Source organism: Anomalospiza imberbis, chromosome 1 (genome assembly GCF_031753505.1).
Source record: "Anomalospiza imberbis isolate Cuckoo-Finch-1a 21T00152 chromosome 1, ASM3175350v1, whole genome shotgun sequence".
NCBI lineage: Eukaryota > Metazoa > Chordata > Aves > Passeriformes > Viduidae > Anomalospiza > Anomalospiza imberbis.
This window is the reverse complement of record NC_089681.1, coordinates 55,058,877-55,203,055: the sequence shown is the minus strand read 5'-3', so window position 1 is coordinate 55,203,055 and position 144,179 is coordinate 55,058,877.

The window sequence follows — 144,179 nt, the reverse complement described above, 5'->3', positions numbered from 1 at the left end:
ATGGTTTTAAGTAATATTGATTAAAATATCTTGGGAAAGTTGTGAAACCTAAACTCAAAAATGCAAACTGAGTTTTAAAAAGTTAGGCACAGCAATCATCCAGAAGCTATAGAGCTTAAAAAAATAGCTAAAAATAGGAAAATTAAGATATCAAACAAGTAAGCAAAAAACTTATGGAAAACTCAGATAAAGAAACAGGAGAGCTAAAGCAGAAAAGAAGTACCCTAGGGAAAAGTGAAAACAAAAATAAAAAAAACTCCAATAATTTTAATTTTTAAAAATTGAATATAAAAATATGGAGTATGGAGTATTAAATTTAGTAGGTGCTGAATCTCAACATTTGCACAACAAATCTTTCATTCATGCAAATATCAGCAAAAATTTTTGAAAATTTCTTGATGTTTTCTGATTAGAAGAAATTTTGAATTTCAGTGATCACATTCTGACAGTATGTATGCTTGGGATATAATGCTGGAAGGTCTTTGCATGTTTAAGAAAGTGTAAATCTGTAGTTCAGTTGTACCATATACCAAAGGAAATTTTAGTTCCATATGTATGAATTTTCATTGAACAAATCTTTTTAAAAATCTTTGAAAATTTTTAAAGATTTAATAATTTTAATGTTATACTAAAATATAACAATTCACACACAAGGAAAACTATTATTTTTAAAGCTAGTATTAGCGGTATTTCCAGAGACCACCACGAGCCACAGTGTAACCTTGTCAAATGATGTATATTGAGAAAACCACTTTCCCTTGTATAATACATGTGTTTTTAAAAATTAAACATCTTTCTTTGGTTTAAAATAAAATGCAGATGAAACTATACTGCTAAATTACTTACAAGGTGGTGTGATTTTATACAGTTGCTTTTAGGACAGCACAATGTCTGGGACTTGCAAATTCACAGCCTCACTAAATAAAAAACATAATACAGACATTTGGTGAAAAGGTGTAATATTCAGTAAGACTGTTAGAACATTTTTTACTTTATTTCTTAACCTCACTTTCTGCTGTTGAAACTGTAGTAGAAAGAAAAGGTGCTATTCTGGAAGACAGCACTTAATGAGTGACAGTGGTGCTGACCTTGTTGTTCTGATTCCTTATGTTCAAATGATCTCATGTTTTACTTTAACCAAAAGCTGCTCTTCTGAGATTGATTTCCTATAACAGAGAAGAGCCTTGTGTCTGAAATTTGAGGAAGTCTATCAGTTTTCAGAACTGCTTTGAAGGGTTTGCTATGAGGACCTCAAAGGTGCTGCAGTCTGTTTTCATTCAACAGATAGGAACACTCTGGTAAGATTTGCTACTATCTTATCCCCCTTATCCACCACACAGAAAGAGGACAAGAATGCTTTCACAGAGAAAACCTGTTTTAAACCATGGTGATGAGCAAGCTACCTGGGAAATAATCACTCAAAAGCCTTCTTCATCAATATCTTTTTCCAGAGGTAAAAAAGTTCTTAATACCCGTAGATTAAAGCAAACAGTTCTTGACATTCAATCTGTCAGCAGCAGTATGGCATGTCTTGAGCTGAGGGGAACTTAATTCCCAAAGATTTGTCAGGATTGGACTAGTTTCTTGAAAGCCATTGGTACATATGTAAAAGAAGATGCCAAGTTTCAACACAGCAGGAGAAAGAATGTTCCCATTATATTTTTAAAGTATTACTACCTGAAAACTGGTGTAGAGGGAGACATGCAACTTTATTTGATAAATCTTGACCTGGAAACATTCAGTATACAGTATGGGAGTTTTGCTCTACCCATGCAAATTCCATCCTTTGAGAACACATGTAAATCCTTTTCTCCTAGAGATCATGCAAAAATCAGAGGATATGATTTACTTATGTCCTGATATAAAATATAAAGTACTGGTTCCTCTTTCTTTGAGAGTACCTCTTTAGTCAAAACAAACAAAGAGATTGGAAAAGACTAAATGCCAAAAGAATTATTCAAATTAACATTTCTTCAAGTTAACATCTCCACAGAGATGATCAGAATAAGGTTGAAGTCTATTGAGCTGTAGAAAGTTCCAAGTAATGTAAATTTCTAAGTGCTAATAAAGAATCCCCACAGATGACTGAGAATCGAGTCATTTTAAGGATTAACGTAATTCCTCACATAGAATTTTCCATAAATTCAAGATTGTGTTATATAATCTGTCAAAAGAGCAAACAAATAATTACTTTGTGTCAAGTTTTTGTAATATCTGCTTACCACAATGAAGTCAATGAGGTCACATCAGGGACAAATCAGGTCCTGAGAATGTATCCAATTTGTCAGTGCTAGGGTGAATTCGTGTTTTAGAGTACTTGTGATAGGCTAAAATGTATTCCATCATTCATAAACCAGTCTTGAGCACATACCCAATTTATCAGTGCTAGGGCAAGTTCTAGGATTATAGTGCTTATGTTAAACCTAAAATGTACCTCATCGCTCAGACTAGACATATTCTCAAGGCAGAATTCATCCCTCATAGAACTTCATCAGCATTAATGGGTTTACTGACCATGAATGAATTTGCCCAATGGCCTTACTAATGCAAATTTTAATAATCAATTGTCTTGTAACAGATGAAGCTGAGAAAGTAACCTGTTATTTGTTCAAACTGATGTTGAATGATATCAGTTAAATATTGTGCTTATCCAAAATCAGAGTAACATAATTGATTTAAAATAACTCCAGTTAATAGCTTTAATCAAATAACTCAAATAGTCTTTCAGAATATTTTCTATTATGAACTCAACCCTAGATATGAAAAATTAAATTGATTAGAATTTTTAATTAAAATTAAATATAAATATTTATTTTACTAATATGCTTGTAAAAAAATAATGGTAGCAATGAAAAGCTAAGAACAATTCAGGCCATGCTCAAATATCTCATCTATTTTCTTAGCAAAGAACAAGGCAAGCAACCTAATGAATGAATTATCCCTTAAATAACTGGATTTTGCCAGATTAAGCTGTATAGCAGTTCTCTAAATTTAGAAACACTTGAAAGTCACCTTCTTGATAAGCTTTATTTAGCAGAACCAAGGTCAACATGAAAGCACCTTCCTTTTGGTTTGGATTTGTTTGCTTTATCAGTGTTTTTATCAGAACTGTACCAGTGTGACCTAGTAGCCAACCTCCCAGACAGATGCAACATGCACAACACCTTGTTACATGGGTTTAGTTACATTTTCATCATCGGTAGGAAGTGTTATTCTGTAAGAAAATGCATCCCATTATAGCAACCACTAGCCTTCACTCATTGAAGAATTGATGAGCAGCTCAGTTCCTTCCTTCCTTCCTTCCTTCCTTCCTTCCTTCCTTCCTTCCTTCCTTCCTTCCTTCCTTCCTTCCTTCCTTCCTTCCTTCCTTCCTTCCTTCCTTCCTTCCTTCCTTCCTTCCTTCCTTCCTTCCTTCCCTTCTCCCCCTCCCTTCCTTCCTCAGTTCACTAGGTGTGAAAAGAATTATGTGAAAGGAAGCAAGTCTTACATGTTAAACATTTAGAGGCACAGCTCAAGGATAGGTTTTTTTTCCTTATAAGCTATAATTGTGTTTATTTAATTTTAAATTTATACTGGAAATACATGTGTTATAATAGATAAGCATATTTCAAGAATGCAGGCTTGGAGATAATTAAAGGTATATCTTGAAGCCACAAATCTCAGAAATTGAGTTCCGATGGATTTATCCAAAAGTAAAATTGGAGATGCATAACAAACAAGTCCTGATTGCAGTGAATAAGCAAATAGTGGTAATTAAAGTTTGAGACACTGTAATTGTTTTGAGCTATAAAAGGAAGGAATAAAATAATGAAAGAATTAAAATATGGCTGAGAAGATTTAATGAGAGGTTTCTCAGTCATCTAAGAAACTATTATGTAAAAGCAGGAATAAGTCAGTAAAGAATCACTCATTTAAAGATTGTTTTTAAGAAATTAAGTCTGGAACAAAAGGAAAAGGAAGAAGCTAGGAACATTTAAAAAATATAATGTTAATTGGGTAAAGTCAAAGTGTGAAGGCATAGAGTTTATATTATAATAACAGATTATTTACCTTTATGGTTTACATATCTGAGAGCTCCCAATGCTGAAGATGAAATGAAACAATAAAATACAACTTGGAGAAATCTGTCAATTTTTAGTTGTATTAATCAATTCTGCAGTGTAAGTGGGTTACTTGGATAATCTAGCTACATTCTAATTCGAAAAACCCACACTTTGTCTTTCCATAAGACTTATTTCTCACATCCCAGACCCAGAGAATCAGCATGATTATTGCTGACTGTTTCCTGAAACTTCTAGGCTGTCTCGATGAGATATTTCCTTAAAATGAAGTCATGAAAATAAAATTTAGTTTGGGTTTCCCAAAAAAAATATATTCACATTCCTCATATTTCCTCTATGTTTTGAAAAGTACTAGAGATGATGATACTTACTAACATCTACAGCAAAATAAAAACCACCTGTAAAAAAGATGAGACATTTCTGATGAAAAGCCCATGAGATTCAGTGTTTGCAAATTAACATGGAAACCAGAAGCTAACATTTTATGCTGCTGGAAAACCCATTGGGCAAAAAGAATATAGGAATTCTTCTTCATTTTAAGTTAAGTATATAACCTGGGGGTAACAAGCAGGGATAACTGCCTGCCTGAGGGTAAAAAAAACAACACAAACAGAACAACCAAACAACAAATATGTTAAATGTTGTCTCACCAATCACAAGACAGCTTGAAAATGTCACTTCAAGCTGGAGTAGGTGTGGTTCTTGCTGTGGAATTTCTTGTCCTATTCTGTTAAGTTTATCAGGGAAAAGTAGATAGCCTCAGAATTATGAGTTAGTACATACAAGGACTTTCATTTCCCCAGAAAGATATGTGAAGTTGAGTCTAAAAAAATCTTAGTGGAAAATGGAAAGAGGAAAAACTTTCTTGTCAGAGAATTCAGAACTATTAAGTGTTACTGTTTTTTTTACTTTATTTCTTTACAGTGTCTGCTGAAAAATCAATAAAAGAAGAAAAGGTTGAAAAAACCAGAGTCTGTCAACCTTATTCAAATGTTTGCATTTAAACTACTCAGTAGTTAGAGGAAGACTGAAACTTTCTCTGTTGCCATTATGGCAATGTGTAAATATGCATGCTGAAATTTAGTCTTGCTTTGTCACTACAGTAATTTGCATGAAATAACTCAGAGAGCAGTTTGCTCTGAAGTCTTCTTAATAAGATAGAAGGAAATGTTCACCATGAAATGGAAGCATTACAGGTGGAAAAAAGGATTGCGATTTCTCAGCTTTGTCACCTTCATCCACAAAATGGAGCATGTATGTCTACACACCAAGGGTCTTTATGTATATATGTATTTATATAGAACCATCTCTGTGAGGGTTTTTTTTTCAACTACTTTTTCTGGATGTATAAACTTAACAGTGGATTTTTGGGTTGATTTTTATCTCTTTTGTTTGGGCTTGGAATTTTGCTTTTCATGGAAAATCTTTCCTCTCTGATTTAAAATTACTTAAGTATTTATTAAAGGGAACCATCAACTCAAACCCTTTGCAGTGCACCCAGTTAGATAATAAAAGTAATTTGTATGAAAACTCCAATGCAATTCTATCTGAAAACTCCAGTGGATTTCTGATTTATTACTCTGAGTTTAGCAAACCATTAAACACAAGTTAGTCAACATCAATGCCATTATCAATGCCAGTAGTCAAAAGTATTTCTGTTAAGAGAATATTTAAATTTTTAAAAATAACGTGCAAGTGTAAGTACAGCAGGTTTTAGGTAAACAAATATTACATTAAAAGGACATTATTTTATTAGATATTAATGTCATATAAGGTATTATACCCTCTATATTACATATTACATTCTATATCCTTTGTAATGCATTCCCATAACTGGAAAAGTGTACTGTGAATAAAAAGGGAAACATTTTATCAGAGATCCTAGGGTTAATTTGTTATAAGGTTTAGTAACAGAGGCAATGAAATATTTTTAAAAGCAAAGCACTTTTTTTTTTTTCCTGCTGATGTAAATTTTTTGTACTGAGGTGTTTCTTCAAGGTCATAGAAGTAAAAGCTTGCTTTTTTGAGCCTTCATTTATTTAAAGAGACAATTCTAAGAAATTCCCTAAAGGAAATAATTACTTTGATAAACAACCTTTATTGAATATAGTTGGAGGAGTATTTCTTCAGGGTATATTGCATTTGAGGTATTTTTCAATAGAATTAATTAAACCCCTGTTCCAACCACATTTCTTTATTTTCTAAGCAAGTCATTTGCTGTTCAGCACAAAATCAAATTGAGTGTACAACCAAATCAATTTGTCTGACAGGGAAATCATGAAAACTCGTAATTAATTGGGAAGCTTTAGTTTTCTTTATCTTAAGTAAAGAATGTTATGGCCATGCTGTACTAAACTGGCTAGGTGGCAAGTTCTGGAAACCTTGTCTTATAGTTGAGCTAAATCGTAATGAAAAAGACTTTTTAATATCGTTGGACATTGGAAATATTTGTGTCCTTGTCTTGCATTCAGGGACAGAGCTATTAGCTTTTACAGGCACAGTTTGGAGGGTCAGATTGTTGTGCCACATTAGGTGCAGCTTATTGAAATAAATGTGAAAGCCATCATCATGCCAAGCAAGAAAATTCACATCATTCTGTGGAGAACCTGCCTCTAAATAGTGGAGCTTTTCCAGCCTGGGAAGCTTTTGACTTCGTAGTAAATGTAGTTCACTGTGTGTGTGCGTTTCTATAGTTGTTTATACATATGACCAAATGTATATATATGTATAGATATATGAATTTTAATTAATATAAAATTATTTTAAATTCACATATACAGATGTCAAAAAAGTATTAAGCATGATTTAAATGTATATTTTTTCAAATATTTTTAATTTATATATAGGTAAACCAAGGGAAACATAGTAATTGATACAAATTTATTAATTTGTATCAATTGATACAAATTTATTAATTTGTAAATTTAGAGAGAGTAATTTAAAAATAGAGAAATGTCTCTGACGTCTATAAACATGCTGAAATGTTCAAATATTTTGGCATCCAACGTAGTTTGTGTGTATGAACATTGTATATAAATACAGTCAACATATAAAAAAAATCCTTACAAATTCCCTCCTGAAAACTGGATATTAACAGATGGGGACCAAATCTAGCTGCATCATAGCAGTCTTACTTTGACTTGGTTTTGTTGACATGAAACCTATAAAACATCATCATCATACAATTTGAGGGGTTTTTTATGCCAAAAATCAGCAAGATTGATTAGAAGTCTCTTTGTTTAGTGTCTAAAAGACAGGATATACACAAATGCTTGTAGTTAAAAGATAAGTAAGTACTAAAAATCATGATCATAGGTGAGAAAAGAAAGAATAGTTTTAGAGAAATGAAAAAAATATTTAATAAAATATTCAGTGCAAACAGTTGCAATCTGATTAAATACTAAAACTCACTTTGCTAAAGTAAGAAGCAGGATTGAAATAAATCTTGATCAATTTTTTTGGGTCATGCAACAAATGGTCTAATCTCATGCTCTAAAGTTTATGTTTGTTTTTTTTTTTAATATATACAGATAATAATTTTTTATCCTATCATGAAAACATTAGACATATAATTTTGGAAAATGTTTCTAGACTCTGAATATCAGGACCTTGATCAGGATTAGAAATAAACTGATGAGGAGGGAATACTGGTGTGGCCAGTCATGAAAAGAAAATGTATTGTTTTTCTGGCAATTGCATCTCATTTGCATATATAAGATCAAAAAACTGAGCCAAAAATGGGATGAAGAAGAAATTTTCCCTAGTTTATGTTGCAAAGACCCCCATTTTTAATTTGGAGCATGACACTGATCTTTCTTGTAAGAGAGTTCATATTTCCCCTAGTGTCTTCTAGCAAGGACATGAAGGCCTTTCCCACAATGTAAATATATAACAAGTATTAAAACTTAGACCTGAAATTTAGATTAAAGAAAGAATGCCCTTGTGACAATAGAGGATTTTGTCTTTTTCTTTGTTTTTTTTAATTTTTTTTTAGATATGTATTGGGGAAATCTGCCAAAATTTAGCTAATTTAAATGCCTTTGAAAAATCCCTGCTCCTCAGAAGGTACTGCAAATGTTATGAATTGACATTTTACACTTCAGCAACTGCAACCTTTCAAGAGTTACGTACTTCACTCATGATTCCAGAGAATGGCATCTATTCAGTTCAGGGCTTCTGGGACTATTTGAAACATGGATTTTTAACAAGGAGCTGAGGTTGTGGAGGGAGAGAGCTGCTGAGGGAATGAATCTGTTTTATAGTGTTAGGATAAGGAAATCAGGCAATATATAGAAGAGAAATAGGAAAAGAAGCCTCTAAAGAATGTAGGAATAACAAGGCAATATTGTAAAGCTTTACTTGGCAAAAGGGGTAAAGTTTTTCAGGGATAGGTAAGTACAGTATGAACTTTGGGAAAAGAAACAAGGACTTGAAAGATACTAGAAAAACCTGCTTGACAGGGGACATAGACTGGGAATATGAATACCATTCCAGCATCATACAATGGCATTCAAACAACTGGCATTCCAGCATTCAAACAATCCTGGGATGAACAACTTGAAGTTGCAAGTGTTGAAATTCAGGCTGAACAGGACTTTAGAAGCCAAATCTAGTGGAAGATGTCTCTGCCCATGGAAGCAGGGAGTTGGAGTAGATGACCTTTAAAAGTCCTTGCAACATTAAATCATTCTGTAGTTCTGTGAAGTGTCTGGAACTGCTGAGGTGGAAAGAATAGAGATGGTGAGAAAAATTAAGAGGACAAGCAGTTAGGCAGCATCAGCCTGGAAAAGACTGATGGGGGGAAAATGTGAATAAAAGGAAATTTGTTTCTGCTTTTTTTAAAAAAAAAAAACAAGTAAAATTAATATTTTGGACCAAAATCCTGATTCTGGTTCTTTTTGTGTAGAGTAGAAAACTTTAGTAACATGTATGCCTCAGGAATGAGTTGTATATTATTAATCCTTATCACATCATTCATTAGATAAGATGTAGGGTTGTGTGATATTGTTTGATGCATTAGCTCAGCAATCTAGAGAATCTGGTGATAGTTTAAGAACTTAAATTTCAGAATTTCAGTCTTTTATTTTTTAAAAATATTTCCTTGGTTAGGAATCCACAGAAGCATGTGCAACTCTATTTTCATTTTTATCACAATATTTGTAAAGAAAAACATTTTATGGTTGAAACTTTAAGCACTTGAAAGTTAGAAAATGTCTGACTGTGAGTTTCCTATGCTTTGTATGACCTGACCTGCCTTCCACCTTTTTTGGGAGTATGGTTTCCAACTAATCACAGTGACAGCTCGGGCTGTTGTGCTTTCAAAACAAGCTTTGAAGATATAAAAAAAAATAAAAGCAACTATGACCTCAGCTTTATGGCATGTACACTGTCTATCTAAAGCATTAAAGCTAGTACTATATAAAACAATACAAAATACTACAGGCAAAAGAAGAGAGAATAATTATAGATGTAGAAAATGCAGGTTTTTAATTAACCACACAGAATAGTCAGTAACCTCTCTCTCACCTGCAATGCTGCTACCAGCTTTGCATACTTGACTACAGTATGAGAATAGCTGCCACAGCTTGGAGGACAAGGAAAGTGGCTGCCATGATGACAGAGATTGCATTCAGCCCTCAGCACTAATTGAGGACTGTGTTCAGTAATGGATTTGCTGTATTCCCATAACCACAGCTTTTGTTTCATTAAGACAGCCAGAGTTTCAACCTTTTGCAATCTAATGAGAGAAAAATGTTGGCTCTCATTTCAAGGAAATGCTTAATCATGCACTAATTTTGAGTATGTTTTGAAGTTCTCTGAATTTAAATACCTGCTGTGTGGAAATGCATCTTAATAAAAGAACTGATGAGAATGAAGGTGCTTTTTCACACATTTCAAGGGCAATCAGACAATACACACAAGTCATATACAGACAAGCTTGACAGTTATTCAAAGCAATAACATTTACAAACATTTTCACAGAAAAAATTTTGCTATTCTTTACTTGTGGTGGAATTAACCTCCTTTCATTTAATGTTTATAATCTCAGCATTTGGTGGATATGATTCAAAAATGCCTTTGTAGTCAGCAGAGAAACTCAGCTCCAGGGAGAAACTGGTCTGAAAAAAAAAATATAAATTACATCTTTCTCTCTCTGGTGCATAGAGAGCCCAGATTTTTTGCCTTGATAAGACACCTAGACCACAGATGGCTAAAATGTGGTGACATGAACCCCATTTTTGTTGTCCAAAAAGAAACAGTCACCAAGGATACAACATAGAGATAGACTCTCTAAGCTGACATCAAATTGTCAAGTCTAGACAAATAAATCTGGTTCATTGATCCTTAAACTATTTGGCAAAAAGTTATTTCAGCTCAAGATTATAAACCAGGTAAGCAGGATCACATAAACCTGATTTTTTACCTGTTGAACAAGATCTGTGTGGGAAGACTTGCTGTCTGGCTGATAGTGAAATACAGATAATGATAATTGCTCTCAGGGTTCCTAACTATGGTCAAGACATGCAGTGTGCCGCTGCTGAGCCATGTGTAATACATTTAAAAGAACCTGATATTACTGCTCTGGTTGCATGAAGCTGATACCATCAGATAATATCACTGTAGAATGTGTGAAAATGTTTTTCTAGTTAGTTCCAAAGTGACCAGAGGGAGAAAGGGGGTATTTACAGATAAAAATTGCTTGTATGAAAATTCATGTGTAGTATCTTTGTTGTTATTGTTGTAATGCATGTGTGAGGTAAAAAAATAACAAAAAATCTTTTTTGCTTCTGATATACATTAATGACTCATTGAAGACAATTGCACATAGATGGCCTGAAAGACCCAGATGTTCAAATCAGCCTTGTCCTGTTTCTTGTTGAAATAGCTTGAATTCATCACTCAGAATTAAATTTCAGGATCTATTATAAGACATGAAACACACAAAGAGGGAAAACAATTCAATTCAACAGGTATGTGTTTAATACAGCTCTTAGATTTGTTGCACTTAATCCCTCACTTTACTATTAAATTACTATTAGAAAAAGAAGAGTGTAAAAACCTCTATTCATGAAAAAGCAAACAAAAAGTCAAATGTGTATATGTGTGGATAAAAATAAATCATCATATTTATTTAGTTAATGACAACATTGTAAAAAGCATGCTGCATGAAGTGCTTTGTAATATTGTGTTATTCATTATTTTTTGTAAGTCAGGGCTTGGGCATATGGAACATAATGGGAAATCTGTGAAGGCATGACAGCTTCTGTTTAAAACACTCAATGATCTCAGTTTAATAAGAGAGATAGCAGCCAACATAAGCAAGGAAGAAAGTAGAATGGGATAATTGTATAAATAGCCACATATAAGGTGATTATTACCTAAAACTACCCAGAGTGTATACCGAAAAGTCTTCATTCTTTTAAAAATTTAGTTCAATAATGCCAGTCATGGAACACAGAAATCGTTAGCTTGGCAGGGTGCATCAGCAATGTCAAAATCTGAAGAATGTACACATACACCTGGTTGTATTTCTGAATCACTTACTTCTTGAATATTTGAAATAAATATTTTAAGTCCAAAGCCATTTCCCCTAAAATACCCTTATTAATGTATTGACTGCACCATCATCAAATTTGCAGATGGGTGATGTGGTTGACATACCTGAAGGATGGGATGATATGCAGAGGGATCTGGCCAAGCTTGAGGTGGGCCCATGGGGATCTCACGACATTTAACAAGACTAAGTGTGAAGTGCTGCACCTGGGTCAGTACAACCCCTGGTATCAACAAGGAGTGTGGGATGAACAGATTCGCAGCCGCGAATAAGAAGACATTATCTCTATCATTGTTTACCATATAATTTTTCTTTTAATATCATCAATGTTTCCCAGTTCATTGTTAACAGATTCTTATTCTTAGCAATTATACAGTTGTCACCTGAGCTGCACACTTTTGACAGGTCTCCTAACTTAATTCTTTTTGATGAGTGTTTTTAAAATATGCATTTAGTTTGTTTGACATGTGAGTGTTATCCCAGGAAAAGAAATGTTTTAAAACTGTGCATATGACCAAAAACTTTAGGGAGTCTTTAGAAAACTCAGATATGAATTTATGAAATTTGAGGAGAATGTGGTATCAGAGTCAAAGTATCAAGCCGATAAAAGAGGACAGAGACAAGGTAAGGTGTGATAACAGTCACTTACTTCTAAGCAATAAAAGTATTTTCAGTCAGGACAGTATTGCTTTGTATTGCTTTACTTTGTTAAAACCATTTCTGATAAAGAAGCTGTAAGGATTAAAAAAAAAACCCAGACAACAAAGAAAAGTTTGAAATGAATATTTAAGAATGAAAAGACAACTAAATGCTCCTTATTAATTCCTTTATTTATTCAGACTTCTATTGTCTATTTAAGAAGTAACCCCATAGGGATAAACATTCAATGCAAGTAATTAAAACAATTATTGAGCTAGAGGAGTTTTCTTGGGAAGATTTAGGAGGCACAGGACATGCTTGTGACATGCTTGGGAGTATGCTTGTTGTACAAGTCTTCAGCAGGACACGTGTTCAGCTGGCTTTTTTTCTTTGAATACCCTGAGATATATCTTCCACCATTTTTATATCAAACCTGTCTTAGCATTTATTAAAGGAATAATCACAGGAATAATCATAAGATTCATAGAAACGGGCATAAACTATCAATACCAACTTTGTACTTTGTATTTTCTTCTTGAAGATACATAAAAGCAAGATGATTAAATCAAAACGGTGGATTCCCAGAGTCACTTGATTGTATCACCAACTGCAGAACTCAAAACACAGCCTGACTGGTTTATACTGCTTAAACAGGATTGAGATGAATATAGATAGCAATGGGAAGCTGCTCTGTAAATAAACAAATAAATTAGGAGGAAAATGATACACACTAAATGTATGTCAGGAAAAAACTTTCACTAATGTCATAAAAAAGTGCTTTTAAGAGAAGCAGTGCTGAAGTGCTTCTTACAGGTAAGAGGGTTAGAGAGTCAAAATAGAGAAGAGAAAAGAAACAGTGATTAAGTAAAAATAAAACCTTCACCCATAAGCCATAATAGCTGCAATATAATTGTCTTTTTTTCAGTAGAGCAGAATGAAGTTCCTTCAAAATCTGTACATTGTACAACCTGGATTTTTTTTTTTGCATGACTGCCAAGACTAACATTTTTAAAAAAATTTCTTTCTTTCTTTTCTCTCTAACATTTATTCCATCAGATTCAAAATTATATTCCCTTGACATTTTATACTTTATAATATTATAATTTTCTGTGGAAATCTTTGAACTTGCACTTTAATTAGAAATTTAAAAAAAACCTTTTGATTTTTTTTCCAAGAGGAATACTTTTTTGTTTCTTTTAGTTTTTAAATTAACAGCTGTTTTTCATTAAATAAAATTGAGAAGAAAGAAGGAAATTTCCTATTTTGAAAAACATGTGCATTGTAAAGAAAATTAAAACATAAGCATGCAGAGGCAATTATGACATTAAAGTGATTAATAAGAGCTCAGTATTAAAAAGATTATGCAAAGTAAAATGGGGATTTATTATCTGCATACTAATTTTATTCTTTAATAATGTAGCTTTTTAAAATCAGAAGAACCAAGATCAGATGGAGAGTCTTCTGAGAAAGTAGTATATGTCTGTATGGAATTTATTTGAATGAACTTGCTACCAAGCATCCTAAAAAGAATTTCCCTATGTACAAACTTCTTGTCTTGTGCAGTGAGGACTGATCATTTAGCACAACTGCATAAAAGGATAAGAGCATAACTTACCAGCTACTACACAACAGCCTTTTTGAAGGGCATCATAGCATTTAAAAGCCCTTAAATGGTGGGATTGAACATACATGTGCCAGCATTATTAGGGATGATCCTTCTTTTAGCCGAGAAAAGAATGTTAAAAATAAGACCAATTAACAAAAAAGAGAAAAAATTGTTAGAGAAGGTGAAATGGTGAAATAATGAACAGTGAAGTAGAGCTTCCTCTGGCCAGGAATAGCATAGCAAGTGTGCATTCAGGCTGGATTTTGAAAGTCATGTGCATATGGAAGGTTATTAATGCAGCTGGGGTTTTTCGCTACAGAGCCACCATTCCTCAGAGAAAAAAACTTCTCCAATGCAAAAGGGCATGCAAACACCATAACACAGCAGCAGCTGTAACTCAACAGTCCCAGAACTTTGCTTCACTGAGTTTCTCTCCTTGATGAGTTTTTCTGTTGAAATATATGCTGAACACTAAACAGAAATGAGTGTTGATTTCTGGACCTTTCTCTTTTAACAGCCTATTGATGTGAAGAATACATGTCATCTTGTCATGGCTGCCATCGGGATTCGAAGGTGATGCTAACAGCAATATGAAGGCTGAACACACTAGAAAAGAACCCACATTTGGAAGAAAGAGATTCAGTGCATTCCTGGCAGTAGGGGCCACAGCTGACAACAGCAAAATGGTGATTTGCATACAGGTTCTGGAAGTCCTAAGTGGCTGAATGAAGAAAACTGCGTGTCACAGAGAAAGTCTTGTTTCTTGTTTCACTAAATATCTGTTATTGGCTACTATTGTGTTCTGACCTGAATAGATAGAGTCAGGCTGATGAACAAGTTGGGAAGACTGTTTTGTTTTCATGTGCAGCTTTTTTTCTGAGGTAAATCATCCTTAGTCTTTCTGATCCAGATATGCAGGAGACACTTGCTAACTCTCCTATATTGTAGAGGATTGGGCAGCAGGGAGTAGGTAGTGGGTAATGGAAGCAGATAACCTGGAATCTTCCCCATGGTATATCCATAAAGTTGGTCTTTTTAGGATTATCCAATATAATTTTTAAAAAACATAAAACAAAAAAAAATCAAGCCAACCTCTTATCCAACTCCTCCTGAAATTGCAAGAATATTTACTTATTTTAGTAAAAAAAAATTCCAGGCAACTAATTTTTTTATAAAAACTCTCTAGGATCTCAAGATTTTCAGGTTTTGCTATATTGACACCGGTTCTTATACAGAAAACTGGTAATCTTAAAGTATCTTTTGCCAAGTATAGTAGGATTGTGAAGAAAAAAGTGGATAGTAAATTTTAATGCATTAACATAATGTTAGTAATTTGGTGTTGTTATTAACATTAATGGTAATATAAATGCACCTGGCCTGCTATGGAAATCGCTGCGTATGTCTGTTTGGTTTGAGATAAGTTATTAGTTACTATTATAGAACTCTTCACTCAGTTTTATATTTAATTTTTTATTTATATTTAAATTTATATTTACTTTTTAATTCCATAACTAAACAGGGAAGATATAGCTAATAATTTTCTTTTGCTTACTTCCTTTTTTTCTACCTCTACTCCCATGTTTTAATGAGAAATACTTCAAATTAACTCAGAAGATGCTAACTGTAGTGTATTTTGCTGTGAGAAGGTTAATGTTAAGAGGACATTCTGTCTGGCTCAGTTAAGAAAACGTTACTTGGCTTGAGAGATTAGAAAATTTTCATCAACACAGTCTGAAGAAAAGTGCTGTTGTATGTCAGTGATGGATTACTCTTCTGAAGCTAGGCAGAGTTCATTAGTTCTTGTGCCTTCAGGGCCCCGTTCCAGGTTTTAGCTCTCACGTGACACTGCAAATTAGGCATACACAGTATGCCATATTGTAATGACATATTTAGTCCTTGCTGTGCACAACAGCCATGCATCTGCAGCAAGTGGCAGGATGTTTGTCAGTTTGAGGAGGCTTTCTGATGCACAGAAGGCATCCTGTAGCAAAGTCATTTGGCTGAACTGACAGCTACTGGTGACTGTACTGCTCTAATGCATGTCTAATCCATCCAAACACAGTGTCCCATTAAGATATAGGGCCGTTTTAATTTTTCATTAAACTGCTTATTAAATATACTTGGCCAAATTCACTGATGATTTACCTGTGCCTTTTGCTGTTGCAGTTTGTTTCTTTGTAGTCTGTTTTTTGTTTTTTTTATCTTGTGGAGTGGGATTTTTGAGGGGGTTGTTTGTTTTTTCTTGGATTAATTATGCTTTATGAGAGTTCAGTTCTCTTTGCAGTTTTATTTAGGAAAAACAAAGACACTTGGACTTTTAATGGTGTGTAATATACCTGTTTTTGCTAGGCTTTTCGAGTTTTATGTACATATTTACTTTTAAGAACTGATTGTAGAGTTACTTTTAACATAACCTTTTAATAGGTTATAGCAAGGCGACCTTATACAAGTAATGCTATTGATCCCATTAATTCTTTAAATACAGGTTGAATACATCATTGTGTTCACTCTATCTTTGTGATATAAATCTTAAATCACAATTTTTTTATCTGATATGCTAATTTATTCAGCTGTGGAGTTTTATCTCATTAATAGAAAAATGCAATTCTTGTACTCCAACTATGAGTCTTTTGATCTAGGTTCATTTTTGCCCATTCACATATGGGCAAACAAAATAAAAACAACCAAAACAAAACCAAAAAAACACCAAACCAAATTAAAAAAAATAATAAAATCACATCCCAAAGCCAATTGCTTGTCAACAACAATATAATTTTAAAGAGTTTAAAAATGTGTTTGATGGAGTTACCTAATATATAAACTATTTCTTAAATGTTCAATGCAAACACATTGATTTTGAGGTGAATTGGCACCTATATGAACTCATGCAAAGAAAGTTATTTGGCTCAAAATTATTTTATCAAGTAAATTTGCTGTTGCAAAAGTCCATCAAAACCAAATACAAAAGTTAGTTATGAGAACTAAGAAGGAAAAACTGATGTTTTTCTCTCATTGCTTTCATCTATCTTGAAAATAACCAAAACAATTTTAAAAGACTTACTGATTTATATTCCCTGCTTTCAGTCTTGGAGTAAAGTTATATTCCCATGGCTTCCTTTGGTATTGTGAAAACTAAAAATATTTCCAAATAAAAAAATTTATTTCAAGTCCCAGACACTGGGAAATATATATTTTAACTGAAAATTTTGAGATGATATAACATGAAGGGTAAAATTTCTAAGAGTGCTCTAAAGAGCACTGTGCTAAAATTACTGTATAGAATCTACTAGTAAAATGGGAATCAAATAAATAAAATAGAGAAACTATGAAAAGGTGTTATTTTAAAAGAAAATTGCATACCATGTAAATATGTTCTTATGTCACCTCTGCCAGAGCATAAAGCACTCAGTTGCTTAAAATGTCACTTTCATAAGGTTAATAATTGGTGTCTCAGTTTATTTGTTGCTTGAACAGTTCATTATTTTTCCCACATCCTGCTCATTATTTTGGGTAAAAGTACAATTTTCTAAAATCTAAATAATTTCTGTGCTTCAGGGACTACCCATACATCTCTAAGCAAACTTTTGACATCAACAAATACTAAATATTCTGTTGTCAAAGTAAAATAATAATCCAAAGCCAGTATCAGTGCTTTATAAATTTTTCTTAAAAGTCAGGAACAGTCCTTCTCTTATGATCTTCCGTGCTAATTCTTGTTGTGTTCCTAGGTTTTCTTCATGAAACACTACATTTTGCATAGATATTTTTGTATAAGTTTTGTTCCAGCCCTGAATCAAGAAAAAATTATCTACAGCTTGGAAGTAATGAGTTCTTAAACTTAGCCCTCCAACTTCCACTTCTTACATTGAACTTCCCAATTTCTCTGTAAATCAACCTCTCTGAGTCTCTAGATCAAGCACAGAAAATTGATATATAAAACTGCAGCTAATGTTGCAGCCGCAATCCATATAACCATACTGAAACTTTAGCCAGATGAAAATGATCCCAGCAAAGAAAAGCATTCAGGAAAATCACCCAGCTACTTAATTGGATTCTTAATTCCGTTTTCAATCTCCCAACAGCTTTGATGCTGATACAATTTTAATGAAAGAATAAATAAATAAAATAAATAATAATATCTGCATTATTTACTTTTATTTTTCCTACATTTGTTGGTCTAAATTTGAAATCCAAACTTCGAACATAGGAAAGAAAGAGACAGAGAGAGACAGAGACAAAGAAAGAAGAAAAGAAATAAAAGAAAGAGAGAAAAGAAAGAGAGAAGAAAGAAAAAGAAAAAGAAAAAGAAAAAGAAAAAGAAAAAGAAAAAGAAAAAGAAAAAGAAAAAGAAAAAGAAAAAGAGAAAAAGAGAAAAAGAAGAAAAAGAAGAAAAAGAAGAAAAAGAAAAAGAAAAAAAGAAAAAGAAAAAGAAAAAGAAAAAGAAAAAGAAAAGAAAAAGAAAAAGAAAAAGAAAAAGAAAAAGAAAAAGAAAAAGAAAAAGAAAAAGAAAAAGAAAAAAAAGAAATAGAAGTAGAAATAGAAAGAAAATAAAAGAAATAGAAAGAAAAGAAAAGAAAAGAAAAGAAAAGAAAAGAAAAGAAAAGAAAAGAGAAAAAAAGAAAGAGAAAGAAAGAGAAAGAAAAAAGAAAGAAAGAAAGAAAGAAAGAAAGAAAGAAAGAAAGAAAGAAAGAAAGAAAGAAAGAGAAAAGAAAGAAGGTGTGTTTAGAAAAGTGCAATTTGTACTAGAAGAGTGTGACAATGATTCTCTCAGATCAAACTCCATGATGTCTCACAGGCAAAATATACTAGCTGCACAAATTGCTAGTTTAACAAAGCCTACTCAGAGTAAATCTGCGAGGCCATGAACACAAGGGAACATTAGTACTTTCTCTGTGCTGTATCTGTGCTACCTTTACTGACATGTTTTTGAGTGACAGAAGACTACTAGTAGAATTGTAATCATTGTTTCTTTCTTCCTTACACTTTACCTTTTTTAACTTAATCTTTTATTGTTCTGACTTCACTTGTCATGACCCATATTTGCTTGAATACAGTATCTGGGACATGATTATTTCTCACTAGAAATATGCTTTCCTGTGTTTTTGATGCTTCTGGTGTGTTTTTTGAACATTTAATTTCATATTAATAAAGTAGTGGTGGGGACAGTTAAGAATTTTACTTAATTTTTCTTAATTATTAGTTTCTGCCCAGTTCTAATTAACTAAAATAATGAACTTTTTTTTTCTGAAATGAAAAATGTAGGAGCTGATTAAAATTCTCATGATCAGGATATTAATCCAGATGAAAATTGTAATTATTCGCAATTGTATCTTATTTATGCACAACCACTGCAGTGAAAACTTGATCTTGCTTTAAAATCAGGAATATGCCATGATTTCTGCTGCAGCTGATGAAAGAAGCAAAATTTCTTAGATATATTCTATATATAAAAAGTTATGTCCCTAATCACACATACTCTAAAATAATTTAAAGTGTGTCATTCATACTTCAATCTGTTAATGTTCTGTGCATCACTTCTTAACCTGGCATTTCTCAGTCTCATATCACCTGCTACCATGGTAGCATTTCCACCTGCAATTTGTGGCTGCAAATAGTCTTGTCCTATGATTCCCCTAGACACACTGCTGGGAAGAAAAAAACAGTTTCAAATTTGTGTTGCTTCACCAGCAATATCAAATCCCATGCTACATAGTTAACCATTCTCTGGTTGAATAACTTTGCCTCTGAAATAGTGGCTTTTCGTTCATTGTCTAGTTCCTGATTTAGCAGATCTCTGAACTTTATGGCGGCAGGAATTGCATTGTCAGTGGGAACAGGCAGGAAACTTTATAGATAATTGAAAGTTAAGAGTCGAGACATCATTAAAGAACTATCTGGGACCTTTGATTCCACAGAACCAGAGGTTTCCTTCAGATATTTGCTCTTCAAATTGTGCTATACAGAAACTAACAGAAAGCCAAAGATGGTCTTCAATAGTTATGAGTGCTGAGCAAGACTTAAGAACTTGATGTTTGTAGAGAGGCACTTAATGCTGCATTTAATTTTACACCCTTTTGTGTCTTTTCGCATTCAGTAAAGTTTAAATACCACCAGAATAAGCATTTTGCTAAATAATATCCTTTCCCTTCTTAAAAGTCAGAAGAGACAAACTAGTGGCAGAAGTTTATTTTTTTCATGCTGTCTCTTAAGCAAGTGACCCTAGAATATGGGTGGGGGGGGTTAAGTTTTTTTTTTTTGTTTTTTTTTAATATGTGAATGGGTAAAAATTTTGACCAAGGAGCTAAAATATGTATTGTTCTAGAGAAAATGCCCATGAGTGAGATATTGTCCTTAACAAAGCAAAGAAAGGGCTGTCAGAATAATACAGTATGAAAATATATGAAGGTCCGTATATAATTTGTCTTTTTTCTCTAATGTTGCAAACACTAGGACAGCAAGCCCACCCCTTATAATAAAATAGTGTATGACTACACCTTCTTTTTTTCTGAGAAAAATAGCAGGAAATATTCTGATTTTTTTTGTCATTTCAGTGTTCCCCTTTGACTGAGATAAAAATCCCACAGTCAAGGAAAACTTTTAGATGAGCATTGTTTCAACAGATAAGCACAGCACTCCAAAAATGTGAGGTCTGGGACACTGTAACACTATTGTTACTCTTTTGAGATTATGAATTTTTTTTTTTATTACAGTTCTGACATAGTGTCGAAGAAAATTCCTAAGTAAATGTTGTGGATTTCTTTGTTTCATCCCATTAATAATCATGAGGATTTTTACTTTTATGATTAAAAAAAGGAGATTAACTTTAAACTACTACTTCCTTGTCCTTTCTTTTGATCTTCCTGGCAGGCATTAGAAAAGGAAAATAAAGTTCTGACCATAGGCATAATTTTTTAAAAATAACATTCTATAATAAAATCATCATCATCATCATCATCACATATTATTCATTAGTATTAGAATCATAATTATTACTACTATTGATGAGAGGAAAAAGGTTGTAATTTCCTACCTGCTTATCCCACTATAAATCAATCCTTTGCTTTTTAAAACAAAAATATTAGCTTCTTGGAATTTGTATTCACAGCACACATGCTTCCAAGTGACTATAAAGCCATCGTTAGCTGTATGATTTAAAATATAATAACAGGAAAACACTGGAACTCAGAGTGTTTTGTACATGTGTTACAGAGAAGCAAATGATATTGGATATAGCCCTCATAGTATCACCCTCACAATAATGGAATTGACTGATTGCTTATTGTCATGCCCTCGACTGCACATAGAATGTAATTATCTACATAAAGCGCCGGGGATTTGAAGGTGCAAGCAGAATAAACAATATTTTTTATGGGAACAAGCCATAGAACTGGCTGACAAAAAGTTTAAGCACCCAGGCTTAACATTCACTTTCTAAAAGAAATGAGACCAAATAACTACAACTTGATTCCTTACCTAAATAACAGGATAAGAGGCAAGGAAAAGTTTCTGTTACAGAACCCACCAGATGTCTGCTGGCAATACATTACAGCAGAGAGGAAAATATCTAGGAGTTTCTTGAAATGTATGGACAACAACTTCATGACACAACTAGTGAAGAAGCCCACTAGGCAAAGTTCCCTTCTGGACCTACTGTTTGGGATCAAAGATGTGCTGATGGGTGATATCAATGATTGGAAGCCATTTTGGGTGCAGCAATAATGAAATTATAGTTTTTGATTCTTGTTGTTGGGGAAGATGAAATAGGAAAACCTTATAAATATGATTGCCTGGCAAAAGATTTGGAAAATACAGACATTGAGATGAGAACTAGATTTGAAATAGCAAACCTTGACTACTGAATAACTAGAAAACAATAGTATAGCCAGGCTGAAAGCAATCCCCTTTTCTGATTAAACAATGCCCTTTACCTGCAGATAGGTCCAAAGGTCAAATGGAATGCTCTGTCTCACCCCCCAATGTATGGTTCATCCCACACCTGTGACCCTCCCCTGAAGTATCAGGTATCTGTGACCCCATTGGCCCAAGTCCTACTCCAGCCCACCTTGAAGCCCCCTGATAAGGTGTGCCCAAGGGACCAGACGCTCTCTTGGACCATCCCCTGGGACCCTCACCTGGAACCCTCCCTCTCTCTCCTTCTCCCTATCTCCCTGGGCCTGCCACGAGTTGCACCTGGCAACTCCAAGCAGGGCCTTTCCCCTTTTTAATAAACCACATTTTCTAAGACCTGACTTCAGAGATCTCTCATCCATCCAAACCGTCCAGGAGACCCGCGCTCGCTACACTTGTAACAGCAAGCAGGGACAACAGTAGAACTGTCACCTTGGACTTCCAGAGGGCAGACCTTGGGCAGACTGGTTGAGAGAGTCTCCTGGGAGGCAATCCTGAAAGGAAAAGGGGAACGGGAAGGCTGGATGTGCCTTAAAGAGGAAAACTTAGTTATAGGGACAGGCCATCCTCATATGCCTGGAGACAAGCCAGTGGAGAAGAAGACCAGCCTGACTAAACAGACCTAGGGTTGGAACACTCTATTCTTGGCTTTTATGCAGATTATTTTGAAATTACTCTTTAATTCTTTTAAATTTGCTTTAAAAGAAGTTTTTCTTTACTATGGTACAACATAATTCAAATATACAGTCTAAAATTATTTTGATATAATCTTCAAATCAAATATGATAATGAGTCTTGGAGAAATCTGTAAATAGTGAAAACACATATTCAAGGTACATCTTAAAATCCTCAAATATTATGATCTGAATACTCTTTGAGAAAGCCAACCATGGCCTTCTTTTAGTATTCTACAAAAAATTTTGCTTTTGTTGAGAGATGACTGCTCACTTTTGGATTATATCTGAATAACTTGAAGTCCAAGACATATGTTAAACCATCCATTTTTAACTGTTTTTAATAAGATATTCCAAGTAATTGGTACCACAATGTAATAGTCATTGCCATGTACACAGTGTGGCTGAGATGGCTTGCTCAGTTCCATAAGTTTTGAAAACCATCTTAAAAGCAAAATTTAATTAAAAAATAATTGCATCACACAGACATAGCAAAAATATTTATTTCAGCCAATAATCTTCATGTAGTTATAGAACAGTTTGGGTGGGAGGGGACCCTAAAAATTAATTAGTTCCAATCCCCTGCCATGGGCACAGACACCTTCCATTAGACCACATTGCTCAGTGTCCCATCCATGCTGGCCTTGAACATTTCCAGGGATGGAGCATCCACAACTTTTCTGGGCAGCTTGTTTCAGTGCTTTATCACCGTCACAGAAGAGAATTCCAAATATCTAATCTAAATCTACTCTTAGTTTGAAGCCATTCCCCTTTGTCTTGTCACTGTATGCTCTTATAAAAAGTCTCTCTCCAGCTCTCTGTAACCCCCTTTATGTACTGGAAAGCTCCTCTAAGGTCTTCTGGAGCCTTCTTTCCTCCAGACAGAATAACGCCATCTCTATCAGCCTGTGTGTTGTAGGAGAAGTGTTCCAGGCCTCTGATCATCTTTGTGGTCCTTGTCTGGACTCACTCCAATAAGTCTTAAACTGAGACCACCACAGCTGGCTGCAGCACTCCAGGTGAGGTCTTATGAGGACAGCAAAAATGGGCAGAATCATCCCCCTGAACCTGCTGCTCATGCTGCTTTTGATGCAGCCCAAGATACAGTTGGCTTTCTTGGCTGCAAGTGTGCACTACCAGTCTCCATGCAAAGGAAAAAAAAGGCCTCCTGCTTTTATTATTTTTTAACACTTAAGAAAAAAATAGGGGTTTTATAAAATGTCCTAAAGATGTAAAATTTGTGGAGGCTAATGACTAAAAGAAAGCAACTCTGGAAAGGAGATTATATGAAACAAGCAATGTACCAAAAATGGTGATAGTTTTAATGTTGTATCTTGTGAAAGAGTAATTTCTTTTAAAAAATCATGTTCAATTATTAAGGAAGAGATTTCAAAAGGGTCAAGGAACAGACACCTCTTTTCTGTTGAAAGGCAACAGGTTTTCTAACTCGTTTTCATGAATTCAAAAATCTACACTTCTGGGAGAATTGGGTCAAAACCAATTAACTTGTAAAAACTCTGTAGAAACTAGGTTAAATAAGTGTGGATGAATGATCACAAGTATAATCCCCTTAATAAATTACAGCAGCTAATAACTAACCTTTCTGAATTTGAAGAGCTGTATTTTCTAAAAAGCATTGAAATCCATCCTGTGTGGATCATTGATCCAGAAACAAGGTAGGCAAACATGACTGTAGCAAGATCTGTATCATAAAGCAATTTTCATTTCAGATAGGTAAATGAAGGGAAGAATAGAAAGAAAAGGAAAATAAAAGGGACGAACACTTGAACAGTACCTCTATACAATTTCCGAAACATTAGATGGAAATTTAGGCAGTTATCTACATTTCATTTTTAAGCAGATTTGCACACCCTCATTCAACTCTGAGGCCAAAGCAATGATTCCCTTAACATCTTTTCCCTTCTACCACGTGTTAGACAACTCTCAAAGAGCTCTAACTACCAGCTATGCATCAACTCATACTAGATAATGGGTGAAAACATCAACACCACCAAATAGTGACGCACAGAGGCAGTCAATGTGAAGGACCTTGTCTTTGGAAGCGTAATGAAGATGTGACTAAGAACCTGCTTTGGCTACCTGCCATGACCTCAAGCAGTCAAAATGCACTGGTTAGCACTGCTCGTATGAGGCCGGGTGGCTGACGCGTAAGTGCAGGCACTCTAGGGGTTGGTGTTTGCCTCCCTGGTAATGCTGATCGCTGCGGCATGGGTAATGCAGCTTTGGTAGCTTCACACGCTGAGAGGAAGACGAAGGGACAAGAGAAGGACACTTTGTTTGCGAGTTCAAAGAGTTTTTTATTCCCCCATGTGTGGTAGGAACAAAATCTCTCAGAGTGATGCAATGCAAAATGCCGGAGAACAAAGGGTTAGAGCAGATGAAATAGGGGGTGGGCAAATGGGTGGAAACCCATCTTGCCCAAACAAATGAGACAGGGGGACAAATGAGATAGGGTTTCACAATCAATGGTGACACAACAGAGGTGGGTACAGTGCGCTGGGACAGATAGAAAGGATAAGGTAGGGTGATTGATACAGAACTTTCATAAAGAAGCTGGGGGTGGTTACAAGATTGACAGCTGACAGGGAGTGAACAAACCTTGACTGATGGAACCAAATAAGGAGAAAATTGGGAGAAGTAAGAAGATTGACAGTTAACTGTGGGTCCAACCGGCGGGAAATCTCGGGGTACACAACTTGGAGCAAACCACTGTGAGGGAAAAAATAGGGGAGTACAAGGAACATACCTAACTAACATTAATTAAACTTCTGACTAAACCAACCCAAACCACAAGAACCCAGTGAAAGAGGAAGAAAACCAAGAAGGATTGTTATGGGTAGCCATGCAGGACTTTCCCAAGTGAAGAAAACCAGCTACCAATTTACATGTCATGGAAACGTCTGTCTTCTAAAATTAATGAGTGCATGATGAAACTTCTGACTAGCACTTTATGCTAAATAAATAAACATTATTTCCACTGTAATAGACATTTCTGAATCATCTTGATAGTCAGTTGTTATCTACATCAAAAATAAAAGGATTTTTCTACATTGGCCCAAACTTCTGACATCTGAGGAGTCATCTGCCATGAATTGCAACAATTACTGATGTCAAAAGACCAAAATTCAAATGATCATTTAATGTTTGACATGAAAGAAAACATAATTGAATTCTAGACAAGCAATGTCACATTCTGTGAAATGATTGCTGCCTGGATGACAGCAATAACACCCCAAAGAGTTGCTGCATTTCACACAGAGAAAAGAAATGGCAAATAAATTAAATGTATTTTTGTTTAAATATTGCATTAAAAGAATGCAAAAAAACAATTTGACAAAACTGCCCGTCCTTCCTTCCTTCCTTCCTTCCTTCCTTCCTTCCTTCCTTCCTTCCTTCCTTCCTTCCTTCCTTCCTTCCTTCCTTCCTCCATTTCTTTTGCTGTTTTTATTCTTCTTTTCAGACAAAAAAAAAAAAAAAAAATTAAATTATGGACTCAAAAGCAGACAATTAAATATCTGTACTTACTACCAATTTCCTTGTTTAGTTAAACCTTGCCGTTCCTTCCATATCTCCCCTTGATATTGTTTGGGTTATCAAAGACAAAAACAGATTATGCAGGTCAATGTGATGGAATAATTTAGAGGATTATATTTACATTTTTAGACAGATTCTGTTATAACAGCTTGCATGACAGGTTATCTTAAAAACAGAAATTTTTGTGTCATCATCGTGGCTTTTTGACCATTGCGGTTCTGTATCAGCTCAATACATCTTAGTGATGACTTCAATTAAAATTAATATATCCTCATTATGCTTAGAACAAAACTGTCAGGGACAGTTCCTGTTGTATCATGACTAAATTCACATAACAATTTTGCTTGATCTGAAAACAACTATCTATTAAAAAGAAAAGGATTTTGAACCAAAGATCATACATTTAAATGGATAATCTTTCTCAGGACATAAAAATATGATGGCTGTGACCCTGGAAAGAATCTGGAAAACACATAAATTCACATGCACTCCAATTGATTGTAGGAATAAAGAAGTCAAATGCCAAATACAAGTTTCATACCCTGTATCTTCTGAGATGCCCAATCCAAAAGACAATTTGCAGAGCATTGTTGCTAAATATGGATTCATGCTGCATTGCATAAGAAGAAAATGTACCTTTTATATAGCAGTCTATTAATTGAAATACGGTTGTGTGGTTTCCACAGAAAAAGAGAAAATATGATGGTCTACTTTCTGCTCTCTGGGTTCTGTCAGCTAAGCAATGGCATAAAATTCCATTTTGGGGGACTTATTTACTTATCAAATTATACATGTAAAAAAGTAAATGGTAATTTGCTTAGTAAAACAAGTAAGCAGAAAAAATGCAAAACAAATCCACAAACTACACTACATTCACCACATCTTTAAAACAAAAACTACACGTGGTTGGGACATATTTAACAAATTATTCAAGGTTATAGATAAGTCTTCCTCAGCCTAGACAACTCTTGTATTAATACACACAGAGTACCCAGTATTTTGTGTACACCCTGTCCCAAATTCTGCTCTAGGGCTGGGTTCAAGCCTGCCTAGGAGTCTGACAAAATCATGGATTATGCTCCAGGATGAAGCTATGTGGACTAATTCTGAAGCATCAATATGTTAATTGACTAATATCAGGGAGATATTTTTATCCTATATCCAGATGCTTTCCTAAACCAGGAAAATACTAAGATTAATATATTAGGGAATATTGACTTATTAATGACAGAAGAAGCCTCCACAGGTAAGCAAAGAAAATAATATGATCTTGAATAATATAGTCATTTTCCCAGACTCAGGCACAACTATGCACTTGCATAAAATTAATCACATTTATAAATGCCTTCAGAATTTAATATAGAAAAGATCATACCCTTTCTAAACAAATTATTGGTGAATATGCTATGGAATGTATAACTCAAAGAAGACCCTTTTATTTGCACTTCACTTTCCTGCCTTGAAATATCTATGTCTTCAGATTTTAATAATTTCTCTTTGACTATTTGCTTAGGATTCACTTCTTTGGAAGTGAATTTTTCATATATACATCCCAACATATTTTACTCAAAATCCCAGTGTGATATGCAAAAAGACTGTCTCCTATGTCAAATTCTCTGTAAATCAAAAGCCAAATGTACATTTTTATGGAAATGATTTATGCAAAGCAGCTATTTGATCCATAATAAGTCACATGAGAAAGAAACAATGGAGAAAGAGGCCTGAGAACACATGGCAGGAACACAAATGTAATTACAATCAGCTCTTATTTGTCAGACTTAGAAATACAAAATGTGCATTCACTAAAATAATCATAAAACAAAATGTCCCAGGGTTTCACTCAATTTTATCCCATTTGTTTCTGAGGAACATGTAGATATGAAGAAAAAACTAATTTAAACCCAGAAAAAAAAGAAAAATTGTGTTAAATATAATTCATGTATTTTAAACATTCAATTGCTGACCCAGTCAGATTTATTTAAACCAAAACACAACCTCCTGCATATCCAATTAATGGTTGTCATGGCAAATAAGAGTACCCACTGCACTGTCTTACTACAATATGCATGACAATTGCAAGTATATCACTCAGAAATTTCCATAATGATATTAGCTGATCTATCCAGCATCAGACAATTAATTTTGTAAAGCATCAGTTGTTCAATATTTATCCTCATAAAAATTAAATGCAAACATTCGCACATCATACGGAAATGGGTTCCTTTATAATCACTCATTAAATATTTTTCTTAAAATTTACAATAGGAGACAGATTTTTGGTAAGTTTTGTGTTGAAATGGCCATGGTCAGTACAATATTTCAAGCTTTGAATAACAGCTAGTTTTAAAATGAGTTCAGATGAAGAATACATTTTGTAAAAAAATATTTTGTCAGTGAGTCTATACTGGCTTGTGAACATGTTTCTTGGTGAAACACAAGTACATTCTATCGGTTTTTTAAAGATTTTCTGGGATGATAAGGGCTGGAATAGACAGAACAGCACTTAGCACTGTCAGATTTGTAAGGCCATCCTAGCACTGCCAGCTTTTGTAAGAAATGAGCAGAAAGAGTGTGTTGTCCTCCAAAATTACATGTTTATAAGGAATACATGAAACAGAAAAGTAAGGATGAGACTAAATTTCCTGTTTTGAATATGGGTCTCTTTAAACTGCTGTGACCCAGTGTTCAGAGCTTCCATTTCAGAAAATTTGTAATGGTTTTGTTTTAAGCAATTCATTGTGGTGTTTTATATAATTGCCATCTGACTCATTGTGCAGTCCAGCCTGGAGAGATGACTGCCTCCAGGACATTGCTCTCTTCTCTAGGATGTAAACTCATTTTTTAGTGGCGCTCATTTTCTATCCCTGTGCAGGTGAGTTTTGTGCTGAAATAAATACTGGAAATAATCTACCCCAAAGAGACTCAAAAAACAAGAGCAGTCAAGAAACCCTCTGGTTCAAAGGATTTGGGACAACAGAGTTCTAGGTTATGTCCTTAGAAGGGGTTCTGGATTTCTACACAGTCACAGTTTAATCTCTAAGTAATTCTGAGAGAAGGTACTGAATATTTAGGCAATTTCTTCTCTTTGAAGAGAGGAGCTTTCCTATAACATTATGCTGAATAACATATATAACATAGTGATGCTCCTTCAACTTAATCTTTTAGTAAAATTGCCTCTTCACAGAAAGCCTTCACCTTTTGAATCTTCAGCCTCCAACGGGTGAATAAAGAATGTAACTAGGGGGGGAAAAGTTGAGTGGTGCTGGTAAAGAGCTAAGCATAGTATTGAATTCTTGCCAAAGGACCAATAATGAAAGTGAAGGACTGGTAAAGCTAGAGTTGACCAAATTATTAATAGCACTGCTGGTAGCAATAACAATCCTGCTCTTTTGGTAGTTTGCTTTTGACAAATTTCAAGAAACAGCTGTCTGCAGCAAAATAAATCATGCGGTCTACAAAAAAAAACTTCAGAGCTCCTCATTTTTACTTCTTTGAGAATGCATTTTTATGTCTAGATTCTGGTTTGGCTTGATTGTTTTGGGGTTTTTTTTCCTAGTGTGTTGTTATTTGGTTTCCTTTGGTTTTCCCACTCCTCATCCACAGGATAACAGCTTGAAGTGTAGTTTTACATGAAAAAATATGTCTAGAATCTTTTTGGCATATTTAAGGCCATCCTATGAAAATTAAGACAGAAACTTTGAAACAATTCCCTTTGGTATGAAATGATTATTAATAATACAGCAAACTCTTCAAATAATGATCTCTTTGCTGAGAACAAACAAAGAGTTAATTAGAGACAGAATATACAGTTTGATTTTTAGATAGGTTTTTGACTTTATTTGGCATCTGTAAAAATAAAATAAGCCTGAGAGCAAAAATAAGGTTCATTGCACATATTCAGATTCATAGCATTAACCCCCAAACTACCAAAGTCTGAAGCTGGCTTTAGGCAGCTGAAGTAGATGGAAAATCTGGAGTCCTTCTTAGCATTTTTCACACAGAATTTTGCAGAGCTTTTAATTTTAATCTTTTGGCACAAACTGTAATCAATAGCTTCATTTAGCATTCAGCAGTTGGATGGATAATATTTTTTTAAATGTAAGAAACTATTTTTGCTTGCAGTTACTTCTACCACACCAGCTGTTGCTGTTATGACTTCTGCCGTCACCATTATCATCATCATCATCATCCTCCTCATCAACATCAACATCATCATCATCATTATCAGCATAACTATAATTACTTTTAGAAAGATAAATCAAGGAAATGCAACAGCGGAAATACAAATTGCCAGGACATAGGGCTTTCCTTTGCCAGTGAGTCTTAACAGTATTATCTTATTGCAGTTTGCATTGTGGCAAGCTTACTGCAGCAGATTATTTACTGTCTTTTGATTAGATTTGTCAGAATTAATGGTGATTTCTTCTGTTGCTCTTATGAAAGGTGTAAATAAAAGAAATTATGTTACCTCTTGACATTTTCTACATAAAGTAGAAAATCAGTTTTGATTATATGATAAGTAGTCTAATTGAATTTGTTTCTTTTATTAAAAAGGGAACACCCGCAACTCAGCAAATCCTCCTATTATTTCCATCTAATTTATCTAGGTAAATACATATTAAAAGCCAAGAATAGAAAGAGACACTCTGAATATTAATTAGGTAACTCTGAATTAATAATATGGTCATATGTCCATTAGAGTTCAGGTATCAATATAATATGACCAAATTACACTGGCTTGGGGTGAAACTATAGAAAGGGAAAGGAAGAGGAAAATGTAGTTAGTACCATATTCTGCTGTTTATCTCACATTCAATAACCCTATGCATATAATCAGCTGTCCATTTATAGCTGGATAATATGAGAATAGCTGCAAATCAAAAATGCATCAAAATTTGCTTCTCTGAAGTCCTAGCTTTAAATGTCACTACAAATGTGAATTTAACAGCACTCAAATCTGACTCCCTGATTCTTAATATCTCCACAGGTAACATAAACATGAATAGGAGCTTTTGCCACTGAAGAGGAAAGAACACAAGGCATAAGTATCTTGGATTACTTCAAATCTCCCTTCCACTTTATTAATTTAAAAATTAGGTTAAAATTTAATTTAAAAAAATGAATTTAATATTCAAGTAATATTTTGTAAACACAATGACCTTAGTAGTGTCCAGTCAAACCACCCAAGCACTATGGAAGTTCATATGTTTTTTCTAGAGACAGGACTAAATTTCTGTTTTATGACACATCAAGATTTAGTGTGCAGTCTTTCACAAGTCTGAAGACCTAATCACCTATTCACACATGCATTGTTTAGACCTCAGGGGAAATAAGGTTGTAAAGAGGCATTCTGTATTCTAACACTTTAATCTTCCCAGATTCAGATAGCTAAGGCAACTATTTAGAGTAAGATGTTTTGAGCCTAGAACAATTGATAGTTTTCTTAATGATCTCCTAGAGCAAGACTTAACTTGAAGATAAACTTTTTTCATGATAAGTGGAGGTATTCTCATTACTCTCATTGGGTTTCTCTTCATGTCATAATTTTGAGACCAAATACTTTCCTTACCTAGTGCTCTGCATGTCTATAAAGTAAAACTTGGATGTAAAATTTTAGGTTTTTCCTCTTACATTGCTGTTTAGTACTTACTCACATTTCCTTTAAAAGAACGCTGAACTTAAAAAGCCTTAATATTATGATAAACCACTAATATTTCACTTCATTTAAAAAGTAAAATTAATTTCTGTGGGAACAGAATTTCACAATAACCACTGAAAGCTATAAATATGCAGAAAGGTTGCCAAAATTATACCAAAGAATATAAATTAGAAACTGAATAGCTTTTAATCTGGTGAAGTGTTTGTTTCTACAGATTGACAAAGTTGCTGTTTGAATGTTAAACAGTACAATTCCTGATAAAGAACACGCACATCTGATCTTCGTCTGGGAAACAGAAAATATTTCTGAATACCAAGGTTTTTATTCAGTAATGCATTTAATATAAATTTAACATATGAAGTCCTCAAGTGCTGAGGAGTTTGAATTATATGTTTTTACATCTTGTCTAAAAGTGATTAATTTATGTAAGCAGCCATTGTTAAATATTGTGTTGTAGGCCCTTGTTTTCCAGAAATTATAGATAACAAATCACCTAGTACACTTGTGCTTTTTTCTCACTTGCCTAAAAGAAACACTGTCTTAAGTCTATTCACAATAGGATATTGAATACAGTGCAAGAGTACATTTGGATCATCAACCATTGCAGTATGAAAGTAGCGAACTAGAACTATCTGTTACTGTAATAATAAAGTAATAATTGAAAAATGATCGAGGTTTCCCTCACTGACTGGAAGCCCTTCTCTATTCTTTTAAATTTTTTCTTGCCCCTTTTGCAATTATCTCTTTATAGTCTTTAGGGCTTTTCCCTACATGAAAAATTAAAATAAACAATTATTTATAGCACAGTTTCTTCCCCATGGGAGGGAGAAAAAATGTGAAAGCAACTCCTGGACATGCTAATGTATTTTTTTCTTTTTCATTTGAGCCTTTACAGGCCATTCCTTAAAATCAAGTTTAGCAACATGAGTTAATATCTCACTAATATGAGGAATGTCTTCTACATCACTACAGTGCTATCACTTTTTGAGTTGTCTGGTCTACAGAGAGCTGTTCTGAGGATCCCTTTTTATTCTGTTAATGTACAGTAAAGAATCATTTAAATATGAATTAAAAATAATGCTAGTAAATCTACTGAAAAGAATCAAAAGTTTTCCTTTAAACATTAAAAAAACCAAAATTGATAGGAAGATGACTGGCCTGAGTGGATCGTCCATTTATTGTCATCTGGATAATACTCAAAATGGGTCCACAAATTGATTTGCCAGCAATGACTTCCCAAAGTAATCTGATGGAATTCAAAGAGGGAAAAATTAAAATGAATGAAGGAAGAAGTGAACTATCTGTGTTTAATCTTCATTTTCATCAGAAATCGATTAACTAGCTGACTTTGGGTCCAATAGAATTAATTATGCTCAGTCTCCAGTATAATTAACAACACTATGGCCATGTCCCAAAATATTCATTAAACAGTCAGGAACAATATGAAATTCAAATTAAAATTGGAAAAGAGATTAAATTGAAGTAGTCATCTCTAAAAAGAATCATGCTACATCTGAGATGAAATCATTTAAGCAATACAAAATATGGAAATACATTTTGTGTTACATTCGATTATCATTAATTCCAGCACTGCAAGCTGGCAGCTATTTCAGGCTCATTACAAAGACTAAAATGGGCTGGAATTTTAATATAAATCAATCCTCATTGGAATAATGGGAATATGATTCAGACTTACAGGAAGTTAAGTTTTAAATTCAAGTTTTCTTTTTGATTCTAACTTCAACTGAGGAAATTTGCATTCTGATGTACATTTACCATTAATCTGAAACACTAAGGAATGTGCACATAGATGGGAATGCAAGGACACAGAAGAGGGAGGAGAAAAGATGGAGCTTAAATATATGCTTTGGAATCCCTATTCTTCAAATTTCCCAAACTTAGTGTCAGTAGCCTGTGGCTCTGAATAAAACTGCCATGTGTAATATGGAATTTACTTTCAGTTTTCTTCACCTGAGTTTTTTTCACCCCCTGAAATTTTACATTGTTATATTTGGTACATTGTTCTAAAGTACATTTGGTACATTATTCTTCTAAAGTTTAATACTTTTTAGTCAGTAAAAGCCAGGTACTTTTTTGCTTTGGGGTTTTTCTTTTTAAATTCAAGTTTTACAAATCCTCTCATTTTAACAACTTCTGTAGAAAGTCATTTCAGCAGAGCAAAGGTAGCTTCATTTAAAGTAAGCCATCTTGTGGGGTTTATGTTTTACACCAAAGGTTCTTCAGAGGAAAATATTAATGATTATTTCAGAAATCAAAAAATCTTGTATACATGTCATTACTTACCAAAATAAAATCTTCTATTATTTTATAATTTTTAGAGGTTTTTTTTTTTAATCAAAGGCACAGAAAGCAACTTTTTTAAATTATTGATTGCTTCTGCAGATCTCATTTTTCTTATGACTGACACCTTTACTGTGACTGTTTAATAAGACTCTATCAAGAAATTTGCATTTAGAATAAAAACCTGTTGGATTATTTAATAGTTTGGTATAATGTCAGTATTCTGCATTTCAGTTTTTCTCTTCCTCAGTCCTCTAGCTGGCTTGACTAATGACTAATCCTCTGACAGAATTTTGACATTGCATGCAACTTTGATCTTTGTTTCTGTGGTGTGTTGATGCTGGCTGGACATCATATACCACCAAAGCTGCTCCATCACCTCCCTCCTCAGCTGGATAGGGAAAGAAAATATCATGAAAGACTCATAAGTCAACGTCAGGATAGGGAGAGATCAGTCTGCAATCACAGATAAAACAGACTTGACTTGAGGAAAAATAATATATTAGCAATCAAGTGACTGTAGGGTGATAAATAGAACTGAATCTTAAATAAACATCTTCTCTCATGCTTCCCTTCTTCCCAGGCTCAACTCTGTTCCTAAATTCTTAACCTTCTTCCTTCTAACAGTGCAGGGGGATGGGAAATGGGGGTTGTAGTCACATTGACTCTGCTGCTCCTTCCTCCTTCCTCCTCAGTGGGAGGATTTGTCACACTCTTCCCCTGCCCCAGCATGTGGTCCCTCCCATGAAAAACAATTCTTCAACAATTTCTCCAGCACAAGTCCTTCCCATGGGCTGCAGTTTTTGACAAGCTTCTTCAGCATGGTCCCTTTTCAAGGAGTGCAGTCTTTCAGGAGCCAACTACTCCCCCTAACAGGGCATTTCAACCAACTGAATATCTGCTGGAAAAGCAATACAGCTGGTTGGATTGAAAAACAATCCAAAGCGTTCCTGGAATGCATCAAGGGTAACTTTCAGGTCAAATTATCACACAAACCAACAGGAGAAGACCAGATCTGGTGCTCACTAGTTCACCCGAGCTCATTAGAGATGTTCATATTGATGGCAGTCTGGGCTGTAGAAACTGTGCCCTGGTTGAGTTCCTCATGATCTTGAGGAACAGGGACCTGGCTAATAGTAAAGTCAGAACTCAGAACTTTAGGCCACGTTTCTTGGAGCAGAGGAGCTCCTCTTCTCCATGTTTAAAGTAAGACAAGGCAGGCCAGAACTCAATATGGCTGAGCAAGGATCTACTTCTCACACAAAGCAAGAAGGAAATGGGAAATGCACAGCCAGTGGAAATAGGGATATGTGACCCAGGAAAAGAACAGGAATAGAGTCTGAATGTGTAGTTATGGGATCAGGAAAGCTAAGGCACCATTGGAAAAGGACTTTTTAAGGGATATAAAGAACAATAAGGAATTCTCTAAATACACAGGTCAGAAATAAAAAGACTGAAGAAAATCCAAAAAAAAAAAAAAAAGAAGAGTGAACCCGCATGATGAATGAGAAGGAAGAACCAATAATTACAAATATGGAGAAGACTAAGGAACTCATTGAGTTCTTCACCTCAGTCTCCTCTGGCCATCAGGTTTCCTATGTCTCTCAAGTACCTGAACCTCGGGGTGGGAACTGGAGTGGAAAGGTTCCTCTCACTGTAATCTAACAACGGATTTGGAGCCCCTTGATGAATGTAAATAGTCACAAGTCTATGGGATCTGATGAGATGCATCCCAGGGTTCTAAGGGAGCTGGCTGATGTTGTTGCCATGGAAAGTCATGGCAGTCAGGAAAAGTCTCTGGTGACTGGAAAAAGCAAAACATCAGTCTGATTTTTCTAAAGGGGATAATGGAAGCCCCAGAGAACTAAGGAGCAGTAAGTCTCACCTTTTTGCCTGGGATGTTCATGGAGCAGATCCTCACAGAAGAAATGTTAAAGCTCACACAAGACAAGGAGGTGATCTGAGGAAGGGAAAATTGTTCCTGACCAAACTGGTGGACTTCTGTGATTGACTGCAATGGTCAAAAGCAAAAACTGACATCTACCTGGATGTCTTCTACCTGGACTTCTGTAAGTCCTTTGACACAGTTCCACATGACCCTAACACACCTAAGGTGGAAGGAGCAGCAGAGACAATGTGTGACACACAGCTCCCACTTCTGTCCTCTGGTGTCACTGGGAGGGATTAGATAAAGAAATTTGGAGTAAAGTTGAGCAGTGGAAGAAGGGAGGGGTGAAGGAAAAGTGGTTTTTTACGATTCTGTTCTATTTCTCATTATCTACCTCTGATTTGATTGGTAGTATATGAATTTATTTTTCCTCAAGTTGAGTCTTTCTGCCCATGACTGTAATTGATGAGTGATTTCTTCCTGCTTTTATATCAACCCATGAGACTGTCCTTATATTTTATCTCTTCTCTTCCAGCTGATGAGGGAAGGAATAGAATGACCTAGATAGGCACCTAGTGTCCAGGCAGGGTCAACCCATCACAAGGCACCGGGAAATTACATCAACAAGTCTGCTCTCAAAAGAAAAGTATTCTCTGCTATGCCATTGCAGTGGTTCTGTGCAAGGATTTTCCATTCAAAACTAATGCATTATTCATTGCAATAGTTGAGAAACCTTCCCTGATTAGAGATGGAGCCTGCAACACTAAACAATAAGACAAACTTATCGAATCTCTGGAAATCTTTTAAAAATGCTTTTTTCACAGAAATTTAATTAGATTGATTAGGATTATTGAGCTATGCACGTGATATTCCCCTAGAGGCCATTCTTTCTCATGAGTTTCCTGCAATAATTAAACTTTAGTAGGACACTCAACTGTAACTTTTAATGGTTGCCTTGCCAAGAAACTACTAGGAAGGCAAAGTGGAATATATATTTTCTGAAAGCCAAACAAGCAAAGAAATACATTCTTTGAAACAAAGAAATAACCTAGGAAAAGATGAAGGATGCACTGATTTTTTAAATATCGGAATCTTCTGTAAGAAATAAGTATGCTCTACAGATGTTTATTAATTATCCAGACTGTCATCAAGGAAGACTTATTTGAATTTTTTAACAAAAGTTACAAAAAAACCCTCCCAAATAAACAAAGAGGAACTAATCCTTTCCTCATTATGTTCCTGTGTTTAAGCAACTTTAAAAAAATAGATTCAAAATCAAATTAAATCATGCACCGATCCAGAGATCTAAAAATGTTTCAAGAAATATTTCTGGGATGTCTCAAGATAACTTCAGACCTCAAAATTTTATGTTATTTCTGATTTAGGATTTACAAAGACAGTTGTCTTTTTCATTCAACTGTGCTTAGGTCTATATGATTCTAAGAAGAATCATATAGCTAAGAAGCTGTATGAAGAAGAAGCAATATATTCACATTAATAAAAAATTCTGGTATTCTTGCTATTGTTCTCTGTGATTGTCTTTATCCCATGAGGTAACAGTTCCTTCTGTAGTTTTTTAGTAATTATCTCTACCTTACTGCTGGATTCTCATGTTTAAAAGGACATAGTCTTGTCTACTATCACCCCGTCCTGATTGTACTAAGCAGAGGACAATGGAACTTCTCCTTTCCTCCACGCGTTCCACTTGATCTGTTCATTACCTTTCCAAACTAATAGCCTTTTGCCAAAAAATGGAAAAAAGGGCAAGTTGGCATCCATTGGATCCTGTAGCAATGAGTTTCACATTTAATTAAACAAAAATCCCTTCTGCTTGCTCTGAACCCATGAGCTGATTTTACTAGATGTCTTTGAGTTTATTATGCATAAAGGAGCAAAGTGGTTGTTTCTTAATAATTTTTGTTAAGCTTGTCAATATTTTTGGATCTCTTCCATACCCCTCCTAAAGTCACATAATTTCTATCATATACAGAAACTCTTTTCAGTCTTTATTATCTATGTTGTCCTTGTCTGTGCTTTGACATTAAAGGGAAAGGATGTAAAAAAGAAGGAGTTAAGAACTGCATTCATATTCAAGGTGTGAAGGCACAGACTAAATACAGATGAAGGAGAAATAAATTACAATGGATGATGATTAGGCATAGAGTATGAGAAAAAAATTTACATGAGGAAAAGTGTTAAGAAGCATTTATGTTGTGGACAGCCCAAGCATTAAATATTCTATTCCTGAATGCCATGAAATTTCAAATACAAAAAAAAAAAAAAATTTGGAAAATTTATAACTTTTCTAAAATAAGAATACAATTATTTAACAAATCTTTTCTGGTTTTAAGACATAATCCCTAATCCTATTTAGATAGCTTAGTTTCTTACCTGCTCTTTGTCTTAATTATTTTCTTCTTTCTTTCCTCTTCTTTTTATAGACTGAAAAATACCTCAAGAATTAAATACAAAAATAAAACCATAACAAAAGTCCTACACTTTTAACCAGAAACATCCCAGAATTTGCACTTAGTATAGTAATACTTTATATCAATATCTGGTTAATATAAAAAAGACAAAAAAATCCAATCAGGATTTTTTTTCCATCCAGGTTATATTTGAGATGAATTATATGGTTAATGTTGCCTTATTTCCAGAAAAATATTCAGGTTTTTGAACAAGAGCAGAGCCAGATGCTATAAACTATAACCATGAGCTTGGTGATGTGGATTTTGTTATTCTACAGGGCTCAGGACCAAAATTTTTCATTCAATTGTTCTGCATCAACAGCATTTCAAGAGAGCTCAGCATATTGTCACTCCCACTGCAATGCTTATGGCCAAACTTAGGAAAAAAACAGAACAGCTACTAAAGTGAGGTCTTTCAAAAATCTGGCAAATAGTAACATCCTGAAAAGCTGAAAATTACAGCTGATGACTTAGCAGTTGTTTTATTTTAGATTTTTTTGTTTGTGATGAAATGAAAAATAGTATTTTCTCCTATATTCTCTTTTTTGTTTAGCAAAATAGGTACTTCTGGTATTGCCCCTCTGTTTCTAAAAGGAAGTGATAAGTAGGAGCATACATATGTATACATATGAATAATGTCATCAAATCTAGAGCTGCTTAGGCTATAAATTTATTTTAATAAAGTTTAAATGTTCAGATATATTGTGTCTAGAGCAGGTCATATACATTGTAAATGCCTCCAAATTCTACTTACTAAAGAGTATTTAGTATATGGAATAAGTTGCTCAGATTTGTTATTTCTTTGATGGTTAAATTCTGGGATAAACAGACAGTGATAGACAATGATGCTTCTCTATTCACACTGCAGGAAAAAAAGAGGAATCAGTATTTGGGTTTATAGAACAAGCATGTGATACCTTTATTACATATGTTCACAATCAGAATTTCTCTATATCCTGTTTGTAGACATGGAATGACAGTACCTACATATCTAAAAGTATGATGCTGGGGAAGGGTAAATTAAAGATGTCATGATGTTCTGATACAGGGTAAATCACTGTAAGAGTTGTCTCATTTCATGTGGCCACATACTAGGTTATTTTTTACATGTAGGTATGTATTGGTTTGATTATTTACACCTGTATATAAAATAAATTAAATGTATCCAAACTCAATACCAAGTATTAATGCTGACTGAGTACAGAATGGCCCACATCTCTGCCAGCAAATTGTCTTGGGTTTCAATTTCAGGCAGCTGAAGGAATACAGACTATCAGGAATGGCCCATGGACTTCCTCTCAGTAATAGCTACACACAAGCTTAAAAGTTAAAAACTTTTGAAAAATGCAAAGATATAACAGATAATAATACAGTCCTTATAAATTAAAGTTATTTAATAACAATAGAATTGTTTAAATGTTAAAGACTTCACTTAGAACTGAAGTGGTCTCACATTACATATGCTCCTGATTTGATGCAAAGGAACAAGCAAAATGGACTGATCTAGGAATACTTTGTCTGAAGATAGGAGGATATACAGAAGGCTTGAAGCCATTATAGAAAAAGAGATGAGATCCTATTTATGTCTTGAATTCTCAGCTGCCACTTAGAACATAAGCAAATCAAAATAATTAAAAAAAATACATATTATTCAGACATTTCTTTCATTTCACCTTTTTTCAGGTATAAAAACCAATTTATTGTCCTGTACTTCATCTTTGGCTCTTCAGAGATTCATACAGGTTGTGTAATATGTATTCCCTATTTCTGATGAGAGCATTTAGAGTGCATAGCATAAAGGAAGGAGATGTTAATATACACAGGGAAATGAAAGTTTAGCTGAAAAATGAAATGTGAATTTACATTCCTATTATATTCATAGCATTTTTGATATGCGTACTTTTCTTTCTTTTATACATATTTTTATTTCTTTTCTTTTAAATTAAAAATAGGTTTTCAATTTTAAAAACCCACACAAAAAACACCATGACTTTTAATTTTCATTCTTCAGAATTAAAAAAAAAAATGTATTATATATTCACAAAATGTTGAAATAAATTTTCCAGTCACCACTATTTCTCAGGATCATGTTGGGATGTTTCTGAAGCTGTTTTTGATACCTGCCTACAGATCATTCAAATACCTGGTTCTCCCATACTTTATAGTACTAATATCAATCACATTTTTTAAATTTTTTTTTTTGAACTTTCTTCAACAAAAAATTGTTGATATAATTGTCTTTTGGAGTACTAAAGATTTTTTCCTCTTTCTTATACGTTTTTTTCCTAAATAGAGAATAGTAAATCATTTAGTCTGATCAGCATATCACAAGCCAATAATTACTTCTAGCTCTGTATTGGTCACTTGTTTATTGATAATTTTTTAAAAAATAATTTTTATAGACGCTTTTTTTCCTTTAAAAAAGATTGTCTTGTTTTCCTGTTTGTCCCTTTCTACCACAGAGCAAACACAGCTGCAAGCATTGCAACCCTCTCTAATCTTCATAGTTAAATATTTAGGCAGGTGCACAAAAAACATTTTTCTGTGAGACTATTCCCTCCCCCATTTCTCATACTTTCATGTCCTACCATTCATTAAAGCTTTTTAGACTGCTACACGTCACTGAACTTCAAATTATCAAGAAATGGCTTAAATCTTCAGAGGTTATAAACATGAAATATTTTTTTCTTTATTAGAAAAAAGGCATCTTGAAACTTACCACAAAAACTTAAAGAAATCCATAATCTCATGGGTGCTGTTGTTTCCTGAATAGTGAGAGATCAGACTCTAAATCCTTTTTTCAATATTTTTACACAAAAATGGAAATTAAGAATTCCAGCAGCAACTTCGGGAGAAAAACTTAATTCATGGCAGCCTGAAATAAAGCAGAAGAGAAGCTCTGGTTCTGTAATTTACCTTTCCTACTACTCCCTGGCTGCTACCCTTTATTAATTACATGCTGAAGAATTATTTTTCCCAATCACAAGTAGATCTCACCAGCTTAATTTATTCAACACAGCTAGTATCTTTGTGATTTTTAAAAAAAACTTTTCCAGTGCAAATGCAGTACTCTGATATATGCTGGTCATTGAGGTCACTGATTTGCTCTCATTTTATTTTGTCTTTCTAACTATACACCATAAAACATTTTATGTGAAAGAGAAATCTATAAAAAAATACTTTTGAAGATACATATCTCATATGAATGGTTATTTTTCTAACAAATATTTGTCGCAAGGACTTAAAACTTTGCCAGCAGAGATATACTCCTAAAACTATAATTAGATTATTTTTTTGTGTGTAGGTAAGAGAATTTAGAAAGCATCAACTATTTGAGCTAGACTTTTGTCATCCATGTTGCTTCTAAATTGAAAAACAAACATGAATACATTTTGATTTTGATGAATCAAGTATTTATCTGTGTTGACAGCCATTATTACATTCCATTCATAAACCAATAGAATTTACCTTATATGGGCTGAGATGTTAAATATAAATACAAAGAAAAAAAAATCAGAGTGTTCATAGCAGAAAGCTTGACTGATTGTTAAATACAGAGATTATCAGGCATCACCATGAAGGAATGGTTCTTATTTTGAAGTCTCAGGATGCATTTCCTTACATTTAATAGATTTACTGTCATTTTTGAGCATCTTGAAAATGATTTCACCAATATGATTTTCATGCAGTTATGAGAAAAAAAAAAAAGTATATCAAACCATGAAATTGCTTCTGACAAACAAACATCCATCATCTCCTAACGTATTATAATACAAGTTCAATATTTGACAAATAAAAAAAGATTGAAGGAACAGCTGTGTTTGAAAAATCTAGGTTTCTTTCCTCTCTTCTGCTTGTACAGTAAGATAGTATAGACGTAAAACTTTGAAAAAACCTGTTTCTTCTTCTTTATTAACTCTACTAGTTCAAAACAAATGAGTAAGGTACCATTGTGCACAGCCAAATTTAAATCAAAGGCCTAAGACGTTTGGCAAGGTATCTCTCTGGACAAAGAAGCTCCTCTGTTATGCTAATATTGCAATGAACTATACACAAGACCTTTGTCACTCAGGACACTAACATTAGCACTTGCTGAGTAAATGATTTTTAGCAATTGCAATTTCTTTTTCTTTGTTTTTCTTACTAAACTGGGAGTGGGAAAGCAGAGTTCATTATTATGTTTCTTTTGGGCATATAAAGAAAAAATTTGCATTATCCCAAGTGGATTCCCTATTACTTTAAATTGTTACCAAGGCAAAAATTGAACTTGTGTTGCAGAAACACTAAATAGAAGAAATATAACTCTTTTCTGGACCTTGTTTTACTACTCCACATCTTATCTGGTTATATTGAAACTGTATCAATTGATACTGGAAGAGGCATAATAAAATTTGTCAGTGGACTCTCCTATTTCTTTTACATCACTGCATTTTTCTTCTATTAGTTATGGCATCTTTACAGACAAACTATTTTTCCCTGATTTGAGTCTCAATTTGGTATGAAAATTCTAGTGCAAATGTCTGCTGAGATTGTGTATACTGACTGATGTGCTGAGATTGTGTATACTTCCTAGCAAAAGTGCTAGGAAGGACAGATTACAAGTCACAGCCTGTTAACAGGGAATTCCAGAAGGCAAACCACCAGCTTACCTATCAAGAATAATGATGTTGCACATCCCAACTACAGCTGTCCCGTACCATGTTGAGAGGAGGCAGAAGAAATATCAGAAGCATCAGATGTGACTGGAGTAGGCAGCTATTCCAGCAAACTTCAGAACTGATGGAGTGACACTGGCAAGGAAATTTTATATAAGATATCCTCCTACGCCTAATCAGAATCAAACTTGAACCCAAATGTAGTCTAATGTAGGAACATCTACACACCTAAGATATAGCCAAATGATCCTTATGAACCGGTTGCAAACTTAGTTTGGCAACTGTTTTTTATTCCAGCCATTATCTGCACATAGCAGCTCTCATTGTACTGAATCCCAATTAATCTCTGCTAAGAACCAGAGTGCTAACACCAGCTCCTTTGTAGGAAGAGCTGCTTAAACCAAATCTGAGCATGGGCTCATGTTGTGTGCTGACACCAGACCTGTAGTTAGAGAAATATCATCTTTCGAGCCTAAATTTGGCTTGCATCACTGTATTTCTCACAGTACAGCCTTTCAATTATGCAGAGCTTCCTTACTTGTATAATCTTTAGTATTTATTTGTATAATCTTTAGTAATCAAGACCTACTAATAAATCATATATGCAGTTCTCATTTTATTAAGGTAAAACAAGATTATTAGCATATTCCTGAACCATTAAGGTTCTAATTGTCCCACTCTAGAAAGGAATGGAAGAAGTATGGAAGTATGGAAGCCTACATCCTCAGGTATAACAATGAAGATGACTGTCATGTTAGCTTTATCTGGCTGTCATATAAGCATAAAGCAATATAATTTCCAACACACTGACATAAAACCAACAACTTTTTAAACTATCTTCAAAATATTCTTTTGGTTCAAGTTCACCCATAGAAGATGTACAATAAAAGCATATCTTATTTGGTAAGTATATCTTCCAAGAAAAAAAAAAGATATAATCTGTGAAACAGATAGATAACAAGTAAGCTGCAAGTAATGTCCACCTCAAATTAAAGGTTAGGGTTTGAGATGCTTCAGTGACCTCAGACCTGGGGGAGGAAGTTAACATACCTGGAGAAAAAGGATGTACCACTGATAAAGGCAGAATTTATGGACCACAAGGACATCTGGCAGGACTCCCAGGATAAGGAAGAAATTAATACAACCAACTCAGCAGTTGTGCTGAAATCAGCTTCAGGTGGGTAAAAGAATTCTGATCTCTGACCACTGATCCACAGACCACCAACCCAAGAAACCAAATGACCCAAAAAGAAGAGATAAACTAGCATGCAGACTAATTAGGATGAGAAGTGACAGAATCATCAATGACCAGAAGATAGAATCAGGTTAAGAAGAGAACCATGTCACTTGTAGCCAATGAACACTAATCCCTTTGTTTGCTAAAATGTATAGTTAAAAGCTTCATAATTGGTGTACATGATAGGCAAAGAGTTCTGCCATGTATCTCAGCACTGAATAAAGTAATGCTGGCTTTCTAACCTACCAAACTGCTTGAATAGTATATTCCCTGGGTTTTTAGTGACAGACCTTGGGGAAGGAAGGAAGAGTTGCAGCACACCAGGCTGGGCACTGCTAGCAGCCACCCCATCAGCATCCCCACCTCTGCCTGCCTGGGGCAGGCAGAGCTCTCTTACATGGGTCAGGTGGCCTGCACACCTCTCCTGGGTGTCTGGCTGGCATAGGAAGACCTGCCCCAGGGGCATGGGTGTGATCTCACAGGGTCACAGGGAATAGGACAGGTCCAGGCAGAGCCACAGCACCGCATATCCTACAGGAGGGTCTGCAGGCAGGTGTCCAAGAACTCTCCAATGACAATATGCACATCTGTAATCCACACGGCCTGGGTCTGTGTAGGAGTGCACATAACTGTGCAGCATTATACTTTTGAGGAATTAGTTATAAAAGACTGTATAGAAATGTATAGGTATTTATTAACATTTCATAATGTCTTCTGATTTATCCATTCTGCTAGTCATATTGATCCTGGCTGAATCTTTCAATGTTTGCAGCTTAATTGCATGTCATTAGCAAACCAATAAACCATTTCAGATATGATTTGGTTAAAACTATATGAACTGAGCAGTTTTGCTTTGTGATAGCAGCTGCCTTCATTACCAGGAGGCATTCTGAGATAACACCGGAAAATAATTTCTCTCTAAAATAGTGGAGTGTTTCTGCTGGAACACAGGAAATCCTCAAAGATAGAAATGAGGATTGCAGTAAAATGACCTGTGGATATCTGGATAGATCTATAGACACAGTAAACACACACTGCCTTGCAGAACTTAATCAACCAATACTTTATTCCTGAGGAGGACAATTATGAATTGCTCTGTTAAAAAATTTCCTCACAAATATTCTGTGCCATCCCTTTTTTTATTTCTGCAGAACTGCTACTACTTAGATTATATTAGTGCAAAATGAATATGTGACAATACTTTAAATTGATTCCTTCTTGATTGCAAGATTATCCATTATTTACAGTAGTATCTCTGCAGTTATGGACTCCAAACTGCACCATTTAATGACCTATCTGGTTTAGCGTTAAATGTTTTTGCACTCGAATTGGGATTTAGTTCAGTTTTCCTTGTTTTTAAATGGGAGGGAAACCTTATTATAGTCATTGCAAACAAGGACCCTGGAGCTGTATCCTTTTCCCCCAGGAGGTATTTGGCATTTTATTGCAACAAATAGCTAAAGATACCTTCTATAATATGTATGAATTATATATGGATTTGTATTTCATATTTTATAAATCCAACTAGGCTTTAAAATTGCTTTACAGGAGTAATTTTCTTTTGTTTGTGCCCAAAAAACCTCCTGATAACTTCTTTTGAGTGCTAAGGGCAGAGTAGGACACAGTTACGTTAAGTTATACTCAGAGTAACTGTTCCATGTAAGTAGAAATGTTCCACACAAAAAAATTCACAGCAACTGTAAAATAAAGGATTAGTCTACCACTGACTCTGAACTTGTCAGTTTGTTTTTCTTCATAATTCAGGATTTCATGTATTTTACTTCTTTTTGCACATTTTGTGCCATGGCAAGAAATTTAAAAATAAGATTTTTTCTAATAACCCCAGAGAGAAAACAAAACAAAAAAAAATTACTTACTAGCATTATAATAATCAGTGTCTCTCTTGGCATGATATTTCCTTAATCTTCTAGTAAGAGAAGCATGATTTTAAATAATTTCAATGTAAAAGATGTCATCTGGAAACCACTACAGGTGGGAAAATAATCTTTGCAACATGCATTAGAAAAGAAAGATGGCTGTTAATAGCAAGGTTAGTTTCTGATTTTTTTCTAATAAAGAGAGTTAAGACCAAAGATAATAAAACTAACAACACTTTTATCACACAATATGACACATGACTAGTACCTTTGGCCAACCAATGGTAATATTGGATTTTTCAGCAGCCAAAAAAAAAAAAAAAATTAAATGCTGTTTTTAATCAAATAGCTGTTTTTCACCTACCAAACAAACAAACAAACAAACAAAAAAAAAGTGAAAAAATCAGAAATACAAAATTTAATCCAGAAGTTAATTTAAAAAAAATACATTTTAAACTAAGACCCTAATAATTACTTTCTCTTTTGTTTCTTTTCAGACATTAAATGTACTCAAATCTGGTATTTACAAACCTTTGCTCATTTTGATCTGCATTGTTTTATTGTTTTTAGTGCACCAAGTACCAAAAAACTACTATTCAACTGTGTGCTGCAGATTCTGTTATAGAAAAAAAAAAGTAGAATCCCTGAGGGTGAAGTCAATTACTTACATTTTGCCAATTAGGTAATTCAGGCAACAACAATTTTTAGCTAAACTGTAAAAATTCATGCTGAAACAAAGTGCTAAGAAAAAAACAACAGCATTTTTAGTCATCTTTTATCTAGCTTGACTCAGGAGGTGTTTTGTTAGGAAAAAGCCCTATTTAACTAGACAGCATAAGAGCAGTTTCAAGTGGTCAAAACTAATAATTCACCAAAGCCAGCACCCTGTCTTCAGCAATGGCTGCAAAGAGAAACAGAAAGAAGATGTATGTAAGAAATGTAAAAGATAGATTACTCTTTTTTGAGTACTTGCCTATCTAAGACTTGTAGCTCTGAAAATTCTTAAGCCTGTCATAATTTCTATGCAACCTTTAGTGGATTCTATTCAATAAATTAATTTCATCTTCTTTTGTCAGCACATGGCATTCTAGCAGCCATGTTCTCCGTGGGCAAAGGATTCAAAACAAGTGGCTACAATTTCTTGTTTTGACAGATTGTGGTTATTAAGAGTTAAAGTTACTAGCATTAAACTCAAATCATATTAATGTGATTTTTCAAAACCAAAAGGATTCAGATTATGGGTACAAATTGAAAGAGGGAAAATTTAGGCTGAATATTAGAAGGAATTTGTTTACTGTGAGGGTGATGAGACACTAGAACAGGTTGCCCAGGAGGTTGTAGATCTCCCATCCCTGTCAGTGTTCAAAACCACGTTGAATGAGGTCTTAAGCAACCTGATCTAGTGGGAGGTATCCCTGCCCACAGCAGGGTGGATTGGGAATAAATGATTGTTAAGGTCTCCTTTCCAAACCCTTAACATTCTACAGTTCTGTGATAATTCACATTCACTTAGACCCACTGCTATATAAACTATTGTGGACAATCCTGAGACTACATTTATATGATTTTGCTTTGTATTAAGTTGGTTTCCTATTAATTCAACCCTATACAGTGTTTCTATGGTCAGATTTTATCCTTGAATAATCCTAGAAATTAGGAAAATGCAAATGGTGAATTAAGCACAAGAAATTCTGTGATTTGTCCAAATCCTCATAGTAAGTGCTGTTTGCAATTAGTGATGAATTTCCTGGGGCTTATCTAATGTTCTTGTTATTGGAGTACTTTTTCTGTAAAAGGAAAACAAGAACTTCCATGGCTTTTAATCATTTCAGCCTTTTTTAGGATCATATAATGATGTAAAAAAAATCTGGTTTTTTTCAGCTCATATGAGGTATGAGACTTTTGTTGTCCCCTTAGGCTTTCTGGCTGAGATTAGGACAGGTTGATGCCTTGAAAATGTTGTCTCTCTGCTTGCAGAGATACAGTCACCCATGCCCTCCTAATTTGTCTTCATAAAAGTATCTTCTCCTAGACATCATATTCCCTTCCCTATTTTCTAATATTTTGCCTTTCCAAAGCATTCTAAAGAAAACAGCATTTGTTCAACATTTAGCAAAGTCCTCACAATCTTTCTTCATATTTTTCAAGTCCATATCCTTTTCCCTCTTACAGACAGACCTAGCACAAGTCATTTGTCTCCTTTGATGACAATACCTTTTTAAAATAAAAAAAAAAAACCCCATGGTTGCAGTATGAAAAAAAAGTTAACTTACATGAATGAATAGGCTCCAAGAAACAATTCCACGGCTAAATAAGTCACTTAACTAGGATTTCAGTGATTATGGCTTTCTTTTTACACAGGTCTATCTGTAAATATCAGAGCTAAGTGAAAGGTACTGGTGGAGTTGGTCTCTATCTCTTGCATGAATGGTTTGATCTCTGAGCCCCACTGTAGCATATATTTCTCAAGAATGGAGTCCACTGGGACAGTATATAGGCTTCCCTTACTCTGTTATTCCTTTACACAGCACATGCTGTTCCTTTACAGCTACACTTGACACAGGGACCTACAGGGCATGGTAGAGTGCAGACACAGGTCTAGTAACCATCAGAGTACACACCCTTCACTGTAGCTTGGCAACACAGGTCCACTTTCTAGGCGTAGCTGCCAGCCTGGGAGATGCTACAGCACTATTTTGAAAGAGATGTTTAAAATATTCATGATGGATGCTACCATCATGAGAGGTGACTCAAAGAATGTAATGTAACTAGAAAAAACAGTTTCATGGAACGGATTGGATCCCTGACCTTTAAGAGGAAGAAAGGTAAACACGAGTCATTACTTTCTCCTGTTGTCAAAGAAGATGTCAAGAAAAGATCTCTACAATGAAAAAAAAATTACAGCTTTTCTATTTTATATTCTAAGGAGTTTCAAAAAGAACTGAATGTTTTAATAAATAACTTTAAAATTATGGGGCACAAATGTAAACTCAGTTGAAGCGATCATGGCACCAAAATTGGTAGTGTCCAAGAAGTGTTTGGACAAAACTCTTAGGCACATTATGTGATTTTTGGGGTTGTCCTGTGCAGAGCTGTGGCGTTGGTTTTTCTTTGCCCAGGTCCACGGCAGCTGGGGGTGCCCGGCTAGTGGTGCTACCTTTCGGTGAGACTGTGGCTGCCACATGCGCGAAGCTCTAGAGCTGAGCCTCCGCGTGGGTTTGCTGCTTTCATAGCCACACGCTGAGAGGAGACGAAGGGAGAGAGAAGGCACACACTTTGCCCCGTGTGGCTGAGAACTGTTTATTTCCCGCATGGCTGCAGCGGTGGTCGCAGCAGCGTTCCCAGGTCGCGCACGCATGGCAAAATGGTGACTTGGACAAAGGGAACAGGGGGTTAAATAGGGGATGGGCAGACAGGGGCTGAAGCCCCCCTCGCCCAATGGGGACAGATGACAGGGGAGTGATGCAGAACATGGCATCCTATGGGAACATTACAGAGGTGGGTACAGGGTTCTGGGACAAATGGGAATGCAGAGGTGGGGTGACTGACACAGAACTTTCTGTGGGGAAGAAGGGGAGTCGTTACAAGATTGACAGGTTAAAGATCCTGTAGCAGACAGCTTGGAGTGAACCATTGTGAGGGGAAAATAAGGGTAGAGAAAACCGACTTAACTAACATTTATTAAAACCCCTAACTGAACCAACCCGGCATGCAACACACAGCCAAGAGTTGGACTTTGATGACACTTGTGGTTTCCTTACAATTCAACATATTCTGTGAATCTAAGACTTTCAAAATGAATTATACAACCAGTTGTATATAGGAATTAAAATTTCCCAGTTTATGTACAATACAGAGAGGTTTTCAAGATTCTTTAGGAAAGTCAAAATTTTGAAAAGTCTTGAGAGTCCTAAAGTTATTAACCCTACTGAATTTGAGTATTGCATAACTATTCATGTGAGATGATTATATACTTAACATCAGCATTGATTACAGTCAGTGTCTTAATATATACAGTTGCAAAGATAAATATCTTTCCCTTTCACTTTCTGGCTTCCAATCATATTCTAAATAGAGTTTATGATTTTGTTCTTTCCTTCATTTTAAAACATGATAAAGGGAACAACTGAAGAGATGTTGTTCACCCACAGTTTTTCGAAAAGCCATAGGAGTTAACTTATGGATTTTCCTCATAAAATGTATACATCACTATAGATTTATACAAAGTCAGCTTGACTCACTTTGAGAATAACTAAATGAAATTGATAGCTTTAAAATAGATTTTATCATAATGGTTTTCTATTTTTTAAAAAAAAGCTATTTATCACAATTCATATTGCAGACTATTGAGGTCAATATTAAGATGCGAGAGATAATCTAATTAAAAATCATCCTGTAAAGCCTTCTTTGCAAATTGGCAGCACTTTCCCCACTGTAAGGCCTGTTATTCTCTTATTGATTTAACAAAGTAGCATGCTTTATTGATACTACACACTTGCTGAATGTGTGCTCATCTGTAATGGTAATTTGAGGTTAATAGAACCTGTATGTTAGTATTGGCTCAACTCAGCCAATTGCTATTACTCTTTTGAGGTAATAATTTATTCAGCCAAGCAATACTCAGCTCTTCCACCTGAGGAGCTAAAGTACCTCTTCAGATATTGTTCCAGGGAATTTTCGAATTCAGCCATCATAATTTAGTGGGCAGAAAGAAAAAATTAGAATTTGAAAGGCTGGTGTTGCAAATTTTAATAAGAGTATAATTTAGGCTGAAAAAAACTCCAGGCCTTACTACAGGGGACACAATCAGATGTGTGGCATATGCTTGTGAGGACCAGAAAGGCAAAACAAAGCTTGAGATGTCACTAGTAAAATACGAAAGATAATAAGAATTTGCTCTGCAGATTCAATCAATTAACAAGAGACTGAGGAAAGGATAACTGTTGCACAACACAGAAAAAGAACAACAAAGGAATGGTATTAGGAAATATAGTCTTTACTGCCTTTTCTGTTTCAGTCCTCAGGAACAGATCAGCTAAGACTAAATGACTGCTAGAAAGCTAGTAACTTCAAGTTCTGGAGAAACAAAAAATAGTTCCTTGTGACCTTATTTTTTTTTTTAGATAAAATCACAGAGTCAACAAATTACTTATCTTGTCTTTCCTAAAGATTACAATGAAAGATTACAGTCTGATAAACATGAAACAAAGAAAACTTCAACAGCGTGGGTGGAAAACTGGTTAGAAAAGATAATCCTGAAGACTAATTATCAATAACTTGTGGTTATAATGGAAGGATATATCGATCACTGTTCCACATAGAACATATGTATAGAGGGTGAAAGAGAATGTATATTATTGAATTTACTAATTAAAAAAAAAGCTGAGAGGGACTACAGGGGCACTAGAGCACAGGATCTAAGGTTTCAATAAGCCTAAATTTGTGAAAGATTAGATAAAGAAAATAAGTAAGGGAAAAAAAATGCTGTGCCTGTGCAGGAACAACTAACTACAGAAATGCAAGAGAAGGATGGGCAGCAAAGTAGAATAGGAATAATGGTTTATAATGGATCATTAACTGAAGAAGCGACAAATTCACATACTTACTAAAGAAGGCATATGCCATCTTGGGATGCATTAATACTAATACATACAACTCTGCTCAGTCTTGGCCATTGTACTTCAGAAAATGTGCAACTCAGTGTGAGAAAGTCTAGACTAAAGAAGTAATGTTAATTATAAGTTTTAAAAATATGATTCAACTAAGAAGAAAAATTGAAATTATTAGATCTGGTTTGCCTTTTGTTTAGACTTAGAATTACCTGGCAATTCTTTGAAGAATGTATTTTCTGACCAAATTAGGATAAATGGGCTTATATTGCTAGGTACATGTTAGCTACATTTTAAATTTTTTTAAGGCAAGGAGCCTGAAACACTTTATACACCTCCCTTGTGGATTACTAATTCATGAAGACTTTGTTGTAGTTGAATTTGATTTCTTTTATTCTGGAAAATAAATTTTATTTTTAAAATCCCTTCCAGATTATATTTAGCTTTAGAAGTTCTAGAAATGTAGCTTGTTATTGAGAAGCTGGAGTCAGCAACAAAGAAGAGAAGCATAACTGCTTGTATCAGGCCAAGATATCTAGGAAGTTGCCACGCCACGTGAGATGTTGAGTGAAAAAAGGGGTAAAAAAATGTTGTAATAGTTACAGTTTTAGTGAAAGTAGTAAGCAACAATCAAAGAGCTTGGAGCGCTATCAGGAATAGAGTCAATGTGGGTTTGTCAGTGGGTTTACTACTCACAGCTCCTTGAGTTTGGAACTACTGACATGCAAAATATGACATAGAAATACCAACTACTTAGAGGATACAAGACTAAAATACTGAATTTACTGCTCACACAAATGACTGGCAAATGAAATGGAAGTATGTAAGTACACCAGCTTCATATTGTCATGGACAAATAGAAGGTAGGCAGAAGAACAGGGCAATAATAAATACTCTGTATAACTTTGTGTTAGTCCAAATGTTAGATTACCTTGAAAACTTTTAGATCACAGCATAAACCTGGATGTTCAACATTGGTGGTATAGATTTGCATCAGATAAAATAGTATAAAGAAACTCTAACACTATTTTCAGACTCTGCTTATTAGACCTCACTTTTGGGGTTTTTTACATCTAAATTTCGAAGCATCTAAACAATTTAGAAATGACTGAATTTTGTCTAAAAAATGCAATGATGCTTCTCTTATGTTTCAACAAGAGCAGGGCTTGTAACATCTTCAGAACAATATGTTTTTCAGCCTTACCTAAAAAGAGCTGGATTTTATTCATTAACTCATAACAATTAGAGTACCTTTTGGAAGCCAATGCCATTTAGTATTAAAAAAAACCCCAAAAAATACCCCAAAAAAACCAAACAACAACAACAAAAAGGTGAGGGTTTTTACATGGCAAAAAAATTATTGTTAAACTGTATATGCCAGACCAGAAAATTATATTTCATTCAGATAACATTCAATAGATGGTTTCACTTCCCTTTATCTCTCACATTTTTTATGCTAAGGGCTGGACAACTACATTTGATGCAAGTGCCTGAAGGATAATTCCAAAGGTGAACCTCAAATCACAGTGCAATTTTAACTGGGACACATTACATTGCTGCCCTCAGGGAAGGCTACATTGTCAGATGTGCATTTAAGTGAAAAAATATTCTTGTTCTCTTAAATCTTGATCTATGGATCTCAATGGACTTTATTCTTAATAAATATTTCTCATTTTTTAGAGTAGCACTACACACAAAAAAGGCAATGGGAATGAAAGAAATTTCTTCTGCTTAGAGTCACCCAATTTCCTGAGATATTATTCCACCTTGGAAAATTCATTTTCAAAATTTAAATGAGTGCCTGTAGTACAGGACACAGAACTAGAGGTTTAGTTTTCTATGTTTTCCATAGCCTCATATTTAAAAAGTATTCTTAAATCATCCTAGAAATTTCTGAAAAAAAAGTTTTATGTTGAAAGGCATAATATCAAATAGCTGGTAGGGAGAATAGTGCTCTTTATAAAATCAAACAAACAAACAGTGTATCAGTATAGAATGTACTGAAACATGGCTCTTCTTCCTCTGAAGAATTGTTTTAGAAATGGAAAATTAGAAAATTTCAAATTCTTGTTTCCTTTTCAGAATCTTTTTTTTTTTTCATGTATGTCTATTAAACTTAGCCAGTATAAAGACAAGAGTCATAAATGCATTGTATTGAAATTTCCTTGTATGTGGGGGTTTAGCCTCTGCTCCTGGACCTGATTAAAGTGGTTATGATATTTTTGTCTTCGACTTGGATGATACATCTCACCCTATCAGATTTCCTTTTTTGGAAATGAAGTTCCTGTTGCATTTGCATTTTCTTTTACATTCATCAGTAAAGATAATTGAAGCTTCCGTTACTAAATCAGTCACCAAAGAGATCAAGTTTTCCTTGTTCAGCTTCTTGGAGTTGAGAAAACATTATTTGTTTTTAACTCTATCTTGAACCCTTCTATCTTATCCTCCACTATGGGCAAACCGAATCAGCTTTTATCATGGAACATTTCATGATACAAGGCATTAAATGAAAACATGGCTTTTTTGCTTCATAAATCTGTTAGAGCAAACATGATATGATGACTCATGGACAATATTTTCTGATTTTACATGTGGAAAATATGCAGTATCCTAATTTATCTGCTTATGTGATTAGTTTCTTTCTTCCTTGAGTTTCTCAGTTAGACTTGAGTCATCATCTAGGTTAAATTTAGGAGGTATTATGTACTAAATAAATAAACTCTTATAAAAGCTTAGATCTAAGTCTATGACTTGCATGTAAAATCTCTAGGTTTTTTTAGGACAGTTTGAAAACATTAATTTATCAATATATTTTAATTTTATTCTGTTCTTATTTAACATCTCTTATTGAATACTTCTCACAAAATTGAATCCTAAAGCCAGAGGTATAGATTTTTCTGGTATAAGTTTGAGGAAAAACGTGTGAAAAAATATTCATACAGAGAACATCAGAAAATGTTTATCATTCAGGGGAAAAGCAGGGTATAATTATGGAATCAATTAGGAGCCAATTACAAAAATTATCTCCAATTATACAATATTGTATTTTGCTTATTTTGGAATGAGAGAAAAATGAATTCTCATCTGTTTATTTGTTACCACAGCCATGAAATTGGGTGGTTTTTGGTTTTGGTAGGAAGAGGATTTGACTTTTGTTTTATGTATACGCACAGCAATCAAGGAAATTCCCCATCTCAAGTTCAAGAAATGAATAACTATTTGGAAGGCAAAAGAATTTCCTGCTCTGTGAGCATGAACATACTCTGCAAACCATCCCTTCAGGTAAGTATACCATTTTTCCATCAAAATGTTCAAATTTTGAGCCAGACATGTTTTGTTCCAGACATATTTGTTTCAGTTAGAATTCACTGAAGCTTAAAAGAATTTCAAGAAAGACCATATGGAAAAATCTATTTCCTTATTTCCAAAAAGAAAAAAAAAAAAAAAAAAGAAAAAAAAAAAAAAAAAAAAAAAAAAAAACACAAAGCTCCATGCTGACTTGCAACATATCCCACCTCAGGCTTTTGATTCCAGAGGCTTTGTCTCCTGTTCGTCATTTTCTCAGTGCTATGTGGTTCTTCATATAAGCTAGGTCATTCTGCTTATTTCTCAATTTCTTACTTTTTGACCTTTGACAACTACTGGATCAAAGTCTTTCCTTCTCCGCATCCATATTTTCATGGAAACAGAAAAAGAGTGAGTGCACAGGCACAGGAAAAGGACTTCTGCTTTTTGTTCTCATTTTCCAGTGAAATCTTTTAACACTCTTTTAACTCTGAGGAAGAAAATGAAATTTCATCCCTGGAAACCCACTAATTAATCAGGATATCTGAAAGCAAAGGATGCAAAGAAGAAGTGGGAAGGGCCTCTGTTCACTTTCCTCACTATTAAAATATCTGCAGAAATGAAGACAACAATAATATTCAAATGTTTATTTAAGTTTTTTGCCTCAAAGTCTGATCACGGGGGCAACTCCTTGGACAGCAGATATCATACATGCACCTATTTAATTTCTAGGTATAAAATGAGAGGTCAGAGAAGGTGAATATTTTAAGCAGGAAAGCATGAGATCAAGACATCTGCAGAAAAATGGTTACTAGACAGTTCTTCTGACTTCCCAAGAAAGAAAGGAGAAGATTACTATCCACATGTAGAGCAAATAGCAGAATTCTTCCTTCCAGGACCCAGGAGTCATCTGGTTCATTATCAGTACATCAAAAATACTGTTCAAATTACTGTCAGAAAGAAGGTATATTAAGTCATTGCCCTTTACAGAAAACTGAAAGATGTTTGTTCATTGGAAAAACATAATTGCCTTAAAAAGATGTAGTACTTTGGGGAAATATAAAACTCCCTTAGAAAGGATACCACATAGAGTGCATTCCTTTCAAGTAACACTAAACTAGCCCAAAGCACACCAGAAATCAGCCTAAGAAAGTGGTGATATACAAAGAACAGCAGTAAGGAAGAGACAAAAGAACTCAAAGAAAGTAAGATATTAGAATGTAAGGCAAGTTAAAAAAATCCAAACCATCACCACCACCAACAAAATCCCAAACAATCAAAACCCCAAAAAAATCCCAAAGAAAATCACAATGCAGATAAAAAAAATTAAAAATATTAATTTCATTTTGCCAAAAGAAGATTTTTTTTCTTTTAAAGTGAATGAGAGAAAGTCCATGAGTTCTTGGTACTTTAATACAATGAAGGGAAACAAAGGACATCTTCTGGGTTCTGATATAATCTGAAAGCTTGCAATGTGGTATAGGGCTTTAGGAAAGAATTCAGTAACATAAGCACCAAATATTAATCTGAAATTTAGTTGAAAACCCATTGTTGGGCCTCTATACTACTGTGTCTGTGGTCTTTTGAATAAATTTCTTTGTATTCTGACAAGCTTCTTTGGTTTCTTGGATTATGACACTGAGCAGATCAAACCATTACCATGTGCTTCAAGTTTTGCATTTCAGACATGGCAGTTTCTTCCTTCTCTAAAGAAATGGGTTAACTGCTTTTGGGTGCAATGTTATAATATGTAAAAGCACTTATCTCGCATCCCACTTTAGAAAAGCATTATCTCTCCACCAGAATGTGCTTCCTACAGATTGGCAGGGGTTAGAAACTCTCATTCAGCAAACAGAAGACCAATTATTTTAAAACATGGCAAAAAACCCTATCCTTGTCTATCTCTGTCTCATCTTATGTAGATTGCCTTTTTACCTGCTTTGATTTTCTCTTCTGCTGTTGCTGAAGTACAGTTCTCTAGAGCTGTAGAGCTGCTAGGGAACTTTCCAGACTGACCATTCAAGAGATTCTCTGTCAGTCACACTCCCAAGGCCAGAGAATTTCACTGCTGGGGCTGAAACTCTTCCGAAAGCTTGATTCCAGTGCCCCCCTTGACTCTCCACCCACCCCATTCTCACATGGTCAGGCCAGGTTTCCTTACCAGATTGACCTCATATTTCCCAGGTCAGAGTCTCAAATGTCTCATTCCATAAAGCAATTTATTCACAATGCAGTAACACAGAAACAGCCACAGCTGGTGCCTCTGAGGAGGGACCCCAGCAAAGGAATCCCCGGGCTTTTATAGCCTCAGTCTAACCACTCCTAAATCTCCTTCTTCCTCTGAGTTTTCATTCCTGCTGTGTCCCTCAGTGTCCATTCACCTGATTGGCACCACCCTCTTTGTGACCTTTGTTAACAAAAGGGTGGGCAGTTCATAAGCCCCTTGTCTTTCTCGGCTTCCACCCAGAGCTCAACCTGCATCTCAATCTGCATCTCAACCTGTAGTTTGGAAACCTGGCTACCTGCTCCAGATATATTCCTCAACAGCGTTTTCTTGAATAATATCTCCCATGCTAGCCAACTGAAGGAATCAATTATTAAGCTAAAGCTGAAATGTATATTATGTCAGAATGGCAGTATTACTTCTTAATACATAACTTAGTTATGACACTTGAATCTCAAGCAAAAAAACTGGACAGGAAAATAGTTTCCTCATACTTTCAAACCTTTATGCTGAAACTGTTTCTGAAATCAAGTAGCAGCAAACTCGGGTGGCCAGAAAATTAATTTCCCTTACCACCAAGGAAGCATGGTGACACCCAGTCCTGGACCACAAGAGAAAAATAAAAAAATGATCAGGGTCTGTCCTGAGACTTTGGCCAGGACAAACCATGTTACACAGAAGATAAAACTCTTTTACAAGGCAAAAATATCAAGACATTCCATCCAAAATTGTTCACTTGGGGTGACTGGGTCCATGTTCCTAATGTTTATAAAATAATAACCTTTGAATTCCACACAAAGACACTCCAAAATATCTCCAATACAGAAACAAACAATTTTATAGCAAAATCTGGATAGAAATGAGAGGGGGGTTTGACAGGAAAGGGATAAGTAAAATATGTTTCATCAGTTCAAGTATCACTGAAAATATGTTGCCTCCTTCTTGATTTAGGACGAGGTGAATTATAGCAGCATTCCTCACTTTTTTAGTCAATTTGCTTTTTTTTAAGGAAGTCACTCCATTACAGCTTCAGTCAAAAATAATTTTCAATGTTTCTGTTTTTCAGAATGAAATCAATGGCTGTGAAAACCAACTTCCCCTTGTATCCTTTTCATATGTTTTCTTAAGCTCCTTGAAATACTTGAGCTAAAGCTGATTGCTTTTAACTGCATTTTAAGACATAACTTCTAAAAATATCTGTCATGAGTTATATGTGTTTTAATAGAAGATAAATTGAAACCATCATAATCAAACACAACAACACAATTGTTTTCCAACACAGTCAATCATTTTCGTGTTTTTTTTTTTTCCATCAACATGTAACACCATTTTTTTTATTAAAAAGATACAAAAGAAAGGGAAAAAAAAGGCAGCAGAGAAAGGGCTCAATTTTTGTTTCAGATTCCATTTAAAACATTGGCTTTTTCTTTCTTTCTAAGATAGTGGTCAGGAGAAGGATGTAGACATGACTACAAACGGGTACATCTGAACACTTATTTCACATGTAAACATCATTATACCTTTAATAGTGTGAAGGTGACAAATGACATATGAAGAGCCATCACCCTGGGGAGAGAAGGAAGAGATATAGCACACCAGGTTGGGCAGTGCCTGCAACCCTCCCAGTGGCCTCACGACCTCCCCCTGCAACAGGCAGAGCCCTCTCTCATGGGATGGGTGCTGCAGGCAGCCAGTGCCCCACTAGTTGTAGGTGTTGCTTAATAATCTTCAGTCTCATGCTTTATCTCTTGTACTCCTGGTATTGATTCCACACACATACTACACTGACTCTCAATTAATAATGTGCCATTACTAAATAAATAAACTGTTTCAGTTCTGATTTTGTTTCAACTAAGTAAATGGAGCAGTTTATCTCTCCAAACACTTAGTTGTTTACTCATGATTTGTGTTTTTTCTATTGCGTTAAGGAATTCCAATCAGAGATACCATTTGGCTACACATTAAAAAAAGTAGTAGAACAAATGTTATGACTTTTCAAGTGTTTAAGAGTTCGGGATTTCTTAAATTGCTTTGCAATTTCAAAAATGCTGCTTTATTAACATTAATGTGATCAACATATGTAAAATACAGAAAACTTTATTCTCTATGCTTATTTAATGTTATTCGGATCATTAACTATGCCTTATCTTATTTTCCAGTTTTCAGATGGGCTTATCAATATTTTAAGCATATTAGAATCTCATAAATATTTTTCACAATGGTTTATACACAAAATTTAAATTCTTTATTGACTCTGCTGGAACTCAATATGCACCTCAAAATTTAGCTTAACTTTAATGTTACATTTAGAACTTGTATCACATGTACTTCCTTAAGTCTGAATTATCAATGATTATTCTAAGCTTTTTAGTTGAGGAAGTAATTTTAATTAAGAGACTAGCCTAGCCAAGGCTTGCTCATACATGTCTAAGAGTAAGCTGCATGACTTCAGGTTCATTCTACAGAAACATATTTTTGGTTAACAGAGTGGTAAAGGGGGAAAACATAATTTTACACATTTCCTTGGAGAACAAAATGTAGCCATGTCAAGGTATTCCATTGCTTAACATTATGCAATTTTTTATATGTTTTCCTATCTGTGTATTTGCACTAAGAAGCCCTGATCAAGGCCATTCCATTTTATTCAACATATTAAAAACACAGAGCTAACATAATGTCTAACTCCATGACCCTGTCCTTTAATTTCTCAGGTCTAAGCAGTCAATATCTTTATGAAACAAACATTTACATCTGTTATTCCAAATCATAATTCAAATCAAGACTATTAAAACTAAGAGAATTTAATTAGATGTCATAATAGTCAAACACTGTATTATTTATAATTCAATTATTGCTTCAAAGGTTTGAATTGTAAGCATTCATCTACTCTCCTATAAATTACAAATCACAGAATGCAACAGTTCATCTTAAATACACGTGTCTTACTTTACACCTTCTTGTCATATTTTATGCCTATGAAATTATAATGCTGGCACTGCCTCACCACTTCCTAGCAAATTACCTGTCCTCCAGGTTGCAAACACAAAACTACAATGATGTAAGAAACAGACCTACACTCAGTTTCTTAGCATTTGGTTAGTTCTTAGTCCTTTCTTTCACATGTGTTTCCATGAACTGCAATCAAAAATACTCCACATTTTTTATCCACTTCCTCTCTATATTTGATTTCATAAGGATTTGTTATACCTGCCTCAAAACAAGAACAAGAATAATTGGGTAGCAAAATCAGAATTTCCTTTTGTTTGTGGAAATTTTATCAGCTATTTCCCATACTAACACCACAGTTTCACATTCCACCACACTCCCTGTCCCAGCTCCAGATTTTCACATCTGCTTTACTAAATATACACACAGATACATAATAAAAATTACATGGATTCAATATTCTTGTCTTTTAGTTGCTCTGCTAAAATGATTTTCATACTAAGATACTCCTTCTGAAATTATTAGGATAGGGTTGACCACACAGTTTTTTCCAAATATTCAAATTCAGGAGAAGGAGAAAAAGATGATTATTACCTTATCTGTTGTATTGTGGTTTTTATATCTTTGTAACAGTTCTATAATGGTTTGCCCCTTCACCCCCCATTTTCTCCCAATGGTTCCACTCTGAGCTCTCCCCCCCTTCCTCCAATGCTACCCCTCCCTGGTGCCTTGTCCGTCACGCAGCTCCTAATCCCACCCTCCCAAATTTTTCCACCTTGGGCATCAAGTGAGTGGGCAAAGACCAGGGGTCCCTCCCTTAACCTTCCCCCATTGGTTTGTGTTTCTGTCTGTCCTCCTGCCTTCCACTCCCCCGAACTCGCCCACTGGGCAGTGGGCGTCCTTCCCCCTTGTCTTCAGCCTGGTACTTAAGGTGATTACGAAAGCCATGTGACTCACTTTTGGCCGCAGGGACATGGAACTCAGAACTCCTCAGAGCTTACAATAAACCTGAGACTTTTCCCCGGCCATGATATCGACACTCCCTCATTACCTTCTCGGACGCCGCATCTCCTCCATACAAGGCAGACAGCAAAGCGCTCTGTCTTAGCCGCTCCCCGAATCTGCCACGAGACACAGGGGAGTGTCCCTCACTGCTGACCGTGCCTCTCTTGGGCAGGCGAAGCCAGGGGGCTTCAGAGTGAGCACAGCGGCACTTATCTCCTCCACAGTGAATGTAGAGTTTTGCTGATGTACTTTAATCATGCTGCCTGGGAAATCATGACTTGGACTTGAAAACCAGATGTTTCATGATCTGTTTTTCACAGCTGAAGCAAGAAAATTTAAAAGAATCAAATAAGCCTCCACACTAACCACAGTCATATTAAACAACGATGTGGGAAAAAAATCCTCCAGACATACAAAAGAAAATATAAAAATAATAATTTAAAAAATCCATGGAATTCAGTTTCTCACAGTCATTCTAAAAACATCTATTAAATTTTGCCTGAAAAAAAACCTCACACATGTATCAAAGAATCTCATTCTTTAAGAAATTAAATAAATCTCCAAAACCGTTTTTCGGAATGTGAACTGTACCTCTTTGACACATGGGAAAAACTTTGTTGATGCACAAGGGGAATGAGATTTTATGTGGGTGAGTGCTGAGTGACACACAGTTTTTGCATTTCAAGGCCAAAACTCTTCCTGCCTCTGCTGAACAAATGTTGAATTATTCACTCACATATTGACAAAATCTTCCTAATATTCAGCATGGAGTGCAGGTGCCCAAGTGCAGGCAGTGCGAGAAGCTGTGCTGTGAGGACAGTCTTGGGATGCCCCACCATGGGCACAGCTGCTTCCAGGAGGGTCCAGCCCACCCACCATAGGACACAGCTAAGACACACAGCTGAAGGGGTGACACCTCTTGGAAAGGATACTTAAGAAAGCTCAACATGCCACATGGGGCAGCAAGGAGTGACAAAATAAAAACATTAGTCTGAGAAATATCCCTGCAGATATCCAGGCCAGAATATCCATGTTCCCCAAGGCAGAGGGAGGTACTTTATGAGCACTACAGAGACTACCATGCAGATCATGGTGCAGGCAACCTGTCCACCAGCAGTCCATGCAGGATGTGGTGGATCCAAGATCCATCTGTAGCCTGTGGAGGACCCCATTTGGCAGCAAGTGGACATGTAGCCTCTGGGGGGCACACACAGAGCAGGTTGCTGACAGAGACTGTGGCCTGTGGATAGGACCCACACTGGAGCAGTTTGAGAAGGTCTATATCCCATAGCAGGGACACCTCACTGAAGCAGGGGAAGAAATGAGGAGGACGAACAAGTGGCAGGGAGAAGTTGCTATGGAATTACCAGGACCTCCATTCCTTATATGACTGCGCTGCTCAGGGACTGGAAGATACACAGGAGTCAGAAATGGAGGAATGAGGTTGAGCCTTGGAAGAACGGAGTTGGGGGAAGAATTTCACAGGCTGACATTGTTTCTCACAATCCTGCTCTGTTTTTAATTAACAATAAACTACTTTAACAATCTTATCCAAATCAAGTCTGCTTTTTCTGTGATGGTGATTGGGAGCTCCCTTTCTCTATCTACAACTGCATGTTTTCTGTCTTACCATCCACTCTGTCCTGTTGAGGAGAGAGTGAGTGAGCATCTGGGTGGGAATTTGGCAGTGAGCCATCCTTAACCAACCACAGATTCTTATGTCTTTTGTCTGGATAAGGAAGCAAAATACACTCCCTATCTTTTGTGTAGATTTGGAAGCAGAAGCTATCCTTTCATACAGATCCTCCAAGAATATGAAGAGAGAACTGCAAATTTCAATTCGCATTCAGCAGAAAAAAAAAAAGTTGGTATATTTTGCCTATTAAATACTTTAATTGATAAACATTGGTGTTTATCCCTATTAACTAATCTATTAAAACTGTATATATTTTGCCTAACATGCACATATATGTATTTGATGGGATACAGAGTTGAATGAGTCTTATCCATGCATGAACTTTACGAGACAAAAGAAATAAGATAGCAGCATAAGAAGATTGAGGAGGGAGCATCTAGTTTAAAAGATGAAAACAAGCAATGTGACTGTGCCTCCATGAAGAAACAATGCATACAGAAGCTCAGAAAGAGCTGAAAATTTCTCTACTGCACTATGGATATCTCAGAACAATAGAAAATTTCCATCTCAACAGAAAACATAAAGCAAACAGCTGTATGATTTTATTTACTTCACAATATTTAGTATAATATTCTGGACAATATACATGATAAATAACATAATAGTTTCAAGTTAATGTTGCATTGTGAATCACCTTCCAAGGCACTGAGGCAGAAGTTGTATTTCTGTTAACAGCAGAAATTGGTATTAACTGAAGATGAATAAAGGGAAGGATTCATTTGAAACCAAAGTGATAAACCAAAATCAATAGTAAAATGTATTCACATATTTTCATCATTGTGTATTGATTATAAAATCTAAGCTGTTACTGCTCAGCACAAATTAACTTTCATTTATTAAAATAAAATAAATACAGCAAATAAGGGTAATGAAATAATATTTTCAGTGATAAATGTGGCTCTTACATAGCTTTTTCAAATGAGTTTGCTAGAACCAGCTGCACACTGGATTACAGAATCTGAAACGAAAGCTGAGCAAATCATATCCAGATAAACAAGAATATGGAAACTGAAGAAAACCTGAGAGACAGAGTAACTGCATATTGAAGGATACACTTTGAATCCCTGGATTACACTGCAGATAAGTATGTAACCATGCAATGGATTTATCTCCTCTAAATCCTCATAACTAATTTTTGTCAATCCACTTTCCAGATATGCTGATACAGAATGTTTTCTAGACTTTTTCAGTCTTTCAGTTAACGATACTATTAAGTATGGTTTAAATTTAAGATGTATCTTTTGGTTATATTTGAGCCAGTGGCACTACAGATATTTCACAGAACTCTAATAAAAGCACTGAACTGTATAAAGCACAGAACTGCTTTATAGATTACTTGCTTGGTGAAATATTTCATGTTTTTTATTATTGTAATTACACAGATTATTAAAACAAATATGGGTGAAAATAAGGTGTCTAGAATGAAATCTAAGACCATGATTGGTCATCTATGCTTTAATAGATAGGGAAGAAATATTTAAGGTAGTTAAGATACCTTTACAGTAAATAAAAAGGAACACAAGCATGCATAAAGCCAGACTTAAACACCTTGTTCACACTTAACTATTTACCCAAATTTTAGATGCCTAAGTTAGATGGGATAAAGCCTTTCAAGAATGAGTTCAAAGAATATGCTCCAAAAATTAGGAATTCAGAATAAGACAGAGCTTAAAATAATGCAAGATTAGCTGGGAAAGAATATTAAATATTAAACAAATGGTGCTAAACAGTAGAAACCAGCCACTAGGAAGAAGTAATGCAAATAGACTGAATCAGTGATGGGATTGCAATACAGAAATTCTTTCATCAAAAGGCAGTAACAGCATTCACAGTAGGATAATCATGCTCAAAACTGGAAATTAAACACTAATGGCCTGCATATCTAATCTTTGACCTCTCCTGCCACCCAAGCCAAAGCTCATATTTATGTACTCTATTATCATGTGTATTCTGTGGTCAGAAAGACATTGCTTTGATATTGTACAGTGCAGTGTAAGCTTTCATCTGTTCTGTGTCATCACAGATTTCTCCCTAATGATGTATTTACATAAAACACATTTCTAGCCTAATTTCAATAGTGAAGTCAAGGAAAACTCTCAGAGAACCCATGCAAAACCTTAGAAGTTATTTTTGCTGATGATGGTAATGAATGTTTTATAAAACAAATCTTGGATATTTTTTATTGTCTAGCTTTCTAAAATCGAAATGAATATGTATATGCATCTCTATTTCATGCTGTGTTGTTCTTAGACTAATTGCATTTCTACTTTGACTTGACTTCTGTTTCTGAAGCACTTAACAAAAAAAATTGCATTATATATATATGTACATTTTTCATACCAAAAGTTTTAGATAAACTGAGTTTTAAGAGAAAAACATGCTTGATCCTTTACTACTCACAATTTAAAAACATACCAACAAAAGCATTCACACAAACCAACAAATATTAGTGGCCTATGTCAAACAAAATATGAGTATTCAATAGTGTATATAAAAATAAATATACAGTTGATTTTGCATAGATTTCTAAATTTTACTATTTATTTTGAAAGGATTAAATTACTTATTTCTGTATACAGTTCATTAACAAAATATGATATTTAGAGTTTGATAATAAATCAGGAAGCGGAAGATATGTAAGTGATAAAAATTAAAGAGAGAGAAATATTATCTGTCTAATAGTTCAATAGCTTTAAAGAACTCTATTCCTTAAGAGAAGATACATACATAAAATTCAAAGTGATTAATATTATCAAGTATTTATGATTACAAAGCTCTTTTGGAATAAAAAGGCAAAAACTAAAACTTATTTTATGCATTTTAATTTCAGAATGACTAAAAAGTACCTTGGAAATCACATAATTTAGGCAAAAGAGTGAGGAATAAAATTCGATCTTGAAAAAATGAAAGAGCAGGATGCTTAAAGACAAGACTACAAAAGAAAATAAAAAAAAAAAAATCTATAAAATGTTTTTAATTAATGTTGCTGTTTCTCTTACCAAGTTCTTAGAATGTTTCAAAATTGAACAATTTCTCATTGATTTAGAGAAAAAAAAGTTAACAAATTAGGTGTATTAAACAAAATCTTTCAAAGATTTTTTTTAATAATTTAAACTCTATATCATCTCTCAGTGAATTAAATTAACTACATATATCTTATGGAAACCTTATTGGAATTTGCAAATTTATTTTTTTCCTCCTTAGTCTTCTAGAATCATGAGCTTAAAATAGAGCTTTTCAATATCTGTGCAAACTCATCTGTTTTTAAATTCATTTCCTCAATACTTTACAAAATTATTTGTTTGTTTATCATTCAAAAGATGAAGCAGCTTTGTGTGAAATCCTGTCAAGTGCCATTTATAACTCCACAAATTTATAAACCCTGTAGACCATCAATAAACCAGACTCTATGCAACAGGTGTTCTTTGACTGTAAAATAGCAATTATTTTAAAACATTTCTCATTTCAGAGGAAAAATTCAATATTGCTAATGAAGCAAACAGTTCTGTTTCTTTTCTACTCTCTTATTTTTCTTCTGACTTGAATGTCAAAGAAGTGGAAGTAGGTCATCTGGAAAAATTGATAAAAGTTTAAATGTTGAGGATTGAGCTTTTCATCATTTCACTAAAAAAAGGGCAGAAGAATTTTAGGCATGAAATGCAACAGATTCTGTCCATCAAAAACCTATAAAAGTGCATTGAAGTAAAAAAAAAAGATAATGTGTCTAACACCGAATGAAAGAGATTTGTTGATTCTTCAGTACATACCTTTAATTATGATTGTGCAGTTGGTATTTTTTTTGACAGTGACACAAAGAAGACTGCTCATAAATACACACACACACACACACATACACACGTGTACACATATGTATGCTTTATATCCTATATATCTAGTATTTTTAGTGTAATAGTCTGGTAGATATATATTGAATTTTTAGTCCAAAAAGCACCCTCTTTAACACACAAATTAAGCATCAGATGTCAAGGGTCTACTGTTTCTTTATAAAATTACCAGGAAAAAGGTATTTTTGAGATGACTCATTATCTCATTTCTGAGGTGACACTGATAGGTAACACTGGTATATATATATAACACTGATATATTTGATATAGGTAACACTGATACACTGAAACAGAGAAGGAGAGAAAAAGTGTTTTCATTTTTCTTTCAAGGAAAAATAAAATTCAAATCGCAAAATAATTTTGTACTTAATTTAATAAAGCAGTTTTCATTTGAGACATGGAGTACAGCCAGTGGTGTTTATGAGACCAGATTAAACCACTTTTCAGATTTAGAGGGCAGTTAGCCTAGAGAAACAGTCAATACTATTGGAATGAAAACATATTTCTTATTAAAACCACAGCTCATTACTAATTATTACATACATTATTTCACCTGCTGTGAAGCTCCCAGTGACCTCAGTGAGATGAGGCTTTTGTGTCTATTTTCACAACTGTTTATAAAGCTTCTGTTGCCTGCTACTCAGATTCACTTTGCATGATTTGAAACTGGCACTATAAACATTATTGACACATACATGGTAGGAAAGTCTGTTGCATAAAACTTATTTCAAAGAACCAGCCCAAAGAAATTTTACTTGCTATCACTTAGCAAATATGCAAAAAAATCTTCTTTTCCCCATATGTGCGTTCAGTGATTCAAACCCATGATTAGTTAATTGGTAGATACAATTATATAAATAAACTATCTTTAGTCACACCATTCAGCAATGATTCATAATTAAGAAATATTTTAATCAATACCATAATTACTGAAGGATCTATAAAGCTCAGTCATGATCAGAACACCTTAATATTACTTTTAATCACAAGTTCCTCTCACTTGTCCTTAGACATCCATAAGTATGCTAAAAACAACTTTAAATGTAGGTCTTCCGTTCCTTTTCCATCATGTCAGATATATTTAATTTGTTCGAATACATCATCTTTTTCCTCTAGGAAATAGTCCAGAAGCCCAGATGTCTACAGCAGCCTAGATATTTAGATGGTTAAATATCGATGAATGAGTCCTACCTGAAAATGCACTCTTTTCTCAATAGAGTTTATATGTAAGTAAACCATATCACTAAATTCCAAATTCAGAGTGGCCCCAGTAGGCATTATGCCTTATTTTGATGACAGCATTATAGTAGTCACTACTAGGGGAAGTGATAATTTGAGAGAGTTTCCAGAGTTTCCCCTCCAAAGCTGTCTCCAAATCAGATGGGCACTGTGAATGAATGTAGGTAAATGAGTCCTGTGCTACTGTAATCTTTTCAATCCAGCTGCATCTGCATTGTTGGATGCTCAAAGAAAATCATCCTCACATTGCAATAGCTGGTCAGTCAGAAACTTAGATAATAGAAATATTACTGTGCTTTATTCTTACCCCAAGCTCTAAATTAGCAGCAAATATATTTTTCCAACAAATACTTAATAGACTTACACAGTTTAGTCTGTTTTAAACCTTTTTAGTCTGTTTTAAACCTCTGAGATTCTTCTCTAAAGAAACCATCTGAATAAGTTGATTGTGTTGTATAAAGTGTCTGCTATTTTAGGAGCTAAATTTGAAAAGTAGACTTTAATGTGCACTGCATAACATATAAATACATCGATACAGGAAATCCACTGAATCCATCTGCTGATATGCGCAAGCAATGAAGTCATAATACAGAGTTAATCTTTGAGCTACTAAAACTTGTAGAAAACAGATTCAATTCACAAATCATTACTGAAGCATTATACAATAAATAAACAAAAATTCATTTCATGGTATTTCAATTTTTATGGTATTGTACCATACAGACACAGTCTGTAGATTGATATTACTTCTACTGTAAAAATTGTAATACTACAGTGGTGACTGGTAGCATGGATCTAGTTAAAATTCTGCCAGCTTTCCCATTATAAGCTTCTATTTTAAAGGGCTTGGAACTCCACTATAAAATCTTCTTCAGATGAGCATGTTGTAAACAACATATACACAAATAGAAGAAAAGACACACTTAATGAACATATCAATGATTTTCAAAAGTAAATCTAAAAAAAATTGAAAAAAGTGATACACAAGAACAACAACCTGTATGCACTAGGAAACACATCTTCTTGAAGCAAAATTAAAAGCCTGGAAATATGTAGTTAAACTCACGCTACAAAAAATTTTACCAAGTCAAAATGTATTTTTTTATCTCTGTAGGACAGTCAGAACAAGTTGGTAGTAACAGCATTGGTTGTCTAACAAACCTTTAGGGAGGCATCCATAAATAAAAGTTATCCCAAAATATTTCTCATCAATCTTTCACCTACTTTTCCACAGTATTTTTGACTTACCATAACTTTCTCTGTCTGGTCCTCCCACACTCATTGCTCTCGTACATACATAGTGAGATAGAGGCGAAAAAGAAATAAATGTTAGAAAAATAGATTTAGCAGTAATGAGATCAGAAACCAAAATTCCTTAGGGGATTCTGAACTCTATTCTGTTTAAACTATTTTGAAGCAGAAAACCTAAGTTTTTTACTGAGACAAAGAAAAGACAAAGTAATAATTTAATATTCTTCTTGGAAAAAAAAACTGCTGCAAAAATAGAGAAAGCACTGCAAATATTTTTTTCTAGCTATGGTGCTAACATATTGTTGGATTTTTTAATATACAAGGACATGGAGGCTTTTATCCACTAAATTTATTTAATTTATTAAAGATTGTCACAAATACTGCAAAAAATTACCACTAGCAAGTTTATTACCATAAATATCTTTCTGACCACCAAGTATACCTATGATTAATTATATATATATATGTGTGTGTGTGTGTATATATATATATATGTATGTATATAATATAAAATATGCATGCTATTACAAATTTCAGCTATCAATAATATAGTATCAGTGAGGAGTATGACAGTGAAAGATCATAGAGCAACAACCAATGACAACAACAACCAAGTAGGATCACATTATGACGCATTACTATGAACTTACATTGGTGAAGCAAATTATCAACAATTAAAACAGTAGATCTATTTATTATGGACATGGATAAGGATATATAATACCTGTATCAAACATATTAGACAGATTTCACAAGGAACCTATCCATCCCAGAGAATAAACCAGTTCCAAAGAAGGGCCCAACCATCCCAAAGGGGATAGGATAAAAATGAATTAACCATGATCCATGCTGCTGAGTCTAGAAACAATCAGGCATCTCCAGGGTCAGTCCAAGATCTCTTAGAACGTTTTTGTGAAGTTCAGCCTTTTTATTTAAGAAAAGGTATGGGCAATATGGAAAGTTCTCAGAGAGAAAACCTCCATTTTGGATAAAAATTGAGTCTTTTTCATGACATAGAGACATAAGGTGACACTCTCATTTTGAGCAGTCAATAGATGCTGTTAAATTCTATTTTTCATTTGTAGTATAAAAGCCAATTTTCTTTTGTACTTTACTATTCAATATCAACTATATGCTTGATATTTTCAAAGGTACAATGGAGACCAGTTCCTTATAGTTGTATATATAGTTTCATTTTTTTCTTACAAATATATACTATTTTTTTTGTAAGATTGTTTATAAATATAAGGCTATGATTTGTTACTGATTTTAGTTTCTTCATAATCACTGTCCTATCTTTTCCTAAACCATGAATCAGACACACTGATTTTTGAAGAAAAAAATATTTGGCTTTTTAAAGCCAGTGGCTGTGCTTAATGAACTAAATATAATTGAAATCATATCCAAGATTTTATGAAAACACCACTGAAAAAGGAAATACTTTAAACACGAATGACAATAAACATCCTAGCAATCAAAACAAACACATAACATTTTAGCACAAACAATGTTCTTATGGACATATTACAAAGGTCTTGAGTCCTTCCCTGAGAGCCTGTCCTAACCAAGATTAATTTGAAGGACCAGAGAAAAAATATTGATTTGGTTACAGAGGAATTTACTTAATAATAATACTCATAATTGGAGTACTAATAATGTTAGGATTTTTCAAAAAGTCACTTTTTTTATTTTCTCAATTTGAAGAAGCTGAGCAGTCAAACATGAGGTGCATGCAATTTTATATTAAAAATGCTATAACAGTCTCCCCTGAATCTACAAGCTTTGGATGTAATTCTCAAACTGTGATTCTTCTCAGGGATTTCTCATGTGACTGGTTTTTTGAGCATTTTTCACTTAAGCAATATTATTGGGCATGGCTGTAGATTTCATTTGATTCAGGTGTCTGTTTGCACAGCATGTGTCCATAAAAATATCCTCCTGATCATTAGCAGATGATTTAAATATCTTTTTGTATGTTTTCAGCTAAACAATGTAATTGGAAAACAGCACTGATACTGTGCCAAGGTGGTCTAAATGAAATACTGAGCACATAATAAAACTCTTGTTCTTCCTAACTGGTTCACCAGAGTTTATTCATAATCTAGTGATAGCTTTGCCATTTGGGCAACTATTGAACAAAAATGGCGATGCAATTGTGCCTGAGAGAAGTTCTTAGAAGACAAGATTTTTGTCATGATAGTTTTCTTACATAGCTGTGATTGGTACCCTGCTTCAACCACTCTTCTGGAGATGCACAGGAGTTTTTCCTTCATAGCTTTTTATGGTGCTGCTGGGTTTGTTTTTTTTCCAGTCAGCTTTTTATGCATATAAATACATTTGAAACATTAATTTGCAAATAATACATCTTTTATTTACCATTAAGCCAATTTCCACATATCTTCTCTTAACATTTTGATTGATAGCAGTTGGCTATGGATTTACTTCATGCATATTTCAGTGTTTCTCTTTATGGTTTTCAAGGGAAAAAATACCTTTTGGTTTGGATTTTTAACTCAAACTGATAATAAGTATGCTCCATACAAAGTTCTTTACTACTCCTATGAGCGATGTACCGCTGCACTGCTGGGTGGATGGCAGATCTGCATTGGTCTGTTTAAGCTAAAATGCTTCATTGTGAGAAGTTTACTCATATTCACTTTTTCAAGCTGTTCTATGAGCTAGAGGACTGTAGTGAATTTCTGTGATTTTCATCTGCAATTTGAGTGCCCTCAAATTGTACTTAGATGTTTTTCTATTGGAAGTTTTGTATAAATTGACTCTTGGAGGTTATGTCAGAGGAAGGACAGGTTCAAAGGTGATGACTTAAAAAAATGTGAGAGCCAAATCATATCTGCAATTTCTTTTAGCACAGGTCAGAAGAGTGAAAGAAAATTAAATACAGTTTAACATAGTCATGTACATAAAATAACTTTTATGGTAGTTTTTTCTTTCCTCGAAGCCATGAGATGATAATGTTCTAAGGCAAGGTCTACATTTAATTCTAATTACAACTTTTCTTCCCCCTTTAGAAGCTGTCAATTACATGTGTCTTACTGTGTCCTTTCTCCTAACATTTTCCTCCTAAAGCCACTATTCAGCAATGATCTTAAAATGAATAAAAGACATTCCATAATCAAATGCAGCGTTTGTACTTTACAGACAGGTCTTCTGATCTGTTACTTGGATGTCAAACAGTGACAGCAATTCCCACTCAGAAAAGCATCTCAAACCACTATCTGTTGTTGTGATATCCTGTGGTTGGTGGTCAGAACTTGATACCTTGGAGTATGAAACGGTATAGTTTATTTTGCTTGTTGCCTATAAAGAGCCTTGATATTGAATGAAGGGAAAAATGAGACCATATTTCTTTAAAATTTTACAGTAAAAGCCCTGAAATATCCACCTTCCAAAACAATTTTTTATTATCAAAATTGTTATTTGATTTTTCTGGAGAGAGACAGAGGAGATTCAGCTTTTCGAACATATAGGTAAAACATATCCAGGACTCAGTGAAATGCCAGATGACTCCAATTTAGCACTCAGTGATTCTGCTTTGTGATGGCAGGTATTTCTGTCTCATTTACAAGCATAAGTTATGATGTCCTTGCCTCTTGTACTACCAGTGGCCATTACACATAAAACTGTCTCTGTCTTGCTTATTCCCTTCAGTCAGGTATTTATGAAAATTAATAAGTTCCCCCTTAGCTTTCTATTGTCCAGGATAAAAAGCTTGCTCTTTGAGCTCTTCATATGACAAATACTTCAAGCCCTCAGTCATCTTTGTGGTTCTTTGCTAGACCCACTTCAACAGGAAGGAAGGATAACTTCCCTCATACGTCTGGTAACACTTGTCCAAAACAGCACAAACAGCCAGCTTTTTGAGTACCAAGATGCTGAAGGCCTTTTCTCCAAAATGGAAAATCCCTTGGAGGTAGTGGAAGTATGATTCAGAGAGACTGTCTTTTAACCAACTCTTCATGTGAGTTAGACTTCTTGGGAACATGGATTTCAATCTGTATTTTCCAGGTCATGGCTTTCCTAACCACATACTATTGTTTATTTTAGAATAAGCTTACTTGTGTAAGTAATTATGGAATTTTTTCATCCTAGAAAACTGACTTAATCACAAAATTACCAATTCTTTCTCTGTCTTTTGTCGTTGCTGACCAACAATGTCAAGTAAATTATGTCATACGAAATTTCAAACTTGTGCTTCCTGTTTCCACACTGGAAAGGAATTAATATTATCCACTATCCTGAAATTCTTTCTGGGCCAACAGTGTAGTTACATTATCTTCTGGATCCATTACTTACCCAATACTTTCCTCAATTCCTTTTAGGAATATAGCCTTTAATTAGTAGTGTGGTCTGTTTGCAATGCAAGATGGGAAGGTCCAGCAATATTATGAGCTGTTCCACTGATGACCCTGATGGGTTTACTGACTTCCCAAGTCAGTACCAACTTGAAAGGATGCTAAATCCTGTGCCAGTTCCAATGGAGAAGGAACTTGATAAATACTGTAGCTGAATTGTGTATATGCCATGTGTCATTTCTCTCATATTCTAACTGGGAGAAAATATTACACTTGTGTAACAGACGTGAGATCTTGTTCTTTGCTTACAACATACCTATCACTGAGGTATGAGAGAAAAGATGGAGATATGCCTTTTGCAACAATCCTAAGGTGTCATGTTTCTAAATGGTCTGCATTTCCTACAGAAGTTAATTGCACAGAATCTCTCTCCTTCTGGATACTTCTTCCTGTACAATTTGTTTAATATTTTTCAATTAAAAATTCAAGTAGGGAAGCTTTGTCATCTTCCCCTGCAATTGGTATCATCTGTCCAGAGACACAAAAAGTTAATTAACTTTAGTCTTTAAAGTTGCATTTAAGGAATATTTCTCAGGTGTGTAATTTATCATACCTCAAAGCTAAGAATCAAAATTAACCAAATATACATGCATTATTTCCTACTCAGCAGAGGAGATTAAAATTTTGAAGGAGAAAAAAGTCTTTTTTTAAAAGGAAATTAATTTTTTTGTTTTGTTCATGCTGAAAGTTAAATAAAATGCCTCATATATTATATTGCATCTATGCATATGTACCTGACACCAGCCATTTTAATGTTAAGGAGAATAACTAAAATGAAGGATAAAGAATGGCCAGAGAAATAGTAGTGAAAGACAAATATCTTTTTTTTTTTAATATATTTTCCTAAGAAACTCTTGTAAGCAAATTAAAGGAATGGACAAAAAAAGTACATTAAAAACACTCAGAAATGTCCCAACATCTCATTTATTCTGGCTTTCTGACATGCTAAGTGTTTTTTCTTCTAATATGCCTATGCTCAAAACGGCTTTATATTGGGAATTCAGAAACATTCCAATAATGTTATCCAACTAATGACTATATAAAATTCAGAAAGCAGGCAGATTAGACTATTCTTGAAAGTAGTATTCCTGTCATCTTTTAAATAAATCCCATGGAAAATATAAACCACTATCAGAAATTCTAGTAAGATATACATTTCTTACACACATATACAAAGGAAAAAAACCACAAAAGCCATCAGATAGTCAACATAACGAAAAACACATTTCACTATGAACTATCTACAGAAAGTAGAGAAGCAAAAAAAAATACCTTAAATGTGCAAGGATGTAAAATTATTTCTCACAAACCACTAAATTCTAAGAAAAGTCTCTGATGACTGATGCTGAAAATGTTATTTTCAGGTCTTCCTTCTTGCTACTTTCAGGTAGCTGATTTATAAGAATAAAAATCTGGTTTATAAAACTAAAAAGATAAAATGTTTTTCTTTTGCAGAACTAGCTTTAAATATGTTTTCTTAGTAGTGGGATGAATTTCCTAAGTGGGAATATTGTCTCATATTTTATCTTTTTTAATTCTTAGTCTTATTGAAATCCTACGGGTTTATTTATTCTGTTTGTATGATAGTGCATGCTGTGAACATGAGTAGCTTTATATGAGAAAAAATTATGTGTACTCACAATTTAAAATTCACTCTGATTAAGAAAGGCAGTGACTTTTTTAGGGGAAAAGAAAAAGATAAAGCAAGTTCTTTTTCATAAAATCAATTTGTAATGAACAATCTGATAATTGTGACATGACTGGCTGCATACAAGCAAGTCATTAGAAAAATGGTGGATGGTACCATCATCTTTGTACATCTTTTTCCTCTGAAGAGATTATAAATATTGAAGATTGTAAATTATGAACCATTTTTTAAGGTATTATGTCAGTTAGCAACATGCACGACCAGTAATCAAAATTATAAGATAAGATGTCCATCACAGCACTGAAATATATTGATCAACACACAGACTTGAAAGAAATTTTCAAATATTACTTTACACTACACAATTTGCTACACTGCAGAGGGTTGAGTAGTAATTGTATCCAAAATTTCTGATAATTTTATTTAATTTATCACTATTTCTGGCAAGGCAAGGCAAGGCAAGGCAAGGCAAGGCAAGACATGGAAAGAGGAAGGCAGGAGAAGGGGAGAGGAACTCAACTTTCATATTATATCACTAGAAACCTTATACTAGCTTTTCATTTTCCTGACCTAATAAAACTCCCACAAAGCAGGTAATTCATGTAACATAAACTGAACTGAGTAAATCTTTTGCAGTTAGTGGTTTTGCTGAAGCTTCAAATAGATTTTGTTTATATGGTCTTTCTTCTCACAATGTAAAGAAGCCTAGAAAGATACAAAGAAACCTATATATCTCCTTAATATTATAATATGTTTATTTAGGTTCATCTCTTTTAGAAATTTACATATATGCAATCATCCATGAAGATGTCCCACTAAATAAGTCAGCATGATCTATGTGTTAGCTTTAATTCTCCAGTGAGTGTCAAAACCAAAAAAAAAAGAAGAAAAGGACCACTGTTTAATATAAAAAAGGATATAATTTGCATTCTTTAAATAATTGTTTTGAAGTTTTGAAGTTGTTTAAAGTAAAAAACAGATACACATAATTTTGTCTTTCCAAAGAAGACTGTGTGATGTTCCTGAAAAATGATGAGATTATTTCTTCCTATCACAGAATCACTGTGATCAAGAAGATTAAAAGAAATAGATGATTAAAAGAAATACATACATACATACAGTTCAATGTTGATCATGAAAAATTGTGACTTCACAGCAAGCTACATTGTTTCATATTCATAATAAGACAGTTAAAGGCAAATATGCCTTTCAAATAGCTTTGGGAAACAACAGACTTAATCTATGATACTTAATCTCTGAAGGAGGCAAACCTCAGATATTAAATATTTGCTCTTCAATTAATTGCTAACAACCATACCTTGTGTATATCTAGTGATTAATAACTGAATTTCCCAGTTTTGCTTACTGTAAATTAATTTATCTTCCCAGTATTTAATAATGTCATAAGTATAGATCAAAATCATCATCTTTGAGTGAACATCAAAACTTAGACCATATACTCAATACAATTATGATGAGTTTGCATTTTGAAATTACAATGATATCTATTAGGAAAAAAGCCACAACCAAACCCAACAAATCATTCAGTAGGTAAGAAGCATGAAAAGCACTTCTGTTTTGAAAAGTGCAAGCACTGTAATAAATCTAGAAAAAGTTATAGGGATTAAAGAAAATATCTGATTTCTTAATGTGCCTTTCGAGGGAAGCTTGATCTAGTCAATGCACTGATTAAGATCTGACAAGAATGATAGAAAGGATGAAGAGTTCACAGCACCAATTAACCTGTAAAAAAAGAGGGGATGGTATCTACTAGTTGTGGTTTCATTATGATATCATTGAGGTATTCAGAGAAACACTGAGTCAGTCACAAATTTGCTGAGTGAGACATGTCTGCTTGTTCAAATATATCATGGGAACATCCTTCCTAACTGGTTTATAGTCTTCTTTGAGAATATCCTAGACTTGTGGATCAGATAAAATCATATGCTAAATTATTTTATCAAGATAAGGCTATGAAAACAGATCCTGTGGGCTAAAACCTAATATATTTCTATAATAGCTCTGTTTATTTACAAATTTGTAGAATGAAAAGGAAGAGAAAATGGGGCAGGTTAATGTAAAGTTCAATCACACTTATAAAGGCAATAAATGGAAATACGCAATAGCTGACTGTGATGTATTTATTTCCACAGTTCTGCTTCTTGTAACTGTTTATTTGACTATTTTAAAAACCAACAGGGTTTAATGATAATGCCTTGTGATTTTGAATGAGGATTAGTCTTATATTCCTTCTGAGTTTCACTGAATCAAATGCATAGTCAACATTACAGAACGTTCAGTGTTAAAGGTAAAAAAAATTGATTCCCCGTGTTAATGTGTTATATTTATTGACATTTCAGGATTTTACATTTCCAACGCATGACCTGGTTTCAGATGACCTAAAAGAAAATTGGACTGCTAAGAAAATTAGAGTTGATCTCTGAAAGCACCCGAAAACTTGAAAACACCTTGATTTTACAAATCTGAGATGTGTTTTCCTCTGGGGTACATGGTACTCAGCACAGAAGTTTCTGAATCTATCATCATGATCACATGTGCCCTTATATATGATTTCACGTATAGTTTCTGGAATCCATGGAAACTTCTAAGCAGTGATACCTTTAGAGATGAGTTATTCGGTTTACTCTGTATAATTCTGGCTGAAATTATCTGTATTCTGAAGGAGTGTAGACTTTCAGCAGTAACAATACAATCTCATCATTATGTGATTTTCATTTGCCATGGAATGGAGTTATTCTCTTCTCAGCTACAAATCACTGCATGACATTTTTGTCCTGGAAAGGAGTTAGGAGGGAAACTTTTGTGGACCCTTCATCACCCACAACACAAAATTATGATTCCATATTTGTTTGTGCTTTTTATATACATACACACATATTTTAAAAATATTTGAATTGCAGACATTTAGGAATTATGATTCTGCGGCTTTGTGTTCTTTTCCCCAGTCCTGGGCGGCTCCAGAGAGCCCAGCTAAAGGCGATGTTTCTCAGCGGGACCGGGGCGCCGCGTGGCCTGGGCTCTGTGACGTTCAGCGCATCGGCAGGGGCTGGCCGCGCTTCGTGGCCATCGTTGGGGCAAGGCAAAGACGCGAAGGAGGCACACCTTGTCCTTGCGGTTGGCTAGGGCCACATGGACAAAATGACCCCAAACAAAGGGACACATGGGGTTTTACAGGGGGCGAGCTGACAAGGGCGGAAGCCCCCCATCGCCCAGTGGGGACAGAGAACAGGGGAGTGACGTGGTCTACGTTAACCAATGGGAACATGACAGGGGTGTGTACTGGGTGCAGGGACGAGGTAAAAGACACAGAACTCAGAAGTGTATGCGGGGGGGTGGTTACAGGACTGGCATGGTGATGCTCCAATGCTAAGTGACCCGGAGCGGACCACTGCGGGGGGAACATGGGGGTACGCAGGTGTTGCATCGCGGTTTGGGGCTTAGGTTAGGGGTTCTGATCTATTAGCTAGCCGTGTTCTGTGTACCCCCGCGCACCCCCTGTGTCGGTTCCCCTTTCACCCCCTACCGCGTTTGTTCATTCCAGGTCCCTGGCTGTTAGACCCACTCCTGTGACCACTCCCCATCCTGCCCGGAGGGTTCAGTGCCCCTCACTCCGAATTCCCATCCCCTGTCTGCCCCAGAGCCCGGGGTTGGCCCCGGCTGTGTCCCTGTTGGGTGCTGTGGTCCACGTCATCGCCACAGTGCTGAGCCCGGAAACATGTGGCGATCCTGGGTCCCGGAGGGAGGCGGCACTACTCTAGGTGCCTGAGCTGCCTGGGGACTGGGAAAACACAGAGAGAAGCCGCAAGTGGCACCCAATGTGAGGCCAGGGCTAGTGGAGCCACTGAAGCAGGTGGAGAATCACTGTGAAAAGCCGAAGAAGAGAACCGGCTAACAAACATATATCAGAAGCCCTAATCTGCACCCAAACCCGGGATGCAACATGAGTCAGAGCCATCTGGTTCAGGGACTACTGTATTACTGAGAATTTCTAGAATATGATCAAACACTAAAAGGATTTCATATTGGTTTGTTTATTTCAAGTTTAGTTATATTTTTTTTTTGTTTTCCTGCTTGGAAATATCACATACATATTGCACTCCACAATTTATTTGTGCCTTTCTGGTAAAGTGGCCAACTTTAGCCTTGGCTAATTTTTAAATAGTGAACTTTACTTTGCTACTTTATTTTGCTGTTTTTCTGCAGTCCCTCCTCATGTTAGAGTGTATATTTACAACATTTAGTTGATTATGAGATTTAATAAGGTAGAACTGCTAGCTGTAGTTATTTGCTTACAAATAATGTCAGAATGAAAATAGGTGCTTGGACACCCATTAATTTGTACCTTGTGAAAAACAAAGGAAAACCAGAACGTGGGATAAAATGAGAGGGAAAATGGGTTCTTGTGTGTTGGAACCCTTCAAAATATGAATGCCTTGCATATCAGGTCAATTTCATGGACAAAGCAGAATAAATGAAAACCCTTTGGGGGATTTGGATATTAGTGTTTCTTTGAGAACTAGCAGGATTAGAGTTTTCACCCAAAGTGATTCTTTTACACACTCACTCACTCTCATACTCCTCCCTTCCCAACAGTGTGCAACATGAAATCAACTGGTTTCGATATTTTCTGTCCCTTGAGCAGCACTGTTATACATTTTTGTAGACTTAACAGCCCACATGCCTTGAATTTTTCTTCCCATATGACTATACTCACAATGTCAAATTGATTTTGAGATGAGATCACACTGACTCACAAGTAAGTCTTTCCAGTCCTTTTGTGGGGTTAAGTTCTTAGTTTATTTCTATTTAATAATAGAGACCTATTTCTTCCTCTGAAATGACTATATATTAAAATATTTAATTTTTCTTCTGTATATGAACCAGTTTTCTACTGATAAGAGTGGTTTATGACATTTTCTATTACTTCAGAGAATTGATCACTTAAGGAATACTAAGAAAATAATTATGTCTTGCTAAAGATTTCATAGTTAAAATGCCATCCATGAATTAAAGTCTGGGAAATTCACAAATAAGAAAAAAACCAAAAATGTTTACATGAAATATTTTTAATTTAGAAATATTAAGTTTTGAGCAAAGTTTTGGGTCAAATCCTACTTTGTCTAACAAGTTCACTGAACTTTGAGATGTACCTGTCTTACAGAAGTTTAATATAATAGTGATTAATCAAATTTGATATACCCTAGGCAAGGGTAATATTTTGTTTTTAATACACACTTACTTGAATTAAAGTGCTTGGTTTTATTTTAGTTCCAAAAAAGAGATTTGAGCAATAGATGATCCCTTATATATTTTTTTCCCTTTCATGAAAGGTAATAAAAATACCTTAATCCATTCTTCCCTTATGACTAGTATTGATTTCAAAGAGGAATCGACATGGATGTGAGGATCAGCCCTGGCAGCTCTTTTGGAAGAACTTCCAGGGGTCTGGCTGCCTTCAGAGCTTTTGCAAGAAGCCCAGCATTGGATACAGTAGAACAAGCTTTCCTATTAAATAACAAATTAAAAAAAAAAAAAAAAAGTTTTGATAAAACTGGAAATATTTCCAAATTTTTAAAATCTGGTAAATCATTAGAAAAATTTAAACGGATCATACAAAAGCACTTCTTAATTTCTAAATCTTATTGTTTTTTATGGGACTGACCTTCTTTTGTTTGTAGTCACATTTATAATTTACCCATTTAGACAAATTTAAAAAAAAGTTAACAGAAAACCTTAAAACCTCCCCAACCTAAAATAAAGTGCCTTGAGCTTTAAGTTAAAAATTTTGAGACTGCATAAATAACTTTAAAGTTTCTCTATAGAATTATTTTCTTCTGAGCAAAACAGAGTTTCTCATCCTTCTATTTGGCCATATTCTGAGAATACATGCTCTGTCATTATGTTGTTTGAACTTGTTCTCCTGACATATTATTTACTCATATCAGAAAATGACCTGATTTGATCAAGGCTTATTTTAATGCAAAAAGAGTTCCATTCACACTGAGATTCTCCCATGCACTGAAGACTCATCTTAAAAGTCAGTTGTGACTCAATCAGAAGACATTTCTGGTTGACTGCGATATTCCTCCTTGTTTGACAATAGAAACCCTTTCCACTTCTCCTGGGAATCTCTGTTCTTCCACACCGAACAATATTTTGTGAGTGTTAGAAGAAAAGTATTTGTGCTAAAAATATAAATGGCCTTAAAAACAAGATACAGGAAAATACAAAGCTTTTAGTGAAATATTAAGTAAAATTTAATAAATTTAATTTTAGTTTGGAAAGTCAATGAATTTAGGCTACCCTGTGTTTAGGTTACCCATGTATAAATTTCTCTTTCAATTACACTCTGCTTCTTTTATATAGGTAATTACATACTATCTCTTGTAATTTTCACAATAGTGAGAAAAAATACATAGCAGTCTGTTGCACTTAAGCTTCCCCCTGCAAGTTAAAGCGAGACATCTTCAGATTTTATGAATAGATCAAATTTTGCCAATTTATCTTAATCTATTTCACCATAAATCAACTGAATTTCAGGGTCTAAAAATAAAATCTTACCTGTAGAAATCGATGAGATTAGTATTCAATTTTCTCTGTGTAACATGTCACTTTTGCGATCTCTGAGGAGAGAAATGAGTACTCTCTGGTGTATAGCTATTTTTAACCAACTATTCAAAGAGACTTTTTAGCTAAACACCAATTGTGCCCAATTTTCAGTTTATTTATGCAGATTTTATGATCTGGAGAACAACAGTGTCAACACTCAGACCCCATTTACCATCAATCTAGATTGAATTTTTAATTGCAATAATTGACCTGTTATTTCCGTACAGACCAAATGAGTCTCTAAGGATCTTCCCACTTATATCAGCTTACAGCTGGGAAATAATTTAAAAGCAACCAAACAATATAGTTTTTTTTCATACTGATGTCCTATTTTGGTTGACTGGAAATTCAACAGTGATGTTGTGTGAAGATAGTATATATAATAATTTATTGGCTAAATAACAATTGATAGCTGAAATTCCACAGAGGATCATATGCCACTTAGTTCTGTACCCTTTTCTAAGCACAATCTATCGTGTACTAGTCATTACAGACCCCATGAAGGTACTTGTTTACTTTCTACAGTTATTTCTATAATTAGCTTTTAAAAATATTCATTTTATTTCTTCCATAAACAATAAAATATTACATATCTTACAATGATTTTCTCTAATACAATAGTGTTTGTCCTTGTCTTCATGGGCTCCATTTTTTTCGGTGAGAAAACTTTCAGCTTTTCTGCTGGAGGTTTTCAATGCCAATTCCAAAACAAGCTAATATAATTTTCATAGATTTGACACACATATTTGAAGGCGAAATTTAGCTTATAGTGGAATGATGTGAAGAATACAGACAAATGTACAATAAAACAATTAGGAGCATAAATACAGGAGTATATCGTATATAATATCATAGGCATGATGAACTTCACAACTGTTGAGATTAAGGCCCTTCTTTTGTGAAGAAAAAATAAATGGAAATGGAAGACAGTGAACTTGGTAATTTTAACTATATTTTAGTATAGCTGCAACTTGAGTTTCCACAAGTTACATGCAAACAAAAACAAGACTAAAATAAATACACAGACAGAGCACAAGTCTGAAAACATTATGTGAGAGCAATAGCTTCAAATTTACACTCCAAATCTTCTTGATTCTGTGCCTTTTTATTGCAGACCAGCACACTTAATACTGGTACAATCCCATCACTCTACAAAATATATATGAGAAGCAAAAAGTGTGATAATATGAAACTGACACTGCTTAGGAATTGCTTTGCCACATAGGTTTGGACCACAACAGGTATCTTATTTCATGTCCTTTACATATTAATCATAAATATTTTTACACTTTTAATGGGAGGAGCAAATGTTGATTTGTCAATCAACAAATATTAGTTGAAACTACACTGCTAAAGCAATGAGATTTCATTCTATCTCCCTCTCCTCCCACATCTCCACCAAGAATTTGCTTGGAGAAGTTAGAAGTTTCAAGGGGACAACCCCAAACCACTGACATTTTTGGGGTTGTTATTCATATTGGTAAATAAGCATGTGTCTTATATATGACCTTTACAAATTGAAAAAAATATACGATAAATATCACTGAATTCCTTGCACATAAATAAAGGCTTTATTTAAACAGACGTAGCGGTTTATTGTCTGTGTCCCAATACAACTCAGATTCTGCTATACTACCCTGACTCTAATGTGACTCAACTTGTTCTTTAACTTCACATATAGGTAAGAGTTTAAATTGTATACTGCAGATTAATGGTTGGAGTAGTAAAGAAATGTTCTCAGATGCTTTTATCCAACAAAACTTTCTAATTTTTTTATTTTGAAATGTAACATCAATAACATCCTAAGGGTTCTGTATTTTTTTCTGTATTTTTTTTCAGCTGCCTCTAGATTTTTATCTCACAGAAAACTAGGACTGTAAACTAGACTAATATTGTCCTTACTTTCTAGGTCATGAGATATAGAAACTTTTATTGTGCCGAAAAGAATGGAACTAGGCTGGAGATCTGAACAGAAACACTGCAAGCTGTTTTAATATGCTGTAGGTTAGAGAGCCAGCAAAGATAAAGAAACATGTTTTTTAGCTTCCTGACCTCTCTGCACCTTCCTAAAAATATGTAAGTGACAAGTTTAGGTAGAAACAACTTCCCCATCGCTTAAAGGTCCCTCACATCACAATGAATCTTCACACCTTCCTCAGTCAGAATGCTGACTTTAGAGACTGACCTATGACCTCTGTCTATATTTTTTGCTCTTGTGGAAGTCAGCCTATTCTAACCTGAAACATATCTTAACTATGCGGACACATCCAGATTTATATAGAAAATAGTTTTCCAACGTAATGTTTCTGGTTGATTTTCTCCTCAATTGGTTGAGTAGGTGGAAAAATTTTTGTAAGTTTCCAAGCAAGAAACCATACTAGCTGAGTAAAGGAAAAATATGGGCAGACATCAGCATTACTAAGAGAAGCTGTACCTTAAAGATATAAGGAAAAGGGAAAAAAGTCTTTAATTACAAGAAAGTCAATATTAAAAAAATATCCACTATTATTATGAACATTTCTAAATAAGTATTTGTTAAACAAAAGTTTAACATATGAACATATGAAGATTTCAATTACTAATTTTAAAAGACAGGTGGCAAATTTTTCACAGGATCATTCCACCAACATTTCTCTGAGCATAAGGACCATTGAATGAAATTTTGCAATTGTTGCCATTTCCTGGTAGTCTTCAAAACATTATCATATATATTGCTATTCAGCTAATTTTGGTATGAAATCTTACTGTGTAACTATACAGAAATTAGTATTTCCATATACTGTAAAACATACTTAGAAATAACTTTTATATTTCAAAAATTTGCTACTTTTCTTCCAAGACTGAATGATACTTCTTATAGCTGATTATGATTAGCTGAATTTTGTCATTACTATACATTTGACACAAAAAGGAAATAGACATTTCAGGTAAATATGAGTTCCTTGCAAAGCTCACATGCAATATATCTAAATTGTGCAAAGCACCTGGGAAGACATAGCAAAATATTTTCTATTTACAGCAAAGACAGAAAATTTCAGGATCTGAATCTTTCATATGCTAAATACACCAGAAACTTTTCAACAGCATGTACAGTTCACGAGTGCTCTGTACTAGATAAAAATGTGTAATGCAATCTTCTTGGATATATCTGTCATAAGCCTCAGTAGTTCTATCTGCATCGCACCTGTAAATTGACTTATTACCCTGTCTCACTGAGTCTAATCATTGTGCCTGATACTGTGTAATCTGTGCTGCTCCAGACACAAATACCAGCTGTTACAATTCCAAAAGCCCTAGTTCAAGAAGGAAATAAAATGTTATAGCCTTTACCTTGGTCCATATCTTACTCACATACCACCTCCGTGCGGCAGACTACCTATTAGTGTCATGATAAAAAAAGTATGCAAATGAAAATATCTATACATTCCATGTGTGTCGCTCTTAGTTCTAACCATGCCTCACCCACAGGCTTCCATACAAAGCTAAGACTCGTCTGGGGAAGGAACTTTTCATCTTCCAGGGCCACTTACACTATCTCTGCCTGAAGGTATGACACCAGCAACAGAAAACTGTCTGGAGTAAAGGAGGTGCTCTCTGGTGGTTACTGGAATTCTAAAGTACTGGATTTGGGCAGGAATAAACTCTGTTCAACCAAATGAAAATTAAATTCTGTTCACTAGATTAGGGCAGAGACCTCATCTTTGTTTATCTATTAACTTCTCACTAAAACAGTAAAAAAAATACAGATCAGCAGCAGTTCTCTCTATGTATGTATGTATGTGTCTATGTATGTATGGATGTATCTATCTATCTATCTATCTATCTATGTATCTCATTTTACCCTGGAAATACATTCAATCAGGCAAAAAAAGTTTTAGCTAGCCTTTCAGCTTCATCTGGCCTTGTAGCCAGGCCCATAAGTGAGTTCTTAATGAATTAATTAATACATCTCATAAATAAAATAGTATCTATTTCATACCATGATCAAAATCTATTCAATCTTTCATACAGCTCCTCTTTAATTTACTGTGGTCCAGATTCTGCCAGTCTAATTCAAATTGATGGTTTTCAAAGGCTGACCCTATTTTTATTTTATTTTGAAAAGAGTTGTAGCTAAAATTTATTCTGATATAGAATCATAGCTTATATAAATTGTATAGCTCATAATTTCCTAATATGCATTTTATTTTCTTGCCTTTCTCACTGAAGTAGATATACATACAGTGATCCTTCTATTAACATTTTTTTCCTTTTTCTCTCAAAAAATTATACTGTTAAAATAGAAAGCATGCATAACTGTGCAGTCTTAGAAACTTAATTCCTGTTTCTTTGAAAATTTCCAAAGTGGTCAGTCATATTTGTGATACAGCAGAGAAATTTACCACTGATATCCAAACACCTTAACACCCTTAATGACATAAAATGTAATATTTATCTCTACAGCCAGATGTGTGTGCGCTATATTACTGGCCTGCACAGGCGACCATAAAACTCCTCTGAAAGCCTTCTTAAATTTCATAGCTTTCAGATGCAAAAACAAGATATTTATCATTAGGATTAATATGGTATATTTATTCTTTTATTAGAAGGGTGTCAAAGTGTCTTAAATTAAGTAAATATATGCACAGGAAGATCCACTGAACTCATTTAAGCAGGAATGTACAGAAAACAATCACGAGGTAAGAAAGATCACAGTCAAAACATGAGTGTATGGTCCTATATAATTATGCAATGCCATACTTATGAGAAATGTCTCTTCATACAAAGAGAACAGAATACACAACATCAATCTTTTTAACTACAAATGGCTTACATAATGAAAATGAAAACTCAAAAATGAAAACTCAACAGCTTAAAATTGTGAAAATTGAATCCAGCTGATACCAAGTTGTTAAAACAGTGTGTTAGGCAGCAATTGAAAGAAATGGAATTTCTTGAAAAAACACTTTTGCCAAAACCCCTGCAAATGGATTTGTTCAGAAAATGCAAGCCATTATTAGCATGGGTAAGGATAACTTGGAGGTGAATGACGACTAACATGGGTATTGATCTTAGCTGAAAGCATTTTCATTACTGTCTGAAGTTTCACTTACTGACATAGAGGCTTTCAAAAGTCAAATTTAAGTACTGTGTCTAACTGCCACATGCAGTCAAAAAAGGAGAAAAACAATCTCCAAAGGTACATGAGAATTTTTGAGAATATTGCCCATTTTTAACCAGAAATCAGTGCAATGTACATAAGAATTAAGCTATTTATATAGACTTGAAACTAGTGTGCTTAATAATCAAAGAAATCCCTTCAATGTATGTATCACATGTAATGGGAACCAAGGGAGTACTTGTGATATGTTCATGAAGGGAAAATCTTGTTCTATTCCAAGCAGTTACCAGCTGCTTTGTTCCCTAAAGCTTGATGTTTTATTCCCATTATCTTAATTTCTCTGTGGGGAAAAAAAAAAAAAAAAAAAAAAAAAAAAAAAAAAAAAAAAAAAAAAAACAACCAAAAAACCTGTCCATCTATATTTATGTTAACCATTTTGGCTGAAATTTTCCCTAGAGCCTAAGGGAGTTGAATTCAATCAGAGACAGGTGTCTAAAGCTTTTAAATCCTATTCGAAACCCTATTTTTAAATGTCTTATCTTCTTGTTCAATAGAAGCCTTGACTTACTGGTATCCTTTGGCAAGAATTTTTCATAGTTTCCTTTCTTCATTACCCTTCTCAAAATATTATAACACACCTATATGTTTATACTGTACACATGTATTCAATTCTAGAGGAAGATGAAAACATTTCCATGGCAAACAAAAGAAAAAACAATTGGTACCAGATATTTGCTGTTTATACTTGTGTCTAATGGATAGTGCTTCCCTTATCAAGTAAGGAAAAAAAAACACTTAGAAAATGCTATAAAGGCAAAATGATTTATGTTTTGTTCTCTCTTATTAAGTTTAGGGATACAAAGTTGCCATGGCAACCTCTTTACTTTTGCATGAAGTGTGAATGATTTGGATGTAACAGAAAGTAGATGACAACAGCCAAAGCAATTGTCAGGTATTCAGGTGAGGTAGTCTCATTTAGAAAGAGTTGCTGTATATAGCACAGATACATACTTCATTCCTCCTGACAAGAACTGCTGACAGGAACAACCCATCCTTCTGCTGACAAACTGGAACAGAGAGCTGATTCCCAGCCTTAGAGCTGATATGAAAGTGTGCCTTTTTAATAAGAGCATAAAGAACACGCACAGTTCAAGACGTTTCACATGGATACATACATCTGTATACAGGCATAAAGACTTTCCAACTCAGGAGCACACTGGCGCTTATCGAATTGGCATGCCAAATTATCTTCTGTTTTGACCTTGTTCATTCCTATTAGTTGGGTATTAGACAAGAATCCCACACCACCTTGACAAGGGATTTTGTTTCTATTATACTGTTATTCAATCCTATACAAGTGAGAATGGGGCATGTTTGAATAAGTAGGGGGAATCACCCTAATGAATTATCTTCTGCATTGCAATACACCATGGATGAAATGACTTTTCCATTCCATGTTAACTGATGTGACCGCTTCATCTCAACTGCTTTTCATAGTTGCCATCAGTCAGAAGGGCTGGTGTTTACAGCTCTCACAGGAGGAATATTTATCTTACAAACTGTGTTAGAGGTATGAAACCTAATGGTAACAAAGCAGAGCCATAAGAATGTTGCACATCAGTAAAATACAGCCCTGGGATTCTATTAAGAGTCAAACTTATCTTTACACTCAAATTTATTTATTTCTTTTCTATATTTCCTTAGGTTAAGTCAGGTCTCTGCAGCATCTTATTAACAATCAGAGCCTATTATAGACTATTATAGTCTAATTGGACTAATTCTCAATCTCCTAAAGATTTTCTAGTCTCCTTAATGCTGAGGCTTATTTTGTCACATACTATAAGTACAGGACTATAAACAAGCTTGTGAGGGTTTTTTTGGGTTTGTTTGTTTTGTTTTTTCTTTGAAATCATGTTTGTTTATGTGAAAATTATTCTGCACATTTTGTTTCCTGTGATCTAAGTCTATCTTTCCCTGTGTTTTCAGTCTATTTTTCAATATGCTATCCCTGTTTGCACATTTCCATCTTTGTTGACAATTAACTTTGTTGTCAACAAATTAGAATTGTTCTTTTGAAGTAAATTATTTACAAATCTCAGTTAAACCCAAAATAATCATTCAAGGCTTGTCAACAGTGTATGTGGTTCAGAAGAAAATTATTTGAAAATTATTCTGAAAAAAAAATTAGAATGGAACACAAATGGGTTTTAAATAGAAGGCAACAGTGACTATGAATTATTTGCATATTTAATGAACAGTTGGAAATATTAAGGAAAAATGGCAATATGTCCTAGATAATGTATGTGGATAGCCATTTTACTATAATTTAGATCTCACCAGAGTCTTGTGAGGCATCTCTGAGGTAGGTGTGTCTCCAGGCAATGCTGGGCACCCCAGCCAAAAACAGACAAGGAAGTTGTCAGCTAAATCCACAGCTGATAAAAGATAGCATAGCTCCATTGACTTTGATGAGACTTCACCCTTCACATTGACTAAACTTACAGTGTGCTTGAGAAGAGGCAATTATCTCTGGATAAGACGGAATACAATATGCAGTTCTTGTGTGTAGTCACCATGTCCTTATTGGGAACAGTGTGATTGACAGTATAAAGCAGGAATGGAGTTAATAGATTCTTGCAGGTAATTTTTAAAAATTATTCCAAGGACAAGGAGTTTTGGTGTAGGGTTTTTTTTGAAGATCCTGAAAATATTCTATAGTTGGAAATCCACTCTCTCTGTGATAAGAAGATGATAAGAAGATGATTAAAAAAAAAAAAAAACAAACATTTCAAACATTTTTGTAGGAATTCTGTAGAATTGCTATTCATGGAAGACATGTCATAAGGATGTTGTGGACATTAACATTGCCCAGGCATACCATTCATCCAGATAGTCATAATTACAGTCAGAACATACCACTTTTCATCTCCTACCAATGAGGAAAAGAATTCTTGGCACCAGGGAGTAAGTTTTATTTGTTCTCCTTTTTTCTTTATGCACTATTTTCTTTATATCACATTTTATTCAGTGCAACAAGAGAAAATATTGCATCTCATGAATTTGTTATTTCACTTTTTTTTTTTTCTTGTAAGAAAAGGAGTGCTGCTCCTAGGCCAGTATTTTATGTTCTGAACTTGAATTGATCCTTTACTTTACACTCACATATGTCTCAGTGCTGTGAAAAACTGTGTGGGTAAGTAACTGTGGCTTATGTTTAAACAGTAGGATAGTTCTTTTAGTGCATTCATTAGGAAATTTCTTGGATATAAGTATCTCACCATTTTACTGGATACAGCCTACCTTGAAATCCCTCTTCCTTCTGATGTTTGGTGTTAAAAATCATAGGTTAAAGCTTTTAAGATCTCTCTGATGTTAATTTGTATCTGGTATCCTGATGAGTTAGAAAGGCTTCCATAGAATAGTCAAGATTGTAGAATTATTTATCTAACAATGACTTGACACATAAATAAGGAAGCCCAGTAGGAGGAATTCTAGTCCTGATTCATTGAAAAACTTAATATTACTAGTTACACCTAAATTATAAAACCTATATCTATTCAATTGAGAAAATACTTAAGTGATATCACAATAAGTATAAAACTCTAATGGAGACATAAATGCCCTTATCTGAACTTCCTTTGTAAGTGAGAAAGTAGAAACCAATAACTCTGTCAGTAGTAGATAAACTATTGCAGAAGGTGAAGTTACAGTACTGGATTGGAGAGAAAATGAAGTTATGAGTAGATTCAGTTTTGATACCTGCTGTTATATAAGTGCTCTTACAAGAATTTGTTGTTGGCTGCCTAGTACAAAAAACACTAAGGATTTAGATTCTGTCCTGTCCTGCAGGGTACTGTGGAGTAATGGAAAGGAAATTAAAAGGATCTAATTGCTAAAAAGACGTACCACTGGAATAAAAAAAAGGCTAGTTAGAAACCAAAAACAAAATAGTAATATAATTCACAGGAAATTATATGCAAGCATATTATATAAAAATTAACTAATATTCATGAGGATTTGAACACCTTGTCATCCATATATTTTGGAAACATGCCCATTTCTCGAATTTGTGCCCTCAGTTTCTGTTTTTGCCAAACTATGTATTCTATGAAAGCTACGTCATGGTCTACATCAACCACACACTGTAAAATTGTATTACAATGGTGAAAATGTCAAAAATCAGATACTGATTACAGGTGAGCATCAGTAAAATACTACAATTCACATAAACTTTTTCTTAATGTATTATTACGAAGTCCTTCAATATTCCCACAACTCCTTCCTAGTTAGGTTTAGAGAGCTGTTATAGCCAGATAATAAAATATTAACAGGATAATTTACTGTTCTCCTCCCTATGACTTCTTCCTGCTGGAAACAGACAGAGTAACAACCTCAAAACCAGCACACAGCACAGAAATGGAAAACTGACAAACGTTAAATTTGGGGGATAAAAAGTAAATAACAGTAAGAGAGACAAATATTTTAAATTGACCTGACAAGGAATTTTGCTTTGATATTGCTGATTTCTCAAGCATTTAGAAATTATTCCTTAATTAAAATATAAATTAGTGTTTTTAGGGTTTTAATGTCTATATTGAATTAAATTAGAATTTTAAAAGGGTTTTAAAAGGTGAAATTTGACTTCCTAGTAGGAAGCTCATATATACTAATATTTTAGCTTTAACTAGAAATTAATATTGGCATTTGCTTAAAGGCATATTTGTCCATTTTAAGTTTATTGATTTCAGCTTAGCATGGATTGGCTTTCATATGACCTGAAAGAAAAAGGAGAAGACAAAACCATAGTATAGCAGAGTATGGCACACACCAGTGCATCCAGATATTTCCATACAGAAGACTTTTAACTTAAACAGAAAAGTAGTTGGAGTATTGATTAAATATTACAAGAAAAACAACATACAAAGAAAGCACATAACCAAAGAATGTTTGTTAAGCTTTTTCTTTTTGATCAACCACCTGGATAATTCGCTTGGTTTTCACAGTTAGTATTACTTCTTTTATTTATTGTTATTTCAACTTTTTTATTTTTCTTTGGAATGAAATTAAATTTATTAATTTCTTCAGAGAACCTTTATTTACATTTATATGAGTTGCTGTCTGTTGTTTTATAGTAATTATGAGGTAAATACAATTAGATGATGGAATCATTATGTGTAGTGCTTTGATGATACTGTAACCAGAAATAAGGAGTCTTGGATAGGAGATTACCCTGTCTTCTTTATTTTAGTCTTTGGTTATATCAGCTTGTCCAAAGAACTTTCATGCAAAATAACCCTTAGCTGTTTAGCATTAAAACTTTTCCCAGAGTGTGTGAGGAGTTTGAGTTACAGTAATGGATGCAGTTGTAATAATTTCTTATAAATCAATATGTAGAGTTCAAATCAGAAAAAAAACAATGGTGTTTACCTCTATCATCATAGAAAGTTATTGTTTTCCAAGCTTCAGGAATATTCAATACTTAAGAAGTATTTGACTGAAAACATTGTTAAACTATTGTTATTCATCAGGTTTAGGTTAAAACCAAAATACACATGCAAAGAAACTCCTTCCTATGAGTCATATTGTATTTTTGCAAGACATAACAAAAGAAGATGTTTTAAGTTACTTTTATCTTTCTTCATAGACATAGTTGCTATTTCACAGGAAGCAATATCACACCTGGTCAATTTTCACCAGATGTAATCTCTTAGTGAGATTATGATTATTTTTAGTAGATTAAAGGCTGAAGTCAAACATTGCAAGAGCACATACCTATGTCTTTAATATGCCTGTGCAGTGCAATTGTGGAATCAATATTTACTTATGCTAACAGTCTAGTGCATGTGTTGACAATTTGACTTAAATAGCTTGTGTCATAAGAACTGAAATATTTGAGTAGTAGCTGTGTTTTGAATATCCACCAAAAAAAACCCAAAAACTGAACCAAACCCTCCCTCCGTCCCCTCCCTCCCCCCTAAAAAAAAAAAAAAAAAAAAAAAAAATGAGTGAAGGGCCACCTGCTTGCTTGTTAAACCATTCACAAGAGGAAGAAGGCAGTCAGTCAGGAATAATGCATTTTTCAACTCGATCTTTTTGACTAAATGAGTGGGGATACAGCTGCACAAATGGAGAAAAGCACAACTTCTAAACTAAGAGGTTAATTGAAAAATAAACTTTTTCCTCTAAGAGTCTATTCTTCTCCATACCCGATCTCCCTTGACTGTCGAATACCTTTGCCTCAACATAGGAGAAGCACAACAATCCAGGGAAGATGCAGCAATGGAGATTTGCACTTAATTTTCTGATTCCACTATTCTGATGTCAGGCTAGGCTTGTCATGCAAAACAGACACATATTTTACTTAGTTATGTCCATTCCCCTAGCCGTGAGCAAATGATTTTGTGATGGAGCTTCCTGCAAAAGAAGAACCCTTCTCAAAATTCTACACTTCCCTGTTTGCAATTCTCAGGGCTTTTGTATCCCATAATTCTTTCCCTTTTATCACACGGGATATAAGCAAAGGTTCCAGCTACAATGGTGATTACTATAATTTGTCCAAAAGGATTTGCTCTTCCTGTTGTGTCAAAGGGCATTTCCTCTCAGTGAAAGTTTGGAAGAAAATGCAAAGATGCTTGAGGAGATGAGGGAAAGCAGTACATTTTTTTTACATGTTAAACTCGACTAAAAATATTACTGTTCTCTGAAAGAAATTTAAGTGTAGGAAAAAGTCATCCAAGACTGAATTGCAAACATTATCCATTATTACATGTTTTATGTTCATATGAACTAATTATTTTCAGTTTGATCTGTGAGCTAATTCCAGAACCAAATCACCAGGGAAATACGATGTTAATATGTATATGTTAATAGACATATTTAATCAATTACTTGGTAAGTATTTTATTACAAGTATAAGCTTGAAAACAAAATGTTCTACAGGACTAAGCTGTTCTGAGCACTTTAAAAAGTGATGCAAATGTAAATCTGTCTGCCTTAGGCTAGCAATAATTTTCCCGCCTTTTTTTCTATTTTGTTGTACTTTTTATAAACCAAGAAATCAAATTTCAATTGAGAAGGGCTTCATCAAGCATGAGTTATTCCAAAATTCTTTTCACTAACATAAACCAATATAAAGACAATATATTATACAGCAAGAAGACATAACTTTTCAGAAAAATTATTGTGCAGCTAAACACAGAAAATTTGTCTTAGTTCTTTTGGATTTCCAGATTTTTTTTTAGTATTTCTCATCTACCCTTGGAAAATGCTTAATAAAGTACATACTGTGTAGAACTAGGGAATCCAAAATAAATCTATGTTCTTTCATTTTGTCACCTTATCTATTAATGCCAGGAGTAGTATTCTCAGCATAGTCAGGAGCTTTTCATGCAATATTTCCCTAAGTTAACTATTGCACATCTGTGAACTTTTTCTAGATTGCTAGGTGGACAGCCCTCACAGTTTCCATAAGCTGTCTGTTTGCAATTTAAAAGCAAATTTTATAGCCAAAGTAGAACTGATACACCACTACTGTTAATACTATACCTGCTGACATCAAAATTACCTGTATTATGGCTATTATGCACTTGACACATCAGTAAGATTAAATTATGTTTCTATCAACAGTACTGATAGAAATTTGGCAGACTGTTGCATTTTTATAGCACAAAATGATTTAACATTAGTATGACCCCTGTAGAGATATGGCTGGCCACACTGAACTACTCTATTTTATCTAATACTAAAAACTAAAAAGCTAAAAAATAAAAAATAAAACAAGGAACCAAAAAAGCTGTATGTCAGAAGTGAACCACACACAACAGACCACATAATCTGCAAATTTTCAGATGACACCAAACTGGGGAGAGTGTTGATCTGCTGGAGGGTAGGCAGACTCTGCAGAGGGTTCCGGACAGGCTGGATAGATTGGTCAAATCCAATGATATGAGGTTTAACATTACCAAGTGCCAGGCCCTGCACTTTGGCCACAGTAACCCCCTGCAGTGCTACAGGCTGGGGACGGTGTGGCTGGACAGTGCCCAGGCAGAAAAGGACCTGGGGGTGCTGGTCAACAGCTGACTGAACATGAGCCAGCAGAGTGCCCTGTTGGCCAAGAAGGCAAAGGACATCCTGGCCTGTATCAGGAATTGTGTGACCAGCAGGAGTAGGGAGGTCATTCTTTCCCTGTACTTGGAACGGGTGAGGCCCCACCTTGAGTGTTGTGTCCAGTTCCGGGCCCCTCAGTTTAGGAAGGACTTTGAGATGTTTGAGCACATCCAGAGGAGAGCAACGAGGCTGGTGAGGGGCCTGGAACATGAGTCCTTTAAGGAGCAGTTAGTGGAGCTGGGTTTGTTTAGCCTGGAGAAGAGGAGATTCAGGGAAGACATTATGACTTTACATCTCCCTGAAAGGTGGTTGTAGCCAGGTGAGGGTCAGTCTCTTCTCCCAGGCAACAAGCGACCAGACAAGAGGACAGAGTCTTAAACCATGTAAGGAGAGATTAAGATTGGATGTCAGGAAGAAGTTTTTCGTGGAAAGGGCGATGGGGCATTGGAATGGGCTGCCCACGGAGATGGTGGAGTCATCATCCCTGGAGGTGTTTAAGAGAAGGATGTACCACTAGTGCCACATGGTCTGGTTGGCAAGATAGTGTTGATTCATGTGTTGGACTCAACGATCTCAAAGTTCTTTTCCAACCTAGCTGATTCTATGGTTCTGTAATATTTTTGAGACATCAAAAAGAGATTTTTCAATGTGTTTATCAAATTTCTGTCAATTTTCTTTATATTGCAGGCTCAAAAGGCAAAAAATGGCTAGAACTTCAATTTTTGTGCTGTATTCATCAATATAATATTTTGCTTACAGTACCTTACAGTAAAGACAGCATCTTTTACTATTTTAATCTTTGAATTGCCATTTATTCTCACTCTATTCTGCTTTCTATTCTAAGATACCATGCAGTGTGTCACTGTGACAATGCCTGGCGTTTCTTAACTAACAACCCCACCTCATTCATATAATGTTATAAAGGTATTATTTTTGTTAGTTTGGATGAGGTTTTTGTTCTATGTTTACAAATTACAGTGGTTTAACCAGGATAGACAGCTCAGCCCCACACAGATGCTCATTCACTTCATCCATGGGATGGAGAAGAGAATTGTAAGGGTAAAAGTAAGAAAACTGATGGATTGAGACAAAGTTTAATAGGTAACGTAAAACCCATGTGTGGATGCAAACACAAGAAATTAATTCACCTCCTCCCATTGATGACAGCTCTTCACCATCCCCAGGAAAGCCAGACTCCATCACATGTCATGGTTACTTGGGAAAAGAAACGCCATCACTCCAAATATCCTCTCCTTTCTCCTTTTTTTCCCACAGCTTTTATTATCATATGGTATGGAAAGTCCCGATGATTGCAGTCATCTATCCTGGCCCTTGTGCACTTCCAACCTCCTTGCTGGAAGATCCGTCTGAGAATCAGAAAAGCCCTTGACTCTGTGTAAACACCAAAAAGGCAACAACTTAACATCCTTTAACAGCACTATTCTCATTACAAAGACAAAGCGTAGCATCATAAGAGCTACTATGAAAAAATGAATTCTTTCCCAGCCAGAACCAGCAGGCAAGCACAGCCATATTTAAAACACTACATGAAAAAATGCAGTGCATTTTCCCTTTGCTGTTTGTTTAATAGCAAATATCAAAGTAAATGTATAGATGTGTGTGGGCAAGCATAGTGCATGATGCTAAATTGAGCATGTATCCGTTTAGTACATATTGGCCCACCTTAACATCTCATAAAATCTCACATATCTTTAGAATTTCATCTGTTAATACTTCTCTACAGTACTTTATTCACCTAGAAACTGAAGCAGTCTCCCTTAGAGCAAATACTGACCTGCTTCCAAGCCCTAAGAGAAATTATTTTAAACTTTCCTTTCTAATTCTGGCACTAGATGGCAGTAAAAGCACAATTCTGAACATGTCATCCAACACGGATAAGTATACAGGGAACTCTGAGGCAGGAGAAAGGCTATCACTGTAAGTCAGCTTGCTTTCAAAGGTTAGCTAGAAGCAGGATATGGAATATCATGCACAATCACTAAAATATAAAAAAAAAAAAATCCCAAAAGCTAAAAAAAAAATATAGTGCTAAAGACGGTAGAATAATGGGGAGCTTTAAGTACTTTGAAATACCAGGCAAAACTGCCTTCATATAGTTTGCTAAAATCTGCCAAAACACCAGATCAGTGATCTGCAAAAGTAAGATATAAAGGCAAGTGTCCTATCAGTGTGCCAAAAATATTATTCATCTTCATTAAAAGCTCTAAGAAAGGAGGAGAAAAGCAATCTGCACTTTTTTTTATTATTACTAAATAGAATTTTATTAAATCTTTGAAATTAATGGAGTTGTATTTCTTTGCTTTTAAAGTCACTGAGACCGTAAACACAGTTAGAATGCACTGCTAAAAAGAGGAACAAATTTTCTGCCTTCCTTTGTTTTGAGACTGAAAAATCTTATGCCCTCCAGCAGAATGTATATTCTGTGACATCAGCTCAACAGTGCCCACTCATAGAGTCTAGCTTCTTGCTGCAGCTCTGTAATACTTGAATCCTTGTAATAGTCCTACCTTTGTAAACACCTGCATCTGTAATGGACAGACAGGAAAAAAAAATAACATTAGAATTATGCAGAAAGATTTTCGTTTAAGATCTTCTTATGAGGACACTTTCCAATTGTTGGATATATTTCAAAGAAATCTCTAGAAGTGACACCCAATTCAAGTAAGCTTAAGCTGAAGGTTTAATGGCTTTCATGTTGTTGCATATTAAATCAACAGAGTCAATTAGATTTAAAACTGCAAATAAACTGATTCAGGTTTTTATAACAGTTGTACAATTGCTATCTTTAGTCACCTAAGTGGCTAGATTCAATTCTGGGATACTTAGAAAGAGAAGCACATTTTCCACTCTCAACCTTATTCAAGATATACAAAATCTCACAGAAGATATTCCAAAGCATTTATTACGTCAGGATGCAGATAAAATCCATCTTTCTATGAGGCTGAAGGTATGAAGAATATCTTGATATCATGCTGACTGTAAAATATAAAGCTATAGATAAAATTTAGAAAGCTCAAAATTAAATTGTCATAGGAGAGTTTGGGTTTATTTTTGTTCTGTAAATCTTATTGTCTTAGAAACTTCTCTTAAAGACAGAACCACTTCTTATTACTTCAGTTAAAAATACTTTCTTTGACTATAATGGCAAAGTTTTGTTAGAATATATTCACACTTTGTAACGATACATGGCTCTGGGTTTTATAGAAGCAAACATGCATAACATGTATTATAGAAACTTTAAGGTATTGAATTATTTAGGGTCTAAACACAAGTAAGTGCCCTACATATTTGTGTTATCTCTTCCTGGAAGAAAAGCTCCTTTCTCTGTCAGAAGTTAGACAATGGAAGCAGTGCCATCAGCATGCTTTTAACCACCTTTTCCACCTTTGTCTTACACATCATTCCTCTTTGATGCCAAAAGTAATGCCACAAGACAGTACTTGTTGAATTTTATACCCAGCCCTCAACACCTGTTGTTTCCTTAAGGGAATACCTTAAGTAGCTGAAGTGAATGCCAGCTTTCTTTGTTGCCTATCACCAAATTGATGTACAACCTTTGGATCTTACTGGATACACCCTCACCCCAGTCACAAAAACAACAATATTGGTGAAAATACCTTCTTCCATCATTTCTAGGCTGGGGAATGGAACCATTCATTTCTGAGAGCAGAACTTAAGTGACTCATCCATCACCACCAAATCACTTCTATGTATTCTGTGTGGTGAAATCTAAGTAGATGTATGTGTTATAGGATTTTTTGGACAAGAAAGGCTTAAAAAAAAGAATAAACAAGTTCATTCTGCATCTAGAAATTCCTCCCTTTATTTTTTTTTTATTCTTTGTGGTTTAGGGAGGGGCCATGTTCCACAAATACTGTAAAATCAGATAACTCTCAAAAGACAAGGGGATCTCATTTATGCTCTCCTGTTGCTACATAAAAGTCTTCCAAATAGTCTAGTGCAAGAGAAATATTGATTAATGCTAAGTTGCAAACATGTATCCTAAATATTTGGGTTATTTTTAAGGCAGTGAATTTATGAGAAGTTTTTAGCATTAAGAGCTCATTATTGGTATTTACCTAATATTATGTCTCCTCCTCTCTGTATAAAATCTAAGATTTTATCCTGTGTATAAAATCTAAGTATTACCAATACGTTATGAAAATATATGCTATTTTCAAAAAATTCTCAACACTTAAATTTACTGGTTGGTTTGTTAGTTTACCTTCTACATCTAGAATAATTAGTAAAACAAAATTCAACTTATCATTTGGGAAACTGGGAATTTTGTCCTTGAACTAGAGTTTTTTTTGCAGAAGGATATCAGCACTTCTCTTGGTTTCTTCTCCAAGATCAAGTGAAATAACAAATATAAATGCTGAGATTTGACTTTTAGAGTACTGCTGGGAACTTCTGATTACTAAATCCAAGCTTTAAACATCTTCCAAACTAGTCTTCACTTTCTTCTCCTACTTCTCCTCAGTCCTCCAGTCATGGCTGACATTTTGTTATTTTTTCCAAAGTGCAATATCCTCATTTCAGAGCTTTGCATTATCCAAGTGCTGTGATCTTTGATTGCATTTACTGGAGCATAAATATAAAATAAATCTGTAATTAGACAGGAACAGCCTTACCCTGTGCAGAAGAAACTGGAGGATTTTCATGGCACGCTTCCTATGGTGAGATACAATTTCTGTCACAGGAGATCACTCTCCATTAAATGTGGTTTACAAAAGCAGAGTAAACACAGATGACCCAAATGACTGCCATCCTTGTGCATTCAATAAATTACTGGCTTTACTGACTGGATTAACATAAGCCTTCAAGTATAGAAAAAAAGTCCTTGAATCTCCCTGAAAATCTATCCTGGCAGGGTTTTTACATTGGAGCCTAGGATCCTCTACCAAAGTCTGTCATCCTTGATGAAGTGAGAACCTTTTACTTGTGTTAGTGGATGCATAGTCCTATTCTTCCTCATTATAGAAAGGCATTCTTAATCTCTACAGAATTCTGAATATCACCTGCAATTTTTACTTTTGTTTTTCACTGATGATCTTCATCCAAGCTGCTTCAAAGCGTGTGTTAACAATGAACCCCTACCTATAGATAACTGTGAATATGAATTATTTAGTCTAAAGAAAGTGATTTTGTTGACTTTTATGTGGCTTTCTTTGGTTGCTATTTTGTTGTTGGTTATGTTTTTTTGTGTTTGTCAAGCTATACTCCAGCAGAAAAGGGTTTGACTGACATGCCTTTGGAATTAGGATTTTCTTACTTCAAAAATAGCATTTGTACATAGCACAGCAGAATAAGCAACTGATACAATATTTATTTGAACCTCTGCATTATTCCAAATAACTTTTAACTTCACTTTTGAAACAAATAAAATATGATTTATCTGGTAAAGTTTGAGCTACGACACTATGGCAATGAAAACATTTTGAATACAGCATCTTCCACAACACAGATATTCGCATGCATTGCAGGTCTGCTTCGACAGATCCAAGATCCACCATTATTCTAAGGTTTTCTAGTGAAAGATGTTTAGTCAGCTACAGTAGACCAAATGATGGGCATCATATACCTCTGCCTATGCTATGTCTAGAGCACTCAGGCAGCACTACATCCAGAATACATAAAAAATAAGGATGAGATGCAGTCAGTGTGCTCAGATATTTCAAACTTTAGCCTACTTTTAATGTGAATATAAGGATTTTTTTTTTACAGTTTGAAAGCTGAGGTGCAGTCATCAGTACCAATTTTGAAATGCCTCCAGTCTGACTGAACTGCCAAGGCCAAAATGGTCTTTAAGAACATGTAAATAAGTAGAAACTGCTACAATGAATCAAGGCTCTCTCTATTTATTTCATCTTCAATAGTGAGGATTGAATACATCAGAAAAAGATACTAAAATCTCTTTTGAAATATCTGCCTAAAGGAAAAATTTCTTCTGAATTCTTATTAGATAGTTCCTAGCTTATATCTGAATGCATGAAGATTTATAGCCCTCACTTTTTAATCCAAACTAATGTAAATTCTACTTAAGTCTTGGCCTTGCTTATGCCTTGGAGCAATAAGAGCAATGGGTTTATTTTGCACTAGGTAAATTTTTTCCCCTTTTATTATTTTTAGATATTTTTAAATAGAAAATGAAAGTGATCTTATGAATCCTCACTTTTCCTGCTCTGAGACTTCTCCAGTTATACACTAATCTGGTTGCTAGTTAGCTTCATAGTAATATTATTTTTGCAAAAATATAAATTTTATAAATTTCACAGCTCTCTAAAATAAATTATGAAATATTATTTATCTATAATCCTCTTTCATTATATTTAAGGGGGTTCAATGCTGAAGAAAAGGAAAAGTGGTATCACTATAAAAAGAGGTGTGATACCATCTTTTTTCTCTGTAAGTTCAAAACTCAGAACTAAACCTGGTTCAAAACCTGAAAAGACTAAAGGGACAAGTGAGTGTCTCCATAATTAAGACCATGCCCCAGCTCTAATGCAGACTTATGAGTTAGTCTGTCTTTAAGGTTAAATTAAAGACCAGAAATCTGGCATTAAAACCATAATGTTTCCTAAAAGAGCTCAGAAAATCTGGGCACAGTATTCCTAAATTAATACTCACTGACAGTTTGAAAGGTTGTCATATACAAGTCCAGGTATATAATTTCTCTCTAATAGTTCCAAATATTTTAGAGGTCCTTTAACTTTTTCTATAAGAAATCCAGCAAGCTTAAACAATATTTAAGAAGATTTTCTTGTACTTTACTATCTGGAAAATCCACTAGTTACCCTTCCATGAATAATGCGTGTGTTATATCACTCTCTGGCTCAAGTTTCAGACAAGCTTTACAAGTCTCCTTTAAAGAAAGATGGGACCATTTCTTTTCACAACTGATTTAATGCAAAAAAAAAACTAGCAACATACTCCTTCAATGCATACGAGTAATAAAAACTTTCCCATTCAAATTCAGTGTTAACTTCTCACCACTTTTTCTAGACAACATAATCATGTCTTTGAGTCTATGACATGTACATCACTTTTGAGCTCTCTGAGTTCTCTGTTCTCTGATATTTCAAGGAAGACAAATGTCAGTCAAATACTGCTGCTGAACACTTTATCTACTCCATGTCAGTAGTTACCAAAGCAATATGTAAATAATTTTATTTTTGTTTCTATGCTGAAAATTTAGGATATGCTTATGTCACGGCCAAACATAAGAACAATATGTTGTTTTTGAGTATATTCATCTGCTGTTTTTTCTTGAATTGTTGTCTTTTGACTAAAACATCCTTGATTTGTTTCTACAACTGTAGCAAAGAGGGATCCTAATGACTGCAGTAAGGCAAACTAAGAATATAATTGATACACAAGTCAGCGCAGGATAAAAAATTACTTCCCAGCTTTTGAAGCTTCACCGCTCAGTATTTGATGAGATGTAGCATAAAGAAACTATGCTACTATTAGTAGCATACTTACTATTAGTAAGTATTTAATATTTTAATTATGAACACTTTTGACCACAATGGATCATAAAACCTGGAGTAGTAGCATTGTTCAGTAATCCAAATGCATGTTTACTGTCCTTCAAAACCAGACTTTTATATGTAATTTTTTTTCCATTTATTTTTACATGTCTTCAGTTATTTCAGTTTGCATACACATGCATGCACATTTAGTTACCAAATACAGAAAGCCCAACAGGGGGTGATTGTTGAAAATAAGAGTTTTTTTCTACTTTACCAGAAGCTGTGGCAGGTGGTGCTATAATGTGCAATACTTTCACTCCTGTCTCTGATGGAGCACATTAATTAGTTCACGTCTGTACAGCACTTTGAAAGCAGACAGTGATATATAATTAGTCCTATGTATTACTAGAATAGCCTTAAATATCTTCAGTGACTCTGCATCAACAATTTCTCTTATGTCACTCTCTAAATGACATTGGCCTTAAAAGAATTTTCTTTATGTCTAATTAAATTTTCATATTTTATGAATTTTCTTCACAACATGATGGTTGGCTGAAAATTGTCACCTGTTTGAAAGATATTTTTAAATGAGAAATACCCACAGAAAAACTGGCTAACCTTTGCCAGTAGAAACTTAAATAGCATTTTCAAAATTTTCCTAATATAAAAAGCATCAAAATCCTCTCAAATATAAATTTTAGGGCATAGACACAAGAGATACTGCATATAGTTTGCCAAAAATCTTACACTCAGATGATATTCAAGGTTTATCATGCTTTTAGCAAACTTCACGTTAGAAAAAGTTAACTTCCAATCCATACTTTGACATAATTCCTCAATGATTTTTTTTTTTTTACTTTCTCAATGTGTTTATTAATCCTAATACTATGTAAGTATTTCATCACCTAACCTTACTTTTTTGATAACTTGAGGCATTTTTTTTGTGGAAATGTCTTTTTGATCCTTACATATATGGCATTTTCATATGCAAATATGAACATAAATATTTATGTGGTCAAATAGCATTGGATTAAAGAAATGCGACAATTTTTTCATGAAAATGTGACTGGCAGTGAAATGAGAAATCTAAAAAGAAGAGACCCAGACTGACATGTAAGATACAGAAGAGGCAATGACATGGCTTCCACCCTTATTTCCTGTCTTGTCCTTGGGGCAAAGGTGTGTAAAAGTGTTCTCCCTTGACACATCTGTGAGCACAAGAAGCAGCAGACAGAATATCCACTGCTCTCTGGTCTATTTTCAGGACATCCAATCCAGGAAGGTATCTTCCTCCATTTCCAAGGTGAGGAGCTTCTGGGGCCAGCAGGGGAAGGCAGGTAGGCAAGGAGGCCAGGGTTTTTTTTGATGGACACACGGACTGATAGTGGACCTGTCACTTGAGTATTTATTTCCTCCTAGTTGCTGACTGCCGGTCTGATAAAAAATCCTCTGCACAAACTTTTTCTGCCTGTGCAGCCTGATACTTTATACAATCCTGTACTCTCTCCTCAGCTTTCCCCCAGCAATATTTCCTTTCAGTCTTTTCTACATCTCTTCAACTAACCACTTCCTGTCAGAATCTCGATAGGAAATAGGCAGAAGCATTAACACATTTCCGTCCCTTATGTGATTAATGGGCTTTCTCTTTTTTCATTTTTGTCTTTACTTTTAGAATAATTTTTTAGGTTTTTTTTTCCCACAGATTTCTTAATTTGCCACATTTGCAATCATGAATACCACAAGGAGGGAGGAATTTCATCTCTAGCCTCAGGCAAATTGAAAGTAGAAATGCTAAAGGACTGCAGTGTGGTACAATCATCAACTGTATAGAAACATGGAGAAACATTTGATCTCACTACAATTATGAGGTAAAAGTCAATGCTTTGATCTAGGTAAAGTATTGCAATCTTCCAAGAATTTCTACACATCCTTCTTCATTTTAATAAAGTTCAAAAAAATATTGCAGAAAATGGTACAATAATCCTAATAATCCTTTTTCCAGTCCATGAAATGACCTACACCAAAGAAAAAAGATATATTTTTAGTTCAATTCAGTTAAAGGTTTCTACTGCAAATGCAAATAGTGTCTCACATATTATAGACAATGTGTTTTCCAGCAATTAGGCTTCTTACAGATTGTTGAGGTTGTGGGCAGAGAAAAGGTCTAGGTACTTCTAATAGAGCAGCTCTTCAAATGTACTGCCTTATTTCTTTACTTTCTCTAGTGTTTCTGAGATAGAAAGCCAGTGAAGCTGTAACAGATAAGTTAATAAATTTATAAAATATGATGGGAATTTTCAAAAGATAATGAAACTAAAAATGTTACCACAAATTTATACTCTAAATGAGAAAAAAATAAACACAATAACAGATTTTTCTTTTCTTTTGTGGTTTTCAGGAATTACTTGATGTATGATTAAGTGTTCATAAACATAAGGAGCTGATTTTGCTAAGGTACACCTCCCTACTATAAGCGATTTTGCTGGTGTGGGGTTTGTTTGGTTTTGGAGGTTTTTTTCCCAAAAAAAAAAAAAAAAAAAAAAAAAAAATTAGTGTTTTCCCCTTTTTTTTTTTTTTTTTTTTTTTTTTTTGTCCCAGGTGCTTTGGTTATGGTGAAGGTTTGATTTATAGTCCCAGAGAATCATCACATAAATTGCAGGAGAGCTGGTTCTCAACCTGACATCTTCCACGTAGTCATTCCTTTCTCTACCTCTCAGTGTTCATCTTGCACTCTAGCACACTGACACAGTTTCTTTATTGTTTTATTGTTTCAGATATTTGAAGTCACTTGGTAAGTCATGTTGAGTATTGTATTGTCTTTGTTTCAGACAGCTACACAAGTGTCCATCTTTAAACTTAGGTATAAACTCCCAGACACTGCATCCTTAGCAGTTTCTTTAACAGAAATTATGTTTGATTAGTTGTAAACAGAGGGTTTCCTTGTAGCCATGATAGTTTGCAAGCTCTTTTTCCCATGCTCAGTCATGTGGCCCCCCTCTTCCAAAAATGTATTCAGTTTGACCTCAAGTAGATCAAGTTCCAAATCCCTTTAGTAGAAAAATGGTATTCAAAAAACATAATTTCTTATGAAAAAATAACACAAAAACCATGACATAGAACCAAAACCAAGCACACTTGGGATGAGAGCTTACTTTGAAATCTCTTCCTCTGAAAATATCTTATGAACAAATGGGGAGGGGAGAGAGTGGGGGATTATATGGAGTTATGCGTGTATGTAATAGCTGTGGTGAACCACTACCAGAAGGATTTCAGAGAGCTATGGAAATAAGAGTCACTGCTGGATTTCCCAGCTGGGCAGGAATGCTCCCTAGAGTACAGTGTCTACTGCTTTCCTTAGATAAATTTTATACTTTTTGAGAGGATGTCAGACTGTGGCACTAAGCTTCATCTAATTATGTCTGTAAAGTGGCAGTTTGCAGCCTCTAGCTCAGAAGCTGGAAGAGACCCAGGTGGGCATATTGCTTCCAAGCAGTATAATGTTTGGAGGTAGAGTCCTCCATGATCGATGAACTTTTCCAACCCATCTCTACTCCTACTTCCAGGGCAGTTTGGTTGTGCCCAGTGGAATGACATATGTCTTCAGACCTACCAAAAGTTATCCACCCTCAGCAGTTATGACAGGGAAAAGGTGCCATTTTCCATGCTTGCCTGAATGCCTCATCTCAGTGTCCATTTGTGTCAGGATTGATGGCTTTGAGAATGAATGCAAAGATCAAACAGTTTCAATAGTGCTGTGTCAGCCCATCCTCAAACGTCAGCACTATCCTGAGCTGGGGATGTGCCCTTGGTAAACGTCCCCACTCAAATCAAAGCCAAACAGGAGTATACAGGGCCCTACACATTCCACCATTATTTACTGCAACTATCTCTGTAGAGGAAAAGAAACATAGATGGATTGTCCTAAAAATCTCTCTGAATTCAATATCTATAAAACTTAAGATGCCTATGGATTATGTAACTGCTAAAATGTTAGATTGTCAGGTAAGATTTGTTCTTTATCTTTAGACATTTAACATTCCATATGGGAAACTGTAATTAGAGTCCCATGAGAAGGTGTTGGCTGTCCCACAACCAACCAATAGTGATGCCAAGAAAAGGTTGTGGTTATTTATTGTTTCTGTTTTCAGAAAACCTGTTTTCAGGTTTTACTCAATAAAAAACTAACAAAATTGCTTTTCCCAGCATGTATTTTGCATCTTGAAATAAATTAAATGAAAATACATGGTAGGTTGTTAGCCTAAGACTTTCTTACCTTGAGGCATATATTCTACATTGCAATGTGCTGAGATTGTTTAAATATGTTGCTTACCCTGCAATGCTGCTTAACCAAAAATTGCTTGGGACCTAAGAGGAGGAGAAAGGGCTAATTATATACATCTTTATTGCCCACTGATTGAATGCTGGCTCTCAAGCTTTTCTTTTGAGCATACTGTGCAGTTTTTCACAGAGGATAGAAGTGAAAGGAGTGGAGATGAAAGGTTGTTTGATAAAAATTGTGCTCAGACATGGGCAAACAGGCAGTTTTATCTTTTGCTGTTTTCATGTGTGAGACCACTCTGGTGTATCACATCTTTTGGGGTTTCCATTGATTTTCCACAGGGTTATGTAATATATCATGGTATACAAATGTACAAAATCTATAGATTTTGGTGATTCGTTTGTGGAGATACCTTGCACAGGTATTCACAAAAATCAGTCCAAAAAATTAAAATTTGCTGATTTACAAGTGCAAACTCCATTTGCTGTGTGCTGACCTGCCTCTCTACTCACTCTGAAGCCCCCTGGCTTCACCTGCCTGGCAGAGGCACGGTCAACAGCTGGGGACACTCCCCTGTGTCTTGTGGCAGATTCGGGGAGCGGCTAAGACAGAGCACTTCGCTGTCTGACTTGTATGGAGGAGAGATGGCGTCCGAGAAGGTAATGAGGGAGTCGACTCATGGCCGGGGAAAAAGTCTCAGGTTTATTGCAAGCTCCGGAGAGTTCTGAATTCCATGTCTCGGCAGCCGAAAGTGGCCACATGGCTTTCGTAATCACCTTAAGTACAGGGGCAGAGACAAGGGGGAAGGACGCCCACCACCCAATGGGGGAGTTTGGGGGAGTGGAAGGCAGGAGGACAGACAGAAACACAAACCAATGGGGGAAGGTTAAGGGAGGGACATCTGGCCTTCGTCCACTCACTTGATGCCCAAAGTGGAAGATTTAGGGAGGGTGGGATTAGGAGCTGCGTGATGGACAAAGCACCAGGGATGGGTGGCATTGGAGGAGGGGTAGGAGAGCTCAGGGTGGAACCATTGGGAGAAAATGGGGGGTGAAGGGGCAAACCATTAGAGAACTGTTACAAAGATATAAAAACACAATACAACACTGACCCATGGAAAAAAATCCCAAACCCACAGCATCCCAAATGTGACATTATTAAATACTACAGGTTAGATGAAAAATTTATTTCTAGGTGTGATTGTCTTTTGACACCAACTGAGTTCTTAATTTTTCTGATTTTCTGCCAGATGGGAATAAGATGAACAACATCTAAAGATTTTGGACTCAGAGACTCATTTTTGCTCTGCAGTATTTATCAGCCAGATTGGTATGTTCTAGTTTGTACCTTATTTTGAGAAGATAAATATCATGGAAATTTCCAGCAATTTGAAGTCAATATCTTTAATAAAGCTATATATGGCATAAAATTAAACAAATTAAGCATAGCAATATGTGAAGTGGCATAAACACTCAGAATATTTTTAAGTGGTTATCAGTCATAGTGTGTTTGAAAATGTTTCAATTATTTATACTTTAATTTCACTGATGTTGCAACAAATCATGGAATATTTGAAACATTTGTAATTGTTATTTCTTCTTTTGAAATATATTTTCAAAATGTCAGTCTAGGTGAGAGGAAAGGATCTGTCTGTACATATACCATTCCTTTTTTACACTGAACTTCACAGAAAATTTCTATATTCATATGATGAAAAAAATCCAAAGTTCAATTCAGTTCCAACATATCAAATGAAGAAATTCTACTGCTGCTAGATGTTACCAAGCTGTAGGTTAACTAAGTTTGTATTTTCTGTTGCTTACAATTTCAGGATAGAAATGGGAATTTAAGTGTTTGATAACTGCCTCTCATAAAACCCAAAATGTGTAAGATTAAAGAGGTGAAAAAATGAAGGAAAAAATCATAACTGCTGAGCACGGTCAATTCTTTCAGAAAGTTAATGCACTTATTCCATAAACCTGTGTGTTCTGTGCACAGAATTGAGCCAGTTCTTGCTGCAGAATGAAGTAATTTAGTCATGCACAGTAGTGTTGTTCTTCTTTAATAGTGCTGTAATTAATTGGAATAAAATCATAAAATATTAATCTAACAAGAGTTATCAATCAGCTATTCCTGTAAAAAGTAAGGATAAATATTATTCATTCTTAGAAACAAAACTAAGAATGAATTAACATGTTTTAATTAGAAAATAAATCAAGATTCAGTCCAAAATAACAGAGCCTATCTATAGGTCTTCTATTTATTTTTTAATATGGCTTATTTGAATTCCATACTTGTGAAAGAACTTTTGTTTTCTTGCATTCACAAAGAAAAAGAAATGCCTTCATTGTAGTTTATAATTTACACTCAAACAAAAATTTCTAGAAACATTACAGGCAATAGATAGAGATAGAGATAGATAGATAGATAGAAATATAGATAGATAGATAGATAGATAGATAGATAGATAGATATAGATAGATATAGATAGATATAGATAGATACTACTCATTAATTCCCCCTTGTCCAGGTCTTAATGTAGAAATGTCATGGTTTGACACTGGCGCGATGCCAGCGCCTCCATGAAAATGTACCTTTTTAAATAATTGCTGTGAGATGTGATCAGGAACAGAGCAGAGCAGGCCCAAACTTAGTAACAAAGAAAAGAACTTTATTAAACTACTACTACTATAAAAACTACAAACACTAAATCCTGGATGAAGACTTTCCAAAACACCGCTCCTCCTCCCACCTAATTTCCAAACAAACTCAACAGTGAGACACCACCCAGGATCCTGATCAAGTTGCTACCCTTCAGATATTCAAATACTCAGTCTTTCAAGGGAGACAGGAGTCTCTCTTGTGCCACAGACTCACCAGGAAACACAATTGCCACCCTTGTGTTTCCATGTCACACATGGCAACCGCCCGGAGAAAATCTGCCATGGTGACACTCTCCTTTCCATGTCACAGTGCTCTCACCACCGTGCATGGACAGACTGCTCACAGGGCTCCTTTAAGGATGCTTTGCCATGGACCAAAAGAGACAACAGTTCAGTTTCTCATTTTGGGACTACAGTCCCCCCCATTTCCCCTGGGGCTGAGGGTCCAAGAACAGAGGTCCTCTTCTCCTCTTCTTCTTCCTTGAAGATAGAGGGCTTCTCCACACCTTCTCCAACTCTCCTCTGTTCTCTCCACTCCTCTGCTGGTAATCACTGAAACAGGTCTCCTGGCACACCAACGCACCACCCTAAGTGCAGCTTCTGTTAGGAGAATTTGGTTCAGTCTATGGCTAACAAGAAAAGTCCAGCCACAAGCCACTCCATCATCTCCTTCCAACTCGAGAATTTCTTCTTCCATCATCTCGGATCCAAGACTGTCTCTCTTCTACTTCAAATCAAGGAGGAGTAATATTTTACAAAGCCCTCATTTCTCAGGAAAGGGTTAAAAGCTCAGACTCCCTGGACGGCTGATATCTCTGCCCAGCAGCCGATTCCCAAGGCCAAGGCTGGGCGCCTTCCCCCCCACCTCCTTCTCCTCCACGCCGGCAAAGTTACAGGTGCCGTCCAGACTCTCTATCTCTTCCCTCTTGGGGGGAGAATGAAAAAGACATCTCCGCTTCTCTCCACCCTTCCATCCACAAGAGCTGGCTCAGTTCCAGTCTTTCTACCCCTCAGCTCACCTCGACCATGCCTCATGGCTTCCCCTCCCCCACCCAGCCCCATGGCTGGGCAGGGGAGGTCTGCACAGCACCTTGACCGGAACCAAAGACAGCGAGCTCTTGGGAGTTCTTGCTTTTAACCCCCTGTGTTCTCAGAGGCGTATCCCTATCTTCAGTGGTCACTTCAGGTGCCAATATCCAAACTTGACCACTGATTGGTTTGACCCAACTTCCTGAAAAAATCACTTCCATGTCAAACCACGACATATCCCTACATATATTAAAATTTTCTCTATTTATATGAAAGCATACTAAAAGATAACATTCAGTTCCTGAACAGTCTTCCCAAGTTGAAAGTATTAAGTCTTTCACACCATCCTTCTAAAAAGAATATCTGTAGTAGCTGTTAAACCATTGGAGTACACAACAGAATATTCCCACAAATAATCTAAGACGTTTATTTTAAAAGGCACAAAATGACAATGAAAATCTCTAGAGTAAATTAGAAATAGGTCAGTCGATTCTGACTTAATCTGGTGATATGTGGACAGTAAAATAAATATGCATTTCAAATTAGTTTCTAATTATAAATATTACCTGCACATCACAGATACCCAGATCACTAATCTGTAAACTAATTAAGTAGCAGCATCTACATACAAATGAGGATGCCTGGTGTAGGAAACAAGGAAATAAAGCATTAGCCAATTTCTATAGCATTCAGTAAGTAAATACAGAATTATGAAAGTATTATTTGATATTTATTTTCAGATCAGCATACAATTGTCCATGTATGAGCACCTATGTTGAAAAATCTCTAGAGGAAAATTGAAATAACATTTATATGTTTATTTAAACAAATGTGGTATGTCTTACCTTCTTGATGTGCCATACAAACAAGTCAGATATTGGGAAACTCACAGATATTGCATAACCAGACTACAGGGAGGATCAATTCACCAAGCAACACTCTCAACAAATTTTGAGAATTTGATTATGCCCTTGAGGATAGTTATTGAATTTGTCTTGCTTTGAGGTAGGAGCTCCAAAATAGATACTCATGGATGGGCTCTCAGGTTCTACACATATTTTTACTTGCACACAAATAAATAAAACTTTTCCTAACTAAAACATAAAGATGAATTGACTTTCAGCAAAGTCCCATTGCTTAATACAAGGTCAATTAATAGTAAAGAAATCCAAAATCATAGCTACACAGTGACACATCTTCCTCCACTTTAACTATTTGTCTAGTGGAAACTCCCAAGTGACTAGAGAGAATTATCAGCCATGCATTCAACTCAATCAGACTTTAATGATGGACACCACATCTATTAGATGCAGTGCAGCACTCCTTATGGAACGCAGGCCATCCTTCAGAAGCAATTAATTTTCTTCAGTGACTATCATGGTGATGGCCCAAAACTTGGCTGATTTAATGTATTGACTGTGAGATTTTCCTTTGCATTTTCATGAATTTTGAAATCAACATGCAATTTTCTAATGGCTTAAAAAAACAATTTCTACAGAATTTGAACTTTGATATAGTTTGGATGGTTTTATTTTGTTTTCTTTTTATTTAGATGTGAAGCAGTCATCATTTATTGAAACAGTGCTTTCAGATGTCAAACTGGATAAATACACTGTATGTCCTTTTAAGTCTTTATGAAGGTTATCCTTCCAAGAAATTATGTTTATGATTCAAATACACTTCTGTCTCCAGTAAACAACTGTGTCATCCTTTTTACTCTCTATTAAGAGCTGTAATTGAGCCTCACTGTTTTAATCTTGTGTGGGAAAACACATGTAATGAAGCTCTATATCAAAAAAAGAGTTTGATGTTTGTGTCCATTTCCACATAAGAGGAGGTGGTATCACTCTTGGCCATGCATTTGTCAGAAAATTATGTATTTGCACTGTGTAAATAGGTATACTTAAAATAAGCTATTTTGCTGAATCCTTTTAAGCTAAGTATGTCGCTGAAAACTTTTGGTCCTTTCCAGTATCTGTAGAAGCAACATTGCACATATGTACATTGCACATTCAACAGCATCTGAAACTCTCTCACATGACAAATTATTTACAGAGGATACAGGAGTCAATTAGCTGAGTCATTAAAGCTGACAGGAACACAAAATCCTACATATAAACTAATTTTCCACAGAATGGTGGTGATGAAAGCCATCGTCCATTTGGGCAAAACTTTGAAGGACTGAAAGTAGCTTTAAGCAACAGTTCAGACTTTCTTTGGGAGTCTTCTTGAACCTTCACCTCAAGCTTCTAAGTCAAAGTTATACTGGAGAAAAACCAACTCAGATGGTCTTTTTTGCAGTATTTCTCTATGTTTATTCAGTATCCTATTTCTTGCACTGTGCCTTCTAATATAAAAGTATGCTTGTTATGTTTTTCTTAAAATATGTCAGATGCATGATTGGCAGTGCTTTATATTCCTACCCTAAGGTACTCCCTAAATCATCTAAATTCTTCTTTGCTCTGCTAGAAGGTATGCTTTGGAAATTGAGAATGCATATTATTAGTCAGAGGAAGAAGTTAGCCAGATAATGGTGAGAGCAGATCAGATGTCAGCTGTAGCTTCTTAGCATGCATCAAGGATGTGAGGGAGAAATCTGTGACTCTGGGCTCTGCTGGGAGCAGAGTCCTCAAGGGAGAGTCACTGTAGCATTTTTTCAGTGCACTGACAGCTTAGAAAGCTTCTATGTTGGTCACAGATACCGTCTCACATAGTTTTTATCCTATTCAAAGGCCACAAAGGCTCTATTTTCTCCAGACCTATGATGCTTTCTGTAAACTTGTTTATGACTGCCTCAGATTTTCCTTTTCACAAATTTCCTTTCACCGTGTATCCGTTCCACTAATTGAGCCATATGATATTCTCCTGTCTAATCTTACTGTCATGGTTATCTTGATCTGTAAATTTCATTTTGTAATGGAAATTTGAAAGCTATTACACTTGAAATTTTAATGAAATCATTATGGTCAGAAAGAGCTTTAGAGACTGATTCAGTAGGATGACTAGATTTCAATTATTTAAAAAGGAGTAAATAATTTGAATATGTCAGAATATTTTGTTCATATCACTTAAAATTGTTTTCAATTTTATATTAAACCAGTCATATTATGAAATAATATTTATGCTGTTCTCTGAGCAGGAATATTGATTGAAACAATTGTTTTGAAACAATTTGTTAATTTTGGGTTTATCCATGTTCTTTGAGTAGATTGAAAATTATATATTTTTGCAATAGCCCTAACACTAACACTTTACTGCCATTCTTTGATTTAGACAAAGAGTATCTATTTTTTCCTATATATACTCAAAATATTTATGACACTTCATGCATAGTCTGTGAAGTACAATAACAAAAGAGTGGCCAAGATCAGTGTTCATAATTCTGCTCTCCCATTGAAACCTTACACAAAATCTAGGAAAGCTCTGTAAGCATATGTTACAAACCATTAAAATCAAAGAAAAGGTGCTGAAAAATTATTGCCAGTGTCGATTTTTCCTGTGGTTGAAGGAATTTGTTTTTCCACTTTCAAATTGTTTGATCAAGTATTATTTGTATGTATTAAGCATACATACAAATAATACAAAGATAAATGCAGATTTATTAAAAAAAATTTTTTAAAAATCCTGCAATTTAATTCCTCCCATTGTAAAATATATACACATTTATGTGTATTTAAAAATAGATTTACTTTGATTTGAAGAGATGTGTAATTCCTGGATTTTATTCAGGTAAATTCAGCTCAGCTTTGAGTCTATCCCTTTGGAATTCTTTGGAATTATTTCTTTGTGTCTTATCTTTAAGAGAGTCCCACTTTATGTTATTAATTAGTTATTGTAAAATAATTTTATTCATATTTTAGATTTAAAGTATAAAATCTAATAATTGCATCTATTTTAGCTTAATTTACCACTTTTACTGTCACTTAAACTCTCAACATCAGAACCCAAAACCATTTTGCAGAGTACATAACCATTTTTCAGGTATTTAGTCCCCTTTGTTTCTCATGGAACACTCTGTGGGTTTGTTTTATTTATGAAAGAATAATTGTTCTCAAATTTTTACACATTTTCCAGCTGGCAATGCTTCTAAGTATTGTCATAATAAGAGACATAAATAAGTGTAAAGAGATGTGTCTAGCTCTCGGCGGCCACGGGATGGAGGTTCACCAACTCGCTGTCCCGCTTGTGGCCGCAAGGCAGACACGCGAGTGGCCGCTCCCAAGTCTCTGCTGAGACTGTTGTGTGTGGCGGTGATTGCTGCGGTGTGGGTAGCACAGCAGAGGCACAGGGCACGAGGAAACCGAGGCAGAGGAATAAGGGAAGGACACTTGTCTGAATCTCCAAAGATTTAATCCCGAAGGGGAGAATTCCTGAAGGGGGGCAGAGCAAGTGACAAAACTGAACATGAAGGGACCACTTTTAAAGGGTAGAGGGAACACGGGAAAGACACAACCTTTGACCAATAGGAGGGCATTAGGGGACAGGTGCAGGGTAAGGGCTCCCCAGTAGAAGACAACACAGGGAGGGAGCAAACCTTACAATCCAGTTCTGCTGCAAGGAAGGGATGAAAGAATGGGAACAATCAAGAACCAAAGGAGTGTACTATCTTCGACAGAAATGGGTAAGACAAGGGAACAAGGGAGGTATACAGGGAGACTGACATACATTTTGGCAGGAAAAACTGTGGTAAACAACTCAGGACTGAACCATTAGGGAAGCCAAATGGGCTACATAGAATGAGCCATTACAAACTTATAACAAGGAATATTAAAACATACTACAGAGGAACAAACTGTAAAATAACAGACTACCACAAAGAGACATTGATGTGACTTTTAAGAAATTTAAATATTCTGACTTTGTAGTTGAGAGCTGTTAGATCACTCACGGAATGACATCTGTCAAACATCAGCATTTTCTACAGGACTTTTGCCTGTACTCCTAATTGCCCTCTCTTTCCCATTAAGCTCCTCAAAACTTAAATTATCCCATAGGATAATTTGGGAAGGAACTTTTTTCTATTCCCCCCAAAAATACTCAATGACAACACTAAAAAAAGGGATTACTGATGTGTCAATTACTATCCATGTCAATTTTATATATTTTTATATAATTTCTATCCAGTCCCTCCACCTCTAAGACTTTTGGGCACAGAATGCCTGCTCTGGTCTTGGAGTAGAAGAATCTTATTAAGAAACCAGTGTTGTGCTGAGGCTGGTGACTAATGAGATAAGGTCTCAGTTAGTCAGAGGAAGACTTTGCTACAACTGGTATTAGGAGTATTGGGCATATAGGCTGGGGTGAGCAGTAGTGAGTAAAGGACCTGAAGAGTTCCAGTAATGGTCAATAGGAAGCAGATCTGAAAAAGTTCAGATAACGTGCATAAGTTACTATCTTCCAAATGAGAAAGAAACCTGCCATCATGCCTACTCGGAAGCTCCCTGGCTTTGCCTGCCTGGCAGAGGCACAGTCAGCTGCAGGGGACACTCCCCTGTTTCTCAAGAAGATTCGGGGAACGGCTAAGACAGAGAGCTTCGCTGTCTGCCTTGTATGGAGGAGAGGCAGCGTCCGAGGAGGTAATAAGGGAGTCAATTCAAGGCAGGGGAAAAAGTCTCAGGTTTAATCCGAGCTCCGAGGAGCTCCAAATGCCATTGTATCCGACAGCCGGAAGTGCCCTCAAGGCTTTCGCAATCATCTAAGTACTGGGGCGGAGACAAGGGGGAAGGAACGCCTACCACCCAATGGGGGGATTTGGGGGAGTGGAAGGCGGAGGGACAGACAGACACACAAACCAATGGGGGAAGTTCAAGGGAGGGACCCCTGGCCCTCATCCACTCACTTGATGCCCAAGGTGGAAGATTCTGGGAGAGTGGGATGGGGAGCCAAGTGATGGACAGGGTACCAGGGAGGGGACAGGGGAATGACTGAGCATTTTCAGGGAGATTGGCATTGAAGGAAAGGCAAGAAAGCTCGGGGTGGAACCACTGTGAGAAAATGGGGGGTGAAGGGGCAAACAATTACAGAACTGTTACAGACGTATAAAAACACAATACAACATAAACTTTTAATGGAGTAGATTTGTTTTCAAGTGTAGCACCACGAAGATGAAAGTACAGCAGAAGTTCCTCAGGAAGGGAGTCCATTTTGGTTTGATTATTTCTAGATTAACACGTGCCTAGCTTGGGACCAGGTAAACCTCTCATCTCTTCCCTCAGTTTCTGAAGCTGCAGGTGATGCTCATGGTTAGATTTTTAGACAAGGACCTCAAATAGGGACAAAAAAGCAGTCAGTTACAATCCTTAACAATTCTTCTGTTTGTCTTGCACATTAACATTAAATTGCTACTAAACCTGAAAAAGCATACAGTTCTAATTTGAAAAAGCATACAGTTCTAATTTGAAAAGGAGATAAAGTGCAACTGTTTGCTGACTTCAAGATCACAGAATGCAAAACCTAAAAATAATTATTTTTAATGAATGTGAAAAGCCATGATAAACCATGCCTGGTGTTATTGAATACTGATAACTAATCTGAAGTTGTTCAACAATAATATCAGTAATAGAATATACTATAACTTAGATAATTCTGATGTTGGCATCTTACAATATAAGAACATTCTTCTAGCAGTTACTGAGTTCAAAATAAAGATCTTTTCTTTCAAAAGGAAACTTCTTGATAAATTATCTGGGTAATTATGAAGCTAATTTAAAGGTCATAAGTTAGTTTGCCAAATGATAACAGACATTTCTCAGCAGGTTTTTTTTCAAATATGTTTAAGGATATGCAACCTTTTGCAATTATTTCCCTTACATTTTCTGAATTCTTACCATGTTGGACAGTTACATACAGATCCCTCCAGTTTGAGGTTTCTGTAAATACCCTTTTTTTATTGGTTGGGGTTTTTTAATTTGTTTGGGGTTGTTTGGGTTCTTTTGCTGTTTTTTAAGGTTTTTTTGTGTAAGCTATATCTCATACAGAACACTCTAAAGACAGTATCACAAGAAAAAAATATTCTAATAACACATTGCTATCTCTTAATTATACATTTGTTCAAGTCCGAATTTTGCTGGTTTATGGTAACACGGCTCTGCCATAGAAAATGAAAAAAACAATTTAGAAAAAAATGCTCAGAAATGCCTGCTGGGAAAATCCTATAGACTTCACCAGTGTAGATGAGAACAAAGTATGGGATTCAGGTGATCTATAGGAATACTGGCATTTATGCATTGTCTGCTAAGATAGGTGGTTTACTTCTACAAAAAAAAAAAAAAAATTGCTGCACAATTATTGTTCTGCTTGTTTTCTAATGAGGATGAATATTTCTTAATCAGGAGCAACTCTGTGGTAGATTGTCACAGCACCACGATGGAGAAAGAAATACTCTCAAGAGATTCCAGAAGCTCTGTTTCTAAAAAGAACTGTTCTCAGGGGTGTCATGGATGAGCTGTGTAAAGAATGATGATGAATATGAAGATAAGCAATGCAGCTGAAGAAGACCAGTACCTTTCCAGTAGGTTGCTTTTACTGTTTGAGGTAACTGATGGAACAGCTTCTAAAGGCTTTGAAAAAATCCTGTAGCTCTGCTTATTCAATAGACTAGATGACATGTAAGCACATAAAGAGACATGTGAACCCTTAAATTCTGTGATTTTCTACAAGAAAAATATTCTGGTTATTCTTTTAGTTACTTTACCTCTACATGTTTGAATATAATTTGAAGCAAAATTACAGCAAGTAAAAAATACTTTTTTTCTTAAATAAGAACAAAATATGTATAATATATATTCATAAGCTTATACTATGTAAAATTATATTGTCTTTTTTGCTCAAAGTTGAATCTTTATTTGCCAACATCTGCCCAACTAAAACAATGAGTCTGAGAATCATTATCTAAGCTGCAATTATAGTATACTCCACCTCAACTAAATACAAAGTTAATTTACGCTTCAGTTGTCACAGTCCTTTTGCATATGTTGCAACTCTGCAAAATTACTTTAAAAGTTACCTACATAATCATACCTATTATGATAATACAGAAAATAAACTAAAATTATAATAATTAACCCCCCCCAAAAAAATCCCGATGATTTGTTTTTCACAAACCTGTCTCAGATGTCTTTTTTCTGCTCAGCACCTTAGCTTCCTTGCTCTAAAATGAGTACTAAACTCCTTTATAAAGTGTTCTGCAATCTCCTACAATTGTTATATAAGAGTGTGATATTATAATGTTTTTGGTGTTTTTTTTTTACTTTAATGGTTAAAAAATCCTTTCATGACAAAATCAGGTTTTCTATAGGGACTGATGAAGACACTTAAGAAACATTCGATATTTGGTTCAGAGTTTAAAGCCCTATAAAAGTACTATGATGCAATATATTTAGGTCTTTGGTACAAGGCAGTGTTTTTCTTTGTTTTATTTTGTTTTTTAATCCAGGCCATCAAAATGGTTAATACTGCATAACTGGGGAATACATGCAGGAAAAAAAAATTATAATAATTGCAAGTTGGCTGCAAGGAACAAACTGTATAAAAGATGTTATGGCTCAGTACAAATATGGCATTACTTAAAAGCATTACTAAAAGCAAGATCCTTCAGCTCTCACCTTGTGTCCCTGGAGATGCAGGGGGGGATATATTGGCTCTTACTCTCTTCAATCTCTGATTTTTCTTCTTAAATTTGATAGTTCAGACACCCAGTCTGTCAACAATCCTCCATTATTTCAATGACTTTCCGTTCCTTGTTACAGAGCACCAGAAAGCACATCCATAAATCAAGACTGCCTTTGAGCGCAAAAAATCAAATAATTTAGAAGTTGCTCTAGAAAGCAAAGATATTACTGATGTTAATGCACAAAAATAGGGAGTCAGGATATGGCTACAGGTGCCATTTATAGTTCAGCTCACAATCCATGAGTAATGTGGCACACAGTCCCTCAGGAACACAGTTTTCATCTGAGCATCACAAGGATAAAAATTACAGAAGATATTTTCCAGGCTTATGGAGATCAAATCCATGAATGTTGATAGCAGCTGTGGGGTAGAGTGATAAAGGAAATAGGGAAATAGGAAGATGTTGTACTGTGCTTTTATGTTCTGTTCTGTAATGGCTTATCCCCTATTTTTCCCAATGGTTTTACCCTGAACTGCCCCCCTCCTTATATGCCAGGTACCCCCTCCTACACTAATGTCAATCACCCTAGAAAGTGCTTTGTCATTCCCTTGTCCCCTCCCTGGTGCCTTGCCCATCACTCGGCTCCCCATCCCACTCATCCAGAACCTTCTACCAAGAGTGTCGAGTGATTGGGTGAGGGCCAGGGGTCCCTCCCTTAAACCTTCCCTTTTGGACTCTGTATCTGTTTGTTTCCCCACCTTCCACTCTCTCAAGCTTCCCTATTGGTTGGTGGGTGATCCCTTCCCCCATCTCCTCCCCTGTTTATAATGTGTTGCACAGGCCTGACTGGGGCTCTTCATTGGCTTTTACCCTGGAGTGTGGACCTCCTCAGAGCTCTGCAATTAACTCTGGATTACAACCCCCAGCTGAGAGCCTGCCTCTTCTCTCCATGGGACGTTGCCACATCTCCTCTGTCCCAGGGTGGGTGACCATTCTAGCCACTCCCCGAACCTCCAGGAGGAACAGGGGAGTGTCCCCTGCAGCCAACCATGCCAGCTGGTCAGGCAAGCCAAAGCGGGCTTCTGGTGGGCACAGCGGCAGGAAGAGGTGAATAAAAATGGCAGAACAACTTATTTGCCACAGAGAACACTTCTGTAAAGGCTCCAGTTCCATATTCCTAGCTTGCCTTTCAGGCCTTAATCAAGCCTTCAAAATGGAGTTTTACAACCGATCTTTTAGAAAGACAATTTCTTAAAATGGGAGAAATCAATTTTTCACTGAATGTTAGTATACTATCAGTGCCCAATTTTAGACTTCTAGAAAAATGTCATTTCAAATGCTTAACTAAAGAATTAATGGTTTGTTGTTATGGGTCTCCCCTGGCTGCTTGAAAGAAAAGCTATAGTTGATTTCTTACTGTAAGCAAATTCCATGCTGATAGTACATGTTATAGCTGATGCATGTTTGTATTTTTTTAGTTTTATGAGGTGGAGTTTTAGGGAGTGTAGATCATAATTCTGAACCATTTCTCCCCCTTGAGTATCCATGTTAATATGACGTGTCTTTTTCCTTATTTTTCCCCTGAGGTTCCTGACTGACATGCAGACAAAAATGGCAGTGCTATCTTACTCAAATATTCATAGGATATATCATTAGGATAAAGAATTTGGTGTAATAACTGCATGTTTTTTGAGTTCTGTCCTCTTTAGTCCTCATATAAAGGAGGGGTGCAAAGAACCATGATAATATTTTTTCAGCAGCTTTCAGCAAGATATTACCTAAAGTATTCTGTTAATTCCGCCTCCTTAATCCAAAAACTAAAGGAGAACATAGCCTGGAGATGAAGTTAAAATACTTGTGGATTTAGGGAACTACTTTTTCACTGAAAAACTCCTTGAGCAATGACCTTGAGCAAGCCATTTAATCTCTTTGTTGCAGATCCTCAAAGGTGTTTAGGTGTATAATTTCCATTAATTTCTGTCAGACCAGTGAGGAGCTGTGTGCCCCAGTCCTCTTTGTGAAACAATGAGATTCTGCTTCTGTACGTCACAGAGGCCTTCTGGGTATCTAGTCAAAACGTGTTCATTAATGTACTTAGTAACTCTGGTGATGATGGTTCTGCCTAAGATGAAGAGATTTAATTCACTAATTGCCACACAATACCACTGAGACCAAGAGCTGAAAATTACTCAAAAGGTGGAAGTATACACAGATTAAAAAAAAAAAAAAAAAGATAAAAAAAGACAACTGGACAACAAACAATCCAAGAATTTTATGAAAAAAAATTATTTTCCTTTCAGATTTTGAAAACAATTTTTCATGTCTGAAAGTGCAAGACAACTTCTAGCTGTGGAGAAAAGGTAAGGTATATCCTCTGAGAGTAGTTTATTCCATAACTACTCTCCTCAGGGGCTAGTGCATCTTCCTGTGAAGAATCTCATCTCTAATATTCACTGTTACAACCAGAGTATCAATCCCTAGAGAATCCACCTAAAATAAATGCCCTTTTTTTTCCCAGAGATATCAAGCAAGTCTTGAAACTTTAATTGATGCACTGTATTTTTTAAAAATGAAGGTATTTGAGATGGGACTTTTCAAGGCATACAAGAGAGTTAAGTACTGAGAACTTACTGGTATTCAACAGAAATCTGATTTTGCATTCTCCTAAAGCGCCCTGGAGAACTTCAGCTGCAGAAACAATCTTGAAGCCTGTGCTGACGCAGAGTACACAGAGGAAAGTTCAGTGGTTAAGGTTATTAAGGACTGCATAACTTTAAACAGCTTGAGTTGACCTGAGAACTGTGCCATGCATGAAAACTCAGTAGATTTTATTGGAGGCATGGTGGGGTCTGCTCCACTTCAAAGTGGGGGTTAATACTGAATACTGGTTCCAATATTCGGAAAATAAAAGTTTAACAGTATGTGTGCTGTTCACCCTTAGCATGAATCAATAGTCAGTTTTGAACACTGCTTGGAAAGAATTCAGAAGACAATTACATGATTGCAGAAAGGTGGGAGATTACTGCACAGAACTTCGTATGACTGCTCTTTAGCTGCAGAACTTGCAGCATTTCAGGCAATGTCAGGTAGTCAGAAAATTTAAGAGCAGCAGCTAAAGAAAGAATATTACTGTTCTTCTGAGTTTGTTTTTTAGTAGGAAAAAAACACTTAATTTTACTATACTGCTTTGAATTAAATTCCACATAATTACTGGGAGGTTAGCACAACTCTGTGCATCTAACAACATACAGTTGAAAAAGTTAGAATAAGTTAGAGACGAAGCCAGATTGATGGCTTAGTATTTTCCTTAAAACATATACTGAAAGCATGAGAATGGATGCATAGACCAATATTAGGACTGTTGTTACTCATCCAGATCAGAGTACTAATTATGTGAAATAGCGCGGCTTTTTAAACGCAAGTAAGAATCCTCCTTCTTAAATCATTGCAATCTTTGATTATCTTCAGTAGAAAACTCTACATTATTTATATGAATTCATATTCTAAATGAATTCATATAAATAATGAATTTATTATTCATTATTCTAAATTCATATTCTAAATTAAGAAAGAGTGCTATCAAAGCCTTCTATCCTTTGACAGGTGCCCTAACTAAGAGCTAAAGATGTTCTGACAAAAATTTACTAAGAGAACAGTTTCTGAACCACACTGAAAAGCAATAGCTGCTATCTATTCCAATCATATCTGTAAGGAGGGAGTTTGTTTGTTTCAAATGAACTATTAAAGTCCTTTGAGTTTCTTTCTTCCAACTGACATTGATCAGTGCTGATAGCACACTTAGAATGTGAAACCAGGTTTTATAAATCTCACACTTTATATTCAATTTTAAAAGTATATGCAGAAAGTTTATCTCCAAGTTTCAGTTAAGAACTTGAACAGAGTTCATAAAGCTTTAGGTAGTGGAAGCACAGAGAGGTCAACTTTTTCACAAACACTAATGCTGAAATAAATTATGGTGAAGATGAGTCTTCAGCTGTCTGTGAGTGAAAAAGGAGTATGGGAATGAAAGATTATTTTAAAAAAGAAAACTCAATGGTGTGGTGCTATTAACTTCTTTTCATTACTATTTATCATTGTTATTTTGACTTGTGGAGATTAAGGAGTAGCCTTCACTTTCGATAAATCATAAAGATGTAAGCTAATAGCTTCAAAGTACTCATTTAAATGATGAAGAATTTTAAACAAAACACTTGCATACTTCATTCTCCTTGAAATTCTTAACTAATTTAATGCAACTATAATACTCTACAAAAATAGCTACATATCCAGGTGTTTTTTCATCCCCTTGGACAACTTATTTGAAGAAGCTTTCCAATAGCTGGTTTTTGTCTCTGCTTTTTTCAAGTTGACAGAAAAGTACAAGACTATAACTTGTTTCTTAAGTGAGACGTGTTTGTGCTTATTCATTTATCTAACAACTTAATTCCAAATATACCTATTCAGCAGGTGCAAGTGAATATCCAAAGGAAACCTATTGGTAGCACTTAGCAGAATACTTATGAGTAAATACAAAATCAGATCTATAAAGATAAATTATATGTGAATTATATAAAAAATAAAAGAGAAAGAATTATCCAATCTCCATTTCAAAATTAAAAAAATAAAATCATATTTTTTTGTGGATCTGCTATTGTTACACCTAATATTAAGTTTAAATTCTGCCATTATTTTTATGATTGCTTCTACTTTCTTGTTGGTTTTTGTAAAAGCGTATTCACAAAGAATATTATTTATTTTTAGACTCGTGATTGACTGGAATCTCCTCCAGAAATATCTGCAGGAAGTCTATGCATGCAATCCTTAATCTCGACATTTTGATAAGAAAAAAAGAAGGATCACATGTTTATATTATGTAAACATTTTAAGTCATCACACAACTAATTTTACTTAAAACATACTAAACCAGTATTTAATTTGTTTTTTTTTTTTTTTCAAAATCTGGCAATGCTGTTTAGGTATTAACACTTCTACATCATACCTATAATTTCAAGCACATTGTCCTTTTAAAAGTAAAAGCAAGACTAATAGGACATTCTGTTCATCTTACATTTCCTAAGAAATTTAGATTACTTTATTTAAAAATCTGTTTTCTAATAACTAATTTTTGTAAAACTACCCTCTAGAAATTGAAAATGACCTTACACTACAAGATAGTTTCTGCTATTTTATTGCAAAGTATTCAGCAGTAAACCAAGGGTAGCAGGCACTTTTACTAGAAGAATGGTTTCAATTATTTCAAAAAGCAATCTTTTTGACACAGTTGAAGGAGACTATCTCTCTTCTGTTAATTTAAGGAGTAACAAACCAACTGCAGGTGTTTTATTACCTACATGGAATATTTGTTATATCTGAGAAAAATTATCTATATTCTATGCAACAAACACAGGGAGACAAACAGTTTGGAGCCCCTCTAGCTAAAAAATAATGTGGTAGCATCCAATGTCCTTGTAAAGGTATAGTGGTAGAGTGCAACATCCTGCAGCAGTTTTCTTTTCATACCCACAAGGCTATGCATAGTAGTGAGTACACCTTTATCAGAAATCACTGTCCCACAGATTATTTGGAAGGAGTAACAATGATGATTAACTCTTGACCCTGTTATTAAATTTTTCAGTTACAATTACATTTTGTTCTGCATCAGATTAATACAGCCTATACCTGTTGTTCTTTTTCATAAGAAACAAAACATTGCAAATAACATATTTGAATTCACTCTCAAAGTATAGCTTTGCACAGGGTTAAAGTCTTGTACCTGGGAGGTGAAGTTCTTCCATGCTTATATTTTTTTCTGGTATTGCAGTCACTGCCACATATTCTTGAGTCTGGTTTCCATTAATTGTGTGGCTTTTTGCCTGAAGTCTATTTTTGTGCACTATTAATTGTATATGCCATTTCCATTGAGATTACAATACTGAAAAAAAAAAGTAAAAAATACCCCACAAACAAAAACAAAGGAAAACACCCTTGAACGCTTTGATCGTTGGAAATGAAAAGTACCTTAGCATTTATTCTATGTTTTTTTTAAATTTGCTCTATTCATTGAAAACTCCTTCCCTTCAAATGAAACCAGAGAAATGGGAAGCCCGCTCTAGCTAAAGGGAAATGTAAATAGGATTTTGATTGTGTATGTCTTAGACCCTCATTCATATGGACTATTATAAACCAAGACTCTGCTTCACTTCTCTCACATCCAGCAGACAAGGATTTAAAAGTGTTTCCATTGCAAGCAAAAAAAACCAACCAAAATCAAAGCCAAAAAAAAATTTCCTAAATTCCCAAAAGCTTGTTTCAAAAGATTCCTGCCCCCAATTTGCTATCTAAAGAAAAATGTCCTCCATATGAAATTCCTTTTATAATTCCATGACCTTACCAATTTCAGATGCTGCCAATTGCAGCTTACTGCCTCAGTCCATCTGACATTAGAAAAACTTAATTCCCTCTCTTTCACTTCTCTTTTTTTTTCTATTTATCTTCGCCAAGTCTGATGAGAATCTGATTCAAACTACTGATAAATTTGTGACAATATGCGGTATTCTGAATCCAAGCTTAAACTCTCACATGCCCGTAAGAAAGCAAACTAACAGCTGAAGAATTTTGGAGGGAACTAAGAAGTGGAAAATTATTTATTGAAAATTAAATCCTGACTAAAATAGTTTATTTACTTTATGTGAAATTCTGCTTATGTGCTAAATACTAGAAAGAGAGGGAGGACAAAACAGATGCATGTACAGTAATGGACACAAAATGGGCAGCAATGGACACAAAATGAGGCACAGAATCCTGAAAATGCAGAAAGAAGAGCTCTTTGCTCTATAAGCATGCAACTTCTGCTATTTATTTCTGATGCAGTGAGGCAACTTTCATATATTTTCTTTCACTATTGTTTGAAAACTATGGCACCTGGATCAAAGAACATTAACAAATGTTGGTCAATACTTGTAGCCTCAGCCCTGCTGAGTAACCTTACATTAGAGGAGCTAACAAAAGACCAAAGTAGGAAGAGACCATCATCTCAGGTGTACCAATGCACTTTAATACATCATGGGACTGTATTACTCTTACTTATAAGTATATATATGTTAACCTAACTTAAACATCTCTTCTGCATGGGCTGAATTGTCTGATTAATAAAGAAATTAAGCTATTTTTCTGAAACCATGTTGAGGACCAAGGGGACAAAGGAAAAGAGAAGGGAGAAAGGTAACCTGAATGATATTTTTTAGTCGTCTCTAGTTCTTTATCTCAATTTATGTTGCAGTACTTTTTCCTCTAGCATCCATCACTAGAAATAAACATGCTGAAGGTTAATTCAAGAATTTTATTCTGCTTTTCCTTTCTCCTTTCCCTTCAAAAGGGCATCCATTTTCATGTTTGTATTTAGTCATATAATATAACAGTATAATCTAGACTTGGCCTCCCTAGGAGCTGTAGTTCACCCTTGGAAGGTGTTGCCTAAGGTGCTCCCTGCTGCTGGACTCCAGGACTGTTTATTTAATTACACTTCCTTGGTGTGCTGCCAGTACACAACAAACAATAATGTAATTTGTCTTTGACTTTGCTCCATGCTCCGTCTCTTAACTAACAAGCTGAACTAAATTAACAAAAACCACAAAAGCAAAACCAAAACCATAAAACATTGTTTCAGTACTGTAATCCAAAACCTCTTTGTTCAACACTGTCTCCCTTATTCTTAAGGTGTCTTGAGCCATCACTGCATGATAAATTTTTGCCTTTGCCTAATCTTGCCTTTCTGCATGTCTCAGAATCCTTCCCTACCTTAGAAATGTAGCACTTAGAAAAATTTTAGGCTTAGTCAGAAGCTTACACATTTTCCACAGGGGCCCCTAAAGATTTCAGTCCAACGAATATTCTCTGATCACATTAGTACATGGCAGTTGCAAAAGATTACTTGGAAAGATATAGATAAGACTAGTCCTTTTCAATAGAAATGTTAAAGGAAGAGATTGTGGCTAGAAGATACGTCCAAAAGTAATGTGTAATGCTCTGGCTTTTATGAAGCAGCTTGAATATTAGCATAGTATTCAGTTCCTGAGAATTCAAACCCCGCCTATGTATGAAGAATTTGAATATATATCTCCTGTCTATTGAGACACAGAGTCTTATTGTAATGGAGCTCTTCTAATCTATCCTACAAAAACGTTTCTGACTTAAAATTTTTTTATGCAAAAGAGAGAGCTTAAGAGTAATCCTATATCTCTATGATTAAATCACCCCTTGAATGAGAGACTTAGTAATCCATGTTTCTTTTAATGCTGACATTTTTATTTGAAATGCACAGCCAGGTCTTGAAATCCTTTTTATTATTTAGGACCTATTGAAACATGCAACAGAAATTTCAGTGCTGGTATAAAATTAGTAGGAGGAATTATTTCCTACTGTTCAAATTCATGACCTTGGTCAAAGGGAGTCTTTCTCTTTATGCTTCCTACTGTTACACATAATGCACTGAAAAACAGTAGGCATTAGCTTAGTAAAGCTATTGTGAAGTATTGCCAATGACTAAATGGAAACAGGTATAGATTGTCCCTCATAATGACATTAAACCAAGTTCTGTATTGCTTTACTCCTTTGCATGACTTCCTTCAATTCACTGAAGCTCTCCAGATATAAATGTAAGGAAAGGCTTGTGTATACTAACACTGCCCCGTGAAGGTGCAGCTACTGGAGCTGAATGCCAAGCATTTGCAAGCATTGAGAGCCACTGAATTAAATGTTATTTAGCTCTTAAAGGGACAAAGAAATAGAGAAAAAATGTTTCATTGTTACTGACTTTTTCTTTTCCCTCACTCCTTTTGAATTCAATTTTAAAGTTTATGAATTTCCTTAGAGTACCCCCAGATCCTGCTACACTTTAAGAGATGAAAAATGTGTGTGACTAATTGGTAGAAAGCTCTTAATTAAAATAGGTTTCTGCCAGACTGATACAAACAAAGGTCAGAATGCTCTGCCAATTTCAAAGCTTTAATCAAAAATGACAGCAAATGCACCATACATAGGAATGAAAGAGCACAGGACAGATGTGGAGATAACTAAGGCATTGTCTTGATCATGTTCTATAGGACTTAGTTGGAGGGGCTGGCTGCTAAGACAATGTAGAAAAATGTAAATATCATCCTTAAGGCAAAATGCCACTGAAATGTCAAGAAGACTAGCTTGGACATGGCAGCGTCAATGTCTGCTACTGCTAATGATGCCTGGTCAGTACAAAGTCTTTTACAAAAATAGGGTACAGAGACTTCTAGGAAATGAAATGCTATTGAGAGCTAAGATACAGACTAATGCTGTGAAGAGCTGTATGGCCTCGACTCCTCTTGACAGCAGACACTTCATCAGGGGAAGACCAGAGGTGTAACACTTGAAGGATAAGCTACAAAAGCAGCATTTTATTTATAGCAAGAGATATAAAGCATAGATGAAATAGAGGAAGATAGAAAAAACTGTATGGAAAGAAGAGGTAAATAAATCAACTTATGAATGCATATGTCAAGACGATGGAATATGACTGGAGCTGAATAAGAAAATACTCTCCATTGATATAGACTGTATATTCGAGATGGAATTTAGCTCCAAGGATTTAGAAAAAAAATTCACATGATGCTAAGGAATTTACTGCTCTTTCATGGAAGATTGTTGAAGGCTGGTGTCTTAAATTCTGAATCCACTTATTACCAACTTGTGGTGGGGTTTTTATAACTTGTTTCCTAAAATCCTTGTCTGTCTGAGTCTAGCTTCCAGGTCATTCAGTAGATTTTTGTTTCAGCCAAATTGAAAAATGTTAAAAGATATGATCCATGGTAAATATTAAAAATGCATCAATGCAGGTGCTGATCAGCACAGAAAATGAGTAGCTTTAGACTGTGAATTCACATTTACACTGTGAATAGGTTTAAAAAAAAAAAAAAAGAAAGTGTTGAAAAGGACACTAAAAGAGAGGTTTTGCAGTTGCATTTTTCAACCAGCTGTAAATTTGGGAGCACATAAGAAACAAGGCTCAAGTTTTCATTACAGTCTGATTTTTTTATGGAAAATTAATTTTTGTCTGAAGTAAATTTTTGACAAATGCTTTCTGTTCATATTAATTTTTTCTTCCATGTAGTCTTTGCTTGCTATCCTTTGTGGTAAACATTGATGCAAATCTCTACCCTCACCTCAGTTTTTACTAGGAGTGGTGTTTTGTTGTAGATGTTGGTAAACTTAATGGGAAGAATGATGATGTCTTGTAGGAACTCACCACCTGGTTGGGGTGAGCCGGAAAGGTGGAAAAGTCTCTCCTCCAACCCATGTCTCCAAAGACTCAGTAGTCTTCAGTTGTCCGGTCTCAAGGTAGTTTATTGAATGTTATGTAAAAGATTTCTCCCTGAGCTGCTGCAGTCCGTTCAGCAGTCAGGCAAGGGCACACTCTGACACCCAGGGGGCTGGTGCCCTCTTTTATATCATCCATTATGTATTAGATGTTTACAGTTTTTCCCCAATGCCCATCACCTATATTGAACAGTGACTTTCTACTCTAAACCAATCTGTGAATGCCACCATCACCAAGAACATGGAGGTTAGGAAGAAGAAGGAAAGAGGACAGGGCACACCCAAGTCCCTCCATCTTAGAACCCCTGACCCCCATGTACAAAATTTAGACCCCTCTGTAAAAGGCCTAAAAGACCCCTGTACAGCACTCAAAAATTCTTCCTCTCATTTTGTGACTACTTCTACTATAATATCTAAATTTTTGTGATTTCTTGTTCTTCCTGTAAAGTTGGTAAATTGTTCCATGGATCAGGTTCAAAGTCACAGGGGTCTGTGGCTGCATTCCAGGGTCTCAAATGCTTTTGACCTGGGCCTGGAACATCCAAGAGTGTCCAAGGGACATTCTGGGTTCCGACAATGTCTGACTTATTTTAGAATGCTGAATGATTTCTTTATTATAATTATGTTATGATACATTATTATACTATATAAAAGAGGATACTAAAAACTACATGCTACTTTCTCTATTATATCTAACTAACTCACAACTTGTGACCTTGTTCGCGAGAGTCTAGACACAGGTGGATCTGATTGGCCATCAGGGCCAAACAATCCACCGTGATCTAACCAGGCATTTGCTTTAAGTAAACAATTCTCTAAACACATTCCACAAGAGAAAAACAAGGAGCAGAAATAGAAATTGTTTTCTCTTTCACTTCTCTCTATGTACCTTTATAAAAATCCTGAGAGAGAGAGAAATGTGCTTGCCACAGTGTTTGCTAAAAATAACAATACAAATGGGAAGCTGGAACCTTCAGGAGAACATGTGATATGTGAACTACAACTATCTTGAAACATTGCAATAGTGATATAAAAAAGAACTTTTTGTGGTTTGGTCATACAATTTTCAAATTTAGTATTTTTTTTTTAAGATTTTTGCCAAAACACATGTTTATTTTCATTATGAGGAAGGAAAATATAGGTTTTGTTTATTTTATTGTCTTTCCTCAACACTATAAAGTTTAAAGATTTTATTTGCATGTTTTGTTTGCTTTCCCAAAGCAAGTGGTGGCTTCAATTTGATATCTAGCATTGAAAACTAAATTATAGTTTTGCCTAATCACTGGTCAAAAACTGTATCTTCCACATCTTCAAAAATCACCTAAAACTTAAGAAAATTTCAACCCATTCTGTATCCAAATTAAGATCATTTTTGTAGCTCGTATTCTAGAGATTTGGGGAATTTTTTTTCACAATTATGCATTTTTTGTTCCAGGGGTAATGCTATGGTATATGCACGTGTACCTTGGTCAAGGTAGACCAGCCAGGAATGGAGAGATGTATTCACTTTTATTTGTTACCATGGGTTTTCTGACCACATCAGAGACCTTGTATTTTGCAGTCCTGAAAAAGAGAGTACTTCAGCTACACTGAAGAGAAAGATCCCAGTACTTATATATTGGGTATGGTGAAGGGAAAGCTGGGGAAGATTTATTTCACTATCAAAGGGAGGAAAACAGATGATGTCTAGATTTTGAGTATGCAGGTGATAAGAATATTGTCTATAAGCAGACCTGTCACAGAGAATTCAGTGTGAATTTATTTCCACATCATTATGTTATTACTCTAAAATATAATTTAAATTTAATACTCCTAAAATGGGAATCTTTTTTTCTTTTTCTCATCCGTATATCTGCAATTACAGAATATTGCACCAGTGGAGAGAGTTTTGGCAACCACGCTAAGAGAGATCAATACTATATCAATCTCTTTGTGGTAAAAACATTAATTGGTAGTGTGAACATGTTTCTTGCAAATGCTTCTTACCAGTAATCTTGGAAGCCAGACAAAAAGTTGACATCTGAAATATCAGATGAGTGCTAGCTATACTATAACATACTTGCTAATTTATGTAATTTTAATTGGAAAAGAATAATAATGAATTAATGATTAGGAAGGATATTATCACCAAGGTAAAAATCTGCTACACTATAAAGACACCGTAACATCAATACTTGCGGAATAATCTCAGTTGTCACTAGGAAAATAAAGATTTAACACCTGCCAGGAGACACTGAAAACATTGTCACATCAAACGTGATAGAAGCATCTCTAATGTCAAATAAAAATGAAACTGAGTTATAACCCAATCACAAAGGTTAAGTGACATATACTGACATGTGTCCATGCTGTTCAAACTTTCTTCTTAGTATTGTACAAAAATTTGGAAGATGATGGACAGTGGAGGAAGCCAAACCTGCTCAGTGTTTTGCATGTTTAATTTGGAACAACTGTCTCCAGGCTGATGAATTCAGCATGTAGAGATAAGGCATCAGAAGATCATGAAATAGAAGGTGGATGATGCAACAGCCCCAAAAGAGAGTAAACTCCAGTGCAACCACTGGCTGAACTGTCAAAACAGAGACACAGCTGTTTAGAGCTGCATTGACCAAAAGTCCATTACAGGTCCAATTCCTGATACATTTTTTGCTGTATCCTATCTTTTTGTGGAGCCCAAGCACTCATTATATGTATCCACAGCAGTCAAAACTTAAAGACACATTAAATGTATATAAATACATTATTTTCTACAGAAGCAAAAGGACCTAGAGGATTTTAGCAGACATAGTGTAGGAAAAATTGAGCATGTAGAAGCTTTTGCAGACTTTCACACATTAAAGAACAAAATTTATTTTGTTGTCTACAAAAAAGCTTTATTTTCCATCTTCAAATTGCTGGTTAATTGCTGATAAATAACTAGAACTATACACTGATTTCTTCATTTTTTTCTTAATTTTTGGAGACAGAAAATGTAGAGATAGAAGAGGAAACAAAGAACGAGGAAGTAAAGTGTTGCTAGCATATGATATGTTCTACAAAGCATATTAATAAAAATGCTATTCCATTTCAAATGAAGTGTAACTCCCAACCTCTTTACCAGCAGTCTCTATTTCCATAGCCTGAACTCTTTTTATAGAAGAGTACTGGATGGTGAAAGGAAGAACATCCTTCACCTACATATTCTTTTTTCAGAGATACATTGTTAGGTAATGTGTAGCTTAGTTATTGCTGACTTTTCAAACACAGATTTTTATTTTATTTTAGCATTTTCTGTCATAAAATAAAATTGATTAGTAACAAAGGATTCAAACACAGTTATAATTAGGCAAAAATATATAAAATTCTAAAAGCATTATTCAACATTTAAAAGAATCACAGATTCTTTTCTTAATTAAGCAAAAATATATAAAATTCTAAAAGCATTATTCAACATTTAAAAGAATCAGGATAGAAAGGTTTGTAAGATTTTTCATAGTGGTACTGCAGGATCCTGGGAAATTGCCTTTCTCTGTTTGAATTGCATAAAGGTGGTTGATGTATCTGCCTTGATGTACTTTCCTCATACTGCTATACATGTAGTGTGACTTGATGTGACAATTGAGAATTTAATAGCCCTCACTTTCTCCCTTAATCCTCTTGAAATAGTCACATGTCATTAGGAACTAAAATATTTTGTATTTTAGAATGTTCTCAGTTTATGAAATTACTTTGTTTTAGCCTAGTCAAGAAGCCATGCAATCAATTCTATGGTGAAGGTGAGAGGATTCAGTGAAAGAGAATTTTTAGGTGAATTTAGGCTTGGAATGCAGAACTGGAAAATATTTGTCTGAATGCTTGAAAAGAAAAAGCATGTGCTTTGGCATACATTTCAGCAGATGTTGATGAGAAATATCAAGTCATGGGAATTTAAACACTGATTTAATGTAGATTGATACTTGACCAAGGTCTCCAAATTGCACTGTAGAAAACAGGCTTTGACCATATGTGACTACAGCATTCAGTGGAAAACATTAACAGGCTTGTTTGTTCTGTTATATGGTTGGGTGTTGTTTTATGATTTTAGTTTGCTTTTTTAAATTGCACACTTGAATTGCTTTTTTGAATTGAATATTGCTTTGAGTAATCAAGTCACTCTAAACAACTGTGTTCTCTGATCAGAGGCAGTCCTGGTTCCCCCACAGAAGTATTGGATCCAGCTCAGAGGTAGCAACAAACGTCCCAAAGTTATATAGCTTGAGTTGCACAGAATTTTTTATTTTGAGCTTAAATATTCCTGTTTATTCTCTTATACTGATTCTGTAGCACTTTCTAGTTCTTTTGCTCTCTCAGTTCTAGCAAAAAAAGGCCTGTAGCCACATGTTACAGGAGTCACATATTTCAGTTCATGGTGCTAATATTTTGATTTCCAGGGCCCTTGTAGTGGTGTGATGCGGGCTGGACACCAGGCAATCACCAAACCTACTCTATCACTCCCCACTGCAACTGGACAGGTGAGAAAAAATATAACAAAATGTTCATTACTTGAGATAAGGACTGGGAGAGATCACTCGCCAAATACTGTCACAGACTAAACAGACTCAGATTAGAGATACTAATTTAATTTATTTCTAACCGAATCAGAGACTGGTAATGTGAAGTAAAATAAATCTTAAAACCAGCTTTCCCCCACCTCTCCCTCCTTCCCAGCTCTACATTCCGTCCTCCAGCAGTGCGGGGAGATGGGGAATGGAGGTTATGGTCAGTTCATCACTGTTTTTTTTCCACCTCTGCTCAGGGAGAAGAATCCTTCCCCTGCTCCAGTGTGGGTTTCCTCCCACGGGAGACAATTTTCCAGAAACTTCTCCAAAGTAATTCCATCCCACAGGTAATTCTCCACAAACTTCTGTAACATGGGTCACTCTTCCACTGGGTACAGGCCTTCAAGGACAGACTGCTCCAGCATAGGTCCACCACAGGGTCACAAGTACCATCAGGAAACCTGCTTCAGTTGGGATCTCCTCTTCATGGGTCTGCAGGTCCTTTCTAGGACCCTGCTCTAGCATGGATTTCCCATGGCTTCACAGCCCTCTCCCAGGCATCCTCCTTCTCTGGCATGGGTCTCCTGCATGGGCTGCATGTGGACCTCTGCATTCCAGTGGTCCTCCATGGGCTGCAGGGGCACAGCTGCCTGACCATGGGACAAGTTATCTCAGCTCCTATGCTGAGGCACCTCCCCTCCCTCCTTCTCTACTGACCTTGGTGTCTGCAGGGCTGCTTCTCTCACACATTCTCAGCCCACTTATCTCTGGCTTCAAATGCATCTGCGCAATTACTTGTTTGCCTTCTTAAATATGTTATCACAGAGATGTTACAATTTCTGATTGGCCAGGCCTTGGCCAGTGGCACACCCATCTTGGAGCTGGCTGGCATTGGCTCTGCCAGACTTGGAGGAAGCTTCTGGCAGCTTCTCCCAGAAGTGTCCCATGTAGCCCCCCAGTACCAAAATGTGGCCACACAAACTAATATCGCAAAAAATATTGGACAAAATATTGGGAACCTGTAGTAGTTGTCTTTCAGTCATTGTTCAGACACATTCTTTATTGTAGAAGGGTTTAGCAACATTCATTTCCCTGAATTAAAACCCAAGTCTGAAAAAATTCAACAGCCATGACATATCTTCAGTTTCAAGCACTAATGTGAGGCTATGCTTAAGTTAGAGTACACTAAAGGCAAAAGGGAAAAATTAGCACATGTAGCCTAATAGTAAGCCAGGCATTGCTTAAAATTATGCCTTCCAAGACCTCAAATATTTACTAACAAAAATGAATCTTTATCATACAATAATTGAAATCTTGTTTCTGTTGCATTTCTGTCACTGAAGTTGCTGCAATGTAATCATATGAGTGCATTTGACTGAAATTCATGGACAACTGTTTGTGTGAGCACACCTGTACAATTGCTGTGACTAGGTGTCATGCACAAATTACGTATCTTCTGAACCAATAAACTATATAATGTACACTGAATTCAAATATGCAAGAAGAAAAAGCTCATATAAACCCCAACTTTCCAAAAGTAAGGAGTACAGATTAATATACAACTTAAATTGTATGAAGTCATGCACCTTTCAGTCTTAAAAAACATAAAGAAAAAATGAAATTATTAAAAATATGTGAATTTCATAAATCAACCACACTTAGAGACATCCTTATGCTTTACTCTCCGGCTAAGTATGAAACTCAGTAACAATTAGTCACATTTTGCTATGTTTTATGTCACTTATTCATTTTCATCTCCCAGGAATATATCATGTTCAGATCAGAGATATGAAAAACTTCTTATATTTTTACTATTAAACATAAAGGTATTACCAGTTGCCATTGGTATAGGTAACTGCCATTCTTGCTAAGTTGCCCTGCTGATTACACTTGCGCAAGAAAAAACAATGACAATAAAAATGATCTTAGGCCTTCTGAAATATGTTTCACAACTTCAGAATGGCAATATTTCCTTCTAAGAGATTTTGTTTCCTCCTTTAATATTATGATATTCTACTTCATGATTATGATATTCATCTTATGATATTCAACTTTTGTACTTCTTGATAAAGGTGTTATTTTTTTGCAAATGTTCATTATTTTTATATGAAAAAATTTGCTCTTTTTTATATATCCCTCCAACCACCCCCTTCCTGTAGGACATGTATGCATTTATAAAATTGCAACTTTTCTCAGAACTGAGAATTTAACATTAGAAGGGTGGTCTATTAATTTTCATGTCAGTGATACAGATTTGTTTCAGCCCTCTTCCTCTGTAATTTGTATCCCTAGTGTGAACTACACTGCGAGTAATGCAGTAGAAAGCGCACAGTACATTTAAAGCTTGTACAGAATTCATGTTATAAAGATGATAAGAGCCTCCAAGGGAATAATTGCCTCACTACAGGGAGTGCAAATTGTTTGGCAACTGGTCTTTCTATTGTCCTTTTCTTTCTTACAACTAGTTGACACCATTACATACTAAAAGCAAAGCTGATCAGCTACAGAGCCAACAGTTTAATAGATATTTATTTTTTTCCTAAAGATATTTATAGCAAAATAATTGAATAGCATACAAAGTGCTAATGAGATATAGAGCATTTGCACTTAAGTACTCAATGTAAATTCTTATCTAGGTTCTAGGAACACATTTAGAATATTTCTTCTCAAAATTGCTTTTATTTCACTGAATATTTTTCTCATAATCAACCGTATTAAAATAGTGCATCAGAACATCACATTATAATCCTTGAAATATATTTGGGAAACTAAAAGCAACTATGTACCAAAAAATATTCATGCATGAAATAAAATCACAGAAAACATATTTAGAGAAGAGGAGAGAAGAGGAAAGGGTTAGACATATTGGCTGTCCATGACTGTGTTATTGAATGGTATTAATACAATGACAGCTCAATGACTCCTGCAGTGAGCTTATATTCTGTAATTTTTAAAAGTCCTATTGTCCTACTTCTAATTTGGCTTCATAAATCAATTTATGTTTTAATTGAAAATACTTATAATCATTGAAATAATGTATATATGCATGTAGGAATATGTGTGTTTAGTGACCTCTGAATATGAAGAAAATTGTACCCATCCAAAACACACCATAGTTTATTTAAATCACTTAACTGAAACATGCATAATTTCTACCAAAAAACATCCTGCCTCAGGTTTGTGCAATTGTTTCATACTGATAGACTTCTGCCAAGACATAGATTTGATTGAAAATATCTACTTTTAAGCACTGATGTCATGCAACAAGACTGAATCTGAAATTTAAGAGAAAAAATATATTAAAGATATAATCCCCACTGATTTTTCCTTGCCTGCCATATGAGGATGTGCATGATGTGCACTCTCAAATGGGTACATCAATTCTGTAAACACAAATTAAGAGTTCTGCCATCACATGAGATGAATGGATAATATCCCACCCTACAAGGACAGTTGAAGATGAAAATTTACTTTACCCTAAGTTATGGACAGACCTCAGGAACAGTAATCTGGAATCTACCCCTTCCTGTAAGAACCTACCAAAGACCTCTCTGTGCATAAGAAGAAGAGATTGACTCAAGGTTTAATAAACAACTCTATTTCTGACAAGTTATATTATTGCAGCTTTGATAATAATTTAAGCTAGCAATTCAGAAAGTATTTTCACTAATGATATACTAATTAACCAGCAACTGCATGATAACATATGTATTAAAAGAAAGAAAATTAGTGTTGATTTAATTTCACCAGATATTTGAGTACTTAAGGTTTTAGTTTCCAAAAGCATGGAGTTTGAATCACCATCTAGTTTCTTCCAGTTCCCTTGTTTTATTCACTACTACCCTTACCATGGACACCAGTACCCTCAACTTCTGTGTGCAGAAGAGCTGCTTTTGTATATTATCTGTCTGCATGGAAACCCATAAAAACCAAACCAAAACCAAAACCCAGACAGACTGGATATTGCTAGATATTGAGAAATGAAAATGGTAAATGATCTGATCATTACAGTATTTATCAGTGTTTATGTGTACTGAATAAATTGTAACCAATAGCTGCTGTAATTTCTCTTTAAGTCATTGCTATAATACAGACATCACAGAGGAAGGAAGGAAGGAAGGAAGGAAGGAAGGAAGGAAGGAAGGAAGGAAGGAAGGAAGGAAGGAAGGAAGGAAATGGGTAAATGAAATGAAACCAAATGTGTGGGAACATTTTTGTATTATCTTTTCATTATTTTTAACAGACACTTCTCAATGGTAAGTAATCAGAGCAAACTCAAGCCACAAAGCCTTATTCTACATATTAAGGCACAGTTTCCTGACAAGGAGATATGCTTGTACATGTAACAGTAGAGTAAAAAGCTCTGTGTAATCAGTTCTGCACACCAAAGTCTGAATTAAAGCCATTTCTATTAGGCTGGAAGATGTGAGCAGTTTTGTTAGCCATTACACAGTTCTGCATCAGTAGCTGGTCATTTGCATAAACAAATGGCATCTAGTATGACCTTATTTCTGTAGAGTCCCAAGATTTTTTATTTTTTTTAAATATTATTCAGTGGAGGGTTAAAGGAGTTGTTACTATAGTCTTATCCATATTCACTTTCATACAACTCTTTTTCCAAAGTCCTTTATGTGTTATTAGTATGGGTTAGAATCTAGTTCTTTACAAGTTTTTATAAATCTTTGCATTCAATAATATATTAATTATTACTGCTTTTAGAAAAACAAAGCAACAACATTATCATTAGTATTTTTCTACCATCCCAGCACTTAATTTAAACTTCTTTTAAATTAAAAGTCTACTAAGTTGTTGATTTCTAAGTTATTAAGTAATTTGATAGCTTTTGGATTATCCTATGAATGCTGGTAAATCTGAGAACTGATAGTTCTTCACAGGAAAAGCAGGAGAGGAAAAACTTTACCATGTTGAAGAACTGTGAGAAAAATTGTCAGCTTAAATGGGTAACATTGATGGAAAATAATTGAACAGTCCTAGAGTGCAGCTAACAGAGGAGCCACCAGACATCACAGTTTGTGCAACAGTCTTTGGGTTCTACTTTGGAAGTTTCTGAAAACTGGGTACAAGGTCCAAGATCATTGGAGTATACCTGGAAAACTAAGAAACCTGAAAGGGCGCCTGATGCTGCTAAGTGATGATGTGGTGGGGAGACTTACACGAGTGTGAGCCAGAGGGAGCTGCAGCCCCTCCTAACAAGCACAATCTGACCTCAACCCAGGGTGACTGGAGCCTTCCTTGCATCTTAATACTTTAATAGAGAGGGTCTAGTACTCTTTAAGCCAGTGCTCAGGTGATTACCATATAAAAGTCAGATCCAGAGCATAGCCAGCAACCCAGGCATTTGGTTTTACTAGAGTATTACAAAGGGTTCTGTATATCTCTACACATGAATTCCAAGCAGGCAGATGCAAGTAACTTTTCATGAAAAATTTATACCAGAATGCTCACCGCGCTTAGCCCATGGTAAATAATCCTGCTTCTTCTCTAATATATCCAATGTTAAGAGTATATGCTGATTTTCTATGGTTCAGAGTGTGTTCTGTCAGCAAATATGCAAGAAGTGTTTAGGAGTTATGATTTGTTTCAAAAAGTCCTGTTTGAAGACATTTATTTTGAAGTAAATCTTACAGCTAAATGCTATTTTATATACAAAGTATTGCATTTTTGGTACTTTTTTTCCATTACAGGAATGATACTACATCAGTTATTCAATAGCATTTACTTTCCATATCATACAATCTTTTATATAGTGGTCTAATTTTTTTTCACAATTCCTAAATAACGATCAGAAACAGATTGATTATTTATTTTTGTACACACATACTTTCATCATACTTTCAAGGAAATTTGGAACTTCTGAAAGCGAAGAGAAGTGATTCCTGGATATTTCATGTCTTTGCAAAAAAGTGTTAACAGGCTTTTAGTGCTTTCACTTTAAACAAAAGTGTCATAGCAAATTTGAATTAATACTGGATAATTCATTAGCTGTGAATCTATCTTATAGCTGTGAATGTGTCTTATTGTAGAAATTTAATGTTCAAAATGTATAATACATTTTCCTATGTCCTAATTTGTCATATGATAGAGAAAAAAATATGCTTGTGTTAAGAAACAGATTCACTGAGAATGTAAATTATGAACATTAAAAAAAAAGAAAAAAACAAATACTTCCTAAAATATTGATTTTATATAAGTCAACACTGCAGAATTATAATCAAATTCTGTGGGTACAGCATTGAATAAAGAATATGGAAAAGCTTTTCAGTAAATGAATACAATCCTTACTTAAGCATAACTTGACAATGGAGTAATTTTCAAGGGTGCAGTTCACAGAATTCAATTACTATACACTACAGTTCATTATAAATTTAAGAAGTTTCATTTTAAACTTCTAACGATACTTGGATTCAGAAAAATGTTAAAAGAAAAAGGTGTTAAAAATAATTTCTAGCTTGAGTCTTTTATATAGGTAGTCCAGTAATATTTTTCAAGGTGATTTGCATCTGAATATTGTTTTATCAATGTTATTACTCAGCCCAGCAACACAACGTATTTAGGCTGTGTTCTAAATTACAAAGAACCTCTGGCTCTCTTTAGCCAGGTCCTGTGCACACTGGCTGAAACTGTTCCATGTTATTCAACTGAGAAACATTTTGAAAGTCACCCTCTGAGGAAAATATTCTTCTTATCTTACACCAACCATCCCATTCCTAGCTGTTGCAAAATTCATTTGATACTTTTGGCAAATGCAAAGGATTAAGGATGAAATATTATAGATTAAACCATTGATATTTTCTCTCTTAATATGTTGTTTAACTGAATTTTTCTATTTCATGCACCAAAGTGACACAAACTTATCTAGCCTTCTCCAAGTTTCCTACATGCAAACTGATTTCTTTTAATATTTATTCATCTAAAGATGTTCTTCTGTTCTGTTTGACTACAAAAACCTTTTCTTGTTAGTCTTCTGAAAACTGCTTTTCTGAAGGCTCACGTAAAAGACATGAAAATAATAAGTTTTTACTTATGTGAAAACCCATATTAGAATCCATTTAATTCTGAATGTTACTTTTAGTAACCCAAAAGGACGAAGACTTCAATATTTTTTTTCTTTTCAGGTATCATACATACTTACACACACACATATATGGGAAAAAAAAAGTGGTTTTACATACAAGTATGCATTTGCATTGGGTCTAGCTGAGATGCTATTCCCTACAGCAAGCCATCACAGTATTGTGCTTTCCATTGGTAGCTACAAAGGTGATGACAACACACCAGATTTTTGGCCACTGCTGAGCAATGCTGGCACAACATCAGCTCTGTCTCTCTAACCTTCCCCACACAGCACTAGGCTAGGGGTGGGCAAAATCTTGGGAATAGACACAGCCAGGACAGCTGATTTAAACTCACCAAGAGGATATTCCATGCTTTATGGCATTTGCTCAGGTATAAAAGTTAAGAAAAGAGGAGGAAGGGGGGAGTGTTTGTTATTTATGGTGTTTTCCTTCAAGAACAAGTGCTATGTGTGCTGAAGCCTGACTGCCTGGGAAATGGACAGGTATTACTTGCTGATCAGAAGTATAGAAGGAAATTTTTTGGCAGTCTTCCTTTGTTTTAGTAAAATGCCATTGTCTTGACCTAAAAGTTAGGGGTTTTCTTTCATTTTATTTTCTCCCCTACCCCAGTCGAGAAGGGCAGTGATAGAGCAGCTTGGTGACCACCAAGATCAACCCACCACGAAATTTTGATAAATATGCATACAATTTAAAATATTAATGTGGGATTAAACACAAAATAATCCCCCCTGACAGGGAAACCCCCAGGGAGGGGCCCATCCTGAGGCAAAGAAACTGATATGGCTGAAAAAATATTAATTATATAATAGCAGAAATTTTATACTTAGACATTGGTTTTCATTTCAGCTTGTGCAGTTGTAAAATAATGGACTTATTAACCACAGAGTTAATACAAAAACTCTCCAAATGCAGTAACAATAGACTGAACATTTCATGATATATATATGCTTGAAAATCAGAGCCATAAATAAATCATTGTTAGAGAAAAAATAAAATATTTATACCAGTAAAGTTATTTTATGGATTGATTATAAAGTCCATCTATGTAGAAGAGTCATAGCAATCTCTGGGAAAGGATATATTTTATTCATAGATGATTACTATCTAAAGGAAATATTTTAATTTATAGTTGCCCATGTAAATATTTTTCCAGAGCCATAGATATCTAGTATGTTTCTATTCTGATTTTGTTTGGTGGTTTGGTTTTTCAGCATCTGAAAAGATAATTAGGACAAATGAAATATATTACAATAGACTGAAAAAATGAATGCTATTACATTTATTGTAGCCAGTGTTTAAGACCTTGAGAATTCTGAGTACAAGGCAACAGCAAAAGTGATATGCAAAATGCAAAAGTAATACTGAATGCTTTAATCTCATATTTTTAATTTGATCTCAACTTTATTATAGCTTCATTATCTGTAAATGTGCAAGTAAAACTAAGTGCTGCTCTGATGCACAAGCAATGCATTCATATTTCATTTAAAGTAATATTTCCCCACCAAACTGCTCCTTTATTAATAATGCACAGGTTCACTAACTCATCAACGCTAGTAGTATTATAAGATCTTTCATCTGTGTTAGTTGAAACAATTTTATACAAAAGTGTTTTGTCTTGCTGATATATCAGCTGATCACTCCTGTTGCATTTTATACAGTAATGGGCTAAAAGGGAGGACACTTTCAAAAAACTCCAGGAAGCCACTAAAGTGTTGGCCTGATACACTTAAGGAATAAATAATAGAATTTCAGCATAAAGAAAAAAAAAAAAGCCTTACTTTAAGATAAGAATGTCAATATTTAGTGATTATTCCACTGCTACCATAATACTCCTGAATAGTGATAGGTAGCTTTAAATATACTTCCGTTATATTAATTCACTCTAGGACTTTTGATAGGTGCCAAGTTCTAACCCTGTTTTTGCAACTTTTTTTTTTTTTTTTTTTTTTTTTTTTTTTTTTTTTTTGTTAAATACATTTTTACCAGGGAAAGTGTTAAGAATAATAACTTGTATCTACTTAATTTTAGACACAGGCATCATAAAGCAGAAGAACTGTATCATTTTTGCAGTGAGGAAGTGAACTGTATGCATAAAATTATTTTCTTCATCCTTGGCATATTGAGTCTAAACACAATTTATGTTCATAGTGATCTGGACAGGTAATTATTCTTCTTTTACCAAAAATAATTTCCTGTACTGGTCAAACCCAAGCAATTAAAAGAAAATTTAAAAGAAAAAAATACACAAGCCAAATACATTTGCAAAAACCCCTTCTTTCTATATGAAACTTGAAATACCTTTTACCTTAGAATACCATGCTACAAATATTGAAGCCTGTCTGTAATGCTAATAGTTAAAATTCTGGGTTAATAAAGAAGATACTTAAGGCTTTAAATGCTCTGCACATTCACAGTCTCTCACCTTGCAGTCACAAGTACCAGTTGCAGTAAAAAGAAATTGCTGTGAATTGTTGTCCTATGGGTAAGCGCTTGCCATTTATTACCACCAGTGCTGTAAAATAGACTGTGACCCCACATTTTCATGGCAGTGGTTTTACATGATTTACAGTTCTAAGGGAAAAGTTTGCTTTTATTCATGTGGAGGAAAAAAAAAAGGACTAACACCCAATAAAGGTGCCTCATTAGTTCCACAACTAACACATTTTCCCCCAGAAATTTTGTTAAGTTTAAAACATACAGGTTGGCTCTCAACCAGTAACAATCATGATAGCGGCATTGACATAAGAGTAAAGCCAGAAGAAAACAGAATTATATGTGCTCAGTAGTAAAAATGAAGCTAGTAGTTTTCAGTGTAAAAATACTGAACTGCTATGAATTATATGGATAATAGATCCAATAAGCAAAATAATTTTTATTTTAGATTTGAAATTTATTATTGATGTACTGAACATTCAAAACCAAGGATAAAAATAAATTCTTTTTAAATAGTAGATTTTTAAAGCTTAAATTGTAAAATTGCTGGGAGGAGGATCACATATTAGTACTTTTAAATTAGTAAAGCAAATAATGTAGATTAACTTAAAATTAAGTAAGAGACTGATAAAAGACAGACTCTAAGCCACTACTTGTAACACATTAGGA